At 38.1% G+C, this 125955-nt stretch overlaps 2 protein-coding genes across 2 annotated transcripts; one reads left to right on the forward strand and one right to left on the reverse strand.

Annotated features, from left to right (window-relative positions):
• Positions 1 to 24422: 24422 nt before the first annotated feature.
• On the reverse strand, positions 24423 to 83253 carry BZW2 (basic leucine zipper and W2 domains 2). Its single transcript, XM_079711326.1, has 12 exons — positions 83231 to 83253; positions 65226 to 65290; positions 56147 to 56323; positions 51630 to 51733; positions 48235 to 48300; positions 44444 to 44579; positions 40533 to 40642; positions 35700 to 35870; positions 33440 to 33586; positions 32146 to 32284; positions 25572 to 25694; positions 24423 to 24888 (listed from the first exon to the last, which is right to left on the reverse strand). The coding sequence occupies exons 2-12, from the start codon at positions 65281 to 65283 to the stop codon at positions 24860 to 24862; spliced, it is 1260 nt and encodes a 419-aa protein (XP_079567452.1). The 5' UTR covers positions 65284 to 65290; positions 83231 to 83253; the 3' UTR covers positions 24423 to 24859.
• A 685-nt stretch (positions 83254 to 83938) lies between these two features.
• On the forward strand, positions 83939 to 117869 carry ANKMY2 (ankyrin repeat and MYND domain containing 2; the record flags this gene model as incomplete). Its single annotated transcript, XM_079711325.1, has 10 exons — positions 83939 to 84005; positions 91077 to 91141; positions 96844 to 96982; positions 98900 to 98998; positions 105136 to 105296; positions 109373 to 109587; positions 110382 to 110517; positions 114615 to 114743; positions 115782 to 115911; positions 117685 to 117869. The coding sequence occupies 10 exons, from the start codon at positions 83939 to 83941 to the stop codon at positions 117867 to 117869; spliced, it is 1326 nt and encodes a 441-aa protein (XP_079567451.1).
• Between the last annotated feature and the right edge of the window lie 8086 nt (positions 117870 to 125955).

A 125955-nucleotide genomic window follows, 5' to 3' on the forward strand; every position in this document is an offset into this window, starting at 1 on the left:
CACTTCTTTTCTCTTTTTAGCTTTTGCCATTGACTTTAGAAGATTTCCTTCTTAACTTTTCTTCTTTCAAATTCCTCAGATATCAGTAGACCATCCCCTACCTCAGCAATCTCCGTCTCAGGCCGCAATATTTAAGAAGTACAAATATTACTTTTACAAGTGACATCTACCAACTGCCCATGCTTTACACAAAAGGCTAATTTAACATTAACTGAAATTTATCACTAGCAAACAAAACTTCCAGTAAGGAGGAGTTAAAATTAGCTGAACGTTATCTTTAAAATGTGGCTACTACATCGTGGTGTAACTCGTTTGGGAAATAGAATTAAAAACAAAATCATCTCCCAACCCAGAAATCCTCTCCACAAAGACAGTAGAGAAAGAAACACCTTTTTTAAAAAATTGCATAAGCATTAAATCCCTCTAAGAGGCTGTGAGAACAGAGAGGAATCTTATGCTTTTATATAGCCAAGCAGATACAACTCACCTTATACATGTTCAAAACCTAACTAATAACTAGTCCTCAAGTAAGAGGACTTGACAGCACCATTCGTCACAGACACGTAGTTCATCCTTACTTTACCTGGTAATTAGATAACCATCTATATTAGCTAGCTGGCTTTACCGAGAAAAAAAAACAAAATTCTCAGATCTTTATGACAGGAGGTAGTTTTGCAACTTAGAACAAAGCACCCACCTAAATTAGTGTACTACCATCCCCCAGAAACTGGGAGAGAGGGGTGCTATCTCCCTTGATGTTCATCTTCAGAAAGACGGCTCCCAGGTTCCTGAGAAACACATTCTTCCGTCACAAAGCTGACCAAATGCCAACGTCATCCTCAAAAGGATTTATGTACATTTCAAAAACAGAAGAAAGTACTTCCAATTATAAGTTTCCTAAAATAAATGCTCCAAGAAAAAGAGGGGGAGGAAAACTCTTCCCTTATCGTCAACAGGGAGAATCAAACCTCTTAATTTTGAGTTATACTTGTCCTTACATGATGCACACATTTGGACAATAAAGTGGGTGAAATTTCATTCAGCACGTATTTCTAAGACTACCTACTATGCGCCAGGCATGTGCTAAGCAGGTCTGAAATCCTTCGTCCTTTTTCTAAAATAAGGAAGCTCTGAAATTAGCAAAGTTTTTTATAAGTTTGATGCTGAGATTATTTTAGTAGCAAAATTTGACCTAAAATATCATGAGACTAAGTATCAATTTAACCTTCATTTACTCCACTTGATATAAATAAATTCTGATATATTTTACTGAGAATTATTAATGTGTTTGAATACTGGGTAATATCCCAGACTCTGCTTGGTTAGCTTCAGTTATTGCTTTACTTTGATTTTTAAGTGAAAAAACCATCAAAACGTAGGGCAGTGGGAGGAGAGAGATTAACAATATATACATATAAGTTGCATTAAATTGTTTTTTCATTCTGCATTATAGCCAATTAACGGAGGTCAAAGAAGTAGAAAGAAAAAGAGCAAGAGAAAGTAGACTGAAGGAAACGGAAAATGCAAGCATCATATATACATATGAGGGCAAGGATCATGTTTGTTTTATTTTCTGTTGAATATCCAGAATTTAGTACAGAGCCTAATACAAAGTGGAAGCTCAAAAAATATTTGCTTCATGAGAGGTACAGGAGGAAGGACAGCTGGATGAGCACAGAAAATAGAGAAAGACAGACAATCGTAGAATAACCACCAAGGGAAAGGAAACAAAGAGCATATTCCTAAAACTGTAAGGGTTTGAGGGGAGAGAGAGAAAAAGAGAGAGAGAACAGATAGAGAAAGAGACAGGAAGGAAACAGAGACCAGGAGCCTCTGAACTATTAGCGTGGTGACAGCTCTTTGGTACAGAGAGAGACTTCAGGGGTCTATTATCTTTGATCTTTGAAATGCTAATTCACGGATTAAAGACTTTCCAGCACTTGTTATTTATACTTAACTTTTTAGAGAAGGCCTCTGAAAGGGCAGGCCACAGCAACTCCCCAGGTGGGAAATGATGCTTTTGGCTGCCCTGACAGTGACTAAAGAACCAGGGTGATGAGGTGAAGCCCTGTCAAGGTCTGAGGCCATCCATCTCTTCTTTAGAATGAGTAAAAGTTTACCCAGCATCTGAAATGTTTACATTTGAAAAGAGATGTTACACAGTATTGCAATAACATTGTTCTTTTCCACATGACCCTTTTTGTTTGGTCATGTCATCCAGGGTCATTCATTCTGTAACTATTAGGGACCTCTGACTGTTAGTTATTCAGAAGATCCCTGAACTTTCAAGTTGTTCCATTGATGATTATCTTTTAGATTTTTTTTCATTGTAAAATCTTGTCGTTCTTGTTCAACCCCGAGAGATTTCTTCTAGGCTGTAAGGAAGAGCAAGAACAGGGTACAGGGCTATATAGACAAAAGGAAGTTCTGTGAGGAAGGGAAGTCCATCATCAGTTAAGTGATATTGAAACTGAGTCCCCTAAAACCGAGTTCCTCTGCTGAGTATATGATGAACCTCTCTATCCAAAACTTTACTCCCTTTCTTGTCCCGCCCTGGTTGCCCTCAGGATTGAGGAGTATCAAAGAAAAAGGGGGGGGGTTGAAAAGGGGAGGTTGAAACTGAGCAGGACCCTGAGGGGCCCTCCTGGGTACAAAAGCCTCTCCATGTCTGCCATTTCTTGTTTGTAGAAAAAGGCTTTAGTCTCTGAGGCCTTCCCTGAGTTCCAAAGAGCAGACTCAAGCAGTTACTAATTAGGGAAGTGAGGGACTGCAGAAACAAAGGAAAAGCAGTTAAAGAAGAAAAGTAATGACAATAGTTTAGTTATAAACATTCTTAGTTCCTCCTCAAAGGAAATGCATAACAATCTGACACACATATTTGAGTTGTTCTGCAGGAAATTAAGACCCCTGGTGGAGACCAGAAGTTTGATCAAGACTCCTCAAACATCACCTTGTTATCCCACTGCCAACCAATCAGAAGAAAGCCACACACCCAAACACATGCCCTGACCCCAAACACTGCCTTTAAAATCCTTCCCTGAAAGCCATCGAGGAGTTTGGGTCTTTGGAAGATGAGCTTCCCGTACTCCTTGGCACATTGCAAATAAATACTTTCCTTCACCACAGTCTGCTGTCAGTCAATTGGCTTTGCTGCACAGCAGGCAAGTGGACCCAAGTTTCCTTCAGTAGCAATGTCAGCACAAAGATTCATAAGAACAAGATAAAATTTGGAGATAGAGCAAAAAGCAACAATTTAATTTTAGCTTTTTCCTCATCTCAGCCAGGAAGTTGAGTCCTGGTTGCCTTTGAAATCATTTGAGGAAGTTTTAAAAAATATGGATGGATTTCTTGGCCTCACTTCCACACAGTTTGATTCAATGGCTTCAGAGTAGGTCCTGCACATCTCATATTACACACACACACACATGCACACAACACTCACTTTGCACCTGAATTACCAGGATGGTCTCTGAGCCAGTTTTTCTTCTTCCACTCTTTTTCTCATACAATTCATGCTCCATATAAATTTGTTTACGACACACTCTTGCTGAAATGCTTAAGATCTTTCTTAGAATGGTCCAGAGTTGTCTTTACTTTTTACTACATGGACATTTCTAAAGTTCCTCCACTATTATATTAGCTATTTAAAGTTTCTATTTAATTTGAATAGTTGAATCTTTTCTGCTTCAGAGGTTACTCACAGAAATATATAATAAAATGCTTCTGCTAGTCTTGTTCTGGCCCAAAAATATATGCCAGATATTACAACCATCAAAGAGCAATCTACACTTTTTTGGCAGTCATCCATTCATCTAATTACCAATCGAAAAACAATCTACATTTTTATAGTCATCGGTCAAAAAAAAATGAGATCATAGTACCTAGAACTGTGAAGGAAGACAGCACAGACATAATTTCCTTCAGCCGCTTGGCACTGGTATAGTTAACTAAGTTCTAGGACTCACCAAGGAAATTTCTGAGGACTTCCAAAGGCATTACCCAGCAGAAGTACCCCAAACCCTCATTCTTCCAGGCATCTGATGCCATGAACTCATTTTTCTGCACGAGGAGCTGCACTTTTCAAGTTATTTAGCACCTCCACTCAGCAAATACTGCAAAGGAAGCAGTCTTAGGGCAGTGGACCAGTAGAGTCATCTACAATTTGGAAACCATTTTCTGGTCCCATGGAGAGTCCTAGAGAATGAGACTCAGGTCATAAAGCACTGGAGGCACCAAGTGCCACACCAGCGCAGGCACCGTTATTCCTCCAAGGTCCCCAGTAGCAAGCTAGGTCTCTTGGCTTAACCTTCTGGGGTATCCCTACTGATAAATAGGTAAAAATATAAAGAAAAAGAAGAAATTATTTATTGTTTTTTTAATTTATTGGACATAAGCAAAAGATTTATTCCCATTCCTTTTTTTAACATTTAAAATGAACTATTATCAGTATGTACATGATCATAACCCATTATTACAACATAAATCTCTATTATTAAAAGAATCTCATCTTGTTGTTAACATTATTATTAACAACTAATATGTAATGAGGGCTCATTTTGTGCTGACAATGTGTTAAGCATACTACATTGATTATCTCATCTAATTGTCACTAAAATTTTGTGAGAAGCTGGGTAATTTTCATAATCTTGCGTATGAGAGGACCTGTATTATGAAATAAATTTCATCTCACTCAACGGTGACAGCAAGCCTATGAGAAGTTAATAAACTTTTGTAATAGGGACTACAATAACTATAGTAAAGGAAGGTTGGGAAATATTTGTGGAAAAGTAATAATTGTGGTAAAACCTTTGACAAATAAGAGCAGAATAGTTTGTTTTGATGCATTTGGTAAGGAAAGCCAACAGATCTTAAACAGAATATAAGATTAGAGACCTTTAAGATGGCACTGATATTCTAGTGTATCAGTCATAATAAATAGCAACTTACACTTGCAAAACACAATTTATTCCATTCTACATAATTCTCAAAACACTAGATAGAAAAGTTAAGGATAAAATCCTAACTAAGAGTCTGTTAGGGGCTTCCCTGGTGGCGCAGTGGTTGAGAGTCCGCCTGCCAATACAGGGGACACGGGTTCGAGCCCTGGTCTGGGAAGATCCCACATGCCACGGAGCAGCTGGCCCCGTGAGCCACAATTACTGAGCCTGCGCGTCTGGAGCCTGTGCTCCGCAACAAGAAAGGCCGCGATAGTGAGAGGCCCGCGCACCGCGATGAGGAGTGGCCCCCACTTGTCACAACTAGAGAAAGCCCTCGCACAGAAACGAAGACCCAACACAGCCATAAATAAATAAATAAATAAAAATTAAAAAAAAAAAAAAAAAAAAAAGAGTCTGTTAAAGAATCAAAACAATAAACAAATAAGAATCCCACCAATGAGTTAGAAATTCTTCTTTAGTTGTCTACTTAAGAAAAAAAAAACTCATTGAGATAATATATTTAAATATACAGTTGACCCTTGAACAATGCAGGGGTTAGAAGTGCCGACCCCCTGTGAAATCAAAAATCCAAGTATTATCTCTGTCTCAAAAACATAGAAAGTAATCAATGATTCACCCAAGGGCAGGAAGCTTAAACAGTTTGAATAGAATCAGGACTCAAATCCTAGTACTTTTGGATCCCACATATTGTGATCTCTAATCCAACACAGGGTTTTCCCCCCACACTCTGTTTAAAGAGCTGTAAAATGAAAATACAAGCACTATATTTATTGAAAAGAATCCAGATATAAGTGGGCCTATGCAATTCAAACCCACGTCGTTCAAGGGTCAACTTTAAAATGACTACATACTTCAAAGAGCCAGCCTTTCAGATATAGAAATTCTAAGGATAATTTTCATTTTTAAGTTTTTTATAAAAATAATGATAGACTTGTAAAATAAACTTATTAAAATTTGTATTTTGAAATTTATGCATATTCTTTAAGGGTGTTATAGCATTTAAATATCCACACCTAAAAGTCACACATGGTTTATTATCTGTAAAAATTTGGATGAGTAACTTAGCTTTGCTAATCTGGTTCATCAGCTGTAAAGTCAGACTAATAATAGTTTTACCCTACAGGGTTGTTTTGAAGATAAAATGAAAATTGATTATTTGGCCTTAGGGAATAAGTATAATTACTGAAATGACAATTATATTTGCTTACTCACATTTACAGAAGCCTGTGTACTTATTTGATTACTATGTATTTTAATTTGGCAAATGTTTAAATTAGCTTTGAGTGGCAAGATTCCCAATACTGAAGCACTTTAGAACACAGTATTACACTCAAATTTAAAAGTATTTGCTTTATTCATCTGTCTCTAAAAACAATTTCTGATCAATTTTAGGATGCTCACAAATCTGACAATTATAATTATCTTCAATGTTTTAAAAGAAATTTTTATGTCAACTTGATTTCAGACACCCAGCAGAGCTGTTTGTGCTCCATATTCAACTTGGAGTTCCATGTGGGTTACCTAGTATATTAGTTGGTGTCTTAGCTCAGGCTGCTATAGCAAAATACCATAAACTGGGTGGCTTAAAAAACAGATATTTATTTTTTCACAGATCTGAGGCTGGGAAGTCCAAGATCAAGGTGCCAGCATCATTGGGTTCTGGTGAAGGAATTTCTTCCTGCCTTGCTGATGGCTACCTTCTTGCTGTGTCCTCATAGGGCAGAGAGATAGAACGAGAGAGTGCAGGCTCTCTGATGGCTCTTTTTATGAGGACACTAATTCCAACTCAGGGCCCCATCATCATGATCTCATCTAAACCTAATGACCTCCCAAAGGCCCTATTTCCAAATACCCTTGCAATGGATATTATGGCTTCAACATATGAATTTTGAGGGATACAAACATTCAGTTCATAACATTTGGCTAGGGCTGCCATGACAAAGTACCACAAGCAGGGTGGCTTACACAACAGAAATTTATTGTCTCACAGTTATGTAGGCTGGAAGTCTGAAATCAATGTCAGTAGGGTTGGTTTCTGCTGAGAGCCGCACAGGGCAATCTGTTCCATGCCACTGTCTCAGCTTCTGGTGGTTTGCTGGCAAACTTTGGCATTCCTTGGCATCCCTCTGTGTACATCTCTGTATCCAATATTCCCCTTCTAATAAGGACACCACTCATATTAGGAGACTATCCTATTCCAGAATGACCTCATCTTAACTAATTACATCTGCAATGATCCTAGTTCAGATAAGGTCATATTCTAAGGTATTGGGGATTAAGACACCAACATATGAATGAGGGGGGCACAATTCAATACATAATGCTTAGTTACCTTTATTATCTGTAAAACTTCAATAAAGATATGAAACATATAATTTAGTTCCTAAGTAGTCATAGGATATATTGATTTTTCACATTATTATTTAATACATTACATGGTCTATGTTTGAAGTATTGGCCATACTGAAATAAAATTCTGAGCTTTGTGAACAAAAAGAAACATTCATTTACAAAAAGAAACTAAATCCTAAGTGTCATCAGAGAACACTTTACCAAATCAAATTGGCAATTTGCTCAGTTTCCTGGTATGGTACTTTTAGTGTTTAAAAGTGTTTTCTCAATTAGCTATTAAAAAGCATTTAATTTTGCATAAATCAGCTTTCACTTCAGACCCTTAATTAAAAGTCACTATTCAATTATTTACGTACCACTCAGGGTATCAAATCATTTAGAAGGAATAGCAAGTAACATTTTACAGACTTGGGCTCATTGACACTCAGGATACATTTAAAATACGATTATGACTTTCCTTCTTTGGGTTTGTATCTGTAAGCCTTTAGAGAAAGCTGCCAGCTAATGCGTTCTCTGATGAGATCAAAAGCCAAGAAGATGCTAGAAATATTTTGAATACTCAAAAGTCCAGAGAAATATGAAGCTCAAAAAGTTTTACCAGCTTGCAAGAGAACAATTAGGCTGATACAACATTTTAAGAGCTAAGTAATAATCATGCTGAAAGAAAGAAGGCTCAATTATCTAATGCAGCAGTACATCTGTAGATCCTTGGTGACCAAGCAGGCTCTGGGGGTGTTAGACTCCTCACTGGTGACATCCAGCCCTGGCCAGCTGACTTAGGGGCTCCTGAAGCAAGAGGAGTTTAAGGACGTGTCCGTGGTTCTCCCAAACAATGAGCTATCGAGGGTGACACTGCCCATCATGGACAAGTTGCCCAGGGAGGAGCTATAGGAGTTGTATCCCAGGTGGAAGCAAGTTAAATGGTTTCAGGTGACACCCAGAGGCATAGTAGGGGCTCTGCCCAAGAACAGCTTCAAACAGCAAACCTGATCTCTGTTTTATATTCACAGGATCCCAAAACTCTTCGTTCAGTTTTAAGTTTTAATATCTTCAGTAGTATAGATGTTACAAATTTATAAAGTGAGCATGATTTGGAAGACTATTTATCTGTACTTATTTAGTTTTGAGATATTTGAAAAATTAATTTTTTAGTCACTCTGAAGATGGCAGACACTGACTAAAACAAAAAATTAAATTAGAAATGTATTATTTGACCAACAAACATATGAAAAGATGCTCATCACTAATCATTAGGAAGAAGCAAAATCAAAACCACAATGAGATATCATCACCTCATACACATTAGGATGGCTAATACTATCAAAAAATAGAAAATAACCAGTGTTGGCAAGGATGTGGAGTAATTAGAACACTTGTGCCCTCTTGGTGGGAATGCAAAATGGTGCAGCCACTATAGAAAACAGTATGGCAGTTCGTCAAAAGATTAAAAATAGAATGGCTATATGATCCAGCAATTTTGTTTCTAGATATATATGCAAAGGAATTGAGAGCAGGAGCTCAAAAAGATATTCATACTTTAATGTCCATAGCAGCATTAATGACAATAACCAAAAGGTGGAAGCAACTCAGATGTCCATCAATGGATGAGTTGATAAACAAAATGTGGTATATACATATTATAATATTATTCTGCCTTGAAAGGGAAGGAAATTCTGACACATGCTACAGTGTGGATGAACCTCAAGGACATTATGCTAAGTGAAATAAATCAGTCACAAAAAGACAAATATTGAATTATTTCCTTACTATGAGATATCTAGAGTAGTCAAATTCATCGAAATAGAAAGTGGACGAGTGGTTGTCAGGGACTGTGGAAAAGAGGAAATGGGCAGTTGTTTAATGGGTATAGAGTTTCAGTTTTGGCAAGATGAAAAAGTCCTGGAAATTGGTTGCACAACTATGTGAATACACTTAATACTACTTAACTGTACATTAAGAAATGGTTAAAATGGTAAATTTTATGTTATGGGATTTTTACCACAATAAAAAATTTATTATTCAAAGTTTCTCAAAACTGCATGATGTGGTAAATGTAAATAATTTACATTTTCAATTTTTTTTATTTTGAAGCATTTATACTTCTGAGACGATTGAAACTTAAGAATATCTTAGACTTTTGAGATACCCTATGTTTTGGGTCTTCCTTCCATTTATGGCTGATGGTATTCACTATTAAGTTTAGTTTAGCCAAAGTGTTACTGTGCTAAAATCCATGTCATAAATAAAAGTTTCAATATTATTTTGAAATATTTGATATTTCCGAAATTTGTATGGATTTGAAATCCATTTGCATTATCACAGAACTTTCAGTATTTCATTTGGCAATGAAAGAAGTGAAGTGCCATCAGATTCTAAAATATAATTTCAAATATATATTTTAGAATAGTTGCGAGAACAGTTAAAATCTCTTCACTTTTAATTATGAAATTTTTCAAATATATAAGAGAAGAACAGAGATGCTGGGATAACTGGAGGCTTATGTTCAAGATTCAATAGCACACTATCCGAAGAGTTGATAGAAGAATCAGAAGACTCAAAAATACTGTGTTACTGAGGAATAATTTTAAGTTGTTAAAAAGTAACTGCTTTTTAAAATGAAAATGAACTGCTTTTAAAATCAAAAAAAGTGTTTACTTGCAAAATCAACTTTCACAAATAAAAAGTCCATGAGACAGTCTTCTAATTTAAATTTAAATTTTTCTTGTCATTGCTTTTCTACTTTTTTTTTTTTTTTTTTGGCTGAGTTGCTTTTGCAAGATCAGTGAAGTCATAGCAGTTATCAGGAGGCTGGTGAATAAATTCATCCTCCTAAAAACAAACATTGTCTACAACTTTAAGTGAACAAGCTGTTCTCCAAAGCAAATATTTTCACAAACACTATTTTCCATAAAACAAAACAATTCTAAGGTCAACAATGCTTAGGGAATCTCTAATAAAACAAATATAAAATATGAATATAAAAAGTTAGAAAATTGAAATATTAGGGGAAATTTCTTTCCCCTTTTAGTACAAAGATATTCACTTTAGGATGATAAGGAACAGACTAAACGTAGATTTAACTTCCTTTTTATGGTAAATAAAGGCTATATATTGTCCTCTATCTGTCTTCCTTTCTCTGTAAACATATAGTAATGACTAATTTAGTGATGTGAATTCATGCATCACTTGCTTCAGCATCTATTTTTTCTTCTGTTTCACTTAAGGATCTTCAAATAGGGACTTTTTCCCCCCTTTGACTTAATCAAGGCTGAATTAAAGTATCCTAGGCTAATAATATCTTTTTTCTCTTAGGTCATCGTGAATGAGCATTGTAACCAAGCTTCTTTATATTCTGATTGACATTTTGACAACTGTAGTAGGTTGAATAATTACCCCATACACATACCCCTGCAAGATATCCACATCCTTGTCTCCAGAACCTGTGAATATGTTACTTACATGGCAAAGGAGCTTTGCAGATGTAATTGAATTAGGGATTCTGATATGGGGAGATTTTCCTCAATTATCCAGGTGTAATGTAATCATAAGAGTTCTATAAGAGGGAGAGTAGGCATACACAGAACAGGCTACGCTGCTGGCTTTGAGTATGGAGGAAGGAGACACAGGCCCAGGAAGGCAGGCAGTGTCTAGAAGCTGAAAAAAGCAAGGATCTGGATTCTTCCTAGAGCCTACACAAGAACACAGGTCTGCTGACCCATTCTAGACTCTGACCACCAGACAGTGGTTTTAAGCTACTATGCATGTGGTGATTTGTCTGCCAATAGAAAATTAATCCAACAATGGTCTATAAGCAGCTTTCACTCATCTCCTTTGTGGGATCTGCACCTGTTGCCTCTAGTGTTGCTTTTAGGTGTGTTTTGGAGGCCAGCACTGCTCAAGCCTGTGCCTTTGGTTACTGGCCTAAAGGTGATTGAAACCCTAGGTGAATGGTGTTGCCTTAGCTGCCTTATAATAAAGAGCTCCGTTTCTCCTATGTGTGACTACCTAAGATATAGATTAGAAGGCCATTCACTATAACAAAAATACTAAAAAATTAATTTTGAATAAGGTAGACACCTAGAGAAAGATTCAAGGAAACATCAATACTTATGCCCAATCAGTGACTCTAAGCAGTAAGTTTTAGCTCTTCTTCAACACTGCTTAAGCTAATTTGAGTTTCTACAAATTTCACTGGAGTAAACTCATCTTGAACCTGTATCGCTCTGAGATAAGTCTGGAACTATCAGACCAAACTGATATGAAAAATGTTTCCTAACTGCAATACTCTTATGCTCTTTAATTAAATATTGATCTTTAAGGCTTTCTCTGATTATCCTCTTTCTTATTTTGTTCAGAGCCCAGATTGCCTGTGGCTTGCTTCTGCTTCCACGTAGAATTAAGAATATTATTCTGTCTCCCTTCATTCTCCTGGGCTGGATTCTGTGATTGCTTTTTCATCTTATCCCTCATTTACCTTCCAAGATAATAACCTCAGAGCTGCTCCGTGTGTGTGTGTGTGTGTGTGTGTGTGTGTGTGTGTGTGTGTCCGTCCATGTCTTACAGCACTTTCTGCTAAAATCCTGTGAAAGATGGCCTGTAAGAGATCAATTTTTTTTTTTTAAAGTAAGGCATGAAGTCACATTTAATTCACTCTGGGTTCTGCAATTCTGAGGGCCAGCACCACCTCTAAACATTCCAATCCAGTTTCAAAAATTGGATATTTAGCACGATGTGTATTACTTTTTAAATTCTTTATCAGTGTTTATAAAGGGAAGAAAAGAAAACTCAATTCACCCAAAACAGACACCAGTATGTGCAGCGTCAGTGGTATGCTAGAGAGCATAGCTGCCTCCCCAAACGGACACTAAGAGGCCATATTCTTTAGTTGGCTACTGTGTTGGACAAATCAAGTTTATTACCTGAGTTTTTAACAACTGAAAGGTACAGTGAGTTATCTAAACTACTCCATATTTGTTGGAAAATGGGCTGTTACTTTTTTTGAAACAGTATCCCGTTCTGAGGCCAACTCCTAACAGAGATGGACAAATAGTAAGTGGGTCACTGGAACAAGCATTTCATTAAATCAGCCTCAATTCTTCCTTTTCCCATCCCTTCCATTCTCTATACCCCGAGTTCCCTTTCCTCTTCATTTTTGCATTATGAAAATATGTCCGAAGGAAAGAAGAATGGCCCCCAGGGCAAAACTGAGATGCTAGTAGGGGACTCTGATATTGACAATGGCACATACATTTCCCATGGGAGTGGGGCTGTCTTGCTGTAACTACCTGTCTGAGCTACCTCGATACCACTATTTGGCAAGCCCTTCCCAACTGGTTTCTATTTTTTTTTTTTTCCAGAAGCAGTACGTTCTTTCATGAGTTCTGTGTAATTTTCCTGAGTGTACACATTTCTAACATATTTTGCAGTCCAATCTTTAGAGACATCTACTGTATTCATTCAGTAACTAGCAAATCTTTTACCATTAGAATCATTCTTTATTTTCAGCATGATTTTAAGAACAAGAATATTTTCCCCACATTTAAAACAATACACAAATCATAAAAACCTCCTGGGAGTTTATTTGCTTGAAATTTTGTTGGTTATTGTATATGGAAAATAACTTGTTTATATACACAAGGGGAAAAAAATAAATAAGCCTTTGGACTTCATCTAACTAAAACAACTTCAGGAATTAACATTTGACTTAAATGATTATTTAACCACAGTGTGGTAGAGGAATTTATCAGTGGCTTTTATGAATTTGATGGAGCATGTAAAAAAAACTGTGATTTGTGACATTGGCAAATATTAAATTTTCCTATTACAACCATTCTTTTAGGGCATCCTGAGAGCATATCGATATGGTTCAAAGAGATCAGAAGGCAGTTTTAGAGCAGCTCCAAGTCTCAGCTCCTATGTATGGAATTATGGAATCACGGACACTTAGAAAGATCTGTGTTCTTAGAGGTCATCATGTCTAACCCTCTGATTTGGCAAGAAGAAACCCATCAAGAGGAGATAAGAATGAAGAACAGAGAGATCATGGTCTCTCTTTTTTTTAAATTAAAAAACAATTGAGACCATGGTCTTTTGAATCTCAATCTGATGCACTTGGAGACTAAATGTCTCCAAAACCATTTACTGCAGACTTCAAACATAGCATATTTTTGTAGAATATGTTTAAGGATGAAAAGGTTATAATATCCATTTTAGAGATTTTCGTTGACATTATTGGAGATTTTATTTTAATCTGAAGACAAACTGAAATCACATTTTCAGCACTTTAAAATGGGATTAAATAATATAATTTTGTTATTCCATGTAGCTTCTATGCAAAATAGTGTATATATCCCCATGTATGTATATATGTGTGTTTTTGTGTCTATATCTATATCTATATCTGTATATATATCCTACTGGTTCTATTTCCCTAGTAGAACTCTAGCCAGTACAGATTTTGGTATCCTTATATCTTGATATCATAGTTCACTGAAGAAGTTCTGGGATGTAATGAAACCCACAATCTATTTCTACGGTGGTTTATCATCATTATTTTTAAGTGCTTTCAACAAGCTGCCAGTAGAGGTGATACTACAATTACCAGGAAATATGCCAGTATTTGTTTATTTTTGTTTTTTTCTGTCAACTAGAACATAAGAAGTTATACTAGGTTTTAAAGCTGCCTTTAATGAAACAAAACTATCAGAGACCTGATAACTGCACCCCACCCCAGGTGTGATATTGATGCTCATTCACTGATATTAATTTTGTGATATAAATTATGACCAAAAGGAATTCTCTCTTCCCATGACACCATCAATTTCCAGTCCCTGATTATTATTATTATTTATGGTGGTGAGTATACCTGCCTTCCTGATTAAGTTGCTTTATTTTTTATTTTTATTTTTTGGCCACACAGCGCAGCCTGTGGGATCTTAGTCCCCTGGCCAGGGATTGAACCCGCACCCCCTGCGTTGGCAGCACAGAGTCTTCACCATTGGACCACCCGGGAAATCCCCCAGATTAAGTTTTAATAGAGATTTTTGTTTCCTACAGAACCTACAATGATTTTTACAAACATTAGATTTTTCTTACTTCTGCCGAAGTAACTAATACCTGACAGAGATGGTAATCTAAGATGAAGGAGGATTTCCGGAACCAGAGCCTTCTCTTTGGAGCTGTGAGCAATCAACTTGAACATGAGTTAACCGACTTTCATACATATCTCTGACTAGGATCTAGCACAGAGTAGGATGTGAGTTATTGTTTGAGTGTGGTATAGTCAGATGCCAAGTTCATAGCAGAAACACGCTCTCCTTTGTTATCTCCTAGATCTATCTTGACTTTGGGGGCAAACTGAACCCCACTTTAAGCCATTAACAGCAACATGATAAATCGTTCCTTAAACTAGCTCTCCAAATGTGGAGGCTACAGACTTTTCCCAGGGTGTTTAAAAGACAAATGCAGCTGAGTCGAAAAAAGCTTACATCTAAAAAGTATGTAAATGAACAAGGATAGGTGTGGGTATTGTGTGACTACAGCTGCAAGCTGGAGTGATGGGCTGGTCAATAAGATCCCTAAAGAATTCATTGTTCAAAGTCCTGCTTCTGGTAATGGCTAATTTCTGTAAGCCTGAACTCCCCATAGATAACAGATATAAACTCTAAACACATTAGGAAAAATAACTACTTGAAGGCACTGGAGAGCGACAAAAAATCAGGCAGATACTGGTGGGGGCACAAGCAAATGGGAGGAGTTGACACTTGGAGGGAGAGAAGAGCACCTGGGGAGTGTATCCCACTCCCCTTTTTTCAGAAGTATGATATGTGTGCTATCTAATAATATCTATGTCTATGTGTACCTTTTAGCTTCGGGGGAGTTCCGGGACAATGACTTGAATTCCCCACCCCTCCCCAACCGCCTTCCCCACTCATTGGAAAAAATGGAGTCATAGAGTGGAACAAGATCTTTCAGCACTGAGAGTTAAAAACTGCAAGCCCAGGGCTTCCCTGGTGGCGCAGTGGTTGAGAGTCCGCCTGCTGATGCAGGGGACACACGGGTTCGTGCCCCGGCCCGGGAAGATCCCACATGCCGCGGAGCGGCTGGGCCCGTGAGCCATGGCCCCTGAGCCTGCGCGTCCGGAGCCTGTGCTCCGCAACGGGAGAGGCCACAACAGTGAGAGGCCCGTGTACCGCAAAAAACCAAAACAAACAAACAAAACTGCAAGCCCAAAACACTACATCCAGTGAAAATATTCTTTCATAATGAAGAATGTGGGCAGATCTATACCTCTACAAATTGTAAAAACAGGATTTGGGATTTTGTTTTATAATGAAGAGAAATGGTACCAGGTGAACACTCAGATATTCACAAAAGAAGAGGAGCGCCAGAAATGGCAAATCAATGGGTAGGCACAAAACAAGTTTTTCTTTCATTAAAAAAATACTCAGAACTGTTGAAAACAAAAAGTGATAATATTGTATTCTGCAGTGTATAATATTTATAGATGTCATATATATGATAACAATTACACAAAGAATGGAGATGGTAGATAGACCTATACAGTTATGAGGTATTTATATTTTATGCAAAGTATAACAATAGTACCTCTAAACTGAAAATTTAAGATTGTCCGTTTTAACCCCTAGCGCCATCACTAAAAATATAAAGAGGTACAGCTAGAAGGCAATAGATAAATTAAAATGGAATTCTAAAAAATATTCAATTAATTCTACAAATAGGCAGGAAAAGATGGAAAGAGGACTAAAAACAGAGGAGACAAATAGGAAAAAAATTCTAAAATTGTAGACTTAAATCCAACTATGTCAATAATGAACCAAACACACCATTTAAAAGGCAGAGAGATTATCAAGATGGATTTTTTAAAAAGCAAGACTCAGTTATGTTGTGAACAAGAGTCATACTTTAAATATAAATTCACAGATTGAAAAGGACATGAATGAAAAAAGATATGCCAACAAATAGTATGCCTTAAAAGGGTGGAGTGGCTGTACCATCAGATAAAGCAGACTTCAAGACAAAGGTTATTACTGGAGGTAAAGAGGGACATTTTCTAATGAAAAATTGGCCAATCCATGAGAAAGACATAATAATCATAAATATGTATGCATCTGATTGTCCATGAGGCAAAATAGGTCAAATTAAAGAGAGAAATGGACAGTTTATAAACAGAGTTGATTTTAATACCCCTTTCTCAGCAATTGATGCAACTACTGGGCAAAGAAGTTATTAAAGACAGAATCTCTGAACACCATCAACCACAATGACCTCATTGATGTTTACAGAACATTCCATCCAGCACCTGTAGATTACACATTATTTTCAAGAGCATGTGGTACATTCATCAAGACAGACCAAATGTGTGACTGTAAAACAAGCCTCAATAAATGTAAAAGCTGTGAAATCATACTGTGCAAGTTCTCTGACCACAATGAAATTAAACCAGAAAGCAGCAGCAATAATATGTTAGAAAAACTCAAATATCTGGAAATTTTAAAATGCACTTGTAAATAGCTCATGGGCCATTGTCACAGTTCATAATATTTCAGAAGCCATTTAGTATTCACTGTGATGTGAACTGTTGTGAACAGAATCAACAGACATGAACTATGATGTGTTTTGATGTGAACAGAAGACTAGAGGCTGTATTGGCAAAGTAAACACCTTTTCTAAAATCCATGGAAAACCTTTAAAGTTTCAGCCAAAAGAAAGAAAAATGATCAGAAATTTCATTTGTTATTTTATCCTCAGTATTAATATGGCATCAGAATTTTAAAATCTTTTGTTTACAAGCCAGTTAGCCTAAATGTAATCCTCCTATCTAGACCCCATATGCATGTACATATAAAATTCATCTTTCCCTACTCTGTTGCCCCTATGTTCCTCTCTATTATCCGGAAGTCTATTTGAGAATACTCATCTTCCAGATTCTACTGTATTTAGAAAATGTGCTGCTTATTCCTACTAAACCTGCTGCTGTTCTTATCCATGGTAAGCTACTGTAAAGAAGAAAAAAAAAAACCCAAATACATTTTCATTTCATTGCTCAGTAAGAAGATAAGAAATTGAGGAAAAAAACAGTTTTTAGAAGAACTATAACTTTTCAGAAGGTGTTCCCATGCACTTGGGAATGAGTTCATATTAGCTAACAACCACTTCCATAGCTTGGTCTGAGTTATATAGTTACAGGGCATTGACATCCTTTATTCTCTTAAATTAGCAAAGAAGAGGGAAAAAAACCCCACAAAAACGCCTCCCTGAAGCATTCCAGGTCAGCTTGCCCCCAGACATATTTTTCAGTCTCTGATCCAGCCTTCAAAAGTAGTGAAATCTATCATCTCAGTAACCCCTTACTTTGTGCCAAAGCTTGGTCCTGCCTTTGTTCTAATTTTCCTCCTACCCTTATGTCTTTTAGGGATGTGTTTCAAGATAATCTGACACCTGAAGTTTAAGTTAGGCCAGTGGTTCTTAAACCTAACCATGGGTCAGAATCACCAGGAACGCTTGTTAAAATAGATTGCTGCGTCTACCCCTAGAGTTTTGGATTTAGCAGGTCTGGAGTGGATTCTGACAATTTCCATTTCTAGCTGCTTCCCAAGTGATGCTGATGCCACTGATCTGGGGTCTACACTTCCCTGTTCAAAGGGAAAGAGAATGTTAAGAAAGGTTCCAGCATTAACTCAAAAGGATTTTTTCTATTGCAAGAAGTCAAGACTGTCTGAGTTGAAATGTTTCAAAAGTCTCTCATACCTCTTCAGAATACTTAAGGATACAGAGGAGACAGGAGCTTGAGAGAGCTAGGGAAGAAATTATAGAAATTCAATAGCTTTTGAGTTAGTCTAAATCAAGTTCCCATTCTGTGAGGCTGGGTTGCTTCAACATGCCTATTCCCAAGGGTTTAGAAACCAGCTAGTCCAGTGGTTCTCAATTTGTGGTCATTGATTCAGCAGGAGCAGTATGACCTGGGAACTTGTTAGAGATGCAAATCTTCAGGTCTTAACCCAGGTGTACTGCATCAGAAACTCTGGAGCTGTTGTCAACAGTCTGTAATTAATTAACAAGCCCTCCAGGTGATTCTGATGCACGGTAAAGTTTGAAAACTAGTGATCTAGCCCAGTGAGAGTTTCCCTTTCTTAGGCCTGTTCTACGATGGAGAGGGTAGGCTGAGGGGTTCACAGTTGGTCAACATTGTGTGGTCAACACCCACAAATGTACTGTTGCAGAGCCTGGCTAAACAATCCTCATGAGAAAATATTTTTGCTTCTTTTGGAAACAAATCAATGATAGGGTCAGATCATTTTATAAATTATAGCCCCACCTTTTATTGGCTCTGTTTCAGAGAATGATACAATCAATAATGATGGATTTCTATCCAGCACATTAATCCAAATTCTCACCAAGTAACAGTCAGGCTGTGTTCCCAATGCTGAAAATTTTAAAGAAGGTATAGGAACACATTAGGATGAATTTCTGATGAACCTTTAAAAAGGAATTCTTAATACATATTTGTTCATTTATTCATTCAAACATTTCCTGAACACCAACTTTCTGGAAGCTATGCTGAATGGCAATCAGAGATACAGTGATGACCAAAATACAACCCACCTCCTTTACTGAAGACCTAATGGACTGCAGAAGTCAGCACAGGAGTGGACCTTGGTAACCATCTGGCTCTGTGGTTCTCAGTGTGGTCCTGACACCAGGGGAATCAATTATCACCGAGAAGTTGTCCTCAGACCTTGTCCCAGACCTACTGAGTCAGAAACTCAATGGAGGCGGGGAGGTGCGATCAACAATCAATTTTAAGTCCCTTGGGTGGTCCTGATATATGCTGAGATTTAAGAACCAGCAATCTAGCCTCATTATATTTCACCTTTCTTAGGTCCCAGACCTAAGAATCTGAGAAGCTGATGAAAACAGAGTTTTGCTTTCAACTTTGGATGTTCTGAACGATGAAGACCCAGTTTAAGGACTGATCTTGTCCAGCCCCTTATTTTACAATTAAGCAAAGTAAATACCAAGAGTTAAGTGACTTGCTAATTAAGTTAAACAGATAATTATTGACACAATGGTGCCTCCAAGTTCAAGCCAACCAATTCCAAGTTCATTTCTCTACTCCTCTGCTTACACAGCAGCAAAAGCAAAGTGTGGGAGCAAGGACACCCAACTGAAGCCACAAGAATCTCTAATTTGATTAAAGAATCTCTCTTGCCCATATCAAATGGGACTACTCCTTCAGAGAAGGCAGGGATAATTTTCTTTTTCGTAATGACTACTATGAGGAAATATAGGCACTCCAAAACTATCTCTGATAAGCAGATATGCACCTAGGAATGATTCTCTGTGCCAAAAGAAAATAGTGCAACATTTTGGTTCATTAAAAAAGTGTCTTCGGGGCTTCCCTAGTGGCGCAGTGGTTAAGAATCCGCCTGCCAATGCAGGGGAAACGGGTTCGAGCCCTGGCCAGGAAGATCCCACATGCCGCGGAGCAACTAAGCCTGTGCACCACAACGACCGAGTCTGCGCTCTAGAGCCGGTGCTCTGCAACAAGAGGAATCACCGCAATGAGAAGTCCCCGCTCACCACAACTAAAGAAAGCCCGTGCGCAGCAACGAAGACCCAACGCAGCCAAAAATAAATAAGTAAAATAAATAAATTGACCGGGTGTGCTTAATCACATACCAGAAAAGAATTAAACACAAAAAAAGACAACGAAACAAGGTAAAGTCGAATAAAAGAAGGCACAAACGAAACAATACTGTATGCAGCCACCTCAAACACAGGCCAAATGAAGCTATGCTGTCAGGGCTCAGGACGATGATTTACCTCGAGGAGGTAGAAGTGGAGGCTGGGAGGCGGCATCTTCTGGGGCTCTGCTCATGTTTATGTTCTTTATTTGAGCCCTGCTCCCACAGGTGTGCTTAATTTCTATTCAATCCATAGACTATGTGTTTTTCTTTCTTGTACATCAGTATATAGTTGAAACATACACAAAACCAAGGTTTAGAGACTTTAAGGACACAAAGATTCGCTCTAAAGTTTTCACGGAAGGAATATTTTATTTCCATCTATTCCACAAGTAGAGGGTTATGGCAGTTTAAAGGCATCTATCAGGAGGAACATTGAAGCCTATCGTTTTTCAGAAAGACAGAGTGTTAAGAAATAATTGCCATTAGCGGGGAGAAGTTGAGGTCAGACATGCTGAATCAACTGAGTCGGGGACACCACTTTGGCTCAAATCAGATGAGTCTATAACCGTGCAGGACCTGATGTGTTTCCAGACTGCTGCTTTTCTTGGCTTGACAATGAAATATTTTAATTTCCCCACTTCTAGAATTTTACAAATTGGACCTGAATTCCAGAATCTTAAAACTTTCATATTTTTAGAGGTCAACAGATAATTTTTCAATTTCTTATTGAAATAATATTGCCTGGGAGTTAAATACCTTCAAATGTATAAATTGCATATTCAGAAAATAAGACCACATTGTGTTAACATTATTCAAATTCCTTGACCCAAATTCCATTTCTATTTTTTTCTGAACCATAAGATGAAAAAAGACTTATGTAAGAATATTTTAAATGGCTATTTTTAAAAGCAAAAATTTATATAATACCTTATATTGAACATAAAGAGTCATAATCATGACCCATCCATACCAATTATATATATTTTAAAATCATGTGTTTGAAGGAAAAGTTATTGATGTAGTATCAAGTACCACTTAATAAAGAGCAGAATAAAAGAACTGGTACAGAATAGACTTAATTTTTTAAAGAATTAAGCAAGACCATATTTGTAAAAATATAAAAACATTAGAAGTTCTCATTTCTGTGGCAGAATACTATGTGATGTTTAGTTTCTCCCAAAAGCTTTTCTATATTTTCCAAAATAAACGTATTAGTGTTTAAATTATAAAGATATTGCATGCTCTTTCTAAAGAAATCCAAGTATACAGATTAAAAAGAAAAAAACTCTCCTTCCCTTTCCTTCTCCCACCCCTGCCCAAGACTTAGGCATATCTTTCAATACAGAGAAAAAGTGTTAACTTTTTATAATCAGATTTTTTTGGCTTTTGTGTCATGCTTTTCCCATGCCACAGTTATAAAGATATTTCCAAACTGTCTTTTGTGCTTTCATTGTTTTAACATTAGTTTTAATCTATCCAGATGAAAAACTATCTGGTTAACATACAGTTTTAACCTAGCCAGGAATTATTTTAGTATGTAGATTCGTACTACTGTGGTAGCCAGCCTCCAAGATGGCCCTCAATTCTCCCCACTGCCTAGTAGTCCACCTCAGGCAGACGCCTTCCACATTGTACCAGGGTTGGTCTGTGTGACCCAAAGAATGTGTAGATGGGATGTATGGGAGGTCATTTCAAATATTAGGTTATTAAAGATGGCTTCCTCCCAGGGCTCCCTTTCTCAGACCACTCATTCTGGGGAAAACCAGCTGTTAGGCCATGAAGACTCTCAGGCAGCCTAAGGAGAGGACACTGTGGTAAGGAACTCAAGTCTCTGGCTAAAAGTCAGCGAGGAACTGAGGTCCACCAACCACTGCTGCTGGGCTACACCCTACAGGCTGGCAAGCCCTGTACTCCCCCAGCCTCAAGACCAAAGAAAGAGCCCCGAGGCAGCAACAGGGACATTAATGGTTTAATGGATGGGGGGGTGGGGGTGGGGGTGGGGCTGGGGCTTCCCTGGTGGCGCAGTGGTTGGAGGTCCGCCTGCCGATGCAGAGGACGCGGGTTCGTGCCCCGGTCTGGGAAGATCCCACATGCCACGGAGCGGCTGGGCCCGTGAGCCATGGCCGCTAGGCCTGCGCGTCCGGAGCCTGTGCTCCGCAGCGGGAGAGGCCACAACAGTGAGAGGCCCGTGTACTGCCAAAAATAATAATAAATAAATAAATAAATAAATGGATGGGGTATCTTACTTGTCTGAAGCAAAGTCCTGGAGTGACGCGCCACGGTAAGCGGCAGACGGCAGACAGGACACCAGGGCGAGACGCGGCAGCAGTCCTCGGTACCACGGGGAGAGGGAGGTTACCAGTTATAGAGGGAATTGATGTCAGGTTGGCTCATTGGTTACCAGGGAAACCAACTGAGGGGCACGCCCCTTTCAAACTATCTCAGTAGAGAGTTCTGATCTAAAGATCAGAACAATCACCAGCTGGGGCCAGGGTCAAGTAGGCATTTACTGATTAGACACTATGATTAGGACGGAAGGTCAGTCATGTGAGGCAGACACTGATTGAGCAGGGGATGTAGAGAGCAAAAGAACAGGCATCTTGAGTGGCCTGATCATACAACCGCTGTCAGCTTGGAAGCAGATGCTACAGCCTTCAGAGGACTGCACTCCCAACCCATAGTTTGACTGCAACCTCAGCAGAGGCCGAGCTGGAAGCCACCCAGCTAAGCTGCTCCTAGATCCGGACCACAGAAACTGATAGGATAAATATCTGTTGTTTAAAGCTGCTAAATGTGGGGATAATCTGCTGTGTAGCAATAGATAACTAATGTAATTACTTTTATAATTAGGACAAGTTTTATTTTTAAAAGGAAAAAGAGACACTTGTCTTTCAGAGAAAGAAGGGGCTTTGGTTGAATGATTTGTTATTAAGTTCTTGCTGATAAGCATCCTCCCTGTCCCCCAATGCTTGCTTACCTGAAAATCACTATCTTAAGTTCGTTTGGGAAAAATATTATGCGCTAGAAAAGATAAGTATTAGTATTCTACAACTCCTATAGTTTATTGGCTACAAAATTGATTTCCCAGATGTTTATTCAATAGAAGTGCTAGCTGAAAAAAATTTTGAACTGTACAAACTTACGTTCTCATAAATAATTTGACAGCAGAATATAGGAAAAAAAGGGCAAAGGCGTGGGACTCAGAAGTGGGACTTTTAGTTCCATCTTGGTCACTAACTCTAAGACCTTGGACGACTCTGCTTTTCTAGGTCTTAGTGTGGACCCTTTGGAAATAGTGGGGCAAAGTCAAATATCCTCTGCTGCAGTGCCCTTCGCATGTTTTACACATGATCCCCTAAAACGAAGGGGGACGGACTGACATCAAATTAAATATAAAATACATAAAAGTTGACATATAACATTTTTATTACAGGGCTTCCCTGGTCGCGCAGTGGTTGAGAGTCCGCCTGCCGATGCAGGGGACACGGGTTCGTGCCCCGGTCCGGGAAGATCCCACATGCTGTGGAGCGGCTGGGCCCGTGAGCCATGGCCGTTGGGCCTGTGCGTCCGGAGCCTGTGCTCCGCAACGGGAGAGGCCACAACAGTGAGAGGCCCGCATACCACACACAAAAAAAAAAATTATTACAAATTGAATGTAATTTGCATTATTTTATCTTTAAATATATTCGTCAAAACATCAGAGATGAAGACTGAACTTAATTTAGAGTGTGCCTGTCACGTATCCTAATTGGCAGTCAGCACTTGTCAAATGAGTTTGCCAACTTTGTTTTCAATGAAAATTAATCATTTTTTTCACTTCAAATAAACACATTACATATGCACTCTATAACGTGACTACCGTTTAACTTCATAGTTCTAATTTTTAGATAGGTGGAAGGATAGGTAGATGATGGAGACCTGCCGTGAACGGATGGACTGGAAGAAATCAGATACCCCTCCCTTCGGTTTCCTGCTTTTCTCTCAAGGGACTATGCTATAAAGGCAATGCATTCTAGAATGGTCTTTGTTTAGTACCATGTGGTTTTCATCTCCAGGGCACTGTCCCATATTGGGGTAGATGAGTTAATACTTTTAAAGCTCTTTATCCTATGACTTCCAGTCATTCAGGTGTAATGAAAATGACATTCTCATATATAGATGATAATTATTATTAATAATATCACTTCTTGGTATTACTGCTATGTGCCTGTATTTTGGGGTTGATTTCTATTTCACTACAAAGATAAGTGAAGTGTATTAGTTATGATGATAAAAGGAACAGAAGTGTTTTCGTAGACAAGAACAATTCAGCATTTTGGATGGGAAAAAAAGCCTAACACTGAAATGTCATCTGTGTAAGAAGTCAGGACAGTAAAGAAATAAAAGCTCTGAAAATATAAGCCCAGATTTTTAAAAAGCCATTTATTTTAAAAAACTGTTTGTCAAATCACATACACGAGCAGATACACAACTACCAAAGTGGCCCTGTAATAGACACCAGTGGGGCATTCACCACACAGTACCTGAAAAATACAGCTAAAAAAGAGGAGTCTGTGGAGTATTTAATTTCAGACACCTACCGGACTCCCTGTTGAATGGCTTTAAGTTAGCATATAGTGAGTGAGAGGTAGAGTCCCAAGTATAATAGCTGATGCCTCAGGGCTCCATTTAAAAACAAAACAAAAACAAAAACCATTTCCCCCTCTGCACAAGGGAAGCCTATCCTACTTTTTTTTTCCTCCTTTGTGAAAACAGAAGCCAAGTTTCTCTTCTGAAATGGTTCAGCATTCCCAGTAAGAGTGTTGTGTGGTGACCTAGGTATTGTGCTTCTTGAGCCGTCTAATTTTCTTCACCTTCAGATTCAGATTCTAGGAGAGAAGAAAGAGAAAAGTCAGGCCATTTCTTCTGAGACACCTTTAAATAAGGTCATGAAAGAGTTTCTACTCTATCTCCCTCCCCCACTAAAAAAGGCATTTTGCCTAGGCATCCATTTACTAGGTAAGAGAGTCATATATGAGGGCAGGCAGCAAACTTTTGCTCCTTTTTGCTTTTAAACGAAATTACCTTTCTAAAAATGCAACATGCTCAGAAATATTATTGGTGACTAAAACTATTTATATTTTTCCAGATCTGCAACTTTTCATGCTTAGTTGGATTAAGTCTCATCATTATCGTTCTTCCAACTTGTATTGCCCTTTTAAATACCAGTCAACTGGTAAAGGTGCTATAAAAATCGATATAATCCCATAAATGTGATTAAGCCAAATGTATTTTTTTTCCTTTCACAGCTGCTGATTATTTCTTCCTCTTTGTCCCTTAAATTAGGAATAATTTAAGAGGTTTTGGTTTTGTTTTGTTTATCTTGCAGAAGTTTTCATTGCCTTGATTCAGAAAGGAAGGCTAAGAGGTGGACAAAATGTCTGCTATGGAACACACCTCAGAACTTTAGTTTTAGGAAGGCAAGAAAAATCTGTGGAGGGGGGAGCTATTTTGAATTATAGTGAGAAAGGATTTGCTAAATGGTCACCAGAGTTGTTAAATGGAATCATACCTTCTTCTGCGTTTTGTAACCACTCAACAAATTTCTTCATCTGGTCAAGAAAAACACTTTTGCCTTTGGCAACATGTGCTTCTTTGTACCATTTCAATATCGCTTCTTCACTCAGCACATCAGCTGCAATTTCAAATCAAAGGTTTCAAAGCTACTACATACATGTCACGTTTTAAAGCAACTTCATATCTTATAGTTTAATAGAAAGCAATCACTTCAAATATTAAAGCTCTTTTATAAAAGAAATTCGTATTGAAACTTATCAGAAGACAAGAACCAAGCTTATTTCCATACAGCACAGTGCCCTGTGTATTTTAGTAGTTAGGGTAGTGATGGTGACGGTACTGGGACTTGAAAATCTCACAGTGCTAATTTGCTGGTAGGAAACTAGGTTATTTTGTAATTCTGCCAATGAATCATCAAGTCCAGCATTTCAGAACACTCTGTGTCCTGCCACCAACTGCAAACACATCTTGATTAAGCAGCAACAACAAATGACTGGTCTTTTAAGAGGATTTACTTTAGGAGGAAAAAAAAAGCAAATGAAAAAAACGTAGACAGGATGCAATAATAATGTTAATAATTAAATATAATGATGAGCTTCCTGGGTGTACCATGGGACCAATACACACATAATCCTAAGTTCTACATTACTCTATCACTAAGTCCTAAATTTACTTTCCTACAGCACAATATCTAAATCACATGAGTAATGTTTTCCTTGTACACTGTTAGGAGAGAAACAAAAAGTGTTATCTATTAACTATTACCTAGAACTCTAAATTCCACAAATATGCCTTGATATCCTCAAGTTACCATTAATTTAGAATATTTAATGTTAAGAATAGAAAGGGGAATATGAAAACAATAGCCTACAGTCTTTGCCAATGTTCTAATGGGTTATCTTTTGGGATTTTGGTGTGGGAAATGAGATGGAATACAGATAAAAAGGTTTATTATTGTCCCCAACGCCTGCCCAATCCATTGCAAATGCTGATAAATCATTCTAATGATGTTTTTGCAGTTAAAATATACCTTTAACTTATGAAAACAAGAGAAAGGATTTGATACTGGTTTCATTCAAAACCTCAATGATCTTTTCATAACAAAAACTTTGTTGTTATAAAATTAATAATTGGCTCTTGGATTCAATTGAAGAGGTCAAATTGACTAAAAATGCACATGATTGGTTTTAGAAAATATAAAGTTTGTTTTATTTTTTATTTTGGTCATTAAATACACTACATTTTGCAAAGGAAGAAGGAAGTCTGGATTTATTCATATATAAGGACTAGACATAAAAATTATAATCAGGAGCCCTAAGGGATTACTCTTAGCTTCTAATCTTTTAGTTTCTTGTGCTTCCAGCTCCACACACCCCACTCACAATGATGAAAGGATTCTCTACCTCTTGCCATCAAAGTCCAGTTTTCATACCAATGAGGAGCAGATGCTTTACAGCTCAAGGAACTGACCTGTTACTGGGTAAGATGGCTTTGCGGAAACCTTTCAGGAATGCTAATTAGCTTAAACATGGATTTTTAAAGTCCCTTTTACGTAATTTGTTTTTATGACATCTTTAAAATGCCTGTGATTTAGACCAATAATTTCCAAACTGTTTTGATCATGCTCCCCTATCAGTAAGAAAATTTTGAGTGTGTACACATAACATATGTGTATTTTTTGTTTTATAAATTATATGCATGTACTATATAACTGCTATTGTTAATGTTATAAAACAAAACATAGAATTAAACATGTAAAGAGAAATTCTCTTTTTTCTCCTCGCCTTAATGAATCGCGTTATGACACAATGTACAGGTTGGAAAGGCAACGGAGAGTGTAGTTTAGCGATACTCTGTCTCAGGTTTTCCTTCTGAAGGTTGAGAGCTCTTTCTCTGAAGGTTGAGAGTTTTATTGCCCCCCAGAGGCCGAAAGAGGCCATGCAACTACTAGAATCCTTGTCAGTGACTCTACTTGTGAAAAGGACAGTACATGATAAGTAAAACTTATAGGAGGTCTCATCCACTGAAAATCAGACAAACTGTGCAGAGCTGAGTTCTTAGAAGAAGCTAATTTAGTAATAAACACCTGCAGGACCAAATTTCTAGTCCCAGGGGAATAAAATAAGAAAGAAGGGACATAAGCACCTACACAGGGCAACTCTGCGGCAAAGCACAAACACCAAAAAGAAAGTCAACTTTTGTGTAGGGAGAAGTCTAATCTAAAAAGGAAGGAAGTCCTTGACAAATGAGGAAGAAAGAGAACTTTTTTTTCCCACTAAGGAAAAGTAGGGAGAGGAGTTCATTATAACTGGGAGATGAAGATGACAAAGTGTTGGGATCTCCCAAAACGCATACTAGGAATACGGAGGGTCAGTAAAAGTACAGCAAGAAAGGAAGACTTTCTACGATTGCACAGAACCCCCTCACATTACAGTACACTTCTCTCCCCTCGATGTGGCCAACTTCTTCATCATCTCTGGTGAAATACTTGTGTCCCTTGAGAGCCTTCCTTTTTCTTTCTCCAAGTTAGCTTCAGCTCTGAGTTAGGGGCCCCTCCTCTATCATCCTTCCACTCCTCATCAGCATCTATCTGTACGAGCTTTATTTTAGCCACGGACAGGGTGATTATGATTCTTGATTTTCTTCTACACTCTGAAATCTAGGACGTCAAGGACTATTTTGTTCAGCATCTCATTCCCAGCATTTAATAACATAAGACTTGCCATCTAGTTTGCATTCAATAAATGTATAATGTACAAATGGATGAACTTGATGAGAAAAACTAAATATGTCTCAATGTGTAGAGTTATAATTCAAAATTTGGGTTTTCATGAGGGTCAAAGAGACAATATTGTAAAAGTGGTTTGAGAACTGCAAAGTTTTAGGTAACGTTAGTTATTTAAATATTTAAGTTTAACACTGTGTCACTTGGAACTTAGAAAATTCAGTACTTTTTATTAGCAGTGTCACATAGGGACACAAGTCAAAAATAATTTTCCTTAAGAAAGCTGGCATTATATGCTGAGAAGGCAAATAACCTTTTTTTTAGAACAAGAATAAGAAACTTCTTTTAGAAAAATGTGCGTGAGGAACAGAATTTAACCTAAGAAATATCTGCAAACAATAAAAGCCATGATAGAGATACTAACGGTACTTGAGAAGGTAGTTATATATTTTTCAGACCTACATGCTGAGACTATGGTACTTAGCTTCAGGAAGAAAGAAAATTATTTTAGAAAGTGAATAATGTGATATTTAAAAAGTAGTGATGAATTTACTATTTTTCCTACTGCCTTAGAAATATAAAAATCTAGATTTTAGTACAAAAAGTAAATCTTCACTAAGTGACCAATCACCACTTGCTCCCTTCATTGCCGAAAAGCATTATTATTTAAAGTCTATTCATTTTTATTCCACTGTTTTTTATATAAAACATCTAAAAATCTTTTAATAATATAATTCATTTAAGTAATTAGGTTTTCAAAGGGGACATGAGGAATCATACCCTCATGTTTCTGTTATCCTCAAGTTCTGGAAATACAGTAAGGTGGGTGTATGTAATAGAGACTTAAAATGGGAAAGAAGAAATGATTTCCATTACTTTTTTTTTTTTTTTTTGTGGTACGCGGGCCTCTCACTGTTGTGGCCTCTCCCGTTGTGGAGCACAGGCTCCGGACGCGCAGGCTCAGCGGCCATGGCTCACGGGCCCAGCCGCTCCATGGCATGTGGGATCTTCCCGGACCGGGGCACGAACCCGTGTCCCCTGCATCGGCAGGTGGACTCTCAACCACTGCACCACCAGGGAAGCCCTCCATTACATTTTTGAAAACCTGCTTGAAAGCAAAATGTCAAGGGATCCACATCACTAGATAAAAGAAACAAACAAGACACTATTTGATATTTGAAAAATGTATATGTGTGTATGGAATTAATGATAAGTATAATCTTAACCATGTTACCATAGTTCATGGGATTTGTCCCTTCTCGCATCCGATACCCTTTAGACCAGTGGTCCTGGATGAACAGTCACAGCATCACCTGGAAATTTGTTAAAACGCAAATTTGCGGGCCCAATGCTGTACCCAATGAATCAGAATCCTTGGGGAATCTGTTTTAACAAGCTCTCCAGGTGAGTCACATGCACACGAGCACTGGGAAAGGAGTGCTTTAATACATGCTGTCCTCAAGCCTTCCTAGGCATATGAAATACACAACAAGAGCACCCAAATCCTCATAAAAACAAATGAAATGTATGTCTCCAGGTGCACAAGTGTTTGTTGGATGAAATAAGGTCAAAGTAAAAACTATTATTCAAAAAGGAAGGTAAACACAGTAACTCTCCTAACAGTAGTATGGAACAATCATTCCTTGGGGGTTCCATGTTCTCAAGAGAAAAAATGCAATTATTTTACTAAAAAAAAAGCAGCCTGTATGTATAATTTTGTGGAAAATTATGAAATTACCTAGAAAATGACATTTAGTTTTAACTTTTCAGTGATATAGTTTAGGTTTCCATTTGTAAAAGCTTCCTGATTTCGTTTCCAAATAACTGAACCAGAATAAAACTGTTATTGACACTTAACCCCTGTGTTCCCTTGGGCCTGCTCATACTTGCCACAGACCTTACTAACTGAAACAATCTATTTAAAAAAGCTGACTACCTAGTTACCCAATGGCCTAAGGAAGAGCTAATGCCTCTTCTTTTTACTTCTCAGGGTCCACTGCTTGGTTATTTTATTTTATTATTATTATTTTTTGCTTGGTTATTTGATAATTTCAGGTCACTGTTCCTTAGCATTTGGGGCTGAAGAATAGGAAATAAAGCAATCAGTTTTGCTAGCTGTTCATAGTTGTTATAAAAAGTTTAATGGGGAAGGATGTTGGCATTCATTAATGGTTAAAATGAGAAATTTGAAGAATAGGATTTTGATAGTTTATATACCACTTAAATGCCTTTACTGATAAAAAGTAGCTTATTTTTTGTTTTTTTGAATTAAGTATAATCATGAAATGAGGTATTGCTGCAGACGAGGCTCAAACAACTACATCTCAGTTAAAAACAAGGATTTGGTAAGAGACACTGTTTGGTTGGGTTGGCTACTAAACAACAAGAAAGCTAGTTTATAAACAGTTTGCTTTTCTGTAGTGGAAAATATTGACCACTCACGAAGCAAATGTGAAACCTATCCCACAGACCTCTCTACCAGTTTAAAATGGGGCCAGCCGTGGCCAGTGTGGACAGAATGGCCACCGGCTGCGGGGGGCTGCTCCTCTTTCTTGGCTCCTGGGTACCATAGGTGGGTTGGCCATAGGACCTGCAGGTTTGGTTCTGATGGGTCACCTAGACTTAAGGCATTGCTATCTCATGACCCTGGGTATCATTTAAGCCCTAGTTTTAGGACATTGCTATCTCATGACCACATCCAAGAGGGCGAATTCAGATCTGGCCACAGAAAAACACCTATTACTGAATTTCAAATGGGACTTGGCAGTCATCACCGTCTCCCACTGATATGGAAATTGTGCCAAATACCTTAGTGCTGAGAAAGCAAAAGATGACCCAAACCCTTGTGGGCAAGATGTATGCATTTGAAGAATCTGGAGAGCCAGTTAAAACTCTTTGTGAAATGCTATGAAACATTTTAGAAATAGCGAGTAATCAGTAATGTAAAATGTTTACATTCCAAATGCCCAACTTGTCATTCAAGATAGACAAATTTAAGAACACATCAAAAAGAAAAGAAACATTTGGTTGGTATTAATTTATACTTTAGCCTTTTCTGTGTTATGCCATTTAAGATAGCAGTAACTTCTAATAAACATAATGTTCAAAACATATCATTTAAGTGCTCCTTTCCCCCCGCTTCATAAAACTACAGAAACCTAGACCAAAGAAGAGTTCAGGATCATTTTTTTCATATACTATAGGTATAGAGATTGAGATCAGTTAAAACCCTAATAGCTAAAGATGTTAAAAAAAAAAAACCCTAATAGCATTCATTTTTAATAAACTGGCTGTGCCGGTTGTCATGGCAACCTAATCCTTATAAATACAATAACAAGACAGTAAATGTGAAGTTCTAAAAATAGCCATTTCCTTGGAAAACAGGAGAATGGCTGGGTCAAATAACTAAAATACAAAGTGAAAAGCTAATTATTTCAGCAATTTTAAAGTCAGCTTTATGGCATCTGAAAAGGTATGAACATACTATATGTAAACATTTGGTAATCATCGCTGTTATAGCTAATCCTTACAATCCCAAAACGGACCTTATTTTTTGTAATTACAGTCTTTTTCACCATCCCTCCCCACCAAAATTATTAGTTCATCACCAGTCTTCTAGCAATTTCCACCAGTGACAAGTGTACAGGGGCCTAATCAGGCTGGTTCCTGAGGCCACGCACGTCTACGGTGTTTGCACCTTCTCTCTCTACATAATGTGGCTGCATCACTAAAACTCAAAGACTATCATTAACCTATATCCCCCTCTGACTCACCCCCTACTCTGTCCCTCGAAAAGCTTCAACAAAACATAGAAACATAGTGGCAGGACAACATAGATACACACCTTTATAAAAAAGAACCACGATCTTCTGAAAGGCTTTCATGAAATGGATGTTGTCATAACAGTACTCTTGAACCTTCTGGAGGAGGATCAGCTCTGACTGGCCTTGGGAGCTGAACACAGCCAGGAGTGGAGCATATTGCTGGAACAGAAGTGGGGAGTAAAACCATTTACTCTCGTGGGAGGTGCAGGGCTGACACCACTTGAATCATAACAATAATCTGGAGGTTTGCTTAGAAAATCTTCACTTTGAGGATTATCTTATTCTAATACTGTGACCAATCAAAATGAATTTTTTATCCCTGCACCTTATCAGATTTCTCTCACTGTACCCACTAAAAGAAACCAAATATGAAATTCTGACTATATTAAAGATAACTGCTATGCTACTGTGTCTGTCTAATGGGTCCTGTGAAAATAAGACAGAGTCCCTAAGTTCCAAAGGTTCCCAGGGCTGCTGTGACCCCTCCATCACTGAAGTGTGGCTCTTCCACTGGAAGAGTGGGCGTCTCCTTCCTAAACATCCCAGACCCCCCACATGTCATCTTTATGGTTTTGTTCATACTGTTCCCTATGTTCCAAATGACCTTGGCTTCCAGTTGTTGATGTTTGGCTATTGCTTTCTCTAAGACCTACTCAGCTCAACACTTAACTCCCCCTCTGAGCCTTCCCTGGTCAACTTAACCTGCACAGGCTACTCACTGCTCTGTCCTCCTAAATCCTGAGAGTTATCTGAATTTACATCCTACCTAGTTTAAACTAGGTACCTGTTGACCTCCCAATTCAAGTGTAAACTCTGAAGGCAGGCTCTAAGTCTTCTACTTGTCTTAAGACACTTTTATAGGGAGAGGACAATAAAAGCAAAAACATATGTATCTCCCCACAAAAATATACAATTTACACAATCAGTTGACTTCTTCCACCACTCAGTTTTCAAATTCTAATGTCAGCTTGTAGTTTACTTAAAAAATACTCATTAAGAATTTTTGTCATGTAGAAGGAGAACCAATAGTTAGACTATATTTCCCTTTAAATATTGAATATATGACTATTCTGTGGATTTTCTGACATTGTTTCTAGTAAGAACTTACCCTTAGGTATTTCATAAGCTCTTACATCTGAAACGTTTTAGGTAGTGGTAAATTTGAAAAGAAAAACACTAGGAAGTACGTTTGGACTGAGTGTGGACTGAGTGTGAGCCAATTATGATTGGAATTATGATTATAACCCATCTATCACATTGTTAAGAGCTGCAGTTGGCCCACAGCTGAGACTGTGCCTTGTTGGGACCCTGTACCTTCAGATGCTTGAGGGCTTGCTCGGCAACGAGCTCTTCCTTCTTGTTCCATTCCACAGCGTTCATTACACAGGTCCACAGCAGTCCAATCACTGCTGTTTCTGGAAGCTCATTCCTCTTCATTTCTTCTTTAACATAGAGCACCACCTAAATTTCACAAAAAAAGAAGTCAGAGAGTAACAGACAGATGGGGAGTTCCCCTCTCACTGTGCCCGATCAGTAAAAGGTTAGGGGCAGACAAATATTCTGCTCAGTTCCTCCCTTCCTGGTATATACTCTCAAGTTACGAGAGGCAGGAAAAACACAATGATTTGTTCTCAAAGCAGATTTATTTTTAGTCCCAAAATTAATAGGCTTATCTCTGGCCAGGAGGTGCTGGATAATAGAAAATAAAAAAAGAGAATCGTGGTTTCTTAGGGGCTATTCTTTTACAGGCAGGAACCCCTTTGAGTAAAGCAGGGCAAAGATTATTTAAGCCAGTTTGACTTTCTGGGGTTTGAAGAAGGCAATAGAGTTGTGAATTTTTACTTCCGATCCTTAACTTTAAACCTCTTGAAAAATGTCTTGGGTTTGTACAAGGCATTCTCTACAATTCATTCTTTAATTATCGCTTTTGATGATCCTCATGCCTCATGTAAATAAACTGTAAAGTGCAAAGACTTTACATATGATACATATCAAAGCAGCAACACTCAGCAGGCTATCTTCCCTTCAGAATTACTTTTAGATATGCAAATGTATCCTAAAACCTGATCGTATGGAATAAAATCTGCCTAACAGTGTATCTTATATTAAACTTGTTTGGAAAAATCTTTCTCCTTTTGAATAGAATCACAAATAGAGGTGTGGGCCTCAGAAGTTATTAAAAACCATAATATCAATATATCTCACGTGTACTACTTTGTGAGTAGTACAGCTATTTTTCTCCCTTCCTTTTTTTTAATGAAAATACGTTGCTTTCTTTCCTGCTGGCCTGGGGTACAGGGGGGTCAGCTGTGGGTTAAGCAGCCTTTGAGAACAGAAGGAACTGGGAAGTCCAAGTCCCCCAGCTGGGCTGGGGAAAGCTGCAAAGAAAGGTGACATCTCTGCACCTAAAGGTACTGCAGTGTTATTTGGTTTGCTTTTATGCCCCCATGTTAAATCATGTTCAAGTTCTTTGCTTGGAGAAAGATTACGGACTGTATTGCTGACCTTAATGCCATGAGACTTAGGACCAACACCTCCACCTGCTGGACAGCATCAGTCTGGAATTCTCCAGTCTTAAACTGCAAAAGGTACCTTGCAAGGCTGTGAGCATGCAGGATAGTGAGGATTTGGGACTTGGGAGTAAGTGGCAAAAGGAAAGGACTCTTTATGCAATTTTTGAATTATCATGTTAAAATTTTTAAAGTTCAAATAGGAAGTTTTCTTCAGGCAGGACTTTTTTTTTTTTTTTTTTTTTTTTTTTTGCGGTACGCGGGCCTCTCACTGTTGTGGCCTCTCCCGTGGCGGAGCACAGGCTCCAGACGCGCAGGCTCAGCGGCCATGGCTCATGGGCCCAGCCGCTCCGCAGCACGTGGGATCTTCCCGGACCTGGGCATGAACCTGTGTCCCGTGCATCGGCAGGCAGACTCTCAACCACTGCGCCACCAGGGAAGCCCAGGAAAGGACTCTTTATGCAATTTTTGAATTATCATGTAAAATTTTTAAAGTTCAAATAGGAAGTTTTCTTGAGGCAGGACTTTAAAAAAAAGATACAATCATAGCTGTATGAAAGATAGCTATACAAAAAGGTAGTATTTATGTTATGTGAATATGCAACTATTATGAGTGGGATCCAACGAGCCACTGGTCCAACTGCTCTTTACCCATGATATGAATGCAAAATCACCACTTTTTTGTCTTAAAATTAAAGCCTATATATATTAACCCAATACTCAACCATATTATGTAATCTGCAATAAAATGGGAAAACCACCATAAATCGAGGTATACTGCTAGTGGAGAGTAAATCTATTCAACAGATGAAACATTTTGACAACCATAGCAACCTGGTAAATAAGTCACTTGTGTGGAAATACTCATTATTTTCTGGAACATCCTGGAGGAGTCTGAATCAATACTTTGAAATCGAGCTCATTTAAATGGTATGAAAAGGGCCTCAAGTTCATAGCAATAAACAAAGGGAGGTCTCCTTAAGGGAGGTAAAGCTTGTGCTGCACAGGCTACATCATCCCTCTCGCTAAACGGGTTTGCAGTGATGTCAGGCCATGGTCCCCACCTCCTTGATCGGGCATTCCTGAGAAAGACGCTCCTGGAGCTCCTTCTGCAGCTCTTTCCTGGTGCCCAGGGACTGCTGGACTCGGAGGAAGTCGGAAAGCTCCTTAAGACCTGCGTCAGTGAAGTACTGAGCAAAATGATCCACGCTCTGTCTGTTAACTGGAAAGAGCTCCTGGGAGAGAAAAGAAGAGAGACTGTTATACAACATGCCATTCACATTTCAGCAAGCGTAAAGAACAACATTTTCATATTAAGAGAGCACTTAGAATATCTCATATTTGGAAGAAAAGAAGAAGGATTGAGTTTTTCAAAAGAATAAATCTCGGATATATTTCTTGAGCATCTGCTAAGGTACCTTCCAAAATTAGGCAATTTGACAAAGAAAGAGAATAAAAAATGCTAAGCAACTTACATAAACTAGCTGCACTCATTTGGCACTGCAATTTACTTTTTCTTTTACTTTAATCAAAGTGTAGCATGTACAAAAACAGAGCTAAATTTGCTAAATTAAGTACAAATAAGATGATAACCCTGAATAACATTGGGATTATTTTAAACTGACTAGAAAAAACTGAAATCATTAACCACACTGTTTCCTTAACTATGAGTTAACAGACCAAAGCCAGTTTTAGTAATGCTGAAATGATCTGAGATAATATGAGGAAAACAACATTGGCTATTATCATCTCAAGGACCTCTATTCAGCATTTCATTAAGGAAAATGCTGCTATTATCCTAAAATCACAGCTCAGAGCTAAAGGGAATTTTTGTTGTATCTCTTAACGATGGTGGCTCTAAATTAAGTTCATGGCGAGATCTAATCTAAATCCGCCCTACTATCTCTTCAATTCATTACATAATTCTGTTGGAAATTTTTTAAAAGAGCAGCACACCACGGCTGCTCTCATATTTTCACCTCACTTCCATTTCACCTTACACAGCTCGGCAGAGTCTCAGGAACACTTAGTCATGTTCTAACCCTATGTGACGCCAACACCCAACTAAGAAAGGAAGGCAATTTTCAAAGCTCTCACACTTTTCAGACTGCTGCAGAGTGTATAAAATAGATCCAAACTTTTATGATGGTGAGATTTGCATATATAGATGGCCAATGGCTATGTGACTTCAATAAAAATCTCAGAAGAAAGATCTGCAACGAGTTTGCCACAAAGCATAGGGACATAGCCAGATGGCTTCTGTCATGACTCAAATTTCAATATTCTCTGTACCATCATCCCATAATTTGCCTTGTTGAGTCATCAGTTTCAAAATGTCAGAAGAGAGTTGGTGGGAGCAGCTATCAAACACACATTCATGTTAAAGCAAACATTTCACACCTGACTGAAATGTTGTCACTGATATTTATTCTACCATTCAAGAGGGCTTTCAAATTTGGGGGGGCAGGGAACTAGTTTAATTTTGAGTTTCTTCTATGAATCAAGAGGTGGTGGGCATTTTACTCATAATTGTAAAAAGTAGAAATTTTTCTACAAAAATAAACTAAGTCTCAACAAGGCTAAGCAGCTTGACCCAAATTATGCAGCCAGAAATATTTAAGGGCATAGCTGTGTGACCCCAAAGGCAATAATTACCCTGTTACTCGTGCTGGCATTCAATACTCAATTTAGGGAGAATGTGACTGCAAATTCTGATGGAAAGTTATGTTCAGAGTAAGACATCATCAAACGTGTTACTAGTGGTTTTTTAATTTATTTTTATGAACTATAACCACAGTCCTTATGAATGATACATAACATCTTGAAAATTATTATTCAGATTAAACTGAGCTAAAATCAGTATAAATCATATCATGACCTTTACTAACTTGGAACATAGTTTGCATTTGTTACAAAAATCCTACCCAGGTAAAAACCTTTATCACCTCATCCCTAGATTAAGGTCTCCCTACTTCTGCCCTTCCTCCTGAATCTGCTCCCAATGCAACAGCCAGAGAGATCCTGTTAAGACTCCAAAATCACATTATGCAGGTTTTTGCAGAGATTTTTCCAAAAAACTTCTCATCTTACTCAGAATAAAAGTTGAAGTTCTTAGATGATAGGGGACCTGCTATGATTCTGACCTGATCTACATTTTTGCTCTTACTAAATACTCTCTCTTTCTTGCTGTCCCCAACATGCCATGCCTCAAAGCCTTTGCATTTTCTGTTGCCTTTGCCTGGAATACTCTTCCTGGAGATATCTAAATAGATCGCTTCTTCACACAAATGTCACCTTATCAGAGAGGCCTTCTCATAACACACTGACACTCCCCAGTGCTTCCCTATTTAGTTTTTCCCTTGGAGCACTTTTCACTTTTTATTATACCACGTATTATTTTAATTGTTTATTTAGTTTATTGCCTGTACCCCTGAAACAGAATGTAAGCCCCGTAAAGGCACAGGTTGCCTGCTTGATTTCTTTCAATATCTTCAGCTCCTAGAAAAGTTTCTAGCCAATGTCTTGATCATTGTTCCCTTTTCCAGTGATGGGGGCATGATATCAGGCAGGCATGGTTCTAAGGCACAGCCACCCTGTCCTCATGGAGTTTCTGGTAGAAACTGCTACCTATGCTTTTCATGTTCAAAACATATGTAGACAAAGAAACCTAGTAAGAACAGTTAAATGATATGTGTTTTCAAAAAGGAAATACATTAAAAAAATTTTTATGAAGTAACCTATTTAAGTTAGGTTATACAATGGAATATTACTCAGCCATAAAAAAGAAACGAAATTGAGCTATTTGTAATGAGGTGGATAGACCTAGAGTCTGTCATGCAGAGTGAAGTAAGTCAGAAAGAGAAGGACAAATACCATATGCTAACACATATATATGGAATTTAGGAAGAAAAAAATGTCATGAAGAACCTAGGGGTAAGACAGGAATAAAGACACAGACCTACTAGAGAATGGACTTGAGGATGGGGAGGGGGAAGGGTAAGCTGTGACAAAGCAAAAGAGAGGCATGGACATATATACACTACCAAACGTAAGGTAGATAGCTAGTGGGAAGCAGGCGCATAGCACAGGGAGATGAGCTCGGTGCTTTGTGACCGCCTGGAGGGGTGGGATAGGGAGGGTGGGAGGGAGACGCAAGAGGGAGGGGATATGGGAACATATGTATATGTATAACTGATTCACTTTGTTATAAAGCAGAAACTAACACACCATTGTTAAGCAATTATACTCCAATAAAGATGTTAAAAAAAAAAGGAAATACATTAAAAAAATTTTAATGAAGTAACCTAATTAAGTTAACCAAGCTCTGCCTATTGGCATCTTTAAGGAACCATGCTTTAAGAAATAACTGAGTCTTTTGTGGTTAAGTTGTAATTGTATCTTTGTTCCTAATAATTCACACACCCCTGCCCCATCTCCCTTAAACAAGTATTCAGTGAAGACCCTCCTTGCTGTATCTGTCTTCACAGGTGGAGAAGTAGCCCATGAGTGGACTAAATCTTCCTACCCCACGCCAGGCTTCTCAGTGACTTCGTTTGATGAAAGAAGGTGAGCTTTTAAAGCACCGGAATGTCTCCCTTCAGTCACCTGTGTTCCTGTCCTCCGCCATGAGGACAGAATAGCCCAGATGGGAGCTGCTCCTTCAGCCTGGGACCCAGAATGAAAGGGCTGGGGCCTTGCCAAGATACAGCTAATCCACAGACTCAGGGACACGAATATATTCCTTCATATTAACTTCCACCCACATCAGCAACCTATTCACTTGTCTTCTGTGACTTCTATATACCCTTCATTGCTAGAGAGTAGGTTCCATGAAGGCAGGAAACTTTTCTGTCCTGTCTCTACTGGCTCCACAGCTTCTAGGACTGTGCCTGGCACAGAGCAGGCACTTAATAAATATAAGTCAAATGAAAAGTATTATCAGTGGCAGAAATGAACAAGAATCTAGACTTAATTTTTCTTCTTTATCATATTCTAAAGACTTCCAAGACCCAAATAGGGCTATTTTAGGTAAACCTCAAGAGATAAAGGAATTTTAAGTCATTGAAAATACAAGAGTTTACAATGAGCCAGATTTGGAATTATCCCATGAATCAACACCCTTGCACAGAACACAGTGGAAGAGAAAACAGATAAGAAACTAGGTAAAGAGAAGATGGCAAGGATGTCCTGCAATTTTAGAGTTTGTCCTAAAATTGTAAAAGCAATTTCACTTGAAGCAATCTCTGTCATCTGCACAGCTGTTGCTTCTGGCAGAAAGAAATTATAGGGAGCAGATAGGAATTATGAGGACAAAATATTTTTCTTGATTTTCTTTGAAAAATACAAAGAGAAGTAAAAATATAATCAAGCAATCACGATACTGGGAGCTTCAAATTACTACTATTAACTTGTTAGCTTTCTTAAATATCTAAGTATTTCCAAGGAATCTTAGTATAAACAAGGAATCTTCTTTAACCTTTTATTTTGTTAACAAACTAACATGTATTTGAGGTCAGTGTCATTCAACTACGACCCAAGATAATCACAAATGTCTAATTAGGTGGGATCGATGTGACTTTAAATTTCATATTAAAACTTTAAATTTCTACAGTTATTAGCTGCAAAAGAGTTAATTCTGATAAATGTTATCACTATGTCAACAAACTTCTAAATTTGAAAGTCTCTGTACTCCCTATGACTCTAATTCTATCATTCCATTTATTTATGCAACAAAGATTAAACTGGAATTAGTTTCTATCTGCCAGTAATACAGAAATAAAAAGAATCATGTTCCAATTTGACATAGACTCGGGCATTTCAGTTATGTATTACATCACAATTGACAGAGCCAAGGCAGAAGCATGAAACATACAACCCTTTGCTCAGACAACACTTACAAGTAGCCTCTTGTCTAAGTTGGCTTTTCTCAAAGAGGAGGTAACAGAGTTGGCATCTTTTTCTGCCATCCATGCTTTAAAAAGCTTGACAGCAAATGAGGCTGCAATGCCTGTTAAAAAAAAAAAAAAAAGAGTAAACCTTTTATAACAAAAACCACTTGTGATGATGTACAAGGCAACATTTCCGATTAGGTGTCCTGAAATGACTAAATAACTCAAAGACTTGATTTGGTACAAAGGAAAAATGGAAAGCTCTCTAGGCACTGTACTATTCATTACTCAAGAAAATATTTTCATAAGAAGGGAAAAAGAATGTTAAAGTACTTTTCAAAGTTGGACTCCCTAATTCCAACCTGTTATAACTGTAAATTTATTTATTTTTACCTTGGTCAAAACCAGATTCAAAGCCAAGGATCTTCTAGTGTTTTGCCTCTATTTCACCCTGTGGTTCACCAGTATTTCATATTTTTAACCGTGATCCTGAGGTACAGCAAATAAATCATAAGCCATAAAACTGAAATGTCAACATGTCAACTCATCTGCTGATAAATAATACCAGTGAAAGAACATTAATAGTGACTGGTATAAATAAATAAAGCTATAGATGAACATGCATTTACTTTACAGTTTTACTTTTTGTAAAAAGCATTTTAAAATATTCACGAGTTAAGGTATGAAAATGTCAGTGCTGTTTTAAGCTGAAATCTTTTCTGGATATTTTTAAAGAGATTTTAAAAATAGCTATGTTAATCAGGAATCTTCTCAATTACATACCCATATTTATAATAAGATTTATTTCCAATATAAATAATCAGATAACTAATAGCTTTTCGGTGAACACTTTAGATTTCTAAATTATTGTTGCATTTGTTTAATGAAGAGTTAAGGAGTAGTTGAAATATTAAACTGATTTTTCTGAGTTGAAGGCTTCAGTATTGTTGATGGTCTAAGCAGTGTCTATTCTCCTTTCCTCTTTCCTAAGAGAGTTCCCATTTTGCTCAGGCCAGGTGACTTCTATCTAATTAGTCTAAGCCCTGGCACCACCTTCTTCTGCAATGATTAGCCTAGTGATCTAAGTTGTTGGCCATAGCATCCCCCAACAATTACTACTGGGTGGGTCATGTGGCTAATTTCAGCCAGTCAACTGAAGGCAAGATAAATTATCCTATGTTCAGAAGTGCTCTTCCACTGAACCTGAATGAAGAAGCCTGTGCCATAACTGGACCAGCAAACTTCTTTTAAAGGCTAAGGAGTCCACCCTTGGAATGAAGTCGATGCTATGGTAATGGGGGAAAATGTCTGAGTCCTGAATGATATTGCTGTTCACCCTGAAGTCTGCTCTGCTTTTATATTTATTGTTACATAAGAAATAAATGCCCTTGGTGGGGCGGGGGTGGGGAATAACTTAGGAGGTTGGGATTAACATATATGTACTACTATATATAAAATAGATAACAAACAAGGACATACTGTATAGCACAGGGAACTATACTCAATATTTTGTAGTAACCTATAAGGGAAAAGAATCTGAAAAAGAATGTGTGTGTGTGTGTGTGTGTGTGTGTGTGTGTGTATAACCGAATCACTCTGCTATACATCTGAAACTAACACAACATTGTAAATCAACTATACTGCAAAAAAAAAAAAAAAAAAATTTAAAAAAAAGAAAGAGAGAAAAAAAGAAATGCCCTTGTATACAAATTTGAGTCCTGCCTTCCAGTTACTTGCCGGTAAACAAATTCAATTGATATATATATATATAAAAAATATATAATTTATACAGATACCAACTTTACCCAATTCTTTTCTTTTGAATAGCAGAGAAACTAAGCCCCCCAAATTGTCTATGACAATAAAACCTGTGATATGACCTGGAGAATTTTATGTTATCAACTTGTTGACCTGGATTTTTAACATTTCCATTCGTTCCAAAAGTCAATATAAAACATAATATAAATTTATGTAATTAAATAAAAATAAAGATAACAGATCTTGTAATCCTCATTGTAAGTAAGAGAAATAAAGCATGCTTGAAACTATGAGTCTAAAAACCAGGCTCAAACCTATCATTTTACAGTAAAAGTGGCTCTTGGTGGAAGGATTGGAGAAATTTCTTTGTACTTGAGATTCTACTGAGTGGAGGGTCCCCCCATAGCCATTTGTTGGGTGGGAGGTTGGGGAAAAAGTATAATTTCATAATCCTTTCCTATTTGGGAAGGAGAAGTTTAATACTTTTGTTTCTAGAGATGGTGGAGTATAAAGAAAAACCATATGACATAGGTACTACGTCACTTCCATAACAAAGGTATTTTTCTTCTCCTTTCCTACCCCTCTAACATTTTACCATAAAAAATTTTAAACATAAGAAAAGTTGAACAATAAACACTCATTTACTCACCATCTAGATTCTATAACAGTTAATATTTTGCTGCATTTGCTTTATCAGGTCTGTCCATTTATCCTTCTAATAATTTATTTTTTAATACATTTCAAAAGAAATTGTATACATCATTTAGGTTTTTAATACAACCAGAAAGGCAATTATTTTCTGTTATAAACACTAGGGATAATCTGATGTAATTAATATTTACTGTTTACATTTTATCTTGTCTTCCTAGTGTAAAATGTCTAGTACCATAAGTAAAAGAAGAAGGATCATGAATTCTCTTCAGGAGAATACTTTAAAGTGCTATAGCATTAACAATATATTAATAACAATTAGAGAGCTTGAAAACTATAGAGAATCTCTAAATAATATCATTTGACTCTCGGTTTACTATTTTTTTTTTTTTTTTGCGGTACGTGGGCCTCTCACTGTTGTGGCCTCTCCCGTTGTGGAGCACAGGCTCTGGACGCGCAGGCTCAGTGGCCATGGCTCACGGGCCCAGCCGCTCCGCGGCATGTGGGATCTTCCCAGACCAAGGCACGAACCTGCGTCCCCTTCATCGGCAGGTGGACTCTCAACCACTGCGCTACCAAGGAAGCCTCAGTTTACTATTCTTTTCTCAGCTACAAGAAACTATAACTCATTTCACTGCAGGTATGAATGAGGCTGGGACTTCACATTTGTAGGAGAAAAACCAAGTTCTAAGAAGAAACAGATGTTTTCGCAAAAGCTCTTTTAATTTATTTTTAAGAAAAAAAGAACTCTTTGTTTTGTGTTGCATTATAACTTGAATATCATTATCCTCCTGCAAGAAAAAAAGCCCACTTTTGTATTATTCTATAATCAAGTAATCATATGTATGCCCATCAAACTCTTAATGTCTTAAAATAAAAGCAAATCTCTGATGCAGCCACCTGGACTTCTAAAACAGAATGAATATCTTAAAAATGTGATGAAAATGAACATCTGAGCACAACATCTTGAGGGGAAACAGTTCAGAAGAATAGCCCCAACCAGGGAAATGAACAACAGTTTAAGGGGGCATTTGGGAATGTGAAGGGCCATTTTTGGCTATTCTGCTAAATGGAGGCGGGTGTTTTAGGCTGGCATTCTGTGTCTGAGGGCAAAAAGGTTAAATGACCCACAAAGCACAAAAGAGTCCTGCACAATGAAGCACTGTCCCAATGAAGTATGCCATTAAGCATCTATGCTGAGAGAAATGGTTTGGACCAGATCAATTTCAGGGTATCTGACCTAGGTATTGAGTCTTACACCAAAAATTCCAGCTTATTATTATTCTTTATTTGTCTTTGTATAGGTGTGCATATTTTTTCTCCTAATTGCCTACAATAAACATGTACAATTCTCTTATTGTTTGAAGACACACACTCACACACACACACAAGTCTCTTACATGGAGGATGGGTGGGAAGTAGAGAACATTAAGAAGAGGTACTGGTATTTTTCTATCTTTGGCTTTTCTTTTCTTTTCACATCTGACAGGTAAGAAAATGAGCATAAATACCTTCTTTGACTAGGCTGTCAGTGAAGAGACTGGTGAGGATGTTGGCAGGAAGGGTGCCATTGCCCAGCAGAATCCCAGACAGCATTGCCAACTTTGTCTGCTCTGCTTCAGAAAAGGCTTTAAGGAAGAGGAGAAGCTGTGGGTCAAACAAAAGAAACCATGTCTATAAAGTAAAGGACTAAAGTAGGAAAATAACACACAATGTACATCCATGGCTAGCCGGCACACAACTGGTGGGTCTTACGCAGCACACTTCTTATTCATTGGAGGCACATCCATATGTTCAATTATAAATTGGATGCTTTATCATAGTTCCTTTCTTCCAAGTTCACTTACAACAAAGCTATAGATAACATTCATGGGAAGGAAAACAGACATTTGGAGAACAATGTAAATGGGTCACATAAATAATTTACATTCGACTTTGTATATGACAAAGGGTAAGTATTACAAAGTGTTTTCTGAAATACACTATTGCCTTTCATATGTTTTTCACCTCTATGCATGCTCCCCCTGCCATCCTCATCCTACAAATACATCTACCCATTTTCTTTGGGTTATAACAAAAAACAAACAAAAAAAAAACAGGAGTCAATAAGCTTTGACATGTAGCATATACTTTTCTGAGCCCACAGCATAAAAAACTTTTTAAAAACAAGACTGCTGAGTGAAAAAAGGGTTTTCTAGGTTCTTGATGCCTCTTTTAAAATAATGAGATTCAACACAACATTGTAAATCTGCTATACTTCAATAAAAAAAAGTTAAAATAAATAAATAAAAACAATAAAAGATATATAAACAAAAAAAATGAAATTCAAACTAGGTATTTCCTAGATCATAGAGTTTTACCACCAGCCCTGGTGATGAGGTAATGACGGATGTAAGATAAAGAAAAGTTCCTAGCAGAGTAAAGGCCTCTGCTGTGATTTCGTAGTGATTGGATGACAGTGTTGTTTGGGTCCTTCTGGGTAGCAATGCTGCCATCCTCTTATCCCAGCAGGAGGGAAAGTAACAAAGTAGCAACCCCAGAATGTTTGAAGGGAAGCCAAAGCAAAGGGGATTAGACCCCACTTGTCATTTTGAATTCTAAGAGTATCCAGGCTTATAGAATGCCCTCCTTCCTAACCCTCCTCCACTTAGTGCTTTGACTATATTATAGTTATATTCCATGGCTATTTTCTCTGTTTCAACAGAACTTAGGCATGTTACTGAGATTCCCCAGGGCCCAATATCACTATCGGGGCCCTGTTGACTTTTTCATTACTCTGTACCGACAAAAAATCACTGGCATCAATATAGGTTTATTAAATGTTTTAGGGCCAATGAAATTCCATTAGCTCTGTGCGGTGGGTAGGACTATATTAATTTACCATTCCCAACAGTTAAAGGATTAATACATTACAGAGAGGTTATGTGACTCCAAATATTTATATGATGAGTAAGTGGCAGAACTGGAACCAACCAGTCCATTTCACTCCCAATTTATGCCTATTAAAATCTCCATGATTTAAAAAGAAGTCACTTGCTAAGTTCACAAGAAAAGAAAGAGTGAGGGAAGGAGGTATCAATGGTTAAAGCTCCAGCGAGCCCCAGGAACGGGGTAAAAAAACCGACAAAACTGTAGAAGCCAGATATCAATCTGGCTTCTTATTATCAAAATAAGTAAGATTGAAGTAAATAATGAAAAATAGCCCCCAAGATTAAAATATTAACACTACTTGTCTAAGCACATTAATATACTCATATTCATCAAAAAACCCCTCAATTATAACAAAATGGTACAAAAATTATATCTTTTCTTAAAATTAATATCCACATTGCTCAATTATACTAGTCAGCATTAAAATCAGATGCTAGGGGCTTCCCTGGTGGCGCAGTGGTTGAGAGTCCGCCTGCCAATGCAGGGGACACGGGTTCATGCCCCGGTCCGGGAAGATTCCACATGCCGTGGAGCGGCTGGGCCTGTGAGCCATGGCCGCTGAGCCTGCGCGTCCGGAGCCTGTGCTCCGCAACGTGAGAGGCCCGCGTACCGCAAAAAAAAAAAAAAAAAAATCAGATGCTACATGTATTGCAGAATTTTCTTTAAAAAATGGATACACTGTGAAAAATAAATAATTCTTGAAAGCATGTTCATCAAATGAATCAAATAGAAAGTTTTCAAGGTTCAAATGAACTAAGAAGAAAAACATGAGTGATATTATTAGGCAAAATGATAAGATGTTTATTTGAATGCTTTAACATCATTTTTTTGGTCATATCTATCCCTCTATTTTAATGAAGCACTTGTTATTTTCTAAACATCTAGCAATATAATGGACCACTTTTATCCATTTAAATGTTTTTTCATGTTAAAAAGAGTAATGCCTGCTAGTAGAATAAATCTAACAACACAGAATAATATAAAAATGTGAGTAATCTCCTCTTTAATCCCAGTTCCTTAGAATTAACATTATTAACAGTCTGACGTGTCCTTTCAGATTTCTAAATGCACTTATATATGTCTACATTTTATAAATAACTAGATGCATATACACATGCTTTTACTGAATTATGCACTGATAATAGCTCAAACTTGTTGAGTGAAGCAGAGTCTTCTGAACACTTCATGTGTATTAATAATTACAAAAATCTTGATCCTTGCTTTAAGACAAAGAAATCTGAGGCACAAAGAACTTAAGTGACTTGCCTAAGGTTAAACTTCTACCAAATGGTTGCTTTTTCATTCAACAATTTATCATAGACATTTTCTTTTATCAATTCACATGGTTATGCCTCATTCTTTAAATGACTGCATATTTTTCCACTGTATTGAGAGACCGTAATTTAATTAACCCATCTCCCACCATGAACATTTAGGTTACGTCTCAATGCTGTGATGAACATCTTTATACATATAGTTGTATGTATCCATGCTGAAGGATTCTTTTAAGTGTGAAAGTTGAGTCATGGAGAATGTAAATTTAAAACAATGATTTTACTGTTTAAATGTTCTTCATTATACATGGAACCACTTTGAACAAAGGGAAGTAAGAGTAGGTAAGCAGCAAAGTAGATGTTGCAAAGTAACAAAGTAAGTAACAAAGTAGATGATTTCTTTATTCCCTTGGTTTATAATTTAGGCATATACCTAAAATCAGAAATGAAGACAAAGCAGCATACAAATCTGTAACAAGTTAATGTAGTGACTGCTATATATAAATACAAAGGAGCTACAAATTAGAAGGAGGAACATGTTGCAGTTTCTGAAAAGAGGGCTTCTTTAATAAAGTGCTATTGTTTATTTGGCTACTTATTAGAGGCCAATTACTGTATTAAGTACCTTACAGCTCATCTCATTTATTAGTACAACAACCATAAAGTATGGACTTTTATTGCAGCTATTTTATAGATGAGAAAAGCCACTGAGATTTACACCCAGACACTATTTCCAAAGGTGTGCTTCTATCCCCTTTGCTAAACTGCACCTTCTAAAATTAAGGAATTTTACTGAGTATTAGCTGCTGTGCTATGCTCTTTCACAAGTTTTAACTAATTACATATTCTGTAAAACTATTCCTTTGAACAAAGCATGCTGGCTTACGTTAAACATGAAGGAAAAAGTCTAGGCTAATCATGTTTTCTTTCTACAGCTATTAGCTAATGATCTGTCATACTCATTCCTTCACTCAACAAACATTTATTAAAAACTTAAGAGGTCCATGGTACTTCCGGACCATCACTGTAAAAGCAAAATTTTTGTCCCTCTTCATTTCATCATTTTAGCAAACAGAGCATTACAGTTGAATTTTTACCTTTTTCATTTCATCCTCAAATGCCTTTTCCAAATACTTATATCTCCTGATGAGTTTATTGAAGACCTAAACATAAAAGAACCAGTCAATATTATGTAAACAATTTTAAAAGGCAATAGAAGGAGGTGTAGAAACTCACCCTAACTACAAGGGTCTACACTAATAAAAAGGTGTAGTTAAACATTCTCAGACTGTGATATGAGAACTATCAGCATTTCAAGGAGTTATTATGACCTGAGGGAAAAAGAGGATCAAAATGCACATGTAGAACAAAACAAATTCATTTGAGAATGTAACAGGTGAGAACCAAAAATAACTTTGATGAAAATGAAATGAATATAATTTTAAAACTGTGTAATGTAGAGATTGAAAATAACTGAAACTAAAGGGATTATAGATATAATCACTTATATACTGGATATGATGAAGATCAGAATTCAGGGGAGATTATACTCCAGGTGAACACAAACATGATTTCAGCAGATGAGCAATAAAGATTACTGGCCTCCACAATCCAGTTAGAATTCTCAAGCAGGGTTTGCAACTGTGTCAGTGGAATTCTGGACTGTTTTTAAAATGAATGATGTTTGTTATGGATTGAGTTCGTGTTCCTCCTAAATTCATATGTTGAAGTCCTACCCTCAATGTGACTATTTGGAGGTAGGGACTTCGGGACAGGGTTAAGTGAGGTCATAAGGGTGGGGCCCTAGTCTGACAGGACTGATGGTCTTCTAAGAGCCAGGAAAGGAAACCTCACAAGGAACCAAATCCATTGGCACCTTGATCTTGGACTTCCCAGCCTCCCAAACTGCAAGAAATGATATTCTCTTGTTTAAGCCACCCAGTCTGTGGTATTTTGTTATGGCAGCCTGAACAGACTAATACAATGTTCTTATTTAAATGGGGATTTTATAAATATTATTTTAATAAGTGTCGAAATGATTTCTGAATCCAATCCCTTTCTCTTATACCCACGTGATATACTCTCATCTAAAACTTTGTGTTTCTTCCTTAATGTGATCAAGATGGAGTTCAAGAGTAAAAATTATAGTGTTGCCCTTTATGAGGAAAGAAAAATGAGCCAGGAGGGAATTGATAACGCAATAAGGAAAAAAAAAAATAAACTACACTGAAGTCCTACAAATTTGATTCCCAACTTACACTAGCACTCACATATTCCTTTGTGTGATTATCATCAGGAAAAAGAATTCTCCTTATCCAAGAATGATTATCCAAATCCCCACAGGTAAATGTTTACATATGAAAGCAAAAGTCATTATACTACCAAAGTACTCTTCAATGAACTAACAGCTTATAAAATTAACTTCCACTCAAATAACTTTCTCAATTTAATCTCTCTCCCCGACTACCCCATTGATGTCTGTCAGTCTATCAGTATATAATAATGTTTAATAAACTTAGAAACAATAATGTATCAAAAGTTCTTTCAAATATACATATTCCATATGAAAAAACAAAACCATAAGTAAAAGAAACTATCCTATTTAGAAATAATGATGAGGTTAAGTCTATATAGATCTTCTTAATTTTATGAGAATAGTAGAGTACTGATTTTTCTTCCAGGCCTTCTTATCTTTCTTTCCCAGTGGGACTCAAATAGCAAATAATACACCTTGTACTTGCATTAATTTAATCCTAACAAAAATTCTCTGAGGAAGGTAAGGCAGGCATTAACATCATTGGCAGACCTGGAAACTGCTACTAAGTATCAGAGCAGGAACAGAACTCAGAAATTCTGATCCTCAGTGAACTGTACTTATCTAATATATCATAAGGCGAAAGAGAATTTTAAAAGAACAGCTTTTGAACTGAGAACATCTGCTTCAGTATCCACCTGGCCCAAGGTGTTTGTGGCCATTGACATAAGAGAGTAGAAGCAAAGATTTAGAGAGGACAGGTTAGAACATCATCCACTGAACCCACATGCTTAAACTTTTGGTCCATTTTTAAAGATTTCCTTGGTTTTTATCTATTACACATTTCTTAAATATAAAAAAGGGGAAGAAATATCTATGCTAAAATAGCATGTGATTAAAAGAATAATTTTTGAAGTTTAAATTATTAATGGCCACATATCTCAAATTACTTGGCTTAGCATGCCTTACACATTTTAATAAACAAAGTAAAGACAGTTTCTAGCATCTGAAATCACGTAGCTGCCAGGGATTCCTATGGCCTTTTTCATATATATATATATATAATGAAATGTGTAAAACAAGAAGACTTGTTGACCTGGGACTTGCCTTCATGGTTTAGATGGGAATAAAAACTGACTTTTAAGAAGAGTCAGTGAAAGAATCAGAATAGGAACACACCAACCCTAAGCTGGCTGGTCACAATGCACATATGTTCAGCTTTAGAAGGTAATGTCTACAACTACCACCGCTTCCTGATCTTCACCAGGGCCTAAATACTTCTTAGTTTTCACCAATCTAATGAATGCAAAAGGGTATCTCGATATTAATTGAAATTTTCTCAATGAGTTTGAACTCATTTCCTTTGTTTCTTGGAGGAATTGTGTTTCCTCTTTTCTGAAATGCCTGTAAGTCTTTTCCTAATAGGTTGCTTGTCCTTTTCTTATTGACTTACAGTTCTTTATTTAATCTGGATATGAATCCTTTATCGGTTTTATGTATTACAAGTATCTTCTTGCCTCTTTCTTTTAAACAGCTACCTGAGAGTCTGTTAATATGAATTACTAAACTCTATGGATTGACTTATATATTGTTTTCATCCTTTGATATTATTACAAGCAACACTATAATAACTGCCACTGTTTACGTCACTTTACACATGCCACTGTCTGTGGGATGAAGTCCTAGAAGTAGAATTGCTGAGTCAAAGGAAATGTGTAGTTTTAGTTTTGAAAGATAGTGCTAAACTGCTCTCCCTAAAGCTTGGACCAATATATACTCCACCAGAAATTATGATTCCCCATATCTCTTATAGGTGAAAGGTAAAGAAACTCTACTTTGGTGAAGCTTTAATGTCCATTATTACAAATGCAATTCAGTATCTCTTCCTATGCTTAAGACCTATCTAATATCCCTATTTAAAAAGTGGCCCAGGGGCTTCCCTGGTGGCACAGTGGTTGAGAGTCCACCTGCCGATGCAGGGGACACAGGTTCGTGCCCCGGTCCGGGAAGATCCCACATCTCGCGGAGCGGCTAGGCCCGTGAGCCATGGCTGCTGAGCCTGCGCGTCCGGAGCCTGTGCTCCGCAATGGGAGAGGCCACAACAATGAGAGGCTCGTGTACCGCAAAAAAAAAAAAAAAAAAAAAAGTGGCCTGTAGGATTTCTGAACCTAATGTTTTCCTAAATCCTGTTCAAATGTTTCCCTTCCAGTACAACAATCTCTCAGTGACAGGCTCTACCTGAGCATAGCTTCGGATGGTTTCGTGATCTTCATTTGCTGAAAACACACAGTGGTTGGTCATCTTGGTCTTGTCACCATCATCTATGCGTGTTCCTCCAGGAGCTAAAAAGCGAAAGGTAATGACCATTAGGACGATGCTGAAATCAGAAGAGCATTTGCAGAAGTGATCAGTTCCTGCACATCAAGGAAAACAATAAAGGTAGACATCACATAAACGTTCATAGGATGATATGCATGTGTAGACACACACAGTTTTTAGATTATCATCTTAATAAAATTTTGTACAGGTGGTTGTATTTATTACAAAGGGCTAATTAAATCTTGTGCATAAATTAATTGCATGAAAATAGATTCCTGAAGGAGGTGACTTTTCTAAAAACTAATTTACTTATAAAAGATGCATACATGTTACGATTTGTTTACATTTCTAACATAATGCAAAGTGGTTGTTCGATTTTCTATTCCTACCATAGTGTATGATGAGATTGTTGTTCTATATACTTGCCTTCACTAGATCCTATCACTACAAGTCTGGTCCTTTCCAAAGTATATCTTTAACCATGGCGGCTAAACAATAACATTTGTTCAGTGAATTTAACTTGATTATTCTCAGGGCAGTTCCTGATGTTTTCCCACATCAGGACATGATTCACTTTTCAGGCTTGATAATATTTTGCTGGACTCCAGTTCACCAATACTGGAACTGCCCAGACCTGGCTTTTACAGATCTTGCTGGTTTCTACTTCAGTAGGTATTAAAAATGTTCCCTCCTCCACCTACTCAGTTATTCACACAGGGTTGAACAGCATACACTCTGACCCCTTGTCATTTGTATTTGATCACCCAGCGGTTGCACTGGCTAGGAAAGAGTGTATTTTATCCTGTCTAATCTTTTTTCCCCAAGGCCTATACAGTAATCATGGAATAAATGGACAGACCAAAAGAATGCCTTTTTTCCATTACTCAACTTTCCTCGTTCAAAGGCTCCTCCTGTAAGCTTCAATGGTGGTCATTACAAATATTGGTTGATTAGAAGACCAGAGTCAGAACACTAGGTATTTTTGTTTTCTGATTCTACTTTATCAGAATAGGGGTAGAAATTTGAGCAAGCCAAGTTAGAGTAATAACTATTATATACTCAACAAGTATTTGCAGAGTATACACTTGTATAGGCCACTCTATTTATTTTAGTGTTTTGATTTGAGTCATATTTCAGATCTTTGGATGAAATGAGCTACACATAGCCAACTTTTTTACAGACTCCGGCATACAGTTTTGTAAGTAAATTAGTTTTTAGAAAAGTCCGCTCCTTCAGGAGTCTATTCTCATGCAATTAATTTATGCACAAGATTTAATTAGCTCTTTGTAATGAATACAACCACCTGCAACAAAATTTTATTAAGATGATAATCTTCTAAAAACCCTGGGCTAATGATTCCTATCTGATAGAAGTTATATAACTGAAAAGTCTGATTTTGAAACTATAGTCTTTTCTCTTAAGAGGTAAGATTTAAAAATTGCATTCCCGGGCTTCCCTGGTGGTGCAGTGGTTGAGAGTCCGCCTGCTGATGCAGGGGACATGGGTTCGTGCCCCGGTCCGGGAAGATCCCACATGCTGCAGAGCGGCTGGGCCCGTGAGCCATGGCCGCTGAGCCTGCGCGTCCGGAGCCTGTGCTCCGCAACGGGAGAGGCCACAACAGTGAGAGGCCCACGTACCCAAAAAAAAAAAAAAAAAATTGCATTCCCTTACAAAAGAAAATATTTGTTACACATTGATAATATTGCTACACCTCACATTTAAAATTTTGTTCCCTGATATCAGGATGAAGTATGAATTGCCATTTCTAAAAATTTTGGTGATCCTCCTGTTTTTCTCAAACTAGAAGTAAAAGAATTTCTTTTTTTTATTATTTTTAATAAATTTATTTATTTATTTTTGGCTGTGTTGGGTGTTTGCTGAAGCACGCGGGCTTTCTCTAGTTGTGGAGAGCGGGGGCTACTCTCCGTTGCAGTGTGCGGGCTTCTCATTGCAGTGGCTTCTCTCGTTGTGGAGCACAGGCTGTAGGCGCTTGGGCTTCCGTAGTTGCAGCACATGGGCTCAGTAGTTGTGGCTCACGGGATCTAGAGCACAGGCTCAGTAGTTGTGGCGCACGGGCTTAAGTGCTCCGTGGCATGTGGGATTTTCCCAGACCAGGGCTCGAACCTGTGTCCCCTGCATTGGCAGGCGGATTCACAACCACTGCGCCACCAGGGAAGCCCCGAGAAAAGTAAAGTATTTCTTGTATCTACTCTTCAAAGGGTACAACTGAAAAACCAAGGTAACTGTTGTCTCAAGAATAACAGGGGAAGGTAAATATTTTTGTGGGTGTGAAGAAAATTCTTACATACTCCATTTGTAAACAAAACGTTTATATAAAAAGAATGCACCTGGCTGACTTTATTCATTACATCATAGGTGTGGCCTCAGTAGACATCTGGGGTTGTACTGCCTGTGCTCATAAGTTGTACCAAACATTTGCCCTCCCCTCTTTTGGATGGATAGGTGTGGTGTGAAGGAGTGAAATCTAGGCTGCAGATATAAATTTGCTGATTATCATTATAGAGATGGTAAATGAAGTCTTGAGATAATCAATGCAAAGCATATAATTTTAAACATATGTAAGGGGACAAGTATGGAAACCTAGGAGTCATGTGAGAAGTGGCATCTAGAGAGGTAGGAGGGAGTCTAAATGGTCCCATGTAAGGCAAGAAAGGAAAGCATTTCACGAATGATGAAAGGATCAACAGTGCTGCCAGGAAGGCACTAAGAACTGAAAAGCATGCGTTGAATTGACTGGTGAAGTCATGTGTGACTTTGGCAAGAGCCAAAACCGACCGAAGACTATTGTTGCATACAATTTACCAGTGCATCGATAAAAGTATACCATAACTAAGGAAATTGAAAAAGCCAATAATCACATCAGGAAAGGTTCAACTTCACTATTAATTATGGTTTTCATTCTTTTTAGAATCATCTAAGGTAACATAACACTCATGGGCATGAAAGGCAGCAACATACTGCAGAGTAAATATAAAACAGCATATAGAGTATCACATTTGTATAATATCATTCCATTCTCAAAAGCTTATGTATTTCGGTAAAGAGATTTCTAGAAAAGAATTAACCAAAATATTAACAATAGCTATCTCTGTGTATTGGGATTTGAACACACTACAAAGAGCTTTTTATAAGTGGACTTGAATTATCTACAGGGATAAACTGAGACTTTCATAAATGATAACAACAAAATAAACTTGGTACATAGTGAAAACCAGCAGTTCAGATCAAAAGGGGGCCTGAAAGTAAACGGGACCATGTACCAGCATAGATAGATCTAAGAGCTCAGAGGGAAGAATTAAAGGGTAGCTCTACCTAAAAATGTATGTATACACCCTGGCTTAAAGTAGATTGGCTTAAGCAGCATTTCTCAATGAAAGGAACTCACAGCACGCTGGGCAGGGCAATTTTTCATTGTACTGAATGTTGTTTGCATAGCAAAGTAGGTGGCATACCTGGCCTCCACTTCCAAGTCTTTGTAGCAACCAAAACACTTCCACACACTTGTGAATGTCCCCTAGGCAGCTGAAAATCACTGGCCTGGGGATCTGACCATTTCCAGTGATTTATGGTTACCATAGGAACTAACTATGAAAACCAAGTTCTAAGAATAACTATGAAAGGAAAAATGGGTGGTTGTGATACCTAATAAACATTTAGAACAATACACCATACCACTTAAATAGTATTCTGAAGCCTTTCCCCCTGATGTCCCTGCTCTATAAGACAGTTTTTATTTTGCTTTTTATCTATCTTTAACAATTTCCAAACTTCTATCTTTAATCCTTTTACCTATACACTCACAATTACAAGGATTTTTTAAAAACTAGATTTAAACTATATTTTGTAGACATCTAGTTTTCTATGGATAAAATGAATTTTAATGAGAATTAAATTTAAAGGGAATTCTTTTTAAATTTGTTGACACAGTTAAATCTCACTGCTCACTATACCAAAAAAAAAAAAAAAAAAAAGAAAGAAAAAGAAAACAAGGGTGGGACTCAAAAGAAAGGTGCTATGGCAATTGGGATTTAATGATACATACTGGAAGGATCTAGATGACAAACATAAAGTTATACTCTACTGTAGAAATTACTCCTCCTAAGTCCACTCCAGAAACATTCAAATATTAGGGACACATGGAAAAATTGGCTTTTATCTAAAGTCAAGGGGCCAATCGTGTTGCATGTCAACAAAAATCCTCAATGCTATGCCTCTCTTAACTATCAATCATTTCATAGCCACATTAATACCATTCTAAATCGTAATCTAGGTAAAAGTTGTAGAGACTCCCATTTACATTGTTTTTACCAACTATCATAAATGTAAGCTTATAAAGATTTTATCTCATAAGAAAATATTTCAGTAGAATTGAAAGTACATAATATTACAAGAAGGTGGTCTAATGTATGGTTTACCGAGCATACTGCCAGCCACCAGGATATCGAAGAGTGTGTCTGCATAGCGACGATAATCTAATCTTGAGCCTGTAGAGTCCAGAAACTTGGCTACAGCTTCAAGGTCGTCACCAGCTTCATTAAGTCCCTGGATGAGTGTATCCCTGAAGACTGTGGGTTCGAATTTCTCTTTTTCATCTAAAATAAATACAGAATACAATTATTCTTTTACTTACACAACATATTCCCAAATGCAACCATACATTTCCTCTGTTCACTGTTTTTTGTTTTTTTTTTTGCGGTACGCGGGTCTCTCACTGTTGTGGCCTCTCCCATTGTGGAGCACAGGCTCCGGACGCGCAGGCTCAGCGGCCATGGCTCACGGGCCCAGCTGCTCCGCAGCCTGTGGGATCTTCCCGGACCGGGGCAGGAACCTGTGTCCCCTGCATCGGCAGGCAGACTCTCAGCCACTGCGCCACCAGGGAAGCCCATGTTCACTGGTTTTTATTTGATAGTATGATTATTTAAAAGTTGAAGGATGATTAAGTTTTTCTACTAGTTTTTCATGTTAAAGCCCTTGTTTAAATATTTATTCAAGCAATTTATTTCTGTTGAAAGGGGCCACACTCTATCTAATACATTAAAAAATTGATGATTGATCATTTGTGTCACTCATAGGATAGACCAATGTAATCTACTAACCCTATCTATCTGATAAACAATAAAGTATAACAATCAAAACTTAAAATTTTGTTCCACTTAAGACAGAAAAAGAAAATAATGCGGGGAGAATCACTTAAGAATAAGGGTGAATATATAAACAAACAAAATAAAGATTGGGAGGAAGAAGATCAAGAGGGGTATCTCTTTTTAAATTTTTTTAATCGAGATATAATTGACATATGATATTATATTAGTTGCAAGAATACAATATGATTTGATATTTGTATATATTGCAAAATGATCACCATAATAAGTCTAGCTAACATTCATTACCCTACAGAGTCACAAATTTTTGTCTTGTAATGAGAAATTTTAAGATCTTTCTTAGCAACTTTCAAGTATGCAATACAGTATTTTTTAAACTTTTAATTTTATATTGGAGTATAGCCTATTAACAATGTTGTGATAGTTCTAGAGGCACAGCAAAGCGACTCAGCCATACATACACATGTATCCATTCTCCCTCAAACTCCCCTCCCATCCAGGCTGCCACATAACATTGAGCAGAGTTCCCTGTGCTATCCAGTAGGTCCTCGTTGGTTATCCATTTTAAATATAGCGGTGTGTGCATGTCAATCCCAAACTCCCAAACTATCCCCTCCCTCCACCTTCCCCCTTCATAACCATAAGTTCGTTCTCTAAGTCCGTGAGTCTGTTTCTGTTTTGTGCAATACAGTATTATTAACTAGAGTTATTATGCTGTACATCACATCCTCATTACTTATTCTACGATTGGAAGTTTGTACTTTTTGACCACCACCTTCACCCACTGCCCCCTCCCCACCATGTCCCCACCAGTGCGCCTCTGGCACCCATCAATCTGTTATCCATTAGCTGTTTTTTTGTTGTTGTTTGTTTTTGTTTTAAAGATTCCACACGTGAGATCATACAGAATTCGCCTTTCTTATTTCACTTAACATAATGCCCTCCAGATCCATCCATGTAGTCACAAATGACAGGATTTCCTTCTTTTTATGGCTGAGTAATGGACAGGTTGTTTCCATATCTTGGCTTATTGTAAATAATGCTGCAGTGAACATTGGGGTGCATGTATCTTTTTGAGTTGGTGTTTTCATTTTCTTCCAATAAATACCCAGAAGTGGAGTTGCTGAATCATGTGTAATTCTATTTTTAATTTTTTAAGGAACCTCCATGCTGTTTTCTATAGTGGCTGCACCAATTTACATTCCCACCAATACTGTTCAAGGGTTCTCCTTTTTCCACATCCTCACCAAACACTTATTTCCTGGAGGAATTTATTTCTTTAACAAGATAAATTATTCCAGAGTACTTAAATATTTAAAAAATATCGTGAGCTATACGTTTATATATCCAGCTTCAGAGCAGATGTTCTCAACCTTCTTGTTTTCATGACCCCTTGACAACCTTCAGAAGTATTAAAGATTCCAAAGAGCTCTAGTTTATGGAGGTTACATCCATGGATACTTACTTTATAGAAATTAAAGCTTAAAATTATTTATTACATGAAAAATATTAGTGAGAAGAGAGGCACTGTTTTACACTTTTGCAAATCTCTTTAATGTCTGGCTTAATGGCAGACAGATTTCCAAACATGCTGCATGCAATTTGTTGCAATATCACACAACCTGTAGCCACCCACTGTAAACTCATGAGAGAATGTGTGAAAGGGGCAAATAATATCTTGGTATTTTATTTGAAAACAGTTTTGACTTTGTAGATGCCCTGAAGTATTTCAGAGGATTTAGGGGTACAGATATTATGTAAGTTCCTCTCCTCAGCAGACTCTGGAGAGACTTCTTGTGTAAGGTCAGTTTGGAGCAAAATCTTGAACGAAATAAAGATCATATGCTGTTGAAAAAATGTGAAGATAGCAAACTAGAGGTCAGAAGAGGTGTAAAAAAAAAAAAAAGGCTAGGTTAAAGGCAAAGTATGTAGGATTCAGTTCAAAGGATTTCACCTTTTTCCCCCCTTTATGCAGAGTCTGCATATGGGGAGAGAGGGGCAAAAGATGAACCCAGAATTTAAAAAAAGAAAACAAATTCTATCATGTGTGTCTTTAGAGATAAGTAGATATTGCAACTGTAAAAAAAAAAAAAAAAAAAAAAAGGAGGAGGAGAAGGAAAGAATGCTATAGAAAAAGAAACATTTCATGAATAAAAAAAAAGTTCCTAGAAATGAAAAATATGACAGAAAAACGTAAGAACTCAACCGAAGAGTTAAAAGAGAAAGCTGAGAATATCTCTTAGAAACTGGGAAAAAAGTCAAAGACCTACAAAATAGGAGCAAAAGGATAAGAAAAAGAGCAGACCAGTCAAATGTCCAAATAATAAGTGAATAAAAAAATATATTTTTTTAAAAAAGGAAAGGAAAGGAAAAAATTTCAAGAAAGTTTTACAGTATTGAAAGACATGAGTTTCCCAATGAAGGACCGTCTAGGGACCCAGCACAAGGACTGAAAATGGATCCACAAGGTGCATTCATTACTGTGAGACTTCAGAACACCGGGAATAAAGCAACTCTCTGAAGTTTCAGGTGCAAAAAACCAAATCACATATAAAGTATCAAGAAACAGAATGACTTTGAATTGCGCAACAGAAATACCAGAAACCTGAAGATATTCCTTCAAAATTATGAGGAAAAACAATTTTCAAACTAGAATTCCAGTGTTCGGTCACTCTACTAATCAAACATAAGAGCAGAATAAACATATTTCAAGACATTCAAGGCCTCAAAAATTATGTTTCTGATACACTCTTTTTAAAAGGGATTGAAACAGACACCACACCGAACGGAGAGAATAACTCATGATTTCACAATCTTAGTAAGTCACGAGATCCCAGGAAAAAGAGAAAAAAAATCTAAGAGACAGGCAACAGTACTCTTCACGATAGTGGTGAAAGGACATTTCAAGCATTTCACGTTAACAGCTGGACAGTTGGCCTAGAGGGCAAACCAAATGGAAGAGGGTTTTTCAATACAGTCATACAATATGATATGATACATAGTCAGAATTCCTTCAATGTAATATCATTGTTAGAATTCCTAAAGTGTTTATATTAAGAGATTTACATAACAAGGGAAAGGATGGGGTTGACTAGTTTTAAGGTACAGAAGACTAAGCAAAATAAAAAAAAGACTGATTATTATTAAACTCATTAAATCCAAAGAGAAAATGGTGTTCAGAAAAATAAATCAAATAATAGTTCAGCTCTGAAGAACATGTACCAAGTCACAATAATATACACCCTAAACAGGAGTCTAGCTAAAACTGTGATATAATGAAAGGACTGAGAACGAGAAGAGGTTTGCAGGTGGGTGAGGCGTGAAAGAGCCGAATCCTTATCTCCCATAGGAGGACATGCATCTAGAATACCTCCAACAGACACATCAAGCATCAGCCATACAGGAGTGTTATTTGGCCACAGGAATGCAAATGCTAAAAGAAGCAGTTAAAGAGTAGAAAGAGTTCCGCTGGAGAACAGACTGGCTGCTGTTAGAACAAGTCTTGCAGAACTGTTTGACTATTTAAACTACGTACACGCATGACTTTGATACAATTAAAAACTACATGTAAAAACCAGACAGCAGCTGCCTGGTTTGTACAGACTGCCTACCTACAGTCTAACAGAAGGGATGTGTTGTAAGGGGTTAATACCACAGACTCAGAAACAGAGAAGAATGGCATTCCCAGTACCAGTCAGAGTCATGCAGCATAAGATACCATGAAGACAGATGTAAATTAACTTGAACACTATTCGTCATGAACAAGAGATAAAAGTCCTTTTGATGCCATAAGCAAAACATTATGCAGCCAAGAACATGCAAATGTTGACCGCAGGAAAAACATAATTGGGGTCTTGTTGTGAAGCGGGGGAGGGAGAGAATGGGCACCCTAGAAGCGTAGATCACGGGGCACGGAAGAAGTGGGTAACTGTGACCCACAGGATGAACTCATTGGCAAGCATCATCCCCTACTCGGGGTCCAGCCAAAGGGTAATTCACCACCCACCTTGGGAAGAAGTTCCCTCTCCTTGAACACAAAAACATGAGAAGTAAAAAGACCACGAGCTGTTTATTAAGTCTCGTGACCAGCTCCCAAAATCAATTGAGGCCATCTGCACAATGGCACCCCAACATGCTTTGATGTTGACTCAGGTGGTAGAACAGACTTTGGTGGTTTGAAAATTATAAATTCAAGACACTGGAAAATATAAGTTGGGCAATAAGGTAAGCTACAAATTCATGCAGACAGCTTTGTTTTGAATCTAAGAGACAACTTAAAAACTCTTCTTTGTAAAAAGGCCCTCATCCACCAGTTATACTTTTCCAAAAGACTTGCTAAGGGAGAGGGAAAGTAAAAGGAGGAAGACAGCACATCATGGCCAGAGATATTTCAACAGTGAGTAATAATGCACTAGGTCAAAATGATCACGTATAGCTTAGGAATCTTAAAAAGTCATGATGGCCTGGGAGGATGAATAATTCTCTTGCAGGATGAAAAGCAAAACTCCCACCTGCTAAGATAAGTGTCCATCTAGAGGAAAAAATTCCTGTACAGGAAAATGGCAAGAACATTATTGGAAGTTTGGGGAAACAAGACAATATTTTACCCATAGGTTCTTTTTCATCTGAAACAACCAACAGTGTATATGATTTGTATTTCATTTGAGGACAGTGTAGCAGAAGTACCAATAAAATCCTAACGAAAATATGCCATTGCTTCCTTGAGTTTCCATTTGGCAGGTCAAAACTCCCTTGAGGTAGGAAGTACACAATTAGGGTCTCACATTTACACTGTGTTGGTGAATCACAAGTGTGACACTGAAGAGTCAGTCATAATCACCCTCACACAACATAGAGAAACAGGCCTATTTCCAACACTCAAATACGCCTGTAAGTTATCTAAATACATTGCTTTCTCTAAGAACTATGGTAAATGGTTAAGAGAGCATTTTCCCAATGTGTTAATTAGGTGACAAATAACATAATCTACCCTCCCTTTCTGAAGGTCACTGAGTTACAGTAAATGAATAAGAACGATCATGGGTTTTCTAACTATACACACACAGATTTACTTCCGTATATATTTAAAGATTTACCTCATTAGTTCCTAACACTACTTATTACAAATCTAAGAGTGATTTAAAACCACCAAAACAGATTAAAGCCTCAAAGAGAAACCTGAGTATGTGGTCCCTCTGGAGGCCTGAAGTTTGGTCATTTTTTTCTCTCCTATTTTCATTAATTTTAATCCAATTTCTCCACAAAATTTAGAGGGAGGCCAGTTCAATGATTAAATATTTCATTTCACTAAGCGTAACAATGGCTCAGGGGAGAAGTGTTCATCCTTTCAGATTTCTCCAAGTCACACTAGAAAACATAATCTCTCTAGAGAAAATATTATAAGCAAGATGTGCATATTTCACAAAGGCTGCGTTCGATATGATGTGTCCTACCATAATGTTTAATTTTGATGTTAAGCAAAAAGAAATACATTTTTATACTAACTTGGCAAGGAGGAGCATTAACTTTGCTAGGAAATAGGTACAAACTGAAGACGGAGCTTCAGAAGACAGCCTATTAAAATGACCTTGAAATATCCTCCGCAGATTTTTTTCCTCGGCTCTACAAAACTGCCAACCATTTATCTGAATTCAGCCCCATCATACTAGCAGAAGAAAAGCCAAAGCACGATGAATCGTCAGGATGCAATTCACTATTATGAAAAGCAGAAAATGAGGTTGACTCCATTTTTTTTTTCCAGTAAGCAGTTTGGCACAAAATGGCTCAAGTGCTGCTCTAATCCCCAACAGACCTGAGTTATATAAATCTAGATCAACTGACAAATGATAGATAACACATTTCTGGGTGGCTCTCTGTGAGTATTCCCGCAGCTATCAGACACAGGCACAGTCTGGCCCACCAAGTGAATCAGAGGCAAACCAGTTTCGTGTTAGAGGCAACCTTTCCAGTCCAAAACTGAAGACTGACCGTAAGGGCCAGTTTACTCGCTGAATCATGCCTGCTCTTGTGCAAGACATCCTTGGGCCCTCTCTTGGCGTTGGAGCTCAGCTACCGTGAATCAGCGTCACACTAAGAAAGCTGCCTGAGTTGGAGATCCAGGTCTGAGATTAACACGTTTCCTCAGCGGGCAGGCGATGGCAAACTTTCCTTCACCTGACAGTTGGGCATACATTAAATATTATCACGTGACTAGGTGCAACAATACCTTAACTGTAACTAGGTTTCTGATTAAGTCCTTTGGAAATCATCGACGTCATTTATGTTTTTCAAGACGGCTTTAAACAATGAGACAAAGAACTCACTCTGGTTGCAGCACTTTGCATTGCTATCTGCTTCCGGATTACAATCTGCATTGTGTAGTGGGGACACAGTTTGTAAGAGGGCTAAATATAATAGAAGGAGGTGGTTCAGACTACACTTATACTTAGCTTATGGGGATGAGTCAAGGATGCAAAAGATAAAAATAAAAAAGAGTACAAGACAGAAATACTATACAAAATCACCGTATCTTTTGGTTTTTAAAATATTTTTTAATTTTCATTTTTTTAGTGGGAATGTGAAGCTTTCTGGCAGGTAGCATTTACAGTTAAATTTAGTCCTTACTGCTACCTAGTGACTCTTACAATCTCTTCTAATTCAAATGATCTATTGTACTGAGAATTCTTTTCTTTCTACATGGCTACACTTGCTACTTACATAGACGCAGCATTGCAAGAGAACTTCAGCTACACGCATTGGCTGGAAATGCCAAAGGCATGTGATATAGCTTATCAATTCAACAATTTAGCACTCGATGACCATTACATGGCATTCTGTTTCATAATCAGCTATGAGGCCTTCAAAAAGATATTCAATCATCCTTTATCTTTACACATGATACTTACTTAAATATTTTTCAGTCACTCTCCTCAGTGTTAGTCGACATAATAATTTCATACCATGTTTCATATTTTAAAAAGTTTCCCTATTGGGACTTCCCCGGTGGTCCAGTGGGTAAGACTCTGTGCTCCCAATGCAGGGGACCTGGGTTTGATTCCTGGTCGGGGAACTAGATCCCACATGCATGTCACAACTAAGAGTTTGCATGCCGCTACTAGGAAGCCCACATGCCACATCTAAGACCTGGCACAGCCTAAATAAATAGATAAATAAATAAATAGATTAAAAAGTTTCCCTATCAAGTTTTGGCTCAACTACTCTTAAAACCAAGAGGATTTCTATATAATTATGCAAAACTGATTAAATGTTATAAAAGATTTAAAAATTCTTTACACAAAAAGAATGGGAAGATGAACATAACAAAAAGAAGTCACTCACATATAGAAATTGTACCAGCCATCATCAAGCTGGCTATATAACTTTTCTTCCCACGATAAAAGACACTTGAAAATATCCTGAGTTTTACAGATATTTAGGGCAGTAAATTTAGTTCGACTTTCCAAATTCTGAAAGGGTTAAAACTCTTCAATATCTTCCCTAATTTACTCTTCTCTTAGTTTTACTATCTTGGCTTATGAACGTTTTCTTAAAAACACAAAGAAAGCAAAAACCAAATGCAAATGCTGATGTTAAAAACAGTAAAGTTTATCAACTGCCTTCATAGCCTCACATGAGAGTAAGGCAATCTGAACAGATATAATCATTGTCATTTTGTAGACGAAGACACAAAGCTCAGACAAGTTAAATGACTTGTCCAAAATCAAACACCTAAGTAACTGGCGGTTCTGAGGCTTGAATGCACACCTTCAGATTTTCCAGTCAGAGCTCAAAAGACAGAAATTAGTGAGGTTAGGTGGAAACAAAGATAATCCCAATTCCTCTTTGTGGAATTAATTAAGAAACCTCAGCTAAAATTGGAGTCCGGACAGGCCTGTAGGGGGAGCTCTTACAGCCTGCCATGCATCATCAATTACTCCAAACAGGAAGATACTTATGCCTTCCTCTCTAGTCTCCAACGGAAAGGTGTTGCCTACTTAACTATCCAGAAGGAAGAAGAAAACTTCTCTCCACCTAACCACAGCCCAGCCAATCAGAGAATGTACCAGACCAACCTATGAGTAGCCTCCATACTTTGGACTCCAGCTTCCTCACATGGACTATTGGGTTATTACGGCTCCTCTCAACTCCCCTCTTTTCCCTATAATAGCAAGTTCCTCTTCCTTGTTCTCTGACTTGCCCCGTAGTTCACATACCCCAAACTGCAATTCCTCTGGGCTCTTCCCTAAGAAACTCGCTTTTGCTAGTAAAATAACTGGCTGTTGTATTGTTAAACCTGACATTCACCAACCTTATATTTTGATTAGAACTTTAAACACACATTTCCCCCAACCCCATCCCCGCCATACACACACAAACACACAACACTACCTACCCCTTTTCCGAGTTTTGAACCGCTGGCCTGTTAGCACTGGCTTCTGATGCTTATTCATAAAATTTCTGAAAACAAAGAAAATAAGATTAGGCGCTTCAAATAAGCAGTTCATATAATATATAGCTAATAAGTATATGTTTGACTTCACCCATACTAAATATACTTTTAAAAATGAGATAATTGTAACTACTGAACTAGCAAAACTTTTAAAGTTTAATAATATCTAGTGTGGACAAAAGACACAAGGAAAATAACCACAGACATAAACTTTGATATAAAGGATAAACTCCATGCAATACTTTTGGGAAGCATTTGGTGAATATCTATAAATATTTACATGTGCATAACCTATGGTCCAGCAATTCCTTTACAAGGAATTTATTCTACAGTTATACCCACACAAGTATGCAAATATACATGTATGTGTATATATAAAAGGACTTAGCTGCAACATTGTTGGATGCATAAAAAATGGAAGTTGAATACCCATAAACCTATCTAGTTCAATAAGTTATAATAAGCCATCAAATGGAACTATGAAGCTTTACAAAATAAATTACATCCAATGTACTACATATGGCCCTGGCTACCTCTCTGATTATGTTCCCTACGTCTACCTCTTCCCATCATTCACTGCTCCAGCCACATTGTCCTCTTTGCTTCTTCCAGTGGGCCAGGGAAGCCATTCACGTGGCTTTAACTCTCTGCACTCACTCAAATGCCTCCATTTCAGAGACCTTCCCAGACCACTCTGACTAACAAGGCTCCTTCTCTCTCTCTCCCTCTCATGTAGCTCTATTTCTCTTTATAGCTCACAGCAGCCCCTGTCATTTCATTAGCATCTGTTTGCCATGGTCTATTTCCCCCAAGAGTAACATCCATGTGGGTAGGGATTTTGTAGGTTTTACTCAATACTGTATCTTTAGCACCTAAAACAATACTGAGAGTAAGCATTTAAATTTAATAAATAATTGTCAAATAAGCTGTTGCACTGATATGGAAAGATGTTCAAGTAAAATTGTTAAAGGAAAAAAGCAAGTTGAATAAAAGTGTAAAGCACAATTTTTCGGTTAAAAAGGGGGGTACACGTAATATTTCCTTTTCTAGGCAAGGAACATTTATGAACGATACAAGAAACTGTTAGTAAGCTTTTCATTTGTTTGCTTAACCTCAGAGGATGAGTATTTGGGTATTTTAAATTCTCCTATTGGATTTAATATATAATTAAAAATATCAAAAATTATCTTTTAAAAAAGTGAAAAACCTTCTCTAGAAGACCTTTTACAGGGCTTTCCTGGTGGTGCAGTGGTTGAGAGTCCACCTGCCGATGCAGGGGACACGGGTTCGTGCCCCGGTCCGGGAAGATCCCACATGCCGCGGAGCGGCGGGGCCCGTGAGCCATGGCCGCTGAGCCTGAGCGTCCGGAGCCTGTGCTCCGCAACGGGAGAGGCCACAACAGTGAGAGGCCCGCGTACCGCAAAAAAAAAAAAAAAGACCTTTTACAAACTGAGAATAACGTTGCTGGCATAAATATTACAATCTGAAAATATGTCTAGATTGCCTAAATTATGAGGACCAAACGATTAAGATAATGTCAAGCAAATTATTTAATTATCTTTCAAAGATTTTTTAAATTGTGATTTGAAAATGTCTAGATTTTCTCCATTACTTATACCATTAAATAATCAAGAAAATTTGCAACATTAAACAGTAAATTATTTAATTATATCTCAAAAGTTTTAAAAATCCTCAAGAATGTGGAAAAATTATTATTCAATTTATGTACCAAAACTTTCTTCCAATCCCATGAAAAAAGAGAAACTTCTATTTTCACATAGAAAGCAATCTGTTTATCATTGAAAACTTGAATCACCATTTTTAAAGTGAAACTAAAAAAAATGTTTTAAATAAAGTAACAAAGCCCAAAGTAATTTCTTTTATGGTTTAAGTAGAGAGAATTTTTATCAATCCTATAAACTGAACTTACCACATCCTGCTTTGAGATATAAAGGTGACTAAGCCGGATTCCAAGCCCTCAAGGAACACAGAGCCCAGCAGAGATAAAATACAAACATCTACAGTACAATGTGACAGGTGAAACAACAGCGGGACACACCTAGCTAACCAGTATAGAGAAGGGATTGATTGCTGTATGTGTATGGGGCAGCAGCTGCACAGTGAAATAACTACAAATGCAATAACCTTAATCAAGGAAATCTCATTTAATTTGAAAGATGTTGGAAATAGAGTTTCTAATGCATTATTTATATTCACTGCAAAACTCTTTCACTCAGAATTTTCCCTGTTGGAATTTTCAACAGATTCACTCTATACCAGCAAACATTTCCATTGGAGCACAAGTAATGAATATACGTGTGTGTGTGTGTGTCTGTGTGTGTGTGTGTGTGTGTTCTCCTTAATGTTTCCACACCTCCCAAAACACAACAAATACCAAAATACCATACAAAATATTTTCTTGTGTTAGCGAAGTAAAATACCTGTTAAAGAGTTTGGGTCTCCTACTGAGATACAAAACCAAAAATAGAGTCTGAAACTCCTCCAGGAGGTGAACATGCAAGGAAGGAGTTTCCTTTTTTGCCAAAGATGTTTTTATTTTAGAATTTAAAAATATTTTTAAAGTGGGAGCCCCCTCTAAAAGACTTATTTTAAGGTCAGAATATAAACATATAGAATTTCCTAATTAACTCTACCTTTACACCTTGTTTCTACTTTCCTGCTAACGGGGAATTACTACCAAACACAGCCTACGTTGGAGAGAACTCTATTTTAAAAATTCTTTAGCTCTGTTTATACTTTTAGTTCTAAATACAAAAGTTTGTTTCTTCATAGCCCAGTTATGCAGGCTTATTTTACACAACCTCAATATAGTCTTTGTGGAAAATAATAAAAGAACACATAAACATAAAAAAAGTATGCAAAGATTTTGACATACACAACATCCAAAATAAAACAAACAAACACAGAGACTCACCTACTGGTATTGAAAGACTAAATGAAGATATTCTGTTCACCAAACGTCTCTAACGTTTAGCTGTTACTATTTGGAGTAGAGGCCTGGCTTCCCTCTAAATTTAGCTCTGGTGCTACATTATAATCTGCTCCAGTGAGGGTCAGCCTTTATAAGGCACTCACTGAAGCTCTGGCTGAAGAAGAGCAAGGGCACTTTGACTAAGAAACTGTGCTGGCTTAAACCTGGGAAAGTAACAAAGGAAGACTAACAAAGGCAGTTCCCTTAGGCCAATGTCAAAAGCTCACTTTTTTTTTTTTTTTTTTTTTTGCAGTACACGGGCCTCTTACTGTTGTGGCCTCTCGCCTCCGGACGCACAGGCTCAGCGGCCATGGCTCACGGGCCCAGCTGCTCCGCGGCATGTGGGATCTTCCCGGACCGGGGCACGAACCCGTGTCCCCTGCATCGGCAGGTGGATTCTCAACCACTGCGCCACCAGGTAAGCCCAAAAGCTCACTTTTATTAGACTGCATTACAACTTACAAGTTGAAATCAACTAACATCATGATGATTTGGCTTCCATAAAAACTATAACCCAAACACTCACATAGAAAATAAGCTCATGGGACTTCCCTGGTGGTGCAGTGGTTAAGAATCTGCCTGCCAACGCAGGGGACACGGGTTCAAGCCCTGGTCCGGGAAGATCTCACATGCCGCGGAGCAATTAAGCTGTGTGCCACAACTGCTGAGCCTGCGCTCTAGAGCCCACAAGCCACAACTACTGAGCCCACATGCCACAACTACTGAAGCCTGCATGCCTAGAGCCTGTGCTCTGCAACAAGAGAAGCCACCGCAATGAGAAGCCTGTGCACCCCAATGAAGAGTAGCCCCCGCTCGCTGCAACTAGAGAAAGCCCACGCACGAAGACCCAACACAGTCAAAAAATTAAAAATAAATAATAAAAATAAATTATTAAAAAAAGAAAAAGAAAAGAAGCTCATGTCCCACCAAAATGGAAAAGCTCCACGGTTTAAAATAGAATTTTTAAAAATTGTATGTAAAGTGGTAAAACAAAATGGATTTAAGTATTTCACATGTCATCTAAGAGACTAAATTTCTTGGATAGTTTAGAAGATAAAAGAAGGCCATAAAAATACTAAAACGATACAATCAACCAAACATTAGAAACCAGGTACTTTATTAATGAAATAAACATTTTTGAATCAATTTCTATTTAAGTCTAAATGGAAAAGTTTAATTGAAAGATTTTTAAATCTAACATATTAGATAAATATCGCCCCACCTCACTTTATTTATCTTCTAACTACCCTCATGCTCTTTTCATATTCCACCCCTTACTCCCAACCAGACTCTGGGTCCAAGTGTGACAATGGGCCAGCAGCATTGAAGGGTCTCATGGCTACTGTGTATTAATTCTGCCACTTGCCCTGCCCACCCTGAGTAGATTGACACCTTGCGTGTTGTCTTCTCTCGTATTCTTCCTTAATTCTCTCCATTCTGGAAAGTGTCTGATCTATCACAGAAGGCCGTACCTTCTAGTTGTCTCTACTAGTGGATGCCTGTTCTCAACTAGTAATCAAGAGGTTTGGCCTGATACTCTATTCTTGCCTGTTCTTCTGGTCTGGCTCATCTTTGAAGTATGATAATCTGCCTTATGTAAGGCATTTAATATTACAAATATGTGCTACACATAAAATAACTATGCTATTCAAACAACCTCGACATTATAAATATGGATACTCTAAAGTGGAGTCAATCTTATTCTATAAAGGGATAGAAAGAAAATATTTTAGGCTCTGTGAGCTACATGGTCTCTGTTCCAACTACTCAGTTCTGCTGTTACAGCCTGAAAGCAGCCATAGGCAATATATATATAGGTGGTCATGGCTGTATTCCAGTAAAACTTTATTTACAAAACAACCAGTGGATCAGAATGGGCCCCCAGGTTGCAGTTTGCCAACACCCATCCTGGAGAGGTGTATCCAACAGAATTATCTGTGACCATGAAAATGTTCTATATCTGCACTGTCTAATATGGTAGCCACTAGACACATGTGGCTATTGGACCCTTAAGTGCGGCTAGTGTGACTGAGGAACTAAAGGTTTAATTTTATTTAATTTTCATTAATTAAAATTAAAATTGAAATAGCCAACGTGTCTAGTGGCTATCATGTCAGGCAACCCAGTTCTAAAGCATTCCCTATGGTCCAACATACAAACTTGATAAAAAGGTGAAAACACACTCAAAGAATAGGATTTTTTTAATTAATATTTTTCAAATAAAGTAGCTCTGCAGATCATTTTGCCCAAATTTCAAAACTATGCGGCTACAGCAGGAAAGAAAAGAAAAAGTACCGAGCTTCAAAGTGAAACTCTCTTTGTACTGTCAATATTACTTAAGACAATTGGAAGAGAGAGACTTCCGATTCTAAGGTAATAAAAATTATAGGGCAACAATATTATCCCCAGAGTATAAAGTGTGTCATAAAGATGCAATACCACCAGCACACAAAACTCAAAATATAACTGACCCACTTTACTGCAACGTTCTCAGGATGTATTCTGTGTTTAGAAGTAAGTTTCAAGAACTACCTTTTATTCTATATTTCAGATGGGTAAAATAATTTACCATAAAAGAAAACTAAAAACTGCCCATAATATAAACTATTCTCCTTTCCATTAAAGCTAAAACTGCAAGAACAAACATCATAAACTCCTGTACAAAAAGTTGTCATATCTCGGGATCGTTTGGGTTGATAACACTATAGCATCCTTCTCTCAAAAGAAAACAGGGATTCCCTGGTGGTGCAGTGCTTGAGAGTCCGCCTGCTGATGGAGGGGACACAGGTTCGTGCCCCGGTCCGGGAGGATCCCACATGCCAGTGGAGCGGCTGGGCCCGTGAGCCATGGCCGCTGAACCTGCGCGTCCGGAGCCTGTGCTCCGCAACGGGAGAGGCCACAACAGTGAGAGGCCCACGTACCGCAAAAAGAAAAAGAAAAAGAAAATTAAATTGCTCTGTGAAACTTTAAATTATGAACATTCTAAAGCGATAAGCTAAATATTTGCCTATAATTACACTACCCAATTTTGTTGCCCAGAATAACATTAGCTTGTTCAATATCCTTACCATGATTTTGTAACAGCCTCTCTGGACTCAAAATCACCCAGCCTCTACAACAAACTTCGCTATAGCTCCTAGAAAATTCTATCTAAGTTTCAGTATTTATAATAATTGAAAAAACATTAAAAATTAAAAATAACAAATAGCCTACCTATAAAAGAAAAATGTTTCTAAATAAATTCAAATATTTCTTTAATATAAAAATATTACTGTTATATTCATATCCTCTTCATTCTTATAATTAATGATATAAAAGAACAAAGATATCTTTCTTAAAAAGCACAAAACTTAAACTATAGTTCTCTCCTCAAAATTTTACAACGATAGTTTGCAGCGAGGGACCATTAATGGTAGGAACTTAAATTGTGCTAAGCAACGATCTTTTAAGAAAGAGGGATCAAAGCCCAAAGGAATTGTGTTGTGAAAAACGTACACTGAGTTAACTATATTCATCTAAATCTGCCTTAAGAAGACATAAAAGCATCGTGATTAAATTCTCATTATAACATTTCCAAATTGATTTCACTTCTTAAACTTTATCTTATTTTTGAATAATGATTCTTGCTTCCCTGTAAATAAAAATATTCCAGAAATTACATTTTAAGTACTAATGTACAACCTCTTCACTGAAATAAAGACAATTACATAATGTCACTTATTTCATCTCAATGAAGTTATTTTCAAAAACTTTCAAGAAGTATAAATTAACTCCGAAATAGTTTCACTCTGCTTATCAATTCATGCCATCTACTCAAAGACTCCGTAAGCAGTCCCTGGGGCAAGCACATGTCCTTCTCTGGGCCCTTCCACTTTCCCCAGTTGGGATCTCTCCCAGGCCCTTCCCTTCCCCCAACAACTGACCAGCCCCACTCAGCTTCCCAGATGGCCTAATCTTGCTGATGTCATTCTTATGTCTCAACACTTTGAAAAACACAAACACACCTTCAACTACACACACTGTACGTACTTTGGCTTTTAGAAAACTCATTCCTCAAACATAACATTTCAGGGTATCTTAATAGCAAAATGTCTTAAAACCTCTGTTCTAGTTAAGACCCTTAGAACTTTTGTCTGCAGGACAACAGGATAGTGATAACAACTGCATACCTACGATATTTCAAGTTGTAAATTCAGAGAATTTAGAGGAAATGGTGGCATGAAACAGAGAAATATCCAATGATTAAATGTCTAGTTGTGGTTTAAATATATTTATTAATTTATCAAGTATTTTAGGGGGGCTTATTGTGTATCAGGCACTGTACTAGAGCACTGGTTTCACTCCAGGGTTAATTTTGTTCCCCAAGGGACATTTGGCAGTGTCTGGAGACATTTTTGCTTGTCATGCTGGGAGAAGGGGGGTGCTACTGGAATCTAGTAGGTTGAGGCCAGGGATGCTGCTCGACAATCTACAATGTTATAGGAGAGCCCCCCACAACAAAGGGTTATCTCGCCCAACGTTTCAATTGTGCCAAGGTTGGAAAACCCTGCATTAAAGAGGAAACAAAGGTAAGCAAAGCCAGAGATGGGCCTTGCTCTCCAGAATTGCAAATTGTGCACACAGGTCTAAACACATCAGAGCAGCAACCAGGCAGATATTTCCTTGAAAGACTTATTTCTGTTTGCCAAACATTAGTGTCAATTGTAGACAAAACAAATGCATCACCGAGTAGCTCTGGTAGGGGGTGATGATAATGGGGAGGGGCTACATATGTATGGGGGGAGAGGGTATATGGGAAATTTCTGTACCCTTCTCTTAACTTTGATGTGAACCTAAAACTGCTCTAAAAAAAAAATTAAGTTAAAAAAAAAATCAGCAGGGAGTGGTGTCAAGTGCCAGGGAGCAAGTCAGTTGATTAAGGCTAATTTTGTATCAAACACAAAACTGATGGGAGTGTTTATGACTATCAGTACAAATAGAAGACTAGAAGATAAGTTATTATGGCGAGGGGGACTGAAGTCTGTTCCTCTCTTCTTAGCATTGTAATCAAGGAGTAGAAGATGACAGAATCTTCTGGAAAAAAAAAATAACACCCTAGACTGGTTACTAGTGGGAGAATGTTGCTTTGGAGCAATGGCTTTTACAAAACATGGGAATGAAACTTCAGGAAGTTCAAAGGTGGTAAAGGACAGGAGTCCAAATGTCTTCTCACTTGTGAGTTCTCTCAACCAGGCCACTCTGGCCCCCATCCTCCCAGGAGGGGACTTGCCCAAGCCTGTCTAGCAGATGAAGCTTTATTTGAAAGGTTGCACACACACAAAAAGTTACCTACCATACACATGCCTATTTCACAATGAGGACAGCGTGAAATGGATAGAAATGCCCAAGCCTAGCCTGGGACTTAATGGGACACAGCACACTGATGATATGAAACTGTATTCCCAGATACAATTTTAAAGGAGTGAATTACAGAAACTCAAATTGAGAGAGAGAGGGAGAGGGAGAAAGAGAGAGTGAGAAGACCAGTGCCACATTACAAACTTTCAAGTATACTTTTTCAAAAGGCTTAAAATCATTCACTTGCATTCATTTATTAAACATACCTCTATCTGGTACTGGTCAATAGGGATGCAGATGGGACCAATCAGACAAGATACATAGACAAGATGCATGGTGCTCACTTTCTAGCAGGTGAGGTTTTTTTTTTTTTTTTTTTTTGCATTACGCGGGCCTCTCACTGCTGTGGCCTCTCCCGTTGCGGAGCACAGGCTCCGGACGCGCAGGCTCAGCGGCCATGGCCCACGGGCCCAGCCGCTCCGCGGCATGTGGGATCCTCCCGAACCGGGGCACGAACCCGTGTCCCCTGCATCGGCAGGCGGACTCTCAACCACTGCGCCACCAGGGAAGCCCTAGCAGGTGAGGTTTGACCCAAGCACTGCACAAAAAAACCTGGCAGTGTGAGTTAAGAAGAAGTAATGGTCTCCAGTATGTTAAAGTATATCACATGATGAATTTGAGTTGCAGTTGTGTTTATTAATGCTTTAACAATTAAACGTGTGTTGCATTTTTGTTTTTTTTTACGTTTTAACTTATAATGGCTATCCATGGGGTATGGAACACTTTGAAACCTGAAGAACTAAACCTAGACCCTCATCTCACACTCTGATAAGGTTCTGAGATGTCACGCCACTGGCCTGAGGTCAAGCATTCCATTCTAACCTTGGTGATAAAGCAGAGATCAAAGCAGAAAAATCAGGCCCTCACAAACACAGAAGGGTCAGGGCCAGAACCCGTCAACTGTCTACTTGCAGTACAGTTCTCCAAAGAACCAACTGAAGTTGCTGGCTAACCATTTATATGATTCTTGAAGGCAGCTTTTTTATTATTTGCCTCATGAATTTTATGGTTTAGAGTTAGAGAGTGAAGCATAAATATTAATTTTAACGTCTAGTTCAGCACTTGGATAAACTGAATTAGCATATGTTACCTCCCATATGCCAAATAGTTCTCCATGGAGTTCTAGTAAGGAAAAAGACATTTGTCTTTAGCAAGAGGATTTAACAGAAATCCTGCCTCTTAAGGACATGTAAATAGTAGGAAATTTATGGCTCCATGGTTTCTGGTACTACTGGAGCTGGTTCTCAACTTCTTTCCTGCAGAAGCTCAACGCTAATGTAAACACCACCTTCACACTCCTCCACGCCGATGTGGCGTCCTTTCCTCTAGCCAGCAGCTTCCTCTGTACCAGCAATGTGGGCTTCTCCTTCCTGTTTACAATAACCCCATTCTATTACCTTGTATACTGAGAAAAACATATGTCATGTTCTCGTTTCCTTACAAATGATCACAAATCCAGGAAGCTGTCGAGGTTGGTTTGAAAAGCATTAAAGTCTTGTGTGAATATGCAAAAAAAGAAGAAGATACAGTAGGATATTATAAAACTGCACACCCCATGGTGGCTTATGATATAGTCTCCACAGTGCTAAGAGTTAATATTCCTTACTGTTACTCACCTCTGCCTAGCACTTTTCTTGAGATTTATTTAGAAGTCCTCAAAATAACAGTACATCTAACAATTATTTTTTGAAAGTCCTCTTCTAACATAAAAAGAAGTCGAACTATGAAAAGAGGAAACACAATTCTACACATATCAGTAACAATAATTTGTTATTATTGTTTTCCTACTAATATATTATTATATATATATAATTAAGAGAATTAAAGATAAGAAAACAAAAAACACCAAACGATACACATGAAATTAAAGAATCAAGAAAGAACAATGAAAGCATTGTCTCTTTGGCATTTGCCAAAAGAATGGTTCATTCAGTGAGTTACCTAAACCTTTTATTTCCAGCAGTTTACAAATATGACTATCAGAATATTTTTTGGCACTTTTCACTCAACACATGCCAAATTTAGAACAGGCCAAATTATTCCAGTTGGGATTTAACTGCCTAAAAGATACTTGCTGAAGAGACCCATGGCCCCAACATAGACATCAGAATGAGTTAAGAAAGAAAAGTATTCTTGTGTATACTGCTGATACTGGTATACAGCAGATTTTTTAAATTTAGAGATTATTCTAAATTGTCGTGTATTTTTTCCCCTAATAGATACAAAGGAAAAATGTTGTGGAAACTCCTAATGACAACCACAATCCCACATTAAAATGATTCACATTAACCTGGTTATTAAATCCTCAAGTTGCATCTCTCAGGTTTAACTGTTTCAGCCATGTCTTTATTCCATTCATCAATAAAAGTAGAAAACAAAAAGTCAGAACAGTCCAACTGGAAAAAAAATCAAACAGAGAATAAAATTCCTTTAAGGCACTATATAGATAAAAACAGTTCCATGGATCATATTTTACTTGAAAAATAAATTTCACAATTTCCTACTCATTTTATTTTCGAGCTATTTTGGCTATTGATATTCTAGCTATTTTGGATAATTTCAAATTAGTTTGTATTCAAGGGCAAAATATCCGAATAAGTATATGATTTTCTCTTCCATGGTTTCTTTTTATGTCCATTATTAACTTTCCTGCTACCACCAATTCTGAAGATACTGCTTTATAATCTTCAGTTTAGTCTAAAACATGTGATGTCATAAATTACCTGAGAGCAAGAACAAACCTAGTGTGCTTTAAAATATAATCACTTCTATGATTTTTAAAAAGTTGACATATTGAAGAAAACGTGCCTTTGAATGAAATAATTTCTAGTTCCAATACGGTTGGCCAGAAAATTACAGCCAATATTTATTTTATAAATATTTATAACATGTTATAATATTTTATGGAGTTGTTTTCTTGGGGGTTGTTCTCCCTGGAATGTTCTCCATTTTCTGGCTCGCCTGCCCAAATTCACCAATCCTTCCAGGCTCTGTTCAGATTCTCACTTTCTCTAGTCCTCCCACTGAGCTCCACCCGTTCTGGAATCTGCACTTGTGACTGTACTGCTCTGGTTGGGGACTAGAGAAGGCTGTGTGGGGAAGGGGTCATTTGAGCTGAAAAGGATTGGAGTAAAATGTGATATGCAGAAATGGGTGGAGGAGGGCATTCTGGGAGCAGGAAGCCAGTGGGTGGGTAGGGAGTAACCACATTGTTCACATTAGAGCTGAAAGACTGGACGGAGCCGGACAGCCACCTGAACAGGCAAAGGGAAGTTCTCAAAGGGGTCTAACCTGTCGGCTGACAGAGGCGGGGGTGGGGGGGTGACGGGCTTTTGGATGATGACTTTAGTCCCTATTGTTTCAGGGGCTGGCGGGTCTCCTAAAGGATAGTAGAGGCCTCTTGAGGACAAAGGTCATGTCTTATCATTTGGGATTCGCTGAAAACAACAGATGCATACCAAGAACTTTCTTATTATTATAAAAAAAGTTAATCCTGATTCTTTTTTTTTTTTTTTTTTTTTTTTGCGACACGCGGGCCTCTCCCGTTGCGGAGCACAGGCTCTGGACGCGCAGGCTCAGCGGCCATGGCTCACGGGCCCGGCCGCTCTGCGGCATGTGGGATCTTCGCGGACAGGGGCACGAACCCGTGTCCCCTGCATCGGCAGGCGGACTCTCAACCACTGCGCCACCAGGGAAGCCCAATCCTGATTATTTTTTAAAAAGTTAATCCTGAGATAGAATTACTAGAATTATATCTTTTATGAAAGTCTCTCTTGAAAAATAAATCTCTTCCAAAATATAGGAAGTTGGGCCTATGGCAAATACTAATGTCTATACAATTTTACTTTAAAATGATTTCTTAACTAGACCTGTCATTGTGTTATTCATCTTCTTCTCAACTGTAAAAACAGGTAGAATTGGCCCTAAAAATAACAATTAATTTTTATATAACATTTTATAGTTCACAGGGGATCCTCAAGTGTCCTCAGAGTCATCCTGTAAGTTTGGTTAGTATCCCTATTTTATATATGAAGAAAGTGAAAGCAAGAGACATTGCCTTGGAAAAGCCATCTCATCACGGAGTCTTGGTATTCCCACTCTAATTCTCAGAGCTATGGCTGTGCTTGGCTGTCTCCCAGGGCTCATCCATAATCATTTCCTACCAGGTCAGAAGAGGCTACTTAATGGGACTGCTTTACTTCACAATCAACAGACCAGGAAGAGATTTTACTCAGAGGCTGATGAATGTAGTTTTAAGGGCTGCTTTGTCTGCCAGGTCTTTTTAACACAACCCCGCAACAGATAACCAAATAACAAGAGATAAAAACACCAATTTTCTAGCTTAAATGTATTTATTGGGAAGGTGAATGCTACCTTTTCCCTGCTGATGCAAAAATAGCTTTCTATTTATAATTATTGGAACTGTTTTACTATACTCAGAGATAAGAGGCACCAGCCTTGAGTTTTAAATTCCACAGTGACATAGCTAATATAAATATATATGAGTTGAAGTTGGATATACACTAATGTGTGCTTCAGCATTACCTGGCAATGAGACTGGATTGGCTACATTGTCCTTAGACACTGTGAAGGTTTGGCTTTGAAGCTGAATTAAATATTCTTTAAGAACGCTTCAAACCAAATCTGGGTAGAAATGTTATAAATGATACCAAAAAATTCCATGTTGGCTTCTGGAAACATTAACATTCTATAAGTCCAAAACACCATAAAAGAAACATAAACATCAAGACACGCAAGTTATAAAGTTTTAAGAATTCAGAAAGCAGTTGTCAAAACAAGCATTTAGTTAAGCAAATCCTGAGGAAGGACGCGGCAGGCACACCTGAGTGTGGTCCTCATTTTCATGCAGTGAGATACCTCCTCTAACTATTGCTCATGACATTACCAAAGTACTTCTTTTTTTGGAAATGCCTTCTGACTTGATTTTTGTGACACAGAAGAAAATCAGTATCTCCACTTCATTCATGTCTTGATTTTCTCAGTTAAACGAAAATATATTTGCACCCCTTGTTGAGACGTGTCTGCAAATTACTTCGTCAGGGTCTAAAAAAGATGAAGATTAGCTGCCAGTAGGATATTCATAAGCTTGTGACACAGCACTGAGATATGCCACCTACCTCTTCGTTTTGTGGAGAAGCTAAAAGGTGATGTGAACAGTTTATGGAAATGCATTGTTCACAAGACAGTCTTTTGCAGATTTAGGTGTAACTGTTTTAACATTAAATGGATAACTGCATAAGCTCCACTCTTAAGTATAGAGAAAGAACATTTGTATCCATATTGCTTTCTCTCTCTCGCTCTCTTTTTTTTTTTTTTTTGGTTTAAATTACAATGACAGTTTCTTAGGGGCTGTAATACTTCCAGATTTCCTTTTTAAAACTTCCTTATGGAAATCTCAAACATATCAAAAGCAGAGAGAACAGTCTAATGAAGTCAATGTACTCATTGCCCACCTTCAACCCTTAACAACACGGTGAACTTTGTCTCATTAATATTCTTACTCAGTCCCTGTCCCCCACTGTCACAAAATTATATTGAAGCAAGTCTTAGATGTCCTACCATTTTACCCCCTTAAACAATTCAGTACATATCTCTAAAAGATAAGGGACCTTTTAAACATATAACCACAATATTAGTTTCAAAGAAAATAAAAATCCTTAATATCATCAAATATCCACTCAGTCAAGAAATGTACCTAAGAAAACAAAGTTAAATGTCAAGGAAAACATTACCCCAAAAGTTACAACACTCAAAAATGAGCTATTCCCCTGCAATAAAAAGGAAACGGCATTCTCTTAAAGCACAGAGCTGTACGTCAAGGGTTTCAAAGAGGGAGTCCAGGAACAGTCCGCAAAATTTGTAACACGTGCATATGAACAATTTTTTTTTCTTTGTTGGTAGCATTCATCAGAATGTCAAGCAGCTTGAGACCGAAAACATTTAAAGACCTTCTGCCCTTGGTTATGATTGTGTGTGCTTAGGGCCACATCACCTCACATTGTCAGGAAGGATTAGTCAAGTAGGGAAACAAATCCACCTAAAATAACTTGGAGATCAAACTGAATTCAACTGAGCACACACTAGGTGCGAGACACGGGGTCACAATCTTGAGAAGCAAAGGTAAACTAATCCTAGTTAATTTACAGTCTAGAAGGAGAAGGGGTCAAATAGATTAACAAAAACTGAAGTAGGATGTCATGAAAAAGGTGCCTGCTTTAGGTTATTTTCATGGGGATCCAGATGAAGAAGCAAAGATGTTAATTTTGGGGTGCAAAGTGGGTGGGGACCAGGGCTCCTAAGAAGATAGGAGAAAATTAGAAGATGTCAGCAACTGTACCAGCAACTCCTGAGGAAAGATTGTTCTTATCGCCCTTGCTGAGGGACAGGAATAAAAATGTTTACTAGGGCCTGTATTCCCCTCCTGGATGGGGTGGGAGAGGCCACCATGAAAGTATCTTGAAAGCTGACACTTCATCAGATCTGGGAAGGAGAGAAAGACTCAGTAAAGAGGGAAGGGAGGTCGCTCCAGGAAGAGAAAAGCAGGAACAAAGGGGTGGAAACTACTGACATGCTAGGGAATCAGCAGTGAGGTGACCTTAGAGCAGAGTATGTGGGAGGGGCTGGCTGACTGGAAATGCCGGCTGGGACCAGAAGTCGGAGCCTCCCAGACGGAACCTGGGCTGGTGGAGAGGAACCAGAAGTAGGAGACCAGAGCCTCTATTCTGCGGCAGGTGGAGAGCCATTGACATGCTTTGAGTGAATCAGTTCTGTCTTTACAAAGTATGTCTCATCCTTGGGTGGATGATGAGTGCTCAGTGTATATTGGTGGTGGTGCCTTAATGGTGGTGCCTTGAATGAGCTGGATGGAAAGCAGGCTACTTAGGAATCCGTTGCAACCGGCCAAGAGACATCCAGGGTGGTAGCAGTAGCAAAAGGGATGATGGGGACACATATAAGAATTTCACACATTTCAGAAATCATTATTTTTTAAAAGGAGAAGAAAGAAACAGAGACCAAAGCAACATATAAATTCTATTACACATTGTGGAACAATGTGTTAGTATGCTCTCATTTCTGTAAAAAAAAAAAAAAAAAAGTGGAACTATACATATAAGCTATAAACACATACAATTTCTCAGAAAGGTATGAGAAAAATAGACACCATGGGTTGTAGGGCATGGAGAGGAAACTGTGCAGAGGTCGGAGAGTCTTTTGTACCTTTGGCACGCTAAACCACATGAAGGTGTTATCTATTAGCTAAAGAATATATAATTTCCCCCTTACTGCTATACACAGAGATAGAGAATAACGAAAAGCGAAAAGGTTTTGGAGACAGATCTAGGTTCCAATTTTGGCTCTGATACTTCCAAACTGTGGGTCTGTGGGCAAATTAACTTCTTTTTGTTTCTGTCCTCTTATTTTCAGAAACAGGGGTAATACTGGCTAATTCCAAGGTCGCTACAACGATTAAACAAATCCTATAACAAAGCATCTGGTAGAATATCGGCACAGACTAAGGACCCAATAAGTAGTAGCTATTTTATTACCAACAAAACTTCTTTCATGTGAATACATTCTTAATACAAAAAAAGTTCCTTGATCTAGTCTAAGGTATGCTCATTAGCTAATCTTATTCCTACATTAAATATTAACACTGTCCAAAAACGATTAATGGAATCCATCTGATGAACACAATCCATTACGTATCTATTTCTAGAAATTTAAACTTAACATATTATTTATATGCATTTCGAGGCAGATGTTAGCTTTTTTACTTTAAATGTCATTGACTCTAGCTTTACTGAATTCATGTATTCACAGAGGACTAAATACCAACGAGGTGCCATAAGGCACCAGGAAAATAGATAATAAGTTGCTATCCTCGAGGAATTGACAACTTCAGTGAGACAAACAGGTGTGACCTTCAAGCAACCATGGCCCCGATTTGGCACAAGAGATGGAAATACTGGCAATGAAGCACCCAAATCTGTAACATCCCTTGTAAAATGTTAAGTCACATGGTAAGGAAAGGTTACTCCGCAAGCATTTTCTTAGGTTTCTGGGTTTCTTCTTCATGATACTGTGTTTTCAATCAGTTGTAACTGTGGCAATAGCAGCATTCTAAGTGTTACAAAAGATGGGTCACTCAAAAGCCTTACTACTTGTTTGAACAGTCACATCATTATTAAAGCATTCCCAAACAAAAGTTTCTTTGTTATACATTGCAATGAATAATTTCAAACCATTTTCATGTGATATGTTCTGGCTCAGATCTGCCCCAGCCTGTAAAGATGAAGCCTTAGACAAGAAAACATCTGGGATTTGGGGAAAATTTTTTGTTAAAGGCAGGAAATAATGAACATCTTCCAGGATTTCAGAAGTGTTAGTGAATGCTTCCAAGAAATGAAGGCGTAAGGCCAGAGGAAAATACACTTCACTTCATGTATGGCACAGCGGGGAGAAAGTGATGGTATGGGGGGGATGCTTAACCAAAAAAATCTACATAATTATACAAATATTTCTCTTTGAAGCAGATGCATCTTGGGAGAAACACTAATACAAGACTGTAGAGAAACAACAGTAAACACTAATTTCTACAGAAGCTTTCGCTGATGCTGTAAATATGTTATGGATGTGCACCCGGGAGGAACGACTGACTTCGTATTAGCAAGCAAGTCCTGTCTCTGAGCCACAGGAGGGTACACGCTTGTATGGCCCCTAGCTTCCTATAGTGAAAGCCTGAAGCTACATATTACAGTTGAATGAAGGTTGGATTAAGAGGCTAATCTAATGCTATATATAGACAGCAACACCAATTTAATCTCCGCCCCTTCTCCCTCCCCTTCCTATTTCCATAAATCTCAAGATCTGAGTTACAAAGAGACTGGGAACTCTAGAAGAGAGAAGAGGCCCTCCCTCCCCCCTCATCCCCGGCTGTCTTTCATAAACGAAGTATTAGTTCAAGTGTAAATTGCTTCCAAACATCCTTAACGGGCATCATAGAGAGATCAGATCCGGTTTTCTTCTACAGCTCCCACAGACGCCAGAGGAGATGACAAGTGGGGGTGGGTGGGTGGAGGGGTGAGGAGGGCAGGTTGCCAAATGAGAACTACCTTCTCCCGAGACTACTCTCACATGCGTTCATCTCGCTCGTAATGGGGTGCTCTCCTCTCCACCCCACCCCGAGTCCAAAGCCTCAACCCTGCCTTCCCCGGGAGTTACATCTGGCGATGCCACGCACGGGACGATGGGCACCCGCCACTTCCCACCTCGTGGCCGGCGCCTGGCCGCTCTCGGTCTCCCGGGACGGCCAAATGTGGCAAGTGGCGGGTCTTGACTCCGGGGCACTGATACGCGGTATAAGTGATGGTAATGGGGTGGAGGGGCGGCTTCCCCACCGAGAGGAAGGAAGCCGCCCCACCAGGCACATGCTTCCTCAGGGCCAGCTCCGGCAGGGGGTAAGCTCCCGGTGGGGCTCTGGCTCCGGTTGTCGGAGGCTTCCCGGCTCCCCCCCTGCCCTACCTGGGCTGCTTCTCACCTGTCCGAGGAGGTAGCGGCGACGCGCGAGACTGGGGGCTGCAGCGATTCCGGCAGCGGCGGTGGCAGCGGCGGCAGTGGTGGCGGCAGACAATGGAGGAGTGAAGGACAGACACATTGACACCGACACACGGAGCTCGGCGCAGCCCCGCCTACCACGCCGCCCCGCCTGCCAGCCCGCCCCCGTCCCGGGCCGCTCCACTCCCTGGGAAATGAAGGGGAGTGTATAGGGAGAGCAAGGAAGATGCATGCCCCTAGCAGAAACTGCCGAACACAGAAATTCCAGAAAGAGAATTTAAATACTGCGTGTCCCTAAATATCTGCACCGGAAAGGATGGCGGTGGGAGACGTGTAACAGGCATTTAATTCCCCCCCTCTGATTTTCTCCATTTGGTTTTTCCTTCCCAGGCTGTTCCAATGGGAGAATCTCGCTGCCGCCTCCTGCAGCTCCTCCTCCCGGCCGGGCCAATGAATCGAGGGGGGCGGAGACTACCGCTGGGCCTGCAGAGACTGCCAGCCCGGCTCGCCCAAGCTCGCCCGCTGCTCGCCAGCCCCCGGGAGGGTGGAGAGAATTCGAAAGCTTCCGCGGTTGGCTACTTAATGTCCTAGTCTCAAGTTGCCTAACCTTGCGGCTGGCGTTCCTAATACAGACACGTCGTTTCTTTTTAATACTCCCAAAGAAACAATAGCTGTCAAGCTGGCGGAAGCAATGGTTCACATAAAGAAAGGCGAGCTGACCCAGGAGGAAAAGGATCTGCTGGAAGTCATCGGAAAAGGTGTGGGTGCTGGGCTGCGGCGGGGGCGCTGCCTGCCTGGCCCGGGAGGGAAGGGGGGCGTGGCGGAGCCCGGGCGGCGCCCCCGGCCCGGCTGACCCTGGGTTGCGGATTTGAGAGGCTGACATCCTGCGACCGGGAAACTGCGCTCCTACCTTTGGTCTGGGACCGGTTGCGGGGGCGGAGAGGTGGGGAAGGAGAAGCGCCGCTGGGACGGGAGCGGAGGTTGCAGACGTTCGTCTTCTAAATCAGCTTTTGGAAGGGTTCACATTTCCAGGCTCCACTTCGGATGATAATGAGCGACCCGGGGTGGGGCCTCAGAATGTGCATTCTTCAAAACTACTAAGGTGATTTTGACCACAGTCCGTCTGGGCGATAGTGGTCTGGAAGTTTCAGGTTCTTAGATCGGTGTCTAAGGGCCGTTTCGACTTCCGGAGGCCGAAAGATCTGGATCCCTTGGCTGTCCCCGCCCTTGCTTGGGGCGGGTGGAGGGAGCTCCTAAGGAGAAGGGTTCTTTACAAGGGCACAAAACAAGGTCTGTAATCTGCCGCATTGAGGCTTCTGAGTCCAGGGCCTCCCTGGCTTCCTTCCAGAAGCCCCCGTCCGCCGCAGGAACTCGCAGAACAGAGAGGAGGTTGCGGAGGCGTCCACACCGCTCTGCGCACTTCGCAGGGCTGCGACCTTCTAATCGCACTCTTCCGCGCTTTCCCTTCCATTCTCCCAACGCGCGTCCCACTTCCGCCGCTCCGGGTCCTAGGGAGGGAGACGCAGGCCCCGGGGACGAGCCAGAAGCCATGTTTTCCGCTCCGTCCCCGAGTGGACGTCCCAGAAGAGTTCCCGAAGTCCCGTTACCTGGCAGGTGACAATAGCGTGACTACGTGGCTTCTGCACTGTCACGGCGCGGCGATAAGGATGTGTGGGAACTGCGGGCATTGTTCATGTGGCTGTTTTAAGCTCCCTCGAACGGCAGAGGAGCCAGTCATTGTAACATAAAACTTCCCAATTTCCAGTCTTTCTTTTTTTCTAAGTAGCCTGGCTCCCATCTGGACCTACAGAGAGAAAGGCACATGTATTCTTTATACTGACAAGAAAAGTCTAAACGTAAAGGAGAGAAATATCGGATTGGAACTCAACAGGTGCTCATGAGCTGAGCCCACCCCATCTGATCTCGACAGGTTGAACTCAGTCACAGCTGTAATTTGCTATGATGTGTTCTTTGCCTAGAATTGTGGGACTTGGAGTTGGTGCAGATTGTTCTGCACGGTCCTCGCTGACCTGTTTGGCACTGCAGTCTCCCTTTTCTGCCTGTCTCTGGTTCATGTCCCCGTGCCTTTGGTGGCCCTGGGATTCAACTCAGCAGCCATGTGAGTCTCAGCTCTGTGCCAGGTACAGTGCTGGGCAAAAAAAGGAGACAAAGCATCAACTTATAATCCACCAGGGATGCAAATTCTGTTTTTAAGCAGTCCAGAGCTATCACCCTCTCTCAAAAGTGTAAACAAGTGAGCACTTTTATAAAGGGGGTCTCTGAAAGTGGCAGGTGGTGTGTGTGGGGACGTAGGGAGGGAATCCTTGGATACAGTATTAGGTGTCCACTAGTTTTTATTTTTTAAGATTAAATAAAAGAATTAATGTGAATTTTGCCTGGTTAGCACTGTGATTTTTTTCTGGGCCCACATCGTGCAACAAATTACACAGACACTGTTTCACCTATTTAATTGGTCCAAACTGATGAGAAAAGAAGTGCGATGGACATAGTATGTGATACATTCTTGTCAAGTGAAGGTCTGTGGGACATTACCATACTCTTAAAAAAAAGTAATGGGAGATAAGAGAAAGTAACAACCGTAGCCAACCTTTACTGATTGTTATTTGGGGCCTGGCATAATTCTTAGCACTTTACATATATCCATGTGTTTAATCTTGATAAGCTAGGAATTATTTTTAAGCTACAACATTATGAGGGACAGCATAGGACGGTAGTTAACCTTCAAGTCTGATTTGGAATCCTACCTCATTCATTTGCTGGTGACTTGGCCTTGGGCAAATTACTGTTTCTGAGCCTTAGGTTCTCCATGTGAAAAATGGTACCCACCTCACAACATTGCTATAAGGATAAAATGAGTTAGTATGAGTAATGTGTTTAAAATACTGTATTGGCTATTATTATGGTAAATATGGCAGTCTCTACTTGATAGACAAGAAACCAAGAAACTGAAAAGTTCAAATAGCTTGCCCAATATAATACAGGTAATAAGTGGCAGAGATATCATATGGCCCACAGTCCTAGAAATATGCTGGACTTGAAAACAAACTAAACGAAATGAAAAAATGAAACCAGCACCAGAGTGCATACCATATCTTATTCACTTTGAGAAGCAATTTAATTGCAGCAAAATATTTTCATCTGTCGAGTTAAATTAATTTTAATTGTAAATGTTATTGATTTTGTAGTTTTGTGTGCATTTAAAATTTGTAAAATAATTTTTGGCTTACAGTTGAATGAAGCTCATAAACAAACTTTATATTCGTACTCATAAGAAGCAATTTTCTTTAAAGGAGGTGAGTAGAGTTCTGATTATTTTTCCCTTCGGTACATTTCTCAACTTTGAGAAGCACTGGCTTAGTCAGTACTAGTACGTGGAACTAACGATAAGTTTCCAGCCACGTGTGACCTGTCATCTTGGCCAATCTGAAATAAACTCAGCAAATTTTTGAGTTCTCCCTCTGGCTAACCACTGCCCTCCAGAAGTTAAGCTGATTTTAAGTGGGACTTACAGTCCAGAGAGTACCGCACATTGCTACTGGACACTTTTAGACAATTTCTTCTTCTGAGTAAATGCACATTCTAGGTATTCTACAGGTTGTTCATTTGTTAGAATGCCAAAAAGAAGTTCCAGATGAAACTGAGAAGCTGTTTCTCACATATCCATTTAAATCATAGTCACTGACAGCATCCATTTCACAGCATTTCAGAAGAGAAATGAAATCACTTAAGCACAGTTAACTGGGTTATATTACTTGTAGATTGACCCATTCTTCTAAGCTCTGATATCTTTTTCATTAAACACTGAGGAAACACTATTTCAAAATAAATTAAACTTAAAGAATATAAACTATAAAGTCTTTCATTACTTATCTTGTTTAGTACTTGAAATCCCTGGGATCACTGTTGCCGACTTCACAAGAAAGTAACGTACTTTTATTATTATTATTATTATTATTTGTGTTAAAGGAGATGTGAAGCAGACTCGGACAGTAAGGTTTATTCTACCAATTTTATTGGAGTATAACTAAAGTACGATAAATGGTACATATTTCAAGTGTACACTTTTTTAAAAGTCAGTTTTGACATAAGTATATATCCATGAAACTACTGCAATCTAGACAATGAACAGTTCTGTCACCCCCAAAATGTTCTACATACCCATTTATAATCTGTCACTCCCTCCACCCCTATCTCCAGGCAACCACTGATAGATGTCACTATTGATTAGATTTCTCTATTCTAGAATTTTATGTAAGTGGAATTATACAATAAGTATAATAAATATTCCTTTTTTTTGCATGACTTATTTCACTCAGCATCATGATATTGAGGTTCATCCATACTGTCCCAATAATTTGTTTCTTATTTCTTTTATTTCCTATGCATGGATATACTACTATTTGCTTATCTGGTGACACTGATGGACATTTCAGTTGTTTCCAATTTGGGACTATTAAAAGAACCTGCTCTAAGGTCCTGTGTAGTTAATAATGTTATAGCTAGTACCTCTGGTATAAAGAAAGATTTAGGTCTACTAATAATTATAGCATAGAGTTCAAAGACAAATTTAAATTCAAATACGTAGTTACTATTAACTATATGACTGGGCAGGTTTTGCAACCTCTGTGGGCTTCATTGTCTTCCTTTACAAAACAACAGCTCTTTTAACTACTCTAATTTTTATGTCATGATTCATAATCCTAACTTGAGGACATTTTGTTACAAAGTCTAAAAATAGATACACATAGGAGAATTTAGAAACTTTACACTTAAACAGATTCACTATTTCAAAATATTTATTGTAATTAGAAGTCTCTATTTTATTATTTATTTATTTATTTATTTATTTTTTGCGGTACGCAGGCCTCTCACTGTTGCGGCCTCTCCCGTTGCGAGCACAGGCTCCGGACGTGCAGGCTTCAGCGGCCATGGCTCACGGGCCCAGCCGCTCCGCAGCATGTGGGATCTTCCCGGACCGGGGCACGAACCCGTGTCCCCTGCATCGGCAGGCAGACTCTCAACCACTGCGCCACCAGGGAAGCCCCATATATTATTTTTAAATTCAGACACTTTAATTATTTATACATGATTGTACTTATACATAAATGTAACAGCAACTAACAAGCCAAATAGTTTTTTAAATACTTAACTTAGATATAGATTCCTCAAAACATTCCTGTTGAGGGATCCCACTAAATGATTGAAACTCATAAATATTCAGGTCTCATGACTATCTGATGGATTGCTGGAAACAGAAAATGTCATGTTAGTTTGTTTCTCCCTTTTTGTTTGTTTTGGCTACTTCTTGTCTTCAGTAGAGACCAGTGGTCCCAAACTAGATATTAGAAATGTCGCAATGAATTATATTATGCTGCTGTAAATATAAATAACAAGAGCATCTAATATGCACTGAGGTTGTACTCTGTGCCCCGCACCAAGACAAGCCCTTAGTCCTAAGAACACTATGGGATGAATGTTATTATTTCTGCTTCCTATATAAGAAAACTGAGGGTTTTATAGGACTTGTTCAGTTTTATAGTGGTCCTGAAAGGGCTCTTTTATAAGAGAGGGCAGTAACAGTGAGAATATCACTCTTATCATCATCTCTTCTCTGCTAAAATGCTGGTCCATCCAAATAAGTTATCTATCCTACCCTAATGGAGCAGATTGGGTTGTGTTTTCTTCTCTGGAGCAACTTGGAGAAATTCTCACAAGGGAAACAAATTATTAAATATTACTTTCGTCAGTTATGTCTATTCATCTTTGTCTCCATTGAGGATAAATGTTGACTCATTTCCCATCCCCCTTATAGTACCACATCCCCTCATCTTAAGAGTTTGTTAAATCAGATTTAACATATTTCTTTCCCAAGTAAAGCAATTAATCTTTTAAATTTAATTGCAAAATATTGTTTGAGAGTCTACTATGCACAGTAAGGAATGACAAAAAATAAAAATCCTTCTGTGTAAACTATGTGTTTCCCATTTCCATGCTATTCTAGACCTTCTACAGTTTCCTACTGTCATTAAATTAGGAACTCCAAGTTAGAAATCATCAAAAGTTTTTCCTCTTGGGGGTATTTTGCTCATCTATTTTCCAAAATATGTTTTCATTCTCTAGAAGCCCAAACAGTTTCAGAAAACTTTTCCCATCCTGGTCCCTGCATTTCAAAAGACTAACTGGTATTCCATGGTATGTGAGTGAACAACTCACCTTTTTTTTTTTTTTTAATTGCCCTGCGATTGGACAGATTTACCATACATTGTTAGCCACTGGGCTAAACATTTTATAGAATTATTGGCCTGTTGTCTAGTATGAGCCAAATGTTTTATGATTGCAATCCCCATCCTTTCCCTAACATATAGCAGGCTTTGGCATGATCACAATCCCTATAGTATTCTCCCTTTATTGCGTAAACATCTCTCAGTCAGATGGAAAATAACTTTAGTTATTCCTCAGTGGATAATGGGGTTCAGCTGAAGCATCTTCCTCAAGTGAAACGTGCGCAGGAGGTTGTTCTAATTCCTTTCCAAAGATGTTTGAGAGTCTCTGGTGAGAAGCCACAGGTATGGATAAGCTGCCCCGCACAACTTGCTTGCATGCTTGAAGGCTTTCCCCTCTCCCTCTGTAGCCATTCAGCCAGTCATACCAACTGCCCTCAGGTGGAGTGTGGGATCAGACAAATGAACTATTGGCAAAATAGCTGCTGTGGTAATTCGGGGCCTTGTAGATCACTCACTTGACATTTCCCCAGCTGAGCTATTTCGCTACCAATCTAGGAGACATTTCTGTATCTCCCCTCTGTTGGTGAGGGGCACTCAGACCATGTGCCTAAGAAGCAGGTTGGGTAGAAAGAAGCAGGCTAAGCTTGATTCTGCATTCCACCTTTAGCTCTGGAAGAATTGCAAAGTTTAACACATTCTTGAACTGTAATTCTAAATTTAAAGACAAGAAATAACTCCTAGTTGAGGATGCTTCTATTCTTTTATGTCCTTTTAGAGGAGAGGCTTATCTCATCCTTTCTCCCTGAGAACATGCAATTTCATTATCCTGTGCCCTGTCACACCAGAAATTTTTTGGCAGAACATGTGATTGGCTCCTATTAAGGATGATAATAGCAACATTCTCTCCTGCAACTGTGCCTTAGTATGCCTTACAGAAGGCTGGAAAACCTGATAGTCGTGGCCCGATTACAGCTTATTTACAAATTTACAGAGACTGACCTTCAGGTTTACATCAGATGGCTTTCAGTATGAGAGTCTGAAGACTGACCATATGGCACTTTTATATAGTACCAGGCATAAAAGATACATTTGCCTCAGCATTTCCAAACCAAGAATTCTATTAGGAGCATGCCATCAATTCACAGGACGTAGTGGTGACAAGGTATATAAATACTGACTGTATTTTGAATTGTTATTACATTGCCTGCAATTTAAGCTTTAGATGGTGTGTTGGATTAGATGCCCTTTAAGATTTGTTTCAGTATTAAAAGTCTTATGCTTTGTGGTTATTGTATTACTGCCAAAAGGAAAATGTGACCAATTTAATATACTCTAAGGCCAGTGGAAGTAAAAGCAAGATGGAGCTATTTTAGTCTATATGAATCTGTTCTCTGGGATAATTACTTTGTGGAATAAACAGTATGCGATTGATGCTTTATTTCTTAGCAACCTGACCTGACTCATCTTAGTTTCACAGATAACCCTTTAAAGTCTGTTTCCTTGATGTTAGATTTTTTTTCAGATTTTTTTTCTGTTCTAAATATAAATAACCTTTGCACTTTCTTTCTTTCTTTTTTTTTTAAGGTACTGTCCAAGAAGCTGGAACATTGTTAGCCAGCAAGAATGTTCATGTCAACTGCTTGGATGAGGTAAAATTTAAAACATTTAATAGAGTTTTACTTCCTATGAGAATGGATAATATATAAAATCTAATAATAAGAGTTGTTTTCTAGCATTTGTGCTCAACTTATACTAAGCTCTAAAGCAAATATCAGCAGACAGGTTGCAAAAGACAAATAAGGATGTAAAAACATGTTTAATTTTACTGGTAATAAAATAAGTGACCGTTAAACCAATTCCATATCATTTCTTGTGAAGTGTGGGAAACATTGGACTTTTATATGCTACTGGATTAGGTGTAAATTGGCATCATATTCTGGAGAAAATTTTAGAATATTTCTCATTTTTAAATATACATATCTTTGATCCAGCAATTCTACTTCTCGGGAGGGTTAACTGACCTAAACTCAACTTTCTAGAACAATTACAATCCAGAATAACTTTCTGAGATGGTAGTTTCTCTTCAGAGCTGTCCAGTATGGCAGCCATTAGCCATGTGTGGCTAGTAGATACTCTATTATACAGGACAGTTCTAGTACTAGAACATTAACTGAATTTCAGTTTCTCATGCAGCAAAGGAGGTGTTTTGTTAACCCTTTACCCACACATGGGTAGTAAAGTTAATATCAGACAAAATAAAGTTTAAAGCAAAAAAGCAAAAAAAAAAAAAAAATGATGAAGACTCTTTCTTATAGAAAGCCGATAAACCACCAGGAATATACCAGCCTTAAGCCTTCACTAATAATCTTATAAGCTTTGAGGTTCATAAAGAAAAAGGTAGAATTCAAAGGAGAAATTTATAAAACCACAATAGCATCTTTTAGAAAATGATAAGTAGAAAAAAGTATTCAAGGGATGGAAAATTTGGATAACCTAACAGTCTATGCACTTTATATAAGACAGAAATAGTACATCTCCATTTACATTTAACACTGTTAAAAATTGGTTTATGTATTATACTTTTTTTTAATGAGTTTTTTTCTTTTTTAAAAATTATTTATTTATTTATTTATTTATTGGCTGCGTTGGGTCTTTGTTGCTGCGTGCGGGCTTTCTCTAGTTGCGGGGAACGGGGCGGGGCTACTCTTCATTGGGGCGTGTGGGCTTCTCATTGCGGTGGCTTCTCTGTTGCGGAGCACGGGTTGTAGGTGCGTGGGCTTCAGCAGTTGTGGCACTTGGGTTCAGTAGTTGTGGCTCACGGACTCTAGAGCGCAGGCTCAGTAGTTGTGGTGCTCGAGCTTAGTTGCTCCGCGGCATGTGGGATCTTCCCGGACCAGGCTCGAACCCGTGTCCCCTACATTGGCAAGCGGATTCTTAATCACTGCGCTACCAGGGAAGCCCCTGAACAGTAACTTTTGATAAATGTTGTGTCTCCAGTTGTTTAAAGTAGGAAATTTCGACTTCTATTTCTTCTTTTACCCAAGAACTATTCAGAATTTTTAAAAACATTCAGGTTATATGTTTTATTCTTTGGAGCATATTTTTGTTTATTTTCAGTGTTATATTGCATTTGGTAAACTTGTTTAAAGTTAGTTAAAATTTTCCTTTACAAAATAGTATAATACAGGACTTCCCTGGTGGCGCAGTGATTAAGAATCCACTTGCCAATGCAGGGGACACGGGTTCGAGCCCTGGTCCGGGAAGATCCCACATGCCGTGGAGAGGCTGGGCCCGTGAGCCATGGCCGCTGAGCCTGCGCATCTGGAGCCTGTGCTCCACAGCTGGAGAGGCCACAACAGTGAGAGGCCCGCGTACCACCAAAAAAAAAAAAAAAAGCTACTGTTTATCAAAAGCTGTGTCATGTGGCCAAAGTCATATTCAGAGGAAATTTTGTAGCACTTGTTATTGTACTTTAAATCTTTGTGTTGTTCTGAGCTTTCAACTCATGAAATTAGATAAAAAGAATAAAGTATACTCAGAAACTATAAGAAATGAGTTAAGAAAAATAAAATAGAAATAAAAAATTTTTTAAACCATCAAGCACAAGCAACAAAAGAAAAAATAAAGAAAAAATTAAAACCTTTGTGCTTCAAAGCACACCATCCAGAAAGTAAAAAGAAAACCCACAGAATGGTTTTACAAATCATATCTGGTAAGGGACTTGTAACTAGAACGTATTAAGAACTCATACAACTCAATAAGAAAAATGACATATAACCCTATTAAAAAAATGGGCAAAGGATCTTCTTCTTCCAAAGAAGACATATGAATAACCAATATGCACATGAAAAAAGGCTCAAAATTAGCTGCCAGGGAAACGCAAATCAAAACCACAATGAGAGGCCACTTTACACCCACTAGGATGGCGATAATAAAAAAATATAGAGAGATAATAACAAGTATTAGTGAGGATGTGGAGAAGCTGGAACCCTTGTGCTTTGCTGGTGGGAATATAAAATGGTGCATCTGCTCTTTAAAATGGGTTGACAATTCCTCAAATGATTAAACATAGAGTTACCATATAACTCAGCAATCCTAGGTATGTAACTAAGAAAAATAAAACATATGACAATACAAAAACTTGAACATGAATGTTTATAGTAGCATTATTCATAACAGCCAAAGGTGGAAACAGTCCAAACATCCATCAACTGATAAGTGGATAAACACAGTGTAGGATATCCATGCAACAGAATATTATGCAATCACAAAAAGGAATGGAGTCCTGGTGCATGCTACAACATGGGTGCATGCTACAACATTCTGCCAAGTGAAAGAAGCCAATCAAATAAGACTAATATTGTATGATTTCATGTATAGGAGATGTCCAAAATGGGCAAGTTCATAGACACAGAAAATAGATTAGTGGTTGCCTAAGGCTGGGTAATGGGATGGGGAGGGGTAACGGGAATGACTGCTAATGGGTATGGTATTTCATTTGGTTTTGACAAAAATATTCTAAAATTGATTGTGGTGATGGTTGCACAACTCTGAAAATACTTAAAACTATTTAATTGTAATGTTAAATGAGTAAATTATATCACAATGAAGCTGTTAAAAAAGAAAAGATAAAACACAGTTATCAATTTAAGACCAAAAAAATAGACACAATTTGGAAAGTATAAGCAAGAAAATAATAAATAAACACCAAGGAAGTGAGAGCATAACTGCAATTATAAGAGGAATTGTCATAACTTTTTAAAGCCAATTCATTTGAAAACCCATATGAAAGTAGTGATTTTTTAGAAAAATAAAAATGAACATATTTATCTCATATAGAAATAGAAAAACTGGGATAATTAAGGAAGATTTGTATAAATGTATTTAAGTGCCAACTACCTTCTAAAGCTGCACACCTGAGTAAGCTTTACAAAACATTCAAGGACCATTTAATTCTCATTTTACACAGATTGTACCATTAGTTCATAAAAAGATGGGAAGATGCCTAACTCATTTGATAAAGTTAGCATAATGCTGATGCCAAAATAGGAAGAAGCCCAAGCAACCTATGGGCTCAATTCACTTTGTAAATACAGATGCAAAAACACTATATAAAGTATTAGCAACTTGATCCAGTAGTGTATCAAAAGAGTAATAAGACTTAAACAAGTAAGGTTTCTCCAAGAATGATAGGATGGTTCAGTTTAGAAAATCTTTCAATGTAATTCACTATATTACAGAATAAAAGAGAAATATAATCATCTCAATAGATATAATGCATTTGATAATATTTAACTACTGAGGGTAAAAACTCTTTTAACAACTTAAGATAGAATGGCTTTTCTGTAACTTGAACAAGTTTGCAGAAACCTTCCACAAGCATTGGCATCCTACTTAATGTTAAAACATGAGACACACTCCTATACTTAATGTTTAAACCTAGGAGCACCAAATTCAAGACAGGGAGGTTCCTGGAGCTTCTATGAGTGAGCTGCGCACAGATTTGGCCTCCTTGGTATTCCTTGAACCCAATGCTCCTCTCCCCCAGAGTTTTACACTTTCATTCTCTTTACTGGAGCATTCTTCTTCTAGTTATTTACGTCCTTTGCTCCCTCCAGGGCTTTCTTCAAATGCCACCTGCTCAGAGGGACATTCTTTGACTGTCCTTTTAAAAATAACAATCTCTTCTTACCTTCTGCCATTCCCTCTCCCCCTTACTCGATGCTGTTTCCCTATAGCACTTATTATCACCATCTGCCTTGTCACCCCTACTAAAATTTAGTGCCAGGGACTTAGACTTTAGGGGCATGGAATTTGCTTATTGCTACCCACAGTGCACAGATCTGTGTCTGACATATCTTAGGCACTCAATAAATATTTGCTGAACGAATGAATGCTGCATTTAATGTATAGAGTTGTAACTTAATAGACTAATATTGATGAATTCTTTGATTTAAAAATTATGGGAGAGGGCTTCCCTGGTGGTGCAGTGGTTGAGAGTCCGCCTGCCGATGCAGGGGACATGGGTTCGTGCCCCGGTCTGGGAAGATCCCACATGCCGCGGAGTGGCTGGGCCTGTGAGCCATGGCCGCTGAGCCTGCGCGTCCGGAGCCCGTGCTCCGCAACGGGAGAGGCCACAACAGTGAGAGGCCCGCGTACCGCAAAAAAAAAAAAAATAAAAAAAATAAAAAAATAAAAATTATGGGAGAGAAACTTTATTTTTAGGATCATCATATTTAAAGTTTTTAAAACTACTGAAGTTTTAATCTCCTTATCATTTTCCCATTACTACTCTCAAGAAACACTGACTACTACTAAGTTGCCTCTTGTACAACCTTCCTATGATTCTCACATCAACAAGCCTCTGATAATATTGATGACGATGTTCATTATAATAGTCTAGAATCATCAAGAACAATTCAAATTATGTTAGTATTCTAAGATTTGCTAAAAAAAAGAGATTATATATTTTAGAGAGGTTTTCATCCAGAGTAACTCTGAAATTCCAGCACTCAGAGGGTCTCTCCTGGATTCTGAGAAGATTTACTTACAGGGAACATCTCATTTATTTATCCACCAAATAGTATTAGGTACTCAACATATAAAGTGGGATGTTTCACTGGATATGGACAGAACATATGGAGACTAAACAGTGTAGCCTGGTGTAAACACTACCAATCATTTCTCCATATTCATATAATCATATATATAACCAAATCATATATATGATCAACATATAAATGTGATTTTGAGGATCATTTTTTAAAAAATGAGAACACTCTAATATACATTTCCCACATCTTGTTTTTCTCATTGGCAGTAATTCATGGAAATTTTTTCAATTCAATAGATACAAATGTATTCAATTAGTAACATCATACTATTCCATACTATTCCATGCTATGGATATACCATATTCAACTTTCCCCTTGATAAGCATTCTATTTGTTTTAAGGTTTTTCCTTACTTTTTTCTTTTCTTTTTTTAACTCATTTATATCTGCTTGTTCATTTCTTTCCCCAGGAGCTAAGTATGTGTAGTAGAGATGAGAGCCCTGATAAATTTAAGTTTTGGTCCTTGCCCTGGCCATTTTACTAGTCATGTGAAGTTGAGCAGTTCTTCTCTGAATCTGTTTGCTAATCTGTAGAAAACCTCAGGTAATAAAACCATCTTTTTTCTTCAGCAGTTTATGGAAGATCCAAGTGGGGAATTGAGTATAAAAATGCAGATTATAAAGATGATTTTATTAATTCATTTTATTTTGTGTTTTAATTTAATTGCAGGAATTGTTCATAGGCAGGGGGAAAGGTAAATAAGTAAACTTAATACTTTTTTTCCCTTTCTGTTAAAGAATGGAATGACTCCTCTAATGCATGCTGCATATAAAGGAAAACTTGATATGTGCAAATTACTTTTACGACATGGAGCTGATGTAAATTGTCATCAACATGAACATGGATACACAGCCCTCATGTTTGCTGCACTTTCTGGTGAAGTTTTAGCATTTATTCTAACATACCAATAATAGTCACCTATACAAATCTGTTATAAGTATATGTACATCATGTCTTGTGGAAAGACATGGTGGGAATCGGTTTTGAAAAGCTATAATGTATGAAGTATGTTATATAGTTTATTTGGTGATGTTTCTTTAGTTATTTAAATCACTTGATTCTTTGTATTGACAATATATTTTGTTTAGAGTTGTGGAGCTAGATCTATTATTCTTACAATTTAGTTCCTTTGCTGTTCTATAGTTTTATATATATATTTTTTTTTTTTTTTTTTTTTTTTTTTTTTTTTTTGCGGTAGGCGGGCCTCTCACTGTTGTGGCCTCTCCCCTTGCGGAGCACAGGCTCCGGAGCACAGGCTCAGTGGCCATGGCTCACGGGCCCAGCCGCTCCGCGGCATGTGGGATCTTCCCAGACCGGGGCACGAACCCGTGTCCCCTGCATCGGCAGGCGGACTCTCAACCACTGCGCCACCAGGGAAGCCCTAGTTTTATATTTTGAAGTAATATGAAAGCTTCTTTGTTGTCCTCTTGAGAGAATACCTGCTATGATAGGGCCATTTGCTTCAGTGACATTTAAGTACTAAATATGATGATCCATTTAGAAACTTACTCTGATTCATGTTGCTTATAATTTGCTGAATAAAGACAATTGGGAAATATCTAAAATTAAGTGGAATTATCTGTCCTTGTTACAGTTTTTTAAGAAAATAAATATGTAACTTAATATTACCATGCTTTGAAAGCAGTAATCTGTATTTTTATAATCCAGGGGGAAAAAGCATTTCTAAGCATAGTATAAAATATAGAATTCAAAAAGGGCAACATTGCCTAATTTGATTACATAAAATCTTAAAACATTTCCATATATAGAAAATACCATAGAGTTAAAATATAAATTTAAAAACTAGGGAAAATAGTTATTACTATTTCTAAAAGGGTTATATCATTATATATGAAGAGTTCTTATAAATCAGTTAGAAAACAACAAATACTACAGTAGAAAATTAGACAGAAAATTGAACAGAGAAGAAAAGAAATACAACTGGCTAATAAGCTTAAAACGCTCTCAAAGATCTGCAGATTAGAACAACAAATGATAACCTTTCACTTAAACATATTGGCAAAGGTTAAGGAGGAATGATGATGCCCAGTCTTGGCACAGGAACTTTTGTGCACTGTTTTGGGGACTGTACATCAGCCCAACCTTGCTGGAAGGCAGCCTGGTAAAATGCATTTAAAATATGCATAACCTTTGATCCTACAGTGTTTTCCAGGAACTGTTCCTAAGGAAATCATAGTTCAAGCTTGCAAAAAGTAATGGGAAATGCTGTCCACTGAGTATAGTTTATAATAGCAGATTATCTGTAATGATTCCTTTAGTGAAAGAACACAAATAGAATCACTGTGAATTTGTAGATAGGACAAAGTGTAAAAAGATAGATCCTCAACTGTCAGTAGTTATCTCAGGGCCTGTAGGTGTGAAGGATGGGATGAGTTAGTAGACATTAAGGGGAGACTTTTATTCATTTTATTTTTTCTGTCTTTGTTTTTTATTTTTTGTTTTGACTTTATACCAAGCATTATTCTTTTTTTAATACTAAGTATTATCATAGGAAAAACATACTTTGTCTTGTTAAAAAAAAAGTTATATTCAATTCTATACCATTTTTGTATCGCTTGATGTGTTTTCTAGAAAATAAGGTTAATTTCTATGCGGGTTCTATAGCATTTTACTTTTTGCTATAGTTATGATTTATATTTTGGAAAAAATGAAAATATCCACAAAATAGAAACCTAAAACTCAGCAGAAAAAAAAGGGTACAGATTATTTAAAAGGGAATACTTGAATTGTGCAGTCCTTAATTTTAACAAATATGTTTCTTTTTAACTCTAGGTAATAAAGACATCACGTGGGTAATATTGGAAGCTGGTGCTGAGACAGATGTTGTCAACTCTGTAGGAAGAACAGCAGCTCAGATGGCAGCCTTTGTGGGTGAGTTTTTATGGCAGTTTTACATTAGCTTATACCCAGAATTTCCCCCATGGAAAAAAATATCACTTTGCTTCTCAGAGTGTAAATACTGTCATGTTTAGTTTTAAAAAAGCAAATGTTTACAGTTTTGTCTAACTTAATGAAACACCTAATGACACTTTGGATAACATGAACAAGCTATTTTGAATCTCCACTCTGAAATACAGAGTGTGGTGAGGCCTTTTTGTTGCAGTCAAATGCTTGAATGAGAATATTTTACTCCTCTAAGGAAGTAGTTTAACCTAATGTTTAAGAACAGGAACTGTGGAGTCAGTGATCCTGGGTTGAAATTCTGGCTGTACCACTTAGCAGCTAGTTACTTAATGATTCTGATCTTCAGTTTCCCCATTGCAAAATGTTTACATGGTTACTGAAAGGATTAAATGAGATGATGGACCTAAAGAGCTTTACGTAGCTCTTTATGTAGCTCTCAATAAATGCCATCAGTTATTGCTGTTTATAATAATTACAACAATGATTAGGAAGGAGCATTAATGATAATACAATATACAGCTGTTTCATTATCATCCTCATCAACCACAAATATTTATTGCGTGTGCCCAATATTTCTTGGTGTGTTAATCCTGTTACTTGATATAATATAAGGGGTTTAGAAGACAGTGGGAATGAATATTTGATGTTTGGTATTTTGGTCCCAATGAGTTGGCAGTTAGAAGAGTCCATTGATAGAAAAGCAATGATAGAAATATCTGATTTATTGGGAATGTAGTAAGTAGCTCTGTGAGGCCTAATGATTCATTAAACAGATACTTAATGTTCACAACCTGTAGACCAAGCATCACTCTAGATGCTTTGGTGAACAAGACAGAGGGTGTTCCTGCATTCATGGCACTAAGAGAATAAAGGCAATGACTGTGTGAAAATGTATTCCAATGGGTGACTTAAGGGTTCCATAAAATACATCAAAGAGGGGGATCTTCTCTCCCATTCCAAGGGAATTTCAAGAGAGAAATTACATGTAAGCCAAGATACAGTGGGAATTACTCAGATATGGGGGACAGTAACTGTATATGGTGTTAAATTTTATTATTATATTACTTAAAACTACTAATAGTAAGTACTGTTGATTAAGTCAAAACAGTCACTGAGTCACTTTATGACAGCTCTTTGAGAACAAATATTCTTGTTTTATTTTACTTCAATTCAGGAGGATTTGAAAAAGGTATGGCTTTGCTGTGCAAACTTCAGAGAAATATTTATCTCCCACAGTTAGGGGCTCCCTGGTTGCTACCACCTCAGCCCTCAGCTAATTTTGAGGGTGTCAGTTTAGTAAGAAAAGAACACTAAACTAGGAATCACGAGACTCATATTTTAGTTCATATCTGCTCCTAATTAGTTACAAGATCACAGGCAAATCCCTTCACCTCCAGATCCTCAGTTTTCTGATATGTAATATGTACAAAGAAGCCAGGGAATTGGATGATCTGAAGTTCTCTTTAACTCTACAAGTTTTCCTTATGTCCACAATGTAACAAAATAGAGCTTAGATAGAGGTTAAGTAACTTTCCCCAGATCACAGGGCTGGAAGTGGAGGAGCCTGCACTTTCAACCATTAATACAATGCTTTTCTTTTTCTCTGTTTTCTTAATACTATCAATACTACGTTAATAAAAGTCTAATGTACACCTGTCCACAATTCCATCCTAAAGTGAGGGTAATGTTTTCATTCCATTTTAATCTATTTAGACTAATTTCATAGACAGAAAATTACATTGTACCCTTTCAAGTTGACATTATATTTTCCTTATAGTTAGTCTTATTAAAAACTCATTCTCCCACTTTCATTCCCCTCAAGCAGATCAATATGTATATGTATGTACTCACACACGTGCAAGATTTTTTCATCTTTTAAAAATAAGGTCATACAAATATATTCCTTGCAACTTGTTTTCTTCACTTACCAGTACACCATGGAAGTCCGTGTGTGTGTGTGTGTGTGTGTGTGTGTGTGTGTGTGTGTCCTTAATGTGATTGGCCTGGTCTTGTTAGAGTAAATTTTCTTTCTCCTTTTATTAACTTGAAAGATCAAGAATGCTTTTATATTCTACCAGTGCGTACTCTCCTATTCACAATGCTCCCAGTTAAACCCATATTTCTCAGTTACTATCTAGAAACAAGAGCAAAACTATACCCTGTGCCCTACCCTTAAGGTTTTGCATTTGCCCATTTAGCAACCCCAACGAGATGAAATCCTTATAACTCATTTATTTCTCCACATTCTCTGTGTTTGCCTTGTCAGGCAACAGGCCTTTCCTTTCCTCCTCCACCACTACAACTAGCTGTGGACTTGCCTGAGAAAGTCTAGAATGTTTGGTGCCAATATGTCATTAGAGTGTCATTCATTGTGTGTTCTTTCTCCTTCAGCAGTCCTCACCATCTACAGTATAATTTCTCCATCATGCTGTCTCCACCCATTGGGATTAACTATCTCTGCTGCCAAGGGCTCTTGTTCTTCACTCTCTCCTCTCTTTTCTCCTTGCTGCATCTTGAGATCTCTGTTCTCATTTAGGGTTTGGTTACAGGACATTCTCAGATGGTACGTAGGTTGTATATTGTTTGAAACCCATCATAACCAAAACTCTCTTTTTCTCTGAAATGCGAGTCATATGTTGGCTAGTTTCATGATTCTTATATCACTGTTCTATTCTCTCAATCATATGTAGAAGTTACTCCACAGTTTTCTAAATCCTGGTTTTGTAAGTGAGAATGTGATTTATTTTTCTTTGTCAACTTTTCATTTCTTAGTCTGGAACTGTATTTCAATTTCAGTTTATCCTTGAAAGTAAAAAATTGTACTAGCATGTGACTGGTTGTGTGTATGTTCTCATTAATCCTGCTGAGGGCTGACTCAGTGAGCCCATTCAATCTAGAAGACTCAAGTCCAGTCATAGTAATAATGGCACAAAATGATGCACTGGTCCCCACCCAGCCCCCACCCCCAGCATTTATTTTCTATATTAATAGTACTATTTTATTTGTAGGTATTCACAATTCATAAATTAAAAACTCATAAAACTAAATATTTAATAGTTTCAATTATAAAATTTAAATATAAATTAAGTAAAAATTTATAAAGATAAACTTTAAATATATATGTATATCACTCTAATATAAATTATTGGCAGATTTTTAAAAATAAAATATCAAAATTACCTAAGTACTACCTAAAATGAGAAAGATTAATGTTGGAAAAAAGTAAAGTAATATTATTTTTTTCCTTCTCACAAAGGTGTAATTTTAAGAAACCTCTAGTCCTACGACAGTGTCATTGTTAGGTAGCCAGTATTTTATGTACAAATATTTCCAACTGCTAACATGGCTTTTTCTGAGTATACTAGTTGGGGGACTGATGAGAAGATGTAGTTACAAGCTAAGTCTATATTCTCCTCTGATCCCTTTACCTTCAATCCTATGTCTATTTTGATATTTAGAAGCTATTTTATTTTAATTTTTAAAATTAATTAATTTATTTATTTTTGGCTGCGTTGGGTCTTCGTTGCTGCACACAGACTGTCTCTAGTTGTGGTGAGCGGGGGCTACTCTTCATTGTGGTGCGCGGCCTTCTCACTGTGGTGGCCTCTCGTCGCGGAGCACGGGTTCTAGGCGTGCGGGCTTCAGTAGCTGTGGCACGTGTGCTCAGTAGTTGTGGCTCATGGGCTCTAGGGCACAGGCTCAGTAGCTGTGGTGCACGCACTTAGTTGCTCTGCGGCATGTTGGATCTTCCCAGACCAGGACTCGAACCCGAGTCCCCTGCATTGGTAGGTGGATTCTTAATCACTGCACCACCAGGGAAGTCTCTAGAAGCTATTTTAGAGCACCTTTTTTGTTTTTTAAACAGGAACCTCTATCTTTTTATTGAAGCTGGATGTGTTTTAGAAAGCAGTGCAATTTGTCTTCATCTTCTTTAGTTTCTTCATGTACAGTTGTAAATTCCTGCACACCATTATCTGTGTTACTTTTGGTGCTGTCATGTTTGCATCCTGCTTGTAGTATATTTGCTTGATTGTCACTTTTCTCCCTTCTTGAAGATTATGTAGGTAGAAATGATCATTTTCTAAACAGAACACTTCATATTTTTAATATTTCCTGTTACTGTTTGACTTCTCCTCAAGATATATACAATGGAGATTTCTGGTTTTAAAAAAAGAAAAGAAAAAGAAAAAGAAACTGGTGTTTCAGCATTTAAGAATAACATCAAATACCAAAAATGATACTGTGATCACTACTAAAATTTCCCTTCATATCATGGATGTGTTCTTTTATCATTTGTTTAATTATTAATTCTCCATCCATTTCTTTTTTTTCCTGGATGTTTTTCAGCTCTCTCATCGCTTTCATAATGATTTCTATATCCTAGTTTTTCTCTGTTTTGAGATATTTCATCCCCTTCATCTTCTACATTACTATTTTAGTTCTCGGTAGTAACCAGGATTACCTCTTTCAGTTTGTCTATTAACTTTTAAGAATGGAATCTTTCTGTGGTCCATGAAAGTCTCTTTACATACTGTAGTTGATCTGCTTCATTTAAGTTTTCTTCTTTGGTGGTTGTGGTTATGGTTTGGTTGTGGTGTGGTTGTAGTTGTCAGAACACGTTCCGCGGAAGAAGCCCTTTGCTGGAGGCATTGCAGAGTCTTTCGAGATTGGATCCCCTTGGGTCTGCATCTCCTAGGCAGTCAGGTAAAGCCGACAGGGTCGTGGAGCAGGGAAGGGAAGTGCCATCTCTCTATACCTGTGGTCTTAGGGTCAACAAACCAGGAGATATTTTGTCATTTGCTGAGACACAGCGGGAAGCCGGTCCACTCTTGGGTTCTCCTTGAACTCTCAGGCAGGCTGAGCCCTTGGCCAACCTAAAGGGTCCACCTGGCCCACAATGCAATCCCCCCACAGGTCACCTGTTGTTGGCAGGGTCAAGCAGATGCTCCCTGGACCATGTACAAGTGGGCAGGGGCCACAAGAGCCACCCAGGGTGGACCCCTCTCTGGGAGCCCCTGCGTCTGGGCCGGCTCCCCAGGACTCTCCGCCGCTGGTCCCTCAGCCCTCATCAGGCAGAGCGGAGGAAGAAGTCTGTCCTCCGGAGATTCTGGAAGAGTCTGCACCTGCAAATGTGCCCTGCAGGCACAGCCTGCTTGCCCAGAGTGGCCACTTTCTTGCTCCAGAGAAGTAGTGGAGAGGGAGCCAGGGAGGGGAAGGCAGCAGGAAAACACAGGCCACCAGCTTCGCCAGGGAAGGTTTTGCTTTCCTAGAACAATTTTTACTTCTGGAGATGGCTTAGAGAAGTGGCACAGGGATCTATGAGGAGCCGTAATGTGGATTCCAGGCTTACGGGGGCAAAAGCTTTTTCTCTAATTCATTTCACAAAGAGGCCAAGCTTTTCTCAAATTCAAGGGGGGAAGAGATTAGCTTAACAATATGAACAGTAATTATAATGATAATTAATAACTTTATACAGAATAAATTTAAATTCTGTGTAAAGAAAGCCAGATGTGATTAGGGAAGAATGAACATCATTTGTGTAGGGGTGGAAGAAGAGACATTTAAATTACAAGCAACTTTTATTAAACATTTAGGGTCAATTTTAAGTTGAACGTTGCTTTTTTTTTTTTGTTATCCACATAATCTTCTCATGTATTGTGAATTCTGTGTCTTTAAAAGGAGATTATTTCTTGGGCTTCCCTGGTGGCGCAGTGGTTGAGAGTCTGCCTGCCGATGCAGGGGACACGGGTTCGTGTCCCGGTCCGGGAAGATCCCACATGCCGCGGAGCGGCTGGGCCCGTGAGCCATGGCCCCTGAGCCTGCGCGTCTGGAGCCTGTGCTCCGCAACGGGGGAGGCCACAACAGTGAGAGGCCCGCGTACCGCAAAAAAAAAAAAAAAAGGAGATTATTTCTTGATCACAAAGCATGCTTATAGATGTTCCCCAGGACACTTTACCTCTCCTCCTCCCCCTCTACTCTCCTTTCCTACAAATTAAAGATGTTGATGCATGTTTACGTCAGAAAACAGAATAACATAATAAAAAAATGGAAAATGTCTTATTTTGAATAATGAAATTATATATTTCCTATTTTTCTATTAAAAGGTCAACATGATTGTGTGACTATAATCAACAATTTCTTTCCTCGAGAGAAACTGGATTATTACACTAAACCCCAGGGACTGGATAAAGAGCCAAGGCTGCCCCCAAAGTTGGCAAGCCCACTGCACAAAATTATTACCACAACAAATCTTCATCCTGTCAAGGTACTGCAGCATCTACTGTATTTGCTTTCTATTCAAATATTGCTTCAGAATTTAAACAGTTCTTAGTACATAGTATCATAATTGTCTTGGGCTGCTTTTTGTTGATGTAAACCTTGTGACAGGCTCTCTTGTTCACTTGATACAGTGAAGGAGTGCTGTCGTTTAAAAATCTAGAAGAGAGTGAGGGACACAGCCTAGAGCAAGAGGAAAAGCTAGGCAAAGAGATGGGTTCAGCCGAAGCCTAGCTTCCACCTCATCTCACAATAAGATCCGGACCATTAATGGCTTCAGAGAGGCAAGGGAGCCAGGCTTTCATATGTCAGTCTGTCATTGGCTGAGGTCTGTCCCCAGAGGGAAAGGACAGCTTCCCAGATAGTGCCAAGTGAGGTGGCTGTCTGGATGAAGGAAGTTCCCTGAGGAAGGAAGCAGCTCCGAGCCCACAGCAGCCAACAATCCAGCAGCAGGGACCTGGTACACAGGCCTGGTAAAGAGAATCTGGGTGGGAAACCAACAGCATCTACTATGCTAATTATCCTTCCAGGAAATATTCTGAAATGTAATAATGAACACATTTTTTTTTTCATGCAAGCACGTATTTGATGCATTTAAGTGATACACTTTTTCTAGTAAATAGTCAAATCACACAGATTTTCAAACTTAGTAGACCAACCCGGAAGTTCAAATGGCTTAACTGGGAAGCTTCAAGGGCTATTGTGAACTATTTCCACTGCTATTTTCTTCATGTTTTATATATGACCTTTTTGTTTGTTTATAAACTGATTGTTTTTTTTTAATTGATCCAAATGAATATTATTTTTTCAGGGAGTCATCACATAAAACTCCATGTGTGCTACAATGATGCTGTCCTTTTTCAAACTTCAGTGTCTACCATATGTCTTCATTCATAATGTATAGATTTGATAGTAATTCAGAGCTGTTTGGTGAGCAAGACAGTATGTTGGGTCAAAAATTGAAGTTTTCCCTTAATACAAAGTGTTAATGTAGTGAAATAGATTTCCTTTGTCTTTTACAAAAGAATCTGGAATATACTGATTGTCATTAAAATAAGTGGACAGCTCTCATAAAGTAACTCTTTTGAAAACTTAACACTCAAGTTCCAAATTGTGTATAATCTTATTACTTTATTGCTACATCCCTTTGCATATGGTCTTTGAAGCTCGAGGAACAAACAAATCAAAAAATACCTTTCGTGTGGCCCTTCACCCAAATTAATTTTCTGGACCATCTAGAGAGATGACAGACTAGCAGATCCTTTCCCATACAGCAGACAAGTGGTATCTATTCTGTTTTTATTTTTCAAAACTCAAATGTTTTACTTAACATTCTGAAAGAACCGCTAGAGGCAACACTGATGACCCTAATCGGGCAAAAAGGAAATTCAGTCATGAATCAAGTGTTTGTGTTTCTAGTGGAGATTTTATAGGACTTAGAATTTAACCTCTAAAAAATATTTAGCCTCTTCTGTTTCAGTCTTTCCCTCCCAGCACACAGAGGAAAGAGAGGACTCCTGTAAACAGTCCCTCTCCGTGGCACTTCTTCTACTAGGAGTGGAGCTAGCTGGAGTGGGAAGACAGGATTTTTCCCAGGGATACAGTATTTCTCAATGTAGAGAACGTGTGTGGTTTTACAAGGCCCTTGTCATTCCCCCTCTAGCCTGAGAATTACAGAATATTCTGGGTTTGATTGATTTGAAGAAGTTTCCTGTATGTATCTGATTCACTGTGTTTTATATCTGTGTCCACCCTTTGAGATTGCAGTAATCTCAATTATTGTGATAATTGAGTCTATGGAGTAATTTTTGATGTTTGCACAGAACCTAGTTTCTCAGGGTTAAATATCCTAAGAATTATTGTACCTCCAATTATCTTTAAAGGCACATATTTTGAGAAAATTTGATTAGGGGTATATTTATACAGATGAATTGTAAAGGTATATAAACTAAAATAGCCTACATTATATTTTTTAGAGCACTTGGTCTTATAAGAGAGACTATTCTATGATTATAGTACCTTCCTTCAGACCACACCTTGCTTTTTGTACGTATAAATAGTCTATTCACTTGAAAACCTTTCTTTTATCCACACTTTAGATAAAAGCTGCCTAGTTGCTTTTGTGGTGGCCCGTTTTCATTGCTTTACCCCTTTTCAAGCTGGCACAGGTCTTCATAGGGCTTATTATAAAAAAGTAACTAATAGCCACTCTACCAAATCAAAGACCTTTTAAAATAAGCACAGTACAACACTCGATCCAACAGTGCACCTTTTTGCTGCACTGTACCTAACACAGATACATTTGCGTGGAGGTTAAGTGGCTGCTATAGCAATAAGGATGTTTGCTTTCAACAGGGACTTGGGGAATTGTGCTAATGCCCAGAATACAGACATTATAATGGAGAAAAACAGAGTCACAGGAAAAATGACAATAGAGTTTAGCAGGGTCTCTAAGTGATTAGGAAACAGATGTGTGCAAGTGATCCTATCTTTTGATTATTAACATGATTTTTAAGCCCAGAATTTATTTATTCCTCTTCAGTAATTAATGATTCCCTTTATAATAAATTTATTATTTTATAATGCTGCAGAGATTAAAGGAAGGAAACGAATTCAAATATTATTATTTTGTGTGCAGCTATGTAAATGCTTCAGTGAGCTCACTGTTGAGCTGTGGGTATATATCATTTTTTATTGTGTGTACTGCTGTATATTATAAAATAAAGTATAATGTCTTAAACAAACAAAAAATCAATCATTAATCTGGGTTCTATTTGGGATTTTTTAAAGAATTCTTACATGTAAGTTTAGATCCTATCCTTTGATTACAAATGCTGTATACAAAATATTGAGCAAACAGCTTCAAGTGATTGCAGTTGACAGCAGAAATATAAACAGGTAATTAATGATATATATTACGGTAGGGAAAGTTTTCAGCAAACTTGTTACCAATAAGGATTCTGATTATACTTATTTCATGAAGTCTAATAATTTGTTATTGAGTGCTATATTTTAAGTAAAATACTAGGTTATATATCAATTTAGTAGTGTCAAAAATAAGTAAAAAATCTTAATTTAACAAGAACATTTAATATATGTTAAATTTTCAAGTAGGAAACTCAGCATGGGTTTTACTTAAGTTAACAAATTATCTTCATGTCTAAAGAAAAGGATCTAATTCATGAAATCTGCTACCTGTTGTTTCCTAAGATTACCTGGGACACGTATTTAGCTGTAACACGTAAGTTAAATACTGAACGAACTTCTGCTCTGAGAATACAGCTGTGCCTATGTTACACACGTTTACATTACTGTATCTCATTGTGGATTTTTACAGCTGTCCTATGAAAGCCTACCACAACCAATAAAGAAAAAAAAATACTCCTTATTACACTAAATTTGGGCTTAATCTGGGCATATATGGGAAGTGTGGGACCCATAATGCATCAGATTGGATAACTCTCTTAGAATCCCTTTTTAAAGCTATTTTTGCTTTCCTCTTTGACCTATTCGCATTGGTGATTAGAAGCATATCAGGAAAATTTCCAAAGAGAAATGTAGTCAATCAGTAAGTAATACACCTTTTATTTTTAGACGTCTTGTCAGTAAAAATCTTCATTTCCTTATAATTAACAAGAATGAATGAGAATTGTGGTTTTCCTAGCCATGAAATCCTAACACTCAGTAATGTTAACTAAAAGTAGTGATTGCTCTGTTAGTTGATTCTATATATAAAAGGTGTACAAATATGCCATGCTTATCTTTAGTGAAAGTGCTTTTAACAGAGATAGTGAAACCATGATTCCTACTGGCCAACTAACACCCTAGTTTAGCTGGACGGCAAATCACTCTATAACTGATACACAGAATTCAAGAGATTCCATAATGTCAGGGCCCTTCTGTATGTTTTACAACTTGATCAGTGGCAATTTGCATTCTAATTTAAATTAACACAGTAAATATGTGACCATAAGAAAGACTTTATTTGGTAATCAAAACTGACTACCTAATTTGTACATGGAAAATCTCTCAAGGAATTTCTAAGCTCACTGGGATTTCTTCTAGATTGTGATGCTTATAAATGAGAATCCTCTGCTGGCAGAAGAAGCAGCTCTGAATAAATGCTACAAGGTGATGGATTTGATTTGTGAGAAATGTATGAAGCAAAGAGACATGAATGAAGTACTGGCTATGAAAATGCATTATATCAGCTGTATCTTTCAGAAATGTATTAACTTCTTAAAAGACGGAGAGAATAAATTGGACACTCTGATCAAAAGGTACTGTTTTTTCCCATGTCATGTATAAAGTACAATCAAATGGATAAATGTTTCATTATATGAAATCTCATTATGGATTTAAAAATTAAACATTTTAGCAGCAGATGTTAATGTTGACATCACATTTCATCTGTAAGAAACAAGGGGCACTCATTACTAAATTGATTATTCCATTCTATACTCTTTACAACAGTGCTTTTGTTATCCCCAATTATAGGTGAGAAATCTGAAGGTTGGAGAGGTTAAATATCATGTGTAAAATCATACAGCTAGAAAGCAGCCCAAGTCCAAATTTGAGGATAGCTGTGCTTATGCCATAATTGCTGCTCTGGATTCACAATGGTGCTCAATGTATCTTTGTTTCTGTACCCAGGAGGGCTGTGTGTTACCCTTGTTCTCTGACCCCTGGGGGTCAAATTCTCCGATAGTTTTACTAAGAAAAGAGAACTAAGTCAGAAGGGTGTGACTCAATGAGAGTTTTCATTCTTTGTACAAATAACTGACATGGTAATAAGTAACTAGCTAATCTGATAATAGTGTTTAGTATGTTTTATGTCAGGGGTTACTTTTATAAATACATCTCTGAGCCCCTAAACCTGATAAGGCCTAGCCTAATGTGCAGGTAGAGCAGCAATCTGAATTGAGTCTATCCTCATGATGTGAAGACCCAATGGAAATCTCACGCAGCAAAGGAGAAACTACTCAAAGTTCATGGGTTCAGCTGGGAGGAAATGCTTAGTAATTCAACTCCTTTAAAAAGTAACTCTAGTTACTTTTTTAAAAATATCTTTCAGCTTGTTAAAAGGCCGACCTTCTGATGGCTTTCCAATATATCAAGAAAAGATCATTAGAGAAAGTATCAGAAAATTTCCTTACTGTGAAGCTACACTCCTCCAGCAGCTGGTGCGAAGCATTGCTCCTGTTGAAATTGTAAGGCTCTTCGCAACTAAGTTAACTCTATGAGTAAGACCTAATTACCATATTTTGTACAATTAAAGTCATGTTCTCTTTAGCATTATTTATTTAATAAAGACTTAATTCTTTATTATTTTAGAAAAATTTCAGAAGCAAACGTGGAGATAGGTTTGCCTGTTAACACTGTTTCTGTTTATCCATTTCCCCTCTCTCAATCCTCTTCTTCCATTTATATGGTTCATGGTTTAATAAACAGTATATCCTTATGTCAGAATATAGATTGTTACAGTGGATACTTACATTTTTAATGCCTCTGTGAAACCTTAACGGTGGGTACACATCCACTATGTAATACAGATCCACACTTGTTCAGGTGTAGTGTGTGAAAAACCAGTACAAAATCCCATACTAGATGAAAGTAGGAATTGAATGTCTGCGTTGACGGTTTCCTGTCAGGGGATGTGAGAGGATAAGTCATGAGAAGGCTCATTGTGTGTCCTGCTAAACAATCTCAAAGGATGTCCCAGCTTCTTATGCTTTACCTTAATGCCTCTGATTTTATACATTTTCCATATGTTAAAAAAAATCTATTTATACTTGCCAGTTATGGGAAGTAAATTTTAACTTTATTATCTATTCTTTAAATTATTTACTGCCCTTTTGTCATATATTTATTTAAGTAGTATGAAAGACACTCCCTGCCTTCCCTATTTTGAACAGGTTTCAGTTTACCTTATCTACACCAGTTATGCTTTTACGCATTTCAATCAAATCCTTTATCAGCCTTTGTCTATTAGGCAAGAAACTGATCCTGACACTATTCCCATTCCTGGTTTCCTCCCTCCATCTGGCAATGTTGGTTCTTCTCTGCCTTTTCTAGGCTGTTATATCATTCTCAGTCTGAAAAATCAGGACTAAAAATGGGTTCCAGGTGCTCCTTTATACATTGACTTAACCGACTCAGAACCATGGAAGAAGAAAGACCTAAGCAGACAAGATGATCTCATGAAGTTCATGCACTGATTTATTCCTGAGAGCTCTCCGTGACTTCACATAGAGATTCTTTCCCCTTGCTCTTTAATATGCTTGGCTATTTGGTGTTTAAGCTTTTGGAAAATTAAAGTTAGCAAATTATGAGGTTGGTGTATCAATTATGAATGTGTTTTGGCTATGCATATCAAACTCCAGCCAACTATGAATTAAATAGATAAGGGTTTATTTATTCTCATATACTCAGAAGCCCAAAGGTAGGCAGACCAGATCTGGCACAGTAGCTCAGAAATGGACTGGGGACCCAAATACTTTCCTATTTTTCCACCCGATATTCTTTAGCCATACAGATTATCATACACATGCTTATGACCTCAGAGTTGCAAGGCATCTCATGCTCTTCCTCCAAGCTCACATTCCTATCCTAGGCAGACAAGAAAAGGAAATCGGTCTGTAGCTGGAAAACATAAGCTCTCCCTGAAACCCATGCTGACCTGTGCTCTTAGTGGCACAGGTGGAAGTGAGTATTTTGGAGAAATGGGTATTCTGGGGAAATGCTTTTGGCTGGTCTAAACACTGCTGCTCTGACAAATTATGTTTCTGTTAGTAAGGAGTTGGGGGAATGGCTATCAGAGAAGCAATTAATAGTGGCTGCTGTGGGATATTTCTAGCACTAACAAGTGTAGCTGACATTGTACCTTCAAGGGAGAAAACAGAAAAACTAAGAATAGCAGCCTGGAGTATTTTTTAAAAAGTCAAAGCAGGTCAATGTAAGGTTCAACAATCCATTTTAACCCTGTATCATAAAATAATGTAGTTAGAGTGTATGGTGTATGATTGACATTTATCCTAGTGATCTGAGCCATCAATAAAAAGATAGTATTTATTTAATGCAATTTAGAAAATTTTCTCTCTTTAAAAATTTTTGTTCTTTAAGAGTTACATATTCTGCTCTCTGGAAAACTTTATTTATCTGCAATGCTTGTGGTTGTGAGTGTCCCAGATAGCCACTGTTTACTGCCTAATGGCTTCCGGTATCCTGCAAGTTCAAAAGCCTCTGAAGCAGTGTTAAGCTTGTCCCATGACATGGTGGTTCTCACGGCTGGCTGCCACAAGGGTCCCCTATGGTACTTTCTGACAGTGCTGATGCCTGGGCCCTCATGGAGGGGTTTTGATTCCCTCTGCCTACTGCGGAACTCTGGCTTCCACCTGTGACAGAATTCAGCAGGAAGTGTGAGGCATGGCTACACTTAAGAAATGCTGCTCCAGCATTGTAACAGATGATACTGTTAAAGATATTTTGCTTTCTCAATTGACAGTGTATATTTTAACATCTGGAAGGCTAGCTAATGTCTCTGATTTTATAGGATACATTGAATAAAACATCCTGTTCATTTTTAGGCTGAATATCATCTATAGGCGGAGCTCTGGTGCCTAAATAGATTCTTATTTAACAAAGTAGATGACAAGATTTTGCACAGCAAGAAAGAATTCTTGTCATTCAACTGTGACAAGAAAGATTTCATGTGGTTACTCTACTGTACCGTCAATTTTTTTCTGAAGCAATAGTTCACATTAACAGCCATACTTCTAGAAAAAAATCCTTTAGTTTTACCTCCATTTACATCTGTGAGAATGTCATTGTTTTCTGACTCCCACAAAAGTCCTATTGTGGGGGAGATTTTGAACATGTCTCAGTCACTTTTACAAAAAAAAAACCATGTAATTGTTGTAAAATCTGTTGAATATATCATACTCTGTGGGCCAGACTGTTGTCTGATCAAATACTCTACTTTTGAGGCAGAATAATTTTATAGATTAATAAGTGTTCATTGTAACATTTAAGTACCAGTAATTCTCAAACTTTTAGTATGTTTCAGAATTACCTGTAATAATGCAGGTACATGGACCACATCCTTAGAGATTCTAATTTAGAAAGTATAGATCAATCTGAATTTTTAACAAGTTCTCTTATGAGCACAACTGCCATAGACATTCATTCCTTATGAAATTATTAACTTATATCTAGTATCTGAGGTTTTATTTCACTATTTTTTTCTCACTGTTATACTATCTTCATTCCAAAAGAGAATTCTCAGCCCTTGAATGTGAAAGGAAACTCAGTCATCATTTGTTTTCAGGAGGAGTAAGGCGGTTTTCAAAATGAGTACAGTGTAAAACAATGTTCCAAGGTGGTATTTGTAAAGCTCTGTTGTGTAAAATTGATAAGATAATATTAAAACAAATAAACTTAGGAAGAAAAGGCAAATGCAAATGAAAATTCAAATTATGAAAATTGGCAAAAATTTAGTTGGGAATAAAGAAGCAAATTTGAAAAACTCAGAAACAAGAACTGTTTTGAGTAGGTAAGACAGCTCGATACCCTGTAATTGCTCTAAATAGGTCTTAATAGTATTATGCTAGGCAGATAAACATTCAAATAGGTCTTACTAGCATTATCCCAGGCAGATAAATATTTGCCCTTATAATTTCCCATGTAAAAAAATTTCATAAATCCTCTTTAGCAAGCCATTCTGATTTTCAGTAGCCATGTGATAATTTTCATATTTTTGGTTTTTCTTAATACCCTAATGCAATCACATCTATGTCTTTTTAATTTTAAGAGTTTGGAACATTTCAGTAAAAAAGGTGATAATCTTTAACTATTAGAATTGCAGACCAGCATTAAGTAAATAGTTTAAAGTCTTTAAAACACTTAAATTGCACTAAACTTTTAAGAATTAAGATAAACATTTGTGATGTACCCTATAAATTGTCCCTCAAAATATGTATATTGTCTTAATTCTCAGAAGGAAATTCCACTCTGAGCTCATTGTCATATATCTGAAATCTTTGTGTGCTTCCTGAATAATCCTAATTGAAAAAATACTTTTATTCTAGAATAAGGCCAATTTTTTTCTCTCTGAATATTTGGATCCATGACTTACCTGCCATGTACTTTGTATAGAAAAAGGTGTACTCAGAAAGGCATTTATCATTTTGTCATAGTCTGTGCAGTCTCTCACCTTAATAATTTTGTCTCTTGTTCTTGACGTGTCTTCTCTGTAGTCTTTCGATGGTGATTTCAGAGGTTTTTTTCCTCCTCTTCTAACCCACTATAGGGTTCTGATCCCACTGCATTCTCTGTACTTACCCAAGCCATCACTGGTCAGATGGGTTTTGTGGATGTTGAATTTTGCACTACCTGTGGAGAAAAAGGAGCAAGTAAAAGATGCTCAGTGTGCAAAATGGTAAGAATGAAGTTCTTTTAAGTTCATTGACATCTGGTTTAGATTTCATCCAAATTGGTAATTGAGTTTTAATATTCTGTAAATGTAAAAGTTGACGTCTGTTTTCTAATAAATTCTAATCCATTAGATATAAAGTATTGCATCTAATATTTTAAAATCATTTTGGAAGAGAACTACAGGATAAATGTAGTTCTGTGCCCTCTCTACCTTCTGTCAAACTCCCAGGCTGCCCAGCTTCTATGCTGACTACCCCCAAAAAGGAAAGAATATGAATGAATGAATCAATATGAGAAAACAAGAGAAAAATTATCCATAGGGGACTGAGACTGGTGCAGATATGAGAACCTACAATGGAACAATTCTAAATATGGAGTCTTAAATCTTCTGATGTTGACTTTAACTACAATCTCTTCATTAACTCTTCCTTGTAAAACTACAACTCCCTTCTGACTGTCACCAACCTTTAAGCTTTCTGGATTACTACCCACTTCTGTCAGATTTATCTTTATAAAGGGCATATCTGAATGGGTTCTTCTTCTCACATACAAATGTCACCCACATGCATGCATCTATACATTCACTTTACCCTATAGATTACGTTAATTTCCTCGTGTTTTTTAAGGTTGAAATTCTTCAGCATATTCTTCTGTAACCTATCATATTCTGCTATAACCTACTTCTCCAGTTTCATTTCCTTTAATTACTTACTTCTCTGAGCCTCAGTTTCCTTATGTGTGAAATCGGGCTACAGTTGTGAGAATTAAATGTGACCATCTATATTGATTAACTATTGCCATATGTAAAAACACTCTAAAATATTTTACTTAAAACAACAATCATTTATTTTTTCTCTCATGTCTGGGGTTGGCTGGGGCACTTGTGTTCCATGTGTTTCTCATCCTCCTTGGACCAGCAGGAGGTCCTTTAAAATAAAGCATAGAAAAATTAACGTTTTTACAGCACAGTACTTGGTTGAATGTCATAATTGAAAAACTATGCAATTACACCTCTTGAAAGTAAACGTACAATTGCCTTCAGGTAATATATTGCGATCAAACCTGCCAGAAAACACATTGGTTTGCACATAAGAAAATCTGTAAGAATCTCAAGGACATTTATGAGAAACAACAGTTGGAGGCTGCCAAAGAAAAGAGTGAAGAGGAGAACAGTAAGTGTACAAAAACCAAGATCATACTGTTGGTCAGTGGGGAAAGGAAGGATCAATGATATTAAAACAGGACACACAGGAACTGAGTCTTCTCGGGGGACCAAGGAAGCTTGGGGTTAACCAACATAAGGATCACGCTTAAATGTATCCCTGTTTTGAGTCCCTGGGATAATGTACAAGACTGTAGTCAGCCTAGCTATCACTAGAAAATGAAAGACATGAAATTCTGAGGATGGGACTTCCCTGGTGGCGCAGTGGTTAGGAATCTGCCTGCCAGTGCAGGGTACACGGGTTCATGCCCTGGTCTGGGAAGATCCCACATGCCACGGAGCAACTAAGCCCGTGTGCCACAACTACTGAGCCTGTGCTCTAGAGCCCACGAGCCACAACTTCTGAGCCTGTGCTCTAGAGCCCGTGTGCCACAACTGCTGAGCCCGCGCACCACAACTACTGAGCCCGTGCGCCTAGAGCCTGTGCTCCACAACGAGAAGCCACTGAAATGAGAAGCCCACACACTGCAACAAAGAGTAGCCCCCGCTCACCACAACTAGAGAAAGCCCGCACGCAGCAACAACGACCCAATGCAGCCAAAAATAAATAAATAAAATTAAATTAAAAAAAATTCTGAGGAATGTTGTTTATTCCACATTCTACGTTATGACTCATGAGACTGCCCTAGAACCATGCACTCTTAATGAGTTGTTACTTATATTTTGCTCACAAAGTATTTTACGGTCTTTGAATACAAAAATAATTAAATTTCCCCTAATGGCTACCCAAAAATTTTAAGGTCGGAAGTCTTTAAATTTCTTAACTATGAAACTTCAGGTGATATTACAGAGTAAATCTATAAATTACAAATTAACTTGAACAAATTAAATATCTACAAGTGTGAGGGCAGTGGGTTCCATATTATTTTTCCTCTCCCTCCCTCCTGAAGTATATGACTCATTTTCATCAGGAACAGTGAGTTGCTTGAGCAATGATTCATATATTGGAGAAGAGAACCGCCCACACTACCCAGAGGATATATAGCACATTCTGGGGAGTGATAGTTTGAAACCACTGCCCAGGTGATTCTGATACTAAGCACATCCATCTCCACCCCTCAAGGGACTGTATCCACTTTACCACCTGGTGGAGAAACACTACTAGTGGGAACGGATGATTCATACAAAGCTGAATTCATACAAAATTAAATTTTTAGAAATAAATTGTTAAGAGAATAGTCAGGCTTTCTGACTGCTGTGCGTTCTCCTGTTTTCTGAACCAAACTTGTATATCCTTTATGTTGACAGGTACTAGAGAAGCCATATGGGAGGACCGTCAGTAGAATGGGAACTCCTGGTTGTTAGACATCAGCCCATATCACACACTATTCTACACCTTTATTCTCCACAAATGTAGGATAGGCTTTATTATGCCCCACTTTATGGATAAGGAAACAGCCTTGTACACGCAGTCACCTAACCAAGGATGTCAGGCTAACTCATGGCAAAACTGTATTCAAATGTGGATTTTGCCAGTCAGCAATCCTGATTTCAAGGCCTGCGTTCAAATGCCAGTTCTGTTCTTTTCCTAGCTGTGCAACTATGAGCAAGTCAACAAACCCCTCTCTTCTCAGTTTCTCCATTTGTAAAAGAATGATAATAGAGATAATACTTAGCCTCGTGGTTGTTACAAGGATTAAATGATTGAATACACGTAAAGTACTTAGAAGAGTGTCCAGCACATGGTAGGAACAAAATGACTTTTTTTTTTTCTTTTTATCAGATGGCAAACTTGATGTCAATTCTAACTGTGTTAATGAAGAGCAGCCGGAGGCTGAAACAGGAATCTCCCAGGAGGACTGCAATCCTAAAGATCCTGTGGAAGGGGAGAGAGAATCTCTTCAGAGCGATGCTGGGCTGGAATGCTTACAGGATGCTCCTGTAGGTCCACAGCTGTCCGAGGAGTAAGAGCTGGAGCACCAGTGCCAGCATGGACAGTCCTCACCCTGGCAGGCAGCTGGACAACTCACGAGACTGTGTCCTCCTAGCCTCCACACCTGCGTGGCACTGTGGCAGGATTCCACATTTCATAGAATACGTGCTCTCCACCGAAGCTCTGTCTACCAAGCCCTAATTTCCTACTGATTCTGTTCAATAATTGGTCAGATCTTCCTAGGGAGAAAAATTTTTTTTCAAAATACAGGAGAAACATTTCTATTCCCTTTCTGAGGCAGGCTTCCCAGCAGTTGTTCTCAAAGGAAAATAAATCCCCTTTTAAAGAAGAAATATAGGCTTTAGGAAACAAAGAGGCAAGCAGAACAGTTGTAGGAGAGAGGAGATTTTTAGGAAAGAAAAATTTTATAGCCCTAGAGATGGGTAGTTAAAAGAATCATAACTTATATGTAAATAAAATGCATATAAATAGCATTTACAATAGTGAAGTTCTACTTATTAAGGTGCAATGAAGATACGGGGATATATGTATATGTAGAGCTGATTCACTTTGTTATAAAGCAGAAACTAACATCATTGTAAAGCAACTATACTCCAATAAAGATGTTAAAAAAAAAGATGCAATGAAATGAAAAGCTACATGTTAAAGGATCTTTGCCATAGTTCAGCTAATTGTAGTTTTTCTATAGAATTTATCCTGAGCAGCCTGAACTTTTATATAGTTCCTGCAGTGGTGTTTTATCTACAGTCTTTGTACCTTCAGAAATGTCAAATCCCCCAGGAGGAACTAAGGCATAGCCACAGTTATCTCAGCATGTGCATTTAAAAAGATGTTTGTGGGGGCTTCCCTGGTGGCGCAGTGGTTGAGAGTCCGCCTGCCGATGCAGGGGACACGGGTTCGTGCCCCGGTCCGGGAGGATCCCACATGCCGCGGAGCGGCTGGGCCCGTGAGCCATGGCAGCTAAACCTGCACGTCCGGAGCCTGTGCTCCACAACGGGAGAGGCCACAACAGTGAGAGGCCCGCGTACCGCAAAAAAAAAAAAAAAAAAAAAAAAAAAAAAAAAACAAATAAAAAGATGTTTGATGAAATTGTCAACTAAACAAAGGCTAAACATACTGTGTCCACAATTATAAAACTAATTCATGTGCCATTTTCCACTTGAAAGGCTTTTACCTTCGTGTAAGTTTTTCATGTGGCTCTTCCTGTCCACAAACTGATTTGTAACTGTCATTTACAGACTGTCCTGGCATCAGTTTTTAGTGTCTGAGTATTTAAATAAAGCTAGAGTATGAGATCTGAAGATAGTGCTGTGTTTCAGTTTCTTGTGTTGATTTGTAAAATAAATTGTGCCTACTGATATAGCCACCTCACATCTTGTTTCATAGTTTTTTGCTGTCGAGGGTGGCAAATATTAAAGAAATACTAGAGAACTTAAAACATTTTAGGAAACTTAGCAAATACTGGAGAACACAGTATAATTATTTTAATATTCACAATTGCAAATCAAAATGACTAGAATTCTCGCCTCACTTCACTGATTAGGTTTTTCTGTCTTGCTGCTTTTCCTCTTCCTTACACTCAGTTACTTTTCTACCAGTGCCAACACATACATCTGCACACCCTGTACCATGCTGCTCTAGGAAGACTTCATGTGAGTAAATCACTGTTAAGTGTTAAGTGGGTAGGAATTCTACAGGCAGATTTTACCTGAACTTGTCAATCATGACGAGCCTCGCTTCACTCATCAAAGTACCTCAATCTACACACTGATAAACATTTATTTTGACCAGAAAAACAGTCCTCCCAGGCCTTCCTCTTCCACAAGTATGTTTTTTAACCTGAGTTCCCTGATTCTAATTATTTTCTGGGTGTGTGGTATCATCATGGTCCCTGTCTTTGGACAGCATGGAAGGTTATGAAAAAGCAGAAGGGAATAGGAAAGTCAAGAGATGAGGCAACGTAAAGGTAATTTTCCCTTCATTGAAATGAATGCTAACATGAATCAGAACTCTTAACACAGCTACAACTGGCATTAATAGTAACTTTCCAATTGGACAAAGAGAACTTTAGATATAAGCCATGTCAATATTAAAATTTCCATGGATGTATTTCAAGAAAGGGGTGGTCAGAAAATGGGATTTAAGAGAAATGAGGTTGGTTCTCATTATACTCCCTTCCTTTGTCATAAATAGCCAAAAATAGATGTTTCCATTATAACACCATCAGAACAGGTGTTACCCATTTTTTTGTTTTGTTTTGTTTTTCAATATGCCATCAAGAAACTTTTCTCAAATAAAAATAGGACCTAAAGGATAAGAATAGCCTTACTATTCCAATATGTCATACTTAGAGCAGATGTAATAGAATATTAAATTAGCCAGTGGGTTTATTAGGAAATTGGATTCTGCTTTTTGATCCAATAGGTGGTAATAATAGCTACCACTGAAAGTTACTGTATCCCTGAAGTTATCTTGTTTAATATTCACAACAACCCCATGAAGTAGACTTTATTTTTATCCTCATAACACAGATAAGGAGGTTAAAGTCTAAAGAGGTCCACTAATGTATCCAAAAGTACAGAACCGGAACTCAACAAGGTCTGCAGTTTTGACTACAACATTGTACTCTCTTAATATGTTACCATCACTGTAGTTTCTCTGCAGATGTAAGATAATAATAGAGCTCTGAAGACAAGCCATTATTTTACAGGATGTGGTAGATAATCCCTAGGCTCTTAAAAAGATGAGTGATTTTAGTCATCATGATGTATATGAGTTTACTTGAGTTTTAATATTATTGGATATTAAACTTAATAGAAATTCTTAAAGTAGATGTTCTTGCAGTGTTTTTATCTTCTCAGGATCATCTCCCCTGCTTCTGAAGCAAATCAGTCCCCTTCTTGAGCGGGAGGTAGATGTCTTCCAGTTCTCATGGTTTACAACTAGGCCAATAAGAATACTTTTCAGAAATTTTACATTCCTGAAGCCAAAGAGGGAGGATGTTTGTTTGTTTGTTTCACCCTTGGGACAATTATAAATTACAGGGATTCAGTTCCAGAGCTGCTAGAGCTGACATGTAGAGGTACCTGAGAGAATGTAGCCACTGAGCAGACAGACAAGAGAGGGTTAAAAGGAGGGGAAAATGTTGAATCCACTGGGCTCTGACACAGTCTACACTGGGTTTATGGAGTTTGGTTACATGAGCAAATTTCTCATCTGGCTTTCTATAAATCAGAAACAAAGAATTAGTAATATATCTTGTGACAACTAGAAAACAAATGGGATCAAATTTCAAAAATTAAATATACGTAAATATAACAAAGGAAAATGAAGGCACATAAATTAAAAATTTTGAGATTTATATGCTCTTAGAAAAAGTACAAAGGCACATCAAGTTTTGGATTAGATTATAGTTATTTTGGTTGGAAAAGAAGCTCAGTACAAGGTGTTTTTGCATCTCTTTACTGATGTTTATTTTGGAAAAACTCTTATTTGCTCGAAATTGTATAGAGATTAATGCATGCTTATGTAAACTAAGGTGATATTAAAGCATCATTTGCATAGACGAAAAGCAAGATCTTAATTTTGGAAAAAGCAGATTTCTTCTCATAATAATTACTTTAGCAGGTAAACAGGAGATTCTGCCCCCACCCCAGCCAAAAGGTGGATCTAGCCTAGTTTCTATGGCCTTTAAGGACTAAGTTCTAGTTTTATAAATCAATAAAGGCATCTTTTTAAATGGTGATCTTAATTTGTCTAGAATAAATCAGGTAGCTGCGTAATTGATCAATTCAGGGCAATGTAGCTAGCTAGTTCATAAACTCACATAAAACTACTTAATCACAAGATGATTCCAAATGGATAACATTTAAATGTGAAAAAAATTATCAATTCCAGAAGAAACCATGATAAAATTCTTAATGACTTTGGCATGAAGAAGTTCTTCCTAAATGTGACACTAAACTCAGAAGCCACAAAAGGAAACAAATTCAACTACGTTTAAGAAAAAGAAATCTGAACACTTCTGCTTCTGGGAAGATGGAGTAGACATAATTTTCCTTATTCCTCATACTAAGTAAAACTAAAAACCCTAAACATTATACATAAAATAATCAGAAGAGGGCAGATTGGCTAGGCCCCTCAGGATCCAGGCAATGACCCTTTGTTTTTTTCTCTGCATTTTCTTTTTGCCTCATATATAGCAGATATGAGGCGGAAGAAGCCAGCAACATGGAAACACCAACAACCTCAGACAAAAATAAGCTTCAGCAAACAAATGCCTGCTCTGTGGATTTGGGACTCAAAACTGAAACATCAAATCATACCTAAATTTCAAGTCTACACCAGCCTGCCCTACAAATTTTGGACTTGCCAGCCTCCACAATGGCATGAGGCAATTCCTTAAAATAACTTGCTCTCTCTATATAGGCATGCACCCAATTGATTCTGTTCCTCTGAAGAACCCTAATAGACCAGGTGTCCTAGTTTGAGCTGCTAAAACAAATTACCATAGATTAGGGTGGTTGAAACAGGAAACATTTATTTCTCACAGTTCTGGAGGCTGGAAGTTCGAGATCTGGGTACCAGCATGGTCAAGTTCTTGGTGAGTGTCCTATTCCTGGTTTACAGAGGGCCACCTTGCTGTGTCCTCATATGTCAGAAAAGGCAGGCTAGCTCTCTGGCCTCTTAGAAGCATGCTAATCCCATTTATGAGACTCCGCCCTCATGACCTGATTACCTCCCCAAGACCTTACCTCCAAGTACTATTACATTGGGAATTAGATTTCAATATAAAAATTCTGAGGGGACACAAACATTCAGTCTATGATGGTAGGTATAGTTCCTAACAGGCACAACTGCTCTTTAACAAGCAGAGGTTAGGGGTGCCCACTCTCCTCGATATCCAAGTATAACTTCCCAATCAGTCCTCCATATTGTCAGTTTCACATCTGTGGATTCAACCAGCTGTGGAGCGTGTAGTACTGTGCTACATATTTATTTTTAAAAAACTGCATATGAGTGGACCCAAGTAGTTCAAACCCAAGTTGTTCAAGGGTCAACTCTAACAGCTGACATGTATTGAGCACTTTCTTTGAGAAAGCCACTCTACCTAACATGTTATATACATGATCTAACTTAATCCTTGAGACTCTATGAAGTAACTATTGTTATTATTTTGAATAAGAGGAAATCAAAGCCTAGAGATTAACTAACTTGTCCAAGTAACATAACTGCTAAGTGGAAGAGCTAAGCTAGATGTGTCTGATTCCAGAGCCTCAGCTTGAAACCACAACCCTCCACAAATCTATGTATCAGTGTTTTCTGTTTCTTAGCTATAAGATCATCTGATGGATCCTGAAATAAATGTGCTTTCACTTGAGCCCATTTGAATGGGTCTTTGTTGTTTAAAACTAAGAACTTAATTAAAAACACCCTCTCAATTGTGTGTTCCATTTTGGTAGAGTTTTAGATTACTTAAGTAAGGATCATGTCTTCTGTTTTGTGCTCTTCTGCAAATGGTATTTAATACAATGTTTTCCAATCATGGCCACTAGTAGCCCTTCTTTCTTGAACAAAAAGTGCCTAGTATTGAGGAGTGCATTTTTTTTTTTATGTTGGGGGTAGGAGTTTATTAATTTATTTCTTTATTTTGGCTGTGTTGAGTCTTCGTTTCTGTGCGAAGGCTTTCTCTAGTTGTGGCAAGCGGGGGCCACTCTTCATCATGGTGAGCGGGCCTCTCACTATCGCGGCCTCTCCCGTTGCGGAGCACAGGCTCCAGACGCGCAGGCTCAGCAGCCGTGGCTCACGGGCCCAGCCGCTCCGCGGCATGCGGGATCCTCCCAGACCAGGGCTCGAACCCGTGTCCCCCTCACCGGCAGGCAGACTCTCAACCACTGCGCCACCAGGGAAGCCCCTGAGGAGTGCATTTTAAAGCAAAACTTTTTCTTTGTACAAATGAGATATATTTCCATTAGTTCTCTAAAAAGGAGATTAAGTAAAATTTGTTAGCCATATTTTTGCAGTTGGAATAAATTGTTCATCCTTTTCAGTGATTGTGGGATTAAAATAAAATATCAGGGCTTCCCTGGTGGTGCAGTGGTTGAGAATCCGCCTGCCAATGCAGGAAACATGGGTTTGATCCCTGGTTCAGGAAGATCCCACATGCCGCGGAGCAACTAAGCGCGTGCGCCACAACTACTGAGCCTGCGTGCCACAACTACTGAAGCCCGTGTGCCACAACTACTGAAGCCCACGTGCCTAGAGCCCATCCTCCGCAACAAGAGAAGCCACTGTAATGAGGCCCGTGCCCCGCAACAAAGAGTAGCCCCTGCTCGCCACAGCTAGAGGAAGCCCACACGCAGCAACGAAGACCCAACTCAGCCAAAAATAAATAAATAAAATAAATAAGTTTATAAAATAAAATAAAACATCAGACTACACATTCTTTTACTATTCTTTAGTGGTTAACCTGGAGATTACAATATCGCATCCTCAATTTACAATTTGCAATCTAATTAAAAATTAATACTGCTTATGCAGTTTATGAGCCATCTTAAATCTGAGCCAACATATACCATTTCCATCATGAAATGGATTGTTGCTTTACCTGCCCAACATTATTGCTTGGTGGGTCCAATGGTACTCAGTTCATGATGAGTTCAATTCAGGCTCCCAGTTCTAGAATGAATGCAGTAGCATGCCTAGAAACTACTATTTGACCAGTAACTAGCTCTCTGCTGCCGTATGACCCTTGAAGACTGCACTGTGATACCTCTCAGCTTGACAGGGGCTTCACAAGGCATCCTTGCTCACAACAAATACTTCTAGCACCATGGATTAGGCTGGGTTATTGTATTACTAACCTATTACTATGTAGTAAATTACCCCAAAATTGATCAGCTTGAAGCATCAATAAGCATTATCTCATACAGTTTCTGCAGCCAGAAATAGAAGCAGCTTAATGGGGCGGTTCTGGCTTGGGGTTTCTCAGGAGGGTGCTGTGAAGCTTTCAGCCAGGGATGCAGTCATCTGTGGCTTAAACTGGATCTAGAAGATCTGCTTGCAAGGTAGTTAATTGGGTCTGGATGATGGCTTGCAACTCACTTGGTTGTTGGCAGAGGACTTAGCTCCTTACTTGCTTCTGGAAGTAGGCCTCAGCTCCTCACCACATGGATCTCTCCAGAGGACTGCGTAAGTGTCCTCATGACGTGGCAGCTGGCTTCCTGCAGAATAAGTGATAAGGAGAGAGAGGAAGAGAAGACTTTGATTCTTTCTATGACCTAATCTTGGAAGCAACACACCATCATTCTTCCTTAATAGCAGCCACTCACCTACATCAATACCAAACTTTTTCTTTTCCTCAGCTGCAACCTTCTGCCAGGGACCATACTGGACTTCGCAGATTCTGGCTGTGCACAGAATCACAAGCGCCCACAGGGGGAAGGAGATCACAGATTCCCGGTGACAGTTCACTACTCCCTCTAGGGTTTTCATCTCTTGCTTGTTTTGATTTCAGCCCCACTTCTCCAGTGTGTCTGTGGTACAGTGTGATAGTGTCTAGGCACCATCAGATAAGGGGAAATGTCCCTCTGCTTTTTATAAGCTTTAGATCTAGCGCTTTAGCTTAGCTGGTGAAGATCAGCAATGCCTTTTGGGTTACCTTACATGTCCGGTTTTGTGTCCCAGCACAAGGCAACTGCTGAAAGCTTTTCAGTTTTCCCTTCCCTCTAGCAGAGTGCTTTGGTGTAGGCCAACCACAGATCATAAACCCACACCCAGAACTGGCATATGCCTCCAAAGGTGAGAGTGAAAGTCATACGATATATTGTAGTCATACAAAGGAATACTATATAGCAATGAGGACAATGGAATTATTGCTGTTGGCAACATGGTCTATTTTACAATTTTATAATGTTGAGTACAAGAAGCCAGAAAAAAATTATTCAACTTCTATGATTCCATTTATATGCCTTTCAAAAACACACAATAAATATATGGCTTAGAAATCAGGAGGATGGGTGGATAGTAATAGGTCATTGGACTGGTAACAGGAATGAGGAGGTTTTTAGAGTGCTGGTAAGGTTCCATTTCTCGATCTAG

This window comes from Hyperoodon ampullatus (genome assembly GCF_949752795.1).
Source record: "Hyperoodon ampullatus genome assembly, chromosome: 9".
NCBI classification, from domain to species: Eukaryota; Metazoa; Chordata; class Mammalia; order Artiodactyla; family Ziphiidae; genus Hyperoodon; species Hyperoodon ampullatus.

What these genes read in the sequence shown, in the direction of transcription:
- BZW2 (XM_079711326.1), bottom strand. Translation starts at nt 65,283, where the DNA reads ATGAATAAGCATCAGAAGCCAGTGCTAACAGGCCAGCGGTTCAAAACT. An exon ending in CGTGGTTCTTTTTTATAAAG is followed by an intron (nt 25,695 to 32,145) that starts GTGTGTATCTAT and finishes TTGAAATTGCAG; the next exon opens with CTGATGTGCTGAGTGAAGAA. An exon ending in GTTACAAAACGCAGAAGAAG is followed by an intron (nt 24,889 to 25,571) that starts GTATGATTCCAT and finishes CTTCTCTCCTAG; the next exon opens with AATCTGAATCTGAAGGTGAA.